The sequence below is a fragment of the Cololabis saira genome, chromosome 21 (genome assembly GCF_033807715.1).
Source record: "Cololabis saira isolate AMF1-May2022 chromosome 21, fColSai1.1, whole genome shotgun sequence".
In the NCBI taxonomy this organism is placed as follows: Eukaryota; Metazoa; Chordata; class Actinopteri; order Beloniformes; family Belonidae; genus Cololabis; species Cololabis saira.
This window is the reverse complement of record NC_084607.1, coordinates 24,212,392-24,323,440: the sequence shown is the minus strand read 5'-3', so window position 1 is coordinate 24,323,440 and position 111,049 is coordinate 24,212,392. Positions and strand designations below refer to the sequence as shown.

Here is a 111,049-nt window from a genome sequence, read left to right as displayed (position 1 = left end):
TTGGTGAATCCACCTCCCTCAGTTAGGTTGCAATATGGGAAGTGGGCTAGGAAAACTGGATTTTACATTAAAATTGACCTACTGTTTCCTGGGAGGTGTAATGGAAATACATGGACAGATACACAAAGGAAACATAATGTGTGAATTATTAGGCTGAGCTCTGGAGGTGATGATAATTGGATTGTGTTAAAGGACAGTCTGGTGATTTCATCCGCCTGAATTAATCAATGTTTATGTAACAATGAATCATCGGTGACGTCCTATAGCTTTAACGGCAGACAGATGTTAGCAGCTGCCTAGAGTGTTATTCAGTTTTACAGCATTATTTTCATGTTCAGACTCATCACAAAATTGAAACTTTTTTTTTTTTTCAAATGGACTGCTATTACACTTGAAAAAGGATGATGAAGTCGGAGATGCAAATTCTTATTTCCTAAATCCCACTACAGCAAATTGGTTTATATTTGATTAGAAAGATGGCTTCTAAAGTGTATTCCCGTGCTATTTTGTTTTTTTGTTATTTTATTTATTTTTTGCCAAATTAGGTCAAAAACGTTTAAATAAAACCTCATCCAGGGCTGAGAAATGGTGGATGAAGAAGGAGATAACGGCCAGTCGTGAGTGAAAACCTTTTCAAATAGTGCTCTGGATCTCCTGACAGTGCAAAAGTTTTATTCAACAAGGTAAAAACACAAAGCAGCCAGCAGTCTGGAGCTGAACTCCCTGGAACATCTCTGGGGAGGTGATTTACTGAGTCTGGTAGAGGTGCTAAAGTTATGCAAGGATGACTTCTAGATATTTAGTGAAGGGTTTTAATACTTAGGGGAACGGAAATGGGATCGTTCAACCTTTACGTGTAGAACAAATTAACAAAACCCTCAAAAGTCATGTTCGCTTTTTGAAAACCGGTTTTGTGAAACCTTCCCATATGCACTAGATCTGTATTTGTCTTTTTTTGAGGTGACGGTGTGTTTATAGATATTTCTACTAACCCAAACAGGAGTTAACAGCCATTACCAGACTTAAACATTCTTTTTAGTTCAGTGCTCCTTGTTCTCGCCCTTTAAGTCCATCTTTACCCTTGCAGGATGTCCTGGCCTGTCTGTTACGAGATAAAGGAAATATAAATGGAGAACCAGACTGGCACTGTCCTGTTCCCGGGTCTGTGACGTGAGGAACTAGAGAAACACAGGCGAGCTGCTCGGGCTTTGAGGTTTGGTTTCAGAGGAGTTTCACTGTCCAAGTCGGGTCTAGACAGACGTCATAATGTCTGACCTTATGACCTCTAACGAACAAGACTAATGTCAGGGAATAGAGTCAGAAATCGTTTTTTAAAGACATTTGTTATTAAAGCGAATTACAGCTGTGCATTACAGGCAGCAAATAAAAATAAACTGGAATTCTACAGTTCAGTTCAGAAGGATCTGAATTATCGAGCTTTTGATTACGTCAGTCACATCATCTGTGAGTCAAAAACATTTTCTTTCTTTCTGAAACTTGCTTTACTTACACAAAACTGTCAATGGACATCGGTGTGGGGAAAAGTAACTGTTCATGTGCACAACATTTACAAAAATACATTTAGATCCTTCAACAATCAAATCCTTGTGAGAGGAGTTTTGTTTGCACAGTGAAATACTGGAGTGTTTTTTTAATGGACAAACACCCAAATATTTTTTTCTTTTTTTTTTAGTATATGCACGAGTTTAAAAGGTTTAATTGCACATAATCATCTTCAGTGGACGTCAGTGAGTCATCACGCAGCCATTCAAAGCATCGCATTGAAAACGAGTCATTTAAAGGATTTTTTTTTTATGGTTGGAGTTTTCAATCCAAGCTGCGCATTCGAGTAGACATGTAGAAATCTGATAATATTCAACTAAAAGCTTATGTTGAATATTTGTTCATCTTTTGGATTTTTTTAAAAGAAGAATTAATAGACTTATATAGAGTTTGTGAAAGGAATGTTTACACAAAACATGAAAGTGAAAAAATTGATTTCATCAGGAGTATTTTTTTAAGAATGATGCAGTTTATTTAATAATTCAAGCATGAAATAACTTACGGTACTAGAAAGAGTTTGCATTTTAAACCTTTCAGCCTATATAGTTCAGCAGAGTAACGATTGTACCGACCTCAGTATAACCTTTCTTTTTGTTGTTTTAGTCTTGTAGCGAATAAAACTGCTAAACATTCTTTATTACATTCTTGTACACTTTCTTTCCAAGAGGAAAAGAAAATAAAGGGAATCTGGTCAATGCTTTGCACTTAACTGCACTTGAATGTGTCAGCTCATGTGATCCTGTGTGCAACAGCAGACAGAAAGGTATTGTCTTTCTGCACACAAAGAAACACCTCTGACATTTTTCCCTCCTCTTGCTCCACTTGACTTGCCTGTGTCTCTGATTGGCTGCTCTGAAGCTGAGATGGAGCTGCTCATTGGCTGGGAGTGCAGAGAGGGTGGGGAGGCAGGTGATGAGCGTAAATAAATACAGAGTTCAGCCTGACCGACACACACTCGCCAGCATCTGCTATTGTCATCCTCTTCAAAACAGCCACATTCCTTCAAGAAAAGAGGAAGAAGACTTTCAGGTTCGGAGGGTCAGAGCATGTCTTTTGAGTTGAAAGACAAGATGGAGGTACGCCTGGTGTTTCTGGGAGCAGGTGGAGTAGGAAAGACAGCCCTCATTCAACGGTTCCTCAAAGACACCTTTGAGCCGAAGCACCGGCGTACGGTGGAGGAGCTCCACAGGAAGGAGTATGAGGTGGGGGGCGTCAAAGTCACCATCAACATCATGGACACCAGTGGAAGCTACTCCTTCCCAGCCATGCGTAAGCTCTCCATCCAGAACAGTGACGCCTTCGCTCTGGTCTACGCCGTGGATGACCCCGATTCCCTGGAGGCGGTCAAAAGTCTCAGAGAAGAGATCCTGGAGGTCAAAGAAGACAAGCACACACCGATCGTGGTGATCGGCAATAAGAGTGACCGCCACAGCGAGCGCCGGGTGTCCAGCGAGGACGTGCTGTCCACAGTGGAGGTGGACTGGAACCACATCTTCCTGGAGTCCTCGGCCAAAGACGACGTCAACGTGATGGAGGCTTTTAAGGAGCTGCTGCAGCACGCCAACCTGCCCAGTCGGCTGAGTCCGGCGCTGTGCAGGAGACGGGAAACCCTCCCCAAGGAGGGCAACAAACGGCCTCCCATGAACAAGACCAACAGCTGCCTCCTCTCATAGGAATGAGGAGGAACAGAAGGGACAGACGAAAAACACTGACTTGCAGGTTCTCACTTACAGAGATGCAACAAGAGGGAAACGAAGCAAGGGGCATTAAACATGTACTGAAAGACAAAAAAAAACCAAGCCGTTAAATGTTCCCTCGTCCTTACAGCAGCTCATTCGTGCCACAAGATCGACATTCGCTGATAGAAACAAAACCCCCACTGACAGAGAGGAATGTGGTTAGTCTGTTATGGTTGAAAATGTAATGAATACATAAAGAATGTTGTCAGCGTACGGGTCAGATGTCACTCAAAGCTTCTGTTTTGACTTGATGCTGTGATACTTTACTTCAAAACAGAAAAGTCATGTGCTGAAAGTGTTTTTGTATCTTTGTGTGGTTGAACCGCTGTAGTTTTTGTAATGTATGTTGCATATGTTTGTTCACCATGTCTCACAGCTCTTTAAAGCTTCATTAGCAAAACCTCACAAAGTATTTGGCATTAATGTGTGTTTTTCCTTCTCTGCATCTTTAACCCTTTATTGGTCACTTGATGATGAACTTGGAATAAAAAATTCAAAACTGCAGAGTTTTTGAAGAATGTTAAAGGACTTGTTTACTTTTATTATTTTGTGTTTTGAAGATTTTCTCTGCATAATTATGCGTACTGGACCAAATGCGGTTACTTGCCCAGTGCAACTTTGAAACCACTTTATGTAGCAATACAACTTCTGACCACATGTGGGCATGCATCAACCACTGGCATAAAACCAAGCACCAACCATCTGACTTCCAGGTTGAGACTCATATGGGACTAAGATTTGTTGCAGTTCCTCGACTGACCACTAGAGGCTGACTGCAAAAACTTGTGTTAAAATGTCCAACTTTAGAGCAGTAATAAACATATTTACAGGCTGGTTCAAAAAACCATTTTTGTTTCAATCATTTGATCTCACATCCATAACAACTCTGACGGGGGTGAATTTTTTGTACCAGCCAGTGGCTTCCTGTTATCATTTCCTCACCCGTAATCTCATAATACCACACTTAGTGAAGCAACCTGCCGTTTGTATTAACGCAGCATCTGTGGATATTTCGGCGGCGTTGGACTGAAGGAGCTTGGAGCAAACTTTGATTGACCTGGGGTGGGCATGTTCCCATTGGCTTCTCGCAACATGGCTGCACCCTGTACGAAGAAAAACGGGCTTCATAACCACTACAGTTACGTGATCTAAGGATCTAAGGCTTCGTCCATTGTTTTATAAAGTCTATGCATCAAACACAACAAGGTGCACCTCTAGTGCGACAGAGTGGTATTACAGGACCTGTCGGCCCAATACAATAGCACTGATTGCCCCCTTGTGGTCAGAAGTTGTATTGCTACATAAAGTAGCTGTCAGTGTCTTCTTAGTTTAACAGCTCACAGACCAAACTAGTCTTAACATAATTAAGGAATTACTACCCTTTTTGCTGCTTTTGCTGTAAAAAATTTTAAAAAAAAGTCAAAAATGTGGACAAACATTTATAAAGACGAAGATTCTCACAGTGAAATGTGATCTCTGTCTGGAATTAAAACTTCCCACATGAAAGCTGCTCATGTGAAACATTTTCAGCATTTTTTTAAGGGTTGTGCTGAGAATAAAATAAAAAATAAAGATAAATGAAATCCCAATCTATTTCTACACACAATAATGTAAAACAAAATACTTTCAGCTGTAACACATCGACACATGTATCCCTGTCCCGCACTTGTCAAACCAGATGAGTGAGTTTGCTTGTTACTTGACTGATCTATGTGAAATTTATGCGGACGTGTTTGTTCTACATATCTGCATCTCTGAATAAATAAATAAATATAACAAACAGAAGTTTTTTTTTCTTTTGTTGCAGAAGCAAGTAATGCAACTACCAGAATGGCCTCACAATCTGAAAAGCTGTGGTTGGTTTTGTACCGTCCTCTGGTGGTGAATCAAATTATGTTCACGTTGGCAGCGCAAGGGGAAGTTAATGTGCATGCACAAATCTTTTAAGGATGAATTACTTTATCAACAAAAACAAAATCATAACATTAAGAAGACTTATGTGATTCATCATATTTTATTTCCATTAAATATAAAATTCAGTCAAAAAGTCAAAGGAGAGATCTCACGATACACTCCACACATTGTTTTTAACTGAAATATTGTATTACAAAGGAATAGTGTTGGTTTCATTTAAACGTTATGAAGTGTAAAACTCCTTAAAGATATGTAGATAACTTGTTCTGAGCTGGCTCTGATATTTATATTTACAGAATATTTCACCTCTTTTTACAGGTAACAGCATGTCTAGCTGACACTGTAGGAGTTCAAAAAGTCGTGCCATGTGACAGTTTCTTTTTTACTTTTGACATTATGTTCCTGTGTCTCCTGTGGGTATTAATTGGGCATCTCACGCTTCCTCTTTCCAACAACCCTTAGTAAAGGTGCATTGTTTCCACAGAAGGAGATGAGGAAGTGATCTGTAACTATCACGTTGCCTGTTCCTCCTTAAGCCTTTTTAAACTCACAGCTGCTTCACAGCAACGCCACAAGCCTTTTCAACACATGATGGGAGACAGAAGCAGGCCCTCTTTCTTTAGTTCAGGTGCGTTACAAACATTTTGTATTCAGATTGTGGCAACACAGGAGTCAGGCTTGTTGTAAATAGGCTTAAAAATGCAACCAGTAACAGTGTAGAAATGTTGTTAGACAAGACTGTAGTCAAACTGGTCAGGATTTCAGTTAAATTTCTACCATAAACGATGATTTGTGTGCTCGTCTCTGCTCCTAGACTTGGTCTAAGCTCCTCAGTGCTGTTAGGACACCTGAGAAGTTTTGAACAAGTATAGGATCTTTTGACTATTACTACATCAAGGTGTTGGGATGTTTGATGGCTTTTTTTTTTCTTTTAACACAAATTTTATCCTTATTTTTTGTTTTAGTTTTTAAGCGTTTACTCCTTATGTTTGTACTCAGTGTGTCCTCTACACAAGAATCCCTATGTACTTTAACAAATGGTAAATAAACTTTATCTTATCATATATGAGAGTCAGGCTAACAATAAATGTGATTTATTCAGTCAGCTTTTACTTTAAAACTGGTAATTCAACTTTTAGGAATTTGATGCTGTGCAACCAACCAAAAAAGACCAGACTAAACCAATCACGTATAAGTTTGACCAGTTGTCGGTCGTTACTTCAGACTTCTAAAGCCATGCCTGCAAGCGTGAAAAGGTGTTCGACAGTCGGAAACGGGTCAATCACACAATCATCAGACGCTGCTTTAAGAGATACATTGCTTTCTCATATTTTTGGCTTTGATGCAACAGTGTTTCACTTATTGTTTCATAACAGTGTGTAAAAATAGGTTTAGGTAATAAAAACAAAAGAGAAAAATGCTTAAACAAAGTTGAACACAAAAGGCAAAATAAGAGGCAGCTGCTTTATTTTCTTGCACACTGGTGACTACCAAAGTGTCAGAATGGTGAGAGGAGGGGCTGACAACCAGAAATACAGACGGGACAACAAGAAATGCATTAAGGACACGTCATGTGAGTTTTTTTTTGTTTTTCTTTTGCAGATAATTGTCAACTTTGTGCCAACATGAAAACAGCTTGTTAAGATTCGCCCTCAAAATACTCAGCCGGTGGTATGTTAATAAACACTCCGCATCTCTAACTGAATTAAATCTGTAGTTAGGAGGAAAGTCCCAGAGCTGCTGCATGGAAGACAAACTCAACAAGGTTTCTGTTAACATGCAGGTACAGCAGCAGGTTATCACGCTCAGAAACACGAGCAAATAAATAAGTGCCGACTTAGAAATGCATTTCCCTGAGCAAAAGGATAAATCACTTCAGAAAAGATGCTTATGTCCAGTCAAGAGTCAAGTATTGCTGAAATGTTATCAGAGGGTACTAGAAGCTGGCAAAAAAAGTGTAAATGAGCTCCACCAATTCTGCCCAGGAAACACTGCAACCATGTGGAGACCAACATCAAAATCAACACTTTATTTTTCAAACAGTTAGGCCAATTTTGGATTTACAAAATATCTATACAATAGCACTACCACTATGGAAGTGGATTTTGCCAATCATAGTGGTGATTTTATGAAAAAATATGCATGAAAATTTAATAAATCAATAATCCAAGATAGCTATAGCTATCCATTCAAGAAATGCCTTTGAAAATCAGTGGCCTATAAGGTTTCTGCAGATTCAGAGGAACTTCTTGACAGAAATCTCCCAGAATTTTATATATATATATATATATATATATATATATATATATATATATATATATATATAGAGTCTTTTTACTCTACCTCCTTTCTGTTTGAAAAAAAAAAAAAACAATTTAAATGGAGTGAATCAGTGCAGAAAACAGCTGAAGCACGAGCTCCCCTTACTGGAGACATTCATGTCTTCTCTGCAGATAAAGCTCAGTCCCATGTCAGGTACTGTAGCAAGTAACAAAATAAGTGCAAGTATTATTTCATTGAGAGGAAAAAGGAACTAACCGTGAAAAAAACAAGAGGTCTAAGCTGCTTTTTCTGAGGTTGCGTCTCCTCCACCAAGAAGTTTCGTGTGGAGACGCTCTAGAGTTTATTTTTGTGTTTTAACCACCTCAGAACGACAAGAACAACGTCACCTGAACTTGCAAACTGCATCCTTCATTCTCAATCTCTAATATTATGATGTTGCACTCTCATTTAAATTTGGCACCAATTAATTAAACAAGAGTATATTGCTCGCTAGTACTGAAATAAATTGGGTCAGTAAGAGAGATCCACACCCGACCAAGCTGGCAGGGTCTCTGCTGAACCGCATCCATTTGTCAGCAGAACCAAATGAAAGCGTTTCAATATCTGGTGGTAATAAGATACAATATTCACAGCGATTTTGAGACGTTTATCCCCTTCATTAGGATACATGCATGCGTGTAGTCCTGGCATAACAACACATGGAGCATGACACGAGCATTTTGGTGCAGCACTGAGCAGGGCAGAGCGACGGTGGGGACGTCTTCCCCAGGGACAGCCCGCCCGGCTGCCGCGCCGCCGCGCTCTAGTCGTCCACCGTGATGTTGCGGAACAGGTAGGCCATGGACTCTCCGTTGTGGATGCGGCGGATCGCCTCCGCCAGGATCATGCTCACATCCACAGTCTTGATTTTTGGACACTGAAGCTTCTGTACCTCATGGGGAACCGTGTTGGTGACGACCACCTGAAGATCCAACAAACACAGACATTCCTTTTAGACTCGAGGCACTTTCCGGAAATGAAAACAATTTTTACTAAAGATAAAGCAAAGGCGAATGGTCGTTCTGGTGCTAGGAACAGTTGTGCTTTTTGAAATAAGTGATCAGGTTCTATTAGTGCTTCTTTCACAGCACAGGTGTCAACGAAAATGCTAAATTCAGTGTAGCTAAAGGTTTGACGGCCAGCCGTCCCCACCACAGATATCTAAGCATAGATGCTGTCCAGCTGAAACTGGAATATAAGAGTATTTTTTCCAAGAAATATGCCTGGTATACAAAGATGTGTCATTTGCTAGGAAATTGATATTCTACTATAGAAAACACAATGTGGAAATAATAAATATTATTCAAAATAATTCATTTCATACTAAATTCTTTCATTTTAATCTACAAACATCCATGGGTGTTGATTTTTTTTGTCACCACTACAATAACGCTTTTCGTTTCAACCATTTTGTGAGCATGATTGTGAGTATGATTTGTTAAGAATCTATTGTGATGTTTGTGAACAGTTTTGGTTCGGGGGTGAAGGAGATGACAATTATTCAACAACACTTCCTCTCTGAAACACGATGATCAGAGTATTATGGCATTCAACCAAAGCAAACAAAAATATGTCAGTATTAATATCAAATTACTCAACAATTTTCCAAGCATGTTTTTGCTTTAGGGCACATACTAAATTGGAGTGGGAAAAAAAAGTGTTTGTGGTCAGAAGTTGACATTGAAGCCATCACTCAAGCAAGCATAAATTTGTGGTTCTCTTTAACTTTACCTGATGAAGTAAAGAAAACTTTTTTTTTCTTTTTTTTAAGCCAGGGACTAAAAATGTGGCATTTGAGGAAGTGCACATTCATTTTCACTTCCAGACAACAGGCCCCCCTCAGGAGTGGGAAGCAGCTTGGATCTAACTCGTTCTACCCGGGAGCCCCGGCCGGTACAGGGGGCAGATGTCATTAAGACCATAAGGCTGAGATTAGGACGGGCGTAACGGTTACTGAAACAGCTAATGTGCAACAAGAATAAAAACCAGGATGAAGAGGCATAGTGGGATGAAGGATCTGTGGGGAATGTTCAGCCGAAAACTGAAATGTATATTATGAGGAAGTTGAAAGAGGGCCTGATACAAGACTATTTAACTGAACTGTAACTAACTCTTTCTGAACAGGAGGAACTGAAAACTGAAACAGTCTCCCTACAGAAAATGAGCAGCTAAATACTGATGGCCGTTTTGCACAACAATGCAGCTCAGACTTTACACTAGCAGGAAGAATATTAGTTTACATCCGTGCCCCCAGCGAACGAGGAAGAAACACTGAACAATAATTTTCATGATTTTTACTCATGTCTACTTGAGCCTTTCAGACTACATTTTTATTAAATCTCAACAATTACCCCTCAACGTCAAAGATAGAAATAAATGAAAGAAGGTTGAAGCTTCCTCACCTCATCTATGGTAGATTCCTCGATGAGGCGTGGAGCATCTGCAGAGAGCAAACCATGCGTGGCCATGATATAAATCTTATAAGCGCCCCTCTCTTTCAGAATCTCCGCGGCTGCAACAAAGTCTCCGACGTCATCTATAATATCATCCTGCGAGCAGAGAACACAAAAGAAAACGTTTTCAACAGTCATCTTAAGTAAAATGTAGGTTAATATCCTCATTTCCTTGTTTTTATGGGCACCTGGATCAGGTAGGGTTAACTAATTTATTGCCAACTGAACAACAAAAAAATTACTGCAACGCTTTCCAACGGAAAGCTCTGTCCCTTTGACTTAATTAAATCCAGGTAATGATTTTTTGGGGTTGGCCAGACAAAATGTTTGCTTTAGAAATGAAAGAATATACCATCCAGTCCATCCCTGCTGCACTCAAATTATTGTTTTTTTCCTCAGAGTGGAAGTCAATGAAATGACTTATGTACAGTATCAAAAGTACGAGAAACAAAAGCAGAACAGCTGCAAAAATGTCTGAGAAGTGTCTTACCACAATGATGGCAATCCTTCCTCCCACGTCTCCCACTACGGTAATCGGAGGTTTCTCCTTGGCCATCATCACTGAAAAGTAATGGAGAAAAGTTACATGATCATTCTGCAAGGCTAAGCACACAATCTTTGATCTACTTAATGATAAATATCAGTAGATGGGTAAAATGGGTTGAGAAAATGTTTATTTATTTCAATTTAAGCATAATCAGGGCCCAAGATTTCTGGGTTTCTTTTGAAAGTAAAGAAAAAAAAAAGAAGGAAGAGGAAAAACCAAACTACACTACACTAAAATGACTATTTGTCAATCAAAGACCGTCGTGAGAGTACTTTCCCCTCCATTCTACCCCTCCTACGTCTTAGGGCTTAAATCTGAAATGCTAAACCTAATGCAAAGCATGCCATGCAGAGATCAGATGACAAAAAGGGGTTTTCAGCCTCAGGATCCCCAACTAAAGACTACATCACAGTGCCTGGACACACGCAAGTTCAGGCCCAGGCTGCAGCAGGCACGAGGCAGCGGTCTGCATATGAAGCAGATATGCATCTGTCGTTTCACACGCAGCAACAGTGGCAAACTGCAATGAGCTCCTCCTCATACACACTTGCCAATGTTTTACAATCACGCTTCCGTCTTTTAAAAGTGCTGCAAGAATCCAGCCTACTTTTACATGCACAACACAATCATTCACATTTGAATCCATAAAACCTACTGTATGAACAAATAGCACGGCATGTATTTATGCACATCATGTTGAGTAAATTTGAGTTAATGTTGCCATCCTTTACTAGAAAATAACTAATACACCTATTCTGTTACCGTGAAATAAAGGTAAGCATCCTTTACTATAATACAGACTTTCTTTCAAATTTCCTGCACATATACATGTGTAAAACAAAACCACCATGTAAAAAATGACACGATGACAAGAAAAATAACTATGTGAACCCTTTGTAATTATCTGGTTTTAAATTGCCATAAAATATGATCTCCTTTGGCTCGAAGGACTTCAAGTAAGTGCTTTTTATCAGCCCTGGACCAGACTTGCGTGGCATTCAGGAGGAATTCTTGACCTGTCCTCCTTAGAGAACTACTTCAGCTCAGACACTCTTGTAAGATGGGTGGTGTTGGAGATAGCACCGCTTCTCTCTGGGGTTAAGATCGGGGCTCTGACTGCTCCACTACAAAAGAAGGATTTACTTCATTTGAATGTCTGAAGCCATTTTTTTGTTAATGCTTGGGGTCACTGTCCTGCTACATCATCAAACTTCTACCAAAGCTAATTTAGTTCCAGGATTTACATACTCTTACTTGCTACTGTACATCTACACCTTTCTCTGAAATGAAGCATCAAATCATAATGGGATACAACTTACAGAGCATTAAAATAGCTATCCACATAATACATTACCATCATCATTTGTTGAAATAAATATACTAGTGTGCATGCAAATGTAGATCACAGAAGGGTTTAAGCACACTACTGGTAAACAATCAGCAAGCCAGGCTGATTGTGAGGGAATAGTTTCAAAAAGCAAAGAAAGGAGGAGCATGCCTTGCAGGACAGCAATCGTCATCAAATTCACTCTTTTAACACTATTAACCTAAAACAGCAAAACCCATGTTGTGAGCAGCACGTGATCTTGCTGCTCGTCACCTTACTGAAGTGAAACTTAAGCTACTTGAGAAAGACTAACTCTGATAATACAAAATTAATAAACCTTAAATTTTGTTTTTTTTAAAGAACATTTTGAATATATATTGCGACAAATCTCAGTCATGGACAGGCAAATCCAAATTTTCTTACAAAATAAGGAGCAACAACACAATACAAATTGTGATTAACCATTGAAGCAGCACATTAAAGAACATTTCAGATTTAATCGGCCCTTGGTCTATGATTCGATGATACACAGCCTAAATATTTGTACAAGATGAAAATGACCTGAATCAAAGTAGTTTGGAGTTAGAATAAATGTATGTTTGCAACAAAATGGCAACTGACGTCGGCACTTGGGGTGAACATACGTTGGAATAAATGCCCAATTTTACTTGGATATTAATGACTGAATAGGCAGGTGTTCGAATCAGTCATGAATTCTCTTCCTTTTGCATCTACTGACACTAGATTGAGTGTCATTGAAAATAAACTTGTACAAATCAAATGTAACAATCCTGCTACACTATCACTTAACCAGAATAGCATCTTGCCAGAGGCTTCATATAGCTATTTATTTTGACATGAGTCAATTGGCATCAATTGCCCAAGTGCTAAAATCATTTTGTTGTAAATATATACAGGACTGTCTCAGAAAATTTGAATATTGGGATAAAGTCCTTTATTGTCTGTAATGCAAAAATGTCATACATTCTGGATTCATTACAAATCAACTGAAATATTGCAAGCCTTTCATTATTTTAATATTGCTGATCATGGTTTACAGCTTAAGATTAAGATTCCCAGAATATTCAAATTTTTTGAGATAGGATATTTGAGTTTTCTTATTAAGCTGTAAGCCATAATCAGCAATATTAAAATAATAAAAGGCTTGCAATATTTCAGTTGATTTGTAATGAATCCAGAATGTATGACATTTTTGCATTACAGAAAATAAAGGACTTTATCCCAATATTCAAATTTTCTGAGACAGTCCTGTAAACTGACTCAAACTGCTCTGATTTGTGTCATTTTAGTACCGAGCCAAAGTTTACGCCACTTACCATCTAATAATAGACCCAGTGTTGGATTTAAAACACAATGTTCCTTTAATGCTTTATTCTATCAACCACACTATTACAAAAGTCTTTCTTACTCTTAGATTCCAAAGGCATGCTTCACTGTTTTATCATGCAACTCTATTTAAATATTTAGCTGGTTTTTAAGATTGAGTTTAATATGGGTGCAACATGTGTTGATTGGCAAGATGAGTCCAGCTATTCAACAAAAAGAATCAAAACTAAAAAGAAAAAGAAATGTTTGGCATGGTTCTGGTTTGATTTATGGATCTCAAACTAAAAATCAGAGCACAACAAAACAAGAGAGGGTTTTGACCATCTTGCAGAACTACCCGTCTGGAGTCATAGAAAGGTGCGGTAAGCAAGAAAGCAGTTTGTGTCAGATCAAACATGCCATGCAAACTGGAAACTGTAGCTAATTGGCCAGAAAAAATGTTGCCAGCATAAATCATCCGGGCTCCAAAGGTGCAAATTTCCCACAAACTCCACCTCCTGAATCCAGACTGTATTTTCACAAGATGCAAATACAAACCCTTTTTCCAGACATGCACGAATTGAGGAACCATTTAAAGAGGAATCATTTCATAGTCAGATAAATTAATATTAAGTCGTACTTGGGAGCTCTATGCCAGGGAACGGAGCTTGCTGTTTGCCTGCTATTGTCAACAAATAAAAACCACATTAACACAAATGCATAAATATAAAAACACACCGTAAAAACACAGAAGTCGGAAGATTTTCCTCTTAAATCAAGGTTAAGAATAAAAATTCAAACAAGAACAAAGTTTTACGTCTGGTTTTTTTGACACAAATAGGAGTCATTTGCCAACGACACTCATTTAATAATTCCTCAGAATCCATTATATTTTTCTTTTTTTACTATTTTTTCATACAATAAATATGATAAAATATCTATGCTGCAGTCACATTAGTTTTCACAATAAAAAAAAAAACAACGTGTATGCCAAAAAGCAAGCAAGGTCTATGTTCTTGAGATTATTTTGTTGTATTTGTTTGCCTTTGGTAACTTGGGAATTACAGCTTCTTGTTGATGCCTCACGAGTAGAATGAAATCATGAAATAAGACAAAAACCAATTTCTTGAAAAATTATAGATGTTATGAGTGAAAAACAACAAAACTAGCTGCTCAGTACAGGTTAGCATAGATATGAACTGTATTCAACTGTATTAAACTGACTGAACATCACCCAGCAAATATTTTAACATGTCGCACTGAGTTGTACTGAAACAGAAGGCCTGTGTAATAGTTTAAATGGGTGAAAAACATTCTATTTAGAAATACCACCTCTGACCACATGCTGGCATACAGCCCAGTAGTGTTGACAAAAGAGCCACTGACAATCCTGAGCTTATGAGAGACGCTCCAATATGTTTTGTACCAGTCAGTCCTACTAGAGGTGCACTTTTGGACAAATCTGTATGAAGAAAGGATGTCCCGACCACATTTCTTTTGCTCCCGGGTCTGAGTCATTTGACTTTGACAATTGAGTCCCAACCCGATACTTCAATCCACAAAGAAAAGACAAAAAAACAATTACATAAAACATGGGGGGGGGGGGGATACTTGATTTTCCCCCATGATCCCGATCATTCGGAGATCACGTGATCCGCCCGGATTTTCGACCACATGATCGGATAAGGCCATCACTTATATGAAGCCTAACCTTTCAAGGTTCTGGTCCAACGGAAAAAGCCCGGGGGGCCGATCTGCTACAGTTGTAGGAGACACGGAGGGTATTTCAGGGTGCTTAGCTAATCCATACCCATACATTTAAAATGGGAGTAGTTCACAACTCTGATATCAAATTTACCACAAATGCTAAGGCTCCAAGTAGCTAAAGTTAGGTGTTAAGACCTGATGAAGTACATAAACATTACGACCCTGTTGTGCTCTATAGACCAACACTGCTTTTTGTGATGTGCTGTTAATTTATCCTGGCCACAAAATTGCACATTTAACGTGTGTGTGTGTGTGTGTGTGTGTGTGTGTGTGTGTGTGTGTCAGCCTGTACTGATCCTCCAAACAGCTTACATTTAAGAACTTTCTGAGTTGAGTTAGTTTGGTTTGCCAGGTGTAGCTCCTTGGGGCTGACACCAGACGCCAACCATTTTACTTCCGGGTTGAAGTCCATGCACGAACTAAGATTAATTACAGTTCCTCAACTGGGCACTAAAGGCTGGCTGCAAAAGCCAGTCCATCTCCATTGACTAAATGTTCAAATTTAGAGCAGAAATAAGTATATTTACAACCTGGTTCAAATAACATTTTAGTCTCAATTGTTTGATTTCACACCCATGACAGCTAAACGGGTGATTTATTTTTTTTCCAAACCAGGAGAATTTATATAAAGCACTACATTTGTTTTTTAATGACTGATTTACAATCAGCTCAGCTATCACTTGGTCATCAGTAACAGTCATGCTACCACACTTAGCGAACCATTCACCTGTTTGTGTCAACCCAGTAAACAAAACGGTCATTTCTGAATTCATCATCAGGTTAAATGGAATATCCCGCTTTAATAAATCTCTGACGGCAGCTCTGCAGATATTTCAACAGGGTTCAGTTAAAGGACCTGGGAGCGAAGCTAACTTTGACATGCGGTGGGTGTGTTCCTGCCAGCTTCTGGAGCAATAGGTTTAAAAAACAATGAGTCATGTGACCAAATACTTCATCCATTGTTTTATAGTCGTGTGCTGTGCTGCCCTCCTGTGGTGAGACATGGTATTGCTACATAGAGTCACTGGTTGCTCTGAAACAAGGTTAAAAGGATCTATACAAGTGTGAACTATTGCCATAAAACGTGTCATTTTACTATTTCAATAAAGAATAAAAAAGATTTATCTTAGGAATTGGAACCAGCAAGTAAACATGCTTTTCCTTAACTTTGTTCTTCTCAAATCTATCATTTTTTGTTGAAATCCATTCTGAAAGGCAATAACTCCATGTGTGTAACCTGCCATCATCTTAGAGATAGTTTCGCTATTTTTTTAATCTTTTTATTGGCTGCATCTTTTATATTACCTTCTGTTGTGCATGCCATAATTAAGACTGAGAAATGCACGAGGCATGTGAGCGGTGCAGTTCCTAACAATAACTTTGAAGAAGACCAGTTTCTCACTGCAATCTCCTACTTGGATGCTGAGGAGGTAACATTTGTTTCACCTGTTCCTTTACTGCTCTGACATGTCAACATATCTACTGTAAGGAAAAAAAATAAACTTAACGAGGTGAACGCTGATATTTTAAAATTAAAACCAACTACTAAAAAATAAATAAATAAATGTTTGCCAACTTTGACCATTGTGAGGAAAATAAAAAGAATCTGACTGCAAAAAACAATGAACAGTGACACATACATGTTCAAATAAAATGTGCCAAGCATTAGACTTCACATGCCGATAAAACCACAAACGGATGACAAGTACTAAACAAAAATGTCCGTTCTTACATGGTAGTTCCAGGCCTGTGTGTCCTGTGGTGTTGCGGACGCACGGCGGGGAGTGTCTTCCATCGGCCATGTCAGACTCTGAACACTGAGCCTCTCCATGAATGACAGCCAGGCCCAAACGGAGCCGCTCTGCGTAGGACTGAGCCCTGGAAGCAGGCAAAAAAAAAAGAAGAGAAACCTCAGAATGCAGTGATGAAATGCGGCAATTAATATTAAATATTATTATTTTCAACGATAATATTATGATAATTATTACACATGAAGGTACATATCTTGAATATATCACACATGGAACAGTATGATGCCGAGAATATGAATGAAATGCATGCCGTTTCATCTCATCAGTTACCTTTTAGCTGCAGCAGGGGACTTTGCCACAATGATGGCGTTTCTGTAGTCAGGTATCTAAAACGTTGACGGAAAACAGACATCATTGTTTCCCACCAGACACGTTGACTGATTTAGCAGGACAAATAAGAATAGAATTGAATTAAGTCATCACCTCTTCCTGGATGTACTGAATCAAGAAAGGAGAGGCACGCAAGTTGTCCACCGGAAAGCTGAAAAAGCCCTGGATTTCCTTCTGATGCAAATCCATGGTGATGATGTTTGTTAATCCTTTAGGTAAGAAAACAAATTAAAATCAAAGACAAAGACATATTTAGAGAATAAAAACTTGAGATTCACTTTATTGTTCTTACCTGCTTTTGCCAACATTGAAGCTAAAAGTTTACACACTATTGAGCCCCTTTTTCTCATCTTGCACTGTTTGCTATAGGGAAAGTAAGGAATAACTCCAATGATGTTCTTCGCACAGGAAGTCTTGAGGGCATAAGCCATAATAAGGAGCTCCATAATTGCCGTGTTGACATCTCTGATTGTAGCAAAAATGGAAAGGAGAGAATAAAAGCATGAATTTTGGTGAATGATTATAGGAATTTTTCAGTCTCGCTCCCATACTCACCTGGGTATGGTCTGGATAATGAAGATCGTCTGCCCACGAACAGATTCTTTTACATCCACTCTGGTCTCTAAGAAGAGGAAAAACTTTTAGTTCAACACAAAGCCACCGCAAGTACTTTTCACCGAGTTAACACCAGGAACGTGATCTGATAGGATATTTCACAGGAACCAAACACCATTTAGCCAGTCATTATCTCCCATTTGCTCATTTTCTACTTTTCTGTTTTTCATTCTAGTCAGATATTGTTCTAGTCAGCAGGAGTGGTCCCAACAGTAGAACTAGTTTAAAAGTATCCCAGAAGCGAGAATCCACTCTGCTTTGCTAAAAATATGCATCAAGTCGATTTTGGTCCTGGACTGCGGCTCAGCTGCATCAGTTTATACACTGTAGATGGAGCTGGCAGGAAGTAAGACACAAGAATGGTACACAGAATCAGATGGACTTTCACAATAAAATATCGCAAGCCAGTTTCCACACCCACAGTAACAGAAGTACAAAGCGAAGAGGAAAATGCTACTAAACAAGGCATAAGTCAGGCTTTAGTTGTCTCTGCCATATCCACTGCAGCAATACATAGTTGACAAGACATGACCAGACCAGAGTCAAAAAATACTTGAGTGGTTTTGCCGTTTAAAGTAGGGATTAGAGACTGGGCCAGACGACACTTCCTAAAAGTTATGAAGTATTCCTTCAAATGAAATTGAACCAAACTATTTCAACATGTTGATACATTTTTTCCCCTCTTTTAGCAGTCTGCGTTATTTTCACACACTCAACAGCCAAAGTTTGAACAAACAACTTCTCAACACATTTATATTCATTTCAAATATGAAGATGGATCAACTTAATAAGTAAAGACTCTAATAATTTTCCTCTTCCGATATAAACAATCAGTCTGGTTCCTTCTGATCCAACTTTGATTTCCAAGACACCCAAAATGTCATGCATTTTAGTAGGAACAACAGTCAATGACTTGACAGTTTTGCTTTACAAACTTGTTGATGCAGGGTGTTACTGGCAAGTTCACACCCATCTTCATAATTTGAATAGAATAATATTTTGAAAAAATTGTGTGTGTGTGTGTGTGTGTGTGTGTGTGTGTGTATATATATATATATATATATATATATATATATATATATATATATATATATATATGGGTCAATGACGTGACGCATATATTTTCTGAAAAATATATATTTTTTTTAATTCAAAAAAGTTTTAAATGGATAAAAAATACCAGATATATGAACTACCTGTCCCACATATGGACTCACTTGAATTTTACAAAAATACTAGTTATTTGGGATTTTATTGTTGTTTTAAGCGTCAAAATGTCATGTGGTGCGACCGTCCGACCAGGACTCTTTTTTTGAAAACTTTGTAATCACTCTAAATGTATTTAAATCAATCTTCTGCCCTATCTGGCATGATTTCCAAGTGTCTGGTAGTGTGTAAGATTGCAACACATTTGTATTTATATTTCCATCATAATATACAAACAAAGTTTTACTGATGACGTCCATTTTATGAAATATCATGTGGCGCGACCATTTAAAAAAAAACAACATTTTGTATAATACTGAAAACTTCTCAAACTTGTCATGTCAAGATGTTAAGGAAATTAATTTATTTTAATATGAATCATGGTTGCACCACATGACCTTTTTTAAGGCTAGTGCCAATTCATCTTGACAAAAAAACTCTGAAATCACTTAATTTAAAATTTTTATATGAATTTACGTGTACACAACATTCTTAATGTTTGAACTACTGCAAAATATATTCTTTTTTTTATTATTTTAAAATTGACCTGTTGAAAATCCTTATTCGTCATTGACCCATATATATATATATATATATATATATATATATATATATATATATATATATATATATATATAAAATGTGTGTGTGTGTATTTATATATTTAAGAAAAATTATATATGTTAAATATTAAGCTTGGGAACAAAAGAGCTGAAGAACGCTTTTTGTGGACGAAGGTGGCCACTACAATATATGTTTTAGGTTTTTACCAACTTGGTATTAACCATTAATATGTATGCAGACAAAAAACAAAGATGGTTTGTAAACTTCTCTTCACCTCTGTTGGACTCTTGAAAGACCACAGACTTCCCCAGTTCAACTCCCAAACGCCTGTGAAGAAAGAAAACAAAAGGATATCCACATGTGATGGACCAAATGTGTAATCTTCATCTGCGCACTCAGTCATTGATGATTTCATTGACTTAATCATAATCACTTGGATATGTTATGCATGAATAACAGAGTTAAATGACCAGGTCATCATGTTGTCCCGGTTTGGGTCGCCAATTGTGAACATTAAAGGATGATTTATGGTCCGCGTTACACCGACGCAGAGCCTACGGCGTAGGGTACGCGGAGACGCGCACCGTAGCGTGCGCGTAGCCGCGAACCCTACGCCGTAGGTTCTGCGTCGATTTAACGCAGAACCATAAACCAGGCTTAACAAGCAGGTACCACTCCTGGTGTTGAAGGACTCACTCCGTGATTTTCTTGGCTAGTTCCGTGCATGCTGCAGAGGAGTTGGCGGAGAAGACTCGGTACCCGCTCTTAGCGACATTCATCCTCGTATTTCAGCAGTTTAGTGCCGGTGACGAACCCGACCAGGTTGTGTTCTGTGTGGCGGCGTCGTGGGCGAGCTAGCCGCGGTCTCTTTACTCGGTCAGATATAGTTGCACGGAGTGATAGTGCGGTAAACGAGCCCGATTAAAGCATGACTACAGAACTAACAGCATGTATTTTTAATGACTTGGACCAGTGTTGCCAAACAGGGCGATAATACCTGGTTTCCAGGTGCAAGCAGGGCAACGCAACAGCTACCAGCGATGGTGACTACGGGGGCTCGGCTGGGACAAGAAGGTCGGCTGCGCTTTGCGGACCGGACCGGCGGGACTCTTATTGTGAAAAGGCTTTGCAATAATTCAAGAGGAAATCGGATATGACAACCCCAAATGTGGGAAAAAGTTGGAAAAAACACTGATTTTTCACTGATTTCTTTTCTTCATTGTAGGCTTTGTGAATCAAATGAATCCCATATCCATTCTTGGCAATAAAAATCTGTTGTTTTGTGTTTTGTCGTTTTTTTTTTGGTTCAGTTACAATGACTGTAACAGTTTTTAATTACAATTTTATCCGATTCTTCCTGAAGAAACATACTGATTTTCTATATTTTCTCTGATGGGGCAGACTGCAGGCAGGCCATTCAAGTATCTGCACCTTCTTCTTCCACAGTCTTGCCTTTGCAATGTATTGTCATGTTAGGAAATATATTGACATCCTTCAGAAATAAGTGCATGGAGTGCTGCTGGGTGTGAGAAAAAAGTATACTTCAGGTGCTCTTCGGCATGGGGATCCAAAAGATTGAAAAACAATTTAGAAAAACCAAGGCACTCAAGAAGATAGAAAAATATAAAAAGCCTTTATTTAATCATGGCAACTCTGTTGGTCTCTGTTATCTGCCTTGAAGAAGGCCTACATGGCCGAAACATGTTGGCATTTTTTAACTTTTACAAAGCCATGATTAAATAAAGGCTTTTTATATTTTTCTATCTTCTTGAGTGCCTCGGTTTTTCTAAATTGTTTTTCATCCTTCAGAAATAATTTGACCTTCCAATCTTTCCGATTAAGGCAATGGAAAATGTGAACCAGATGTTTGTGAGTTTTTTTTTCTTCATCTTAGGCCTTGATTATATTTTATCACAGTACTATAAATCGGCCATGAGCAGGTGTTACATATTGTAGAGAGCTCTTGTAAACTCATCTCTTTCTCTTTTATTTGCTCTTGCACAATGTTCCGACCCATTTTTCGGTGAAAATAACCTACCAAATTTGATGGTGGTAAAGGCAACTTCCATGGTGTTTGATAACATACGAGTACATTGTTTTATTTTTGTAATAGCTATTTTTTGCCCCCCAAAAAGCAACAAAAAAAAAATTCATATATCATGATGGGGTAATGTCCATTTAGTCTGCCTCCATCAAAGTAGATGAATAGTGTCATCAAGTGGACAGAAGTACTTTAGTCAATCTCCACGTAATGCATTTCTGAAGCATCATATTTAACAACTAACTTTTTTATAAAAGGAACTGATTACTTTTTTGACTTATCTGTGAGGACGTGACGATCTAAGGGTTCAGTAATGTTGGCCAAAGTTCTTTGAAAAAATGTCATGAGAATTCAAACTTTGCTGCTTCAGTGGTGCTAAATGTTTGTCTATATGAATATTTATTTCTTGAATAAGTATTTTATTTTTCATTTTCATTTTTATCTTGACACAACTATAATTTAAACCTTTTTAATCTTCAGCAAGCGCAACTTAAAAGCAACTCTATGCAGCAATAACATCGCTCTGACCACATGAGGCACCATATCATCCATCCATCCATTATCGCAACCCAGTCTTATCTATACCCGCTTTATCCTTTGCAGGGTCACGAGGGTCTGCTGGAGCCTATCCCAGCTCATTACAGGCGCGAGGCAGGAGTACACCCTGGACAGGTCGCCAGTCTAGCAGCATATCATGAGAAGGTTCATCTGATAGCCCATGACAGATAAGGGAAAGTGCACTTTTAGTGGGTATTGCAATAAGTGTCAGCCCATCCCCGCTCACTGGCAAAGTATTGCCAGTGGCTCATTTGTCCACACAGCAGAAGTATTTTCCCCATAGTGAGTCTGCATATGTTGTTTAGTGACACATTTTGATTATTTTATTAACAGTTTTGATTTGGGGGAAGAAAAGATGGCTATGAAACTCTTGTTTTGCTCTTATTCTTCTTTTGAAGTATTTTGAAATTATCCCACATATTTTGCATCTATATACTCTAAAAACAATCATATACTCACTCATTTTTGTTATCATTATTCCATTGGTGAAACATTTTTACACACAAAAAATTAGTGCATCGTAAAGACAACAAGTCTTGAAAGCATAATTATGATTCGAGTGAAATGAAATGAAAAACTAAAGATCTTAAACATATTCAGCATCAGCACATATAAAGTGGTTTGAATCACATTCAACAAACAATAGCATTATAGATATTAATATTCAAAGTCAGTAAAGTTGAATGAGAGATCAGACTGATCAAGCGCTAATCCTTTGTGATACAGTTTTGGTACTGTTTTATAATCAAGTTTACGTAAATCATTATCATTATTATCCATATATCTATAGATATTGTTTATATATATATATATATAGTTTCTGCAGGTTGACTGAGACGATATAGTTCAACTTCTATTACTGTAACACTCCAGAAGGTGACAGCAGAGGACTATGGGTGTGGTATTTATGCCCCTCTACAAAATATTCCCTATTCAACAAGATGAATTTTGTGTGTGCAGCCACAAGTTTCACAATTATGCATTGCTTTCCTGGTAAGATAAGACCCCGTGTTGATTTTTGATAGTGTCTTGTGAAAGAAGATGCTATCTTGAATGCATATTTGCATGTAGAGTCAGTAAGTGCCAAGAATGCCCCTTAACTGTGTTTTTAGCATTTTAATCTGTGTGGAAATGGGAGAAGGATTCTTCAAATATTGCGAATGGCTCTTTGAAAAAAGATTTTTTTCTGTTTGTTTTTTTTTTTTCTTTTTTAAATGCCCAATTGAAACTAAGTTTTGAACTCCTGGCTAATGTTAATGTAGGCCAAATTGTTTTTAAAATACGTAATGAGAGATTTACACTTTGCTGCTGGAGTGGAGCTAAATGTTTGTCTATATGGATATCTATTTTGGGGGGAAAGTATTTTATTTGATCATTTTCTGTTTTTCTTAGCTTTGCATGTTCTCAAAATAAAATAGAATAGGGAATGAATGAATGAATGAATGAATGAATGAATGAATGAATGAATGAATGAATGAATGAATGAATGAATGAATGAATGAATGAATGAATGAATGAAAGGAAAACTGCTCTCCTTCATCCCTCTTCAAACTTCCATCACGTGCAGCATACCAGCCTTTTAAGACAACTAATCTTTTTAAAACTTGATCAGGTTTTCCCTGTAATTACTTTAAAGCCCAGTTGTCCTTACTAAAACTGTATTTACATAGTCCATGGCAATGTGATTGGGGAGACAGTTGTCCTGAGCCCTTTTCAGATATTTAATTTTCATGTATATAATTTGTATCCAGATAGGAGCTCTTTTATGAAATAACAAAATCAGCTAAAAAAAAAAATTAAAAAAGCTCTTACAGAGAGAATCATTCTGGATCTACACTTTGAAAGCTACCCATTACCCAGGTCTGAATGGTGAACTGGACTTCTCACCTTTTTTGTAAGTGTTGGGGCTCCGTGTTTCACATCACATATAGTTTATCCTTTGTTTTGATTGATTAGTCCTCCTATATATTTTTGGTCTGTTATTTTGTAATATTTTGTTTACTTTTAGATGATTAATAACTTTAGAAGATTTCCTTGAAACATTTCCCTAATGTGGTCCATTTTCTTGCTTTGAAACATTTGGGAGGTTTTCTTTAGCCTTCAAAGCATTTGAAAAGTGTTACTTTATAATTTCTTTTTTGATTGTCTTTTGTATTATTACTGTTTGTATTGCTGTTTGTTACTTCCTTTGCTATACTTATGCTGATTGGTGGTTTGGTCTCCTCTGCATCTGATTGATGTGCCTGTTTGTTCCTACCAGGTTAATAGATACCACCTGAATTGACCATGTGACTGCTTACCTGAGCTAATCATGTGACTTCTCACCTGAGTTTAAAGAGCTGCCTGAAGGAGACCCCTCTGTCTTTGCTATCTGCCTTGAGGAAGGCCTACATGGCCGAAACATGTTGGCATTTTAACTTTTTCTAGGCATTTTAACTTTCTGCAAGCCATGATTTAATAAAGGCCTTTTATATTTTTCCAACTTCTTGAGTGCCTCGGCTTTTTCTTGTTTTTGAACAAAATCAGCTATTCTTGATTTAAATTTAATCTAAATAACAGCACAGCTGTTTCTCTCGCCATATTTCATTTTCTTTGGTACATCCGTAATTTCCTTCACAGGCAATACTCAATGAATTACAGCATCTTTTCTTGAATGCCAAGTTGACTTAAAAATAATGTGACAAAGTTTTCAAGTGTGTCCTTAAGAGCTATTGATCTTACTGTTATAAAAGAGGAAAGACTGGGATATATTTACTGGAGGAGGTTGGGATTAATGACTAGGTCAATATATAAAAAATAAAAAAAGGGGATGATTGCATAGCGAGCATAGCCACGTCAGGCATCTTTAGAAATGCATAATGTGAAATAAATATTATATTTAAAAACTCTGGCAAATAAGTTTGGGCCTTGTGTAGAGTGGCTTAGTTTCCCAAAAAGTTGCTACCAGAGACATGTATATCACATTTAAAATAAAATAACAGTATTAGCTATAGAGATTCATTACATTGAACATTGTCCACAGACAACTCTCGGAGGGGCACTGTGTTAAAGGAGGAAGGAAAGGTGAGGTTAGATGAGCTTCCAGACTGAGAGGATTGTGGGGGCCCAGAGGAGCCCAGTGATGGTCAGAAAGGGTCTGATGTTGACGGGCCCTGTGGGGGCAGGGCTGACCTGGAGGGCTGTGACAAGGTGCTTGATGTTGAAGTTAAAGGATTTTTGGTGTCACTTGATCTAGACTAGAGAATGTGAGCCGGGGGTGGGAAGGCACAGATCTGTGGGGGGTTTGCTGCAGCCCACAGACATATATGACCCCACTCCTTCTGGAGAGTCTGGCTCTACATAAGTCCTTTGTGTGCATGTATTAAAACATCTGTGTTTTGGAATGAACTCAATAATCTTCATTGAAAACATATGAACACACAACCTAGACCACAAATACATCTTTACAGAACTATCATGAATCACTGCAAGCTTTTGTGTGCAGTTCGAACACATGACCAGGATAACTGGTCAGCAGCCATCTAACACAGTGACCGCCGACCATGCTGACGTGTTGATGGGCTGGACAGGTACTGAGGACTATTCACAGGCAGATTACTTCAATTATTGTTATTATAAATGTACTTAGTTTTTTAATACACTACCGGCTGTCATTCTGTATTTAATTTGACGTGATTTCATATAATTACAATATAAATAATGTTAAATGTTAACTCATTATCCATAACAACCGTCATATTTATACATAAAATTTGAACGTGGGGGTTGGAACCAACATACCGTAGTTCACACTCACATAATGTGACAGTTTTGAAGAAACACTCATATTTCAGACGTCCATAAGTTTAACAATGAATTATGCTTGATTTAGTCCTCACGTCAATTGTTGTATAGGGAACACACCCCAGGTCTGTGGAGTCTTTTAATAAGACAGACGGCATAAAAAGCTAGTTCATGCTAGTTTTTACCAACTAAAAGTAAAAGCAATGTAGGAGCAATAGTTGCCACTGGATTCAGTGGATATAAGTGCTTTTTTATTGCTTCTCCACAAATAAGAATTATTTTGCTTGTTTTAACATATTTTGACTTTCTTATTAGCATATTTCAAGAGGCTTGATAGAAAACATGTTTAGGGCCCTTTGAGATGCTGCGCAATCCATTTACGTAATTCATGAAAAACAACCAGATGCTTTATTTTTTGATTTTTTTCCTTTTTTCTTTTTTGATTAGCTTCTGAAATGGAGGATGTGTGTTTATGTCTTTTTTGAGCAGTTGTTTCTATAGTCCAGATGTAATGTAGGCTGAATAGTCACAGTCAACTGCCAAGTTTACTGACCCCAGATCTTACACTTCAAAGCTGGCGTTGGGTCAAAAGCTTCATACCGTCACAAACTGTTGAGCTAACACTACACTGTGGTGTGTCACAAAGCTGGGGTGCAATCCTGTTACACCATCCTCATTGAAGTACAAACAAAATTCCATTTCTACATTGCTTAGTTGGTGAAATCTAAAGGCAGCTGTAACCTTTAAGGCCTACAAGTGAACAACAGCTTGGAGCCCGACAGATGCAGGACGAAAGAGACACAGCTGCAAGTTAGCTGAAAATGTACTACCTAACACTAGTAGTAGAGGTATGGTTGTTGGTGTTTCGATCTAGGGTTTCTTGAGTTTTTCTTAGTTATCCTGTCTGAGTCTTGTTTTCTTGTTTATTTAGCTGCTGTTCTTCCGTTTTAAGTTAACTGGTTCCTATTTTAGTTTGATAGCGTAATGTTTTGTGTGATAAGTTCTGCTTTGACTTCTTTTGTTCTCATCTTCCCTGGTTGTTCCCACCTGTGTCTTGTTTCAGTGTCTATCAAAGTGTGTGCATGTCTATAGGCTACTTTGTTCTACCTGCCCTTACTCAGTGGTGGGCCGTCAGAGCTAGCAAAGCTGTCTCTCCTGGCCTAACATAACCAGAAATGATGATTGTAATTATGATAAAGTTTAAATAATTTTTTTTATTTACTTTCCTTAAATATCTAAAAGTATTCATATTCTCTTCATAGCATATTATGCTCCTTCCAGTCCTGTTGTTTTTAGGTTAGAGTTTTTATCCAATCAGAATTCAGCTATCATTTGTTGCCAGGCTGTATGAAATCTGCCTTCAGAATCAACATTGCGGGCATCTGTGCGCTGTATAGAGGGTATGCATTGACGTCACTTTCCCACTGGACCAAGCCCCCTTACTCGCACTGAGTGGCAAAAACAGCTGCAACTAGTAGGGGAAACTGTGGAAAAGATGGGATAACAGCCGATTATCGGCTTAAAGGAGCATGAGGCAGGATTGAGGCAGGATTTATGAAAAATTCGTATACGTTTTAGGTTTTCTAGTAATAATGTCAAATGAAGCGTTCCAAACCAAAAAGAATGAGCCCTCTAGCGTATCTGTCCGTTGCCTTGAACAGGCTGTGTACTGCAAAATGTGCTGCAATTCTGGGCCGGAATTTCCCGCGCTGTCCTGCGGATGTGACGTCATGCACGTTCTCCCGTGCCGGCTTTGCTGTTGGCTGCAGTACCCCTGACGGCCGTCGTGGCGAAGGTGGCGCTAATGAGTCTCATTTCTTAAAAGGAGCCTCATGCTCCTTTAAATTAAAGACGGTTGGACTTGACAGTGACTCGTAAAGTTACCCGAACAACCAGTGGTCCATGGACATTAATATTTGGCCACGAATCGAGTTTCCTGATAATTATATACTTAATTAATATATACACAAAGCAAAGCTTGAAGGCATACAAAAGTCTTGACGCTTGGTCCTACTTCAAGGCAGGATTTGTTGGGGAAATTAAAGTGGTGAGGACACCGAACTTTATAATTTGACCGTTTAACGTTAGCTACCCAAAAATCCAACATCACCTGGTACAAAATGGGAACCGCAAATTCACGTTTCGGTGCCTGGAATCCAGTTGTTTGTCCAATTGCAACGATCCATTTGTCTCTCTTAAGCTTATTTCTCGGCAGTCTGTAAAACGATAACTCCGATTTCTTGCTAAATCTATGAGTACAGTCGATCGCACAACAGCTCTTTCCCGTTTTAGATGTTTTCGAGTTGCTCAAACTGAAAGTTCACGTTGCCACTAAGTCTTTCTGCCACTCAGTCTTTCTGCCACTCAGTGGGCGTAACCTGCTGTGAATTCGCATGAGTGACGTCATGCGCATTCCCTCTATAAGTGATTGGGAAAATACATTTGATAGACAGTTGCGACAGCCAATCAGATCACGAGTTGTGTCAGTAAGGCCCTCTACCTGGCCTCACGTTGAACGTGACATTCACGCGTCCTGTGATTGGATATCGATACTTGCTAGTTTGAGCCACGGCATTGGGTGGGGGGGACACCTCCGTATTGATGAGTGCAAAAAAAGTTTTTTCCACGTTTAATATGTTTTTATAATTTATTTATCAAATCAAAATTATATCAAATCCCTTATAACGAACTAATATGACAAATATACTGAAAATGGAACAAAAAAATCTTGCCCTTCTGCAGTCGATGTAAATAATTGGCACATTGGCGCAGCTGTGTGGTTGTACTTAAAGCAACAGGTCTCAGAAAGCCGTGATACGTCCCGTTTTGATATGAAAACGTTTTTTCACCAAGAGACATGTTTATTGTGTTGCTGTTGCCAAAGTACGGCCGTCTTGTTAGTGTCTTTCTGATACTAAACTGGGATTTTGCAACTTATTGTACAATATTGTTAAAGCTTGCACATTCTTTGTGGACTCATCTAATAAAACTTTTTGGAAAGGTATTTTTTTTAATTATTATTTTTTTTATAACTCAGATGTAGCAGCAACAACAGGCCAGAACCTTATGAGCCAATTTTCTCATCATTGTTTGAAGCTTTTTTTTAAAAAAAAATGTAAAATATCATTTTAAAGAGCCTTTTATTTTTAAGTTTTGATAGTAGCATACCAGACATGTCTTAATTGCTGATGCAGGTTTGTTGATTTTTAAAATGCGCCGGATAACAGCCCATTTTGTAAACAACTGAAGTGAAGCAATGTCTAGTAGTGCTTAAGTGTGTTTCTAAATACTCTCCAATCCTGGTTTTATAAAGGCTGGCATAATGAAAGGTTTTTATTGACTAAGTTTGACATCACGGAAGGCCTAAGTGTGAAATGCACATTGCCTGCCACTGCAATCAATCAATCCTTATTTGCATAGCACATTAAAACAACCAAGTTTTACCAAAATGCTTCTCAGAAGTTTAAGAACAAATAGATACTAAAACAAACACAGTAATAATTAAACACAAAAATTAAAAATTACTAGTAAAAACCCCAATAAAATCCAAAATTGGTAAAAATTACCCTTAAGACTAGGTGTCAAATGCCATCCTGAATAGATACGTCTTCAGTTTTGACTTGAACTGAGGCAGGCTGCTGAGAGTAGTAACTCCGATGGTAGTGTGTTCAGGAGTCTTGGCCAGCGACTGCAAAGGAACTGTCAGTTCTTTTCACCTGAAACTTGTCTTTCTACATGTTAGTTAATCTGATCACTTCTTGAGTTGCCTGCTTTCCTGTTTGTTTCTGACTTTTTTCTTTTACACGGCTCTTTGTTTAAAATAAAGGACCTTCTTTATTACTCCTGCTACCTGATCTCCTCCATTCTATTTTAAGCTTTTATACTTCTCAAATTGAACACTATTCACAGAAGAAAAGAAAGAATCTGCCTCCCCAAATAAATAATACCAGCCACAGTTTCTGAAGTGACTGAGTCTACACAGTGATTTTTCATTAAAGGTATTTAAAGTTAGTCTTAGCTTCTCTTGTTTCCAGTTCTATGGAAATTAATCATGCATATTAGTCACACTACCTCCCAAAATAAAAAAAATGCTTTCAACGGCCACAATGTAAAATAGAATAGAATAGAGATTTATTGTCATTGCACAGTAACACAACAAAATTCAGTGTACTCATGTACTGAACACATTTAGAAGGTAGCATAGTCAATAAAATAGTACTATAATATTATTGCATGAGGTATTGATGTCATTGATTAATGCTGACCGAGTGGGTTTGTTTTCACATCAGGGTTGAGTATGTAGCTTTGGGATAGAAACGGTTCATGAAACTTGTGGTGCATGTTCTGAGGGAACTGTAATTTTTCCTGGGGCAGCAGATGTCTTCAGGCCCGGACATTTAGCGGATGACACCACCCACGACTCTCTATGTCAAACCATTCAAAAGTTATGGCGAAAGTAGTAGTATCAAATATGGACCAATCAGATGAAGGGGGGGGGGCGCTTTTTGGCGTCTAGCGTCGCCACGGTAACGCTTTTGACTGAGAAAAGTAATGCGCGTCGTTGCAGGATCGAGACGGACATTTTGATGTATAACACACCTGGGTACACGTTTCGGGCCATATAAACGGCCGAGGAAGTTGAATAAATTGCACCAAAATTACACAATTAATTCAAAATGGCCGACTTCCTGTTCGGTTTCGGCCATGGCGCCAAGAGACTTTTCTTTTAGTTGCGACATGATACAGGTGTGTACCGATTTTCGTGCATGTACGTCAAACCGTATTGTGGGGCTTGAGCCACGACGTTTTCCCCGTTTTCTAGGGGGCGCTGTTGAGCCATTAGGCCACGCCCATTAATACAAACCATGAAATATCAAATGTTTGGCCAGGCCTGGCTTGTGTGCAAAATTTGGTAACTTTTGGGGCACGTTTAGGCTGGCAAAAAGGCCCTCATTTCATCGGAAAAATAAAAACGATGAAAAAAAAAATTCCTACAGATACAATAGAGCCTTCGCACTGTAAGTGCTCGGGCCCTAATTAACAGAATTGAATGAGTCTTTCAGAATGATGTGTGTCTTCTGCAAACATCGAAAGTTGAAGATGGTAGCTGTTGGTTGATGATGTTTTGGGCAGTTTTTATAGTCCTCTGTAGTGATTTCCTGTCTGCAGCAGAACTGCTACTATAGGTGAGCACACTCTCAATGGAGCAGTGATAGAAGGACCTCAGGTGCTGTTGTGAGGGATTGGCTTTCCTGAGTGTGCGGAAAAAGGATAGCCACTGTCCCTTCTTTAATACTGGTATATAGCGCTTTATTAGGTACCCAAAGACACTTCACAATGGTTGCATTATTCATTCATTCCATTCACTCCATTCATACTTGGTGATGGTAGATCACATGAGTAGCCACATCCTCCCTGGGGCAGACTGACGGAAACATGGCAGCCAATATCTCACACCCAGTGATACAATCACAAACCAGTGATACAATCAGTGACTGAGGATGACTGGGTTTTAACTATCAATTCTTTGATCATTGGACGATCATTGGACTCTACCACCTGAGCTACTGCTACTCTCCAATGTATGACAGGATTTAGTTTATTTGTAATTCCTGCACCACAGGAGACTATTTGTTCATAGTAATATTTTGCTGTTGGACCAGCAGGAGCATATGCCTACTAGGAAGTTAGCTATAACTCCAAATGCACTCTTACTCATGCTACAATACAACCTCCACCTAAACCCAACCTGTTAGCAACGGTACAACCTGTATCAGTAATGACAGAAATAACAAAAACAGATTGCAGATTTAACAAGCAAATAGTATAGGATACACGCTGCAATGCCTCGACTTCCACCATGGTTAAAGATATTTCTCATGACCCAGAATCATAATTTCCTGGTGTGCAATGCAATTTTCAAAAGGTTGTACCGTAAAAACATAAAAGTTAACAAACCACAGATGAGCTGGTTTCATGGTTATTAGCGTGCTATAACAGCCTTCATCCATGAATGTCAACGTCACTTTTATCGTCAGTAGTCTGACATTCAGGATACAGGATTTTAATTACAACGTGCTGGTATAATTGCGTAAAAAGAAGGTGACACAGCAGTTTGGAAATGTCACTTTGTTAAAAACATGTCAACCAAAGCACATTATCATTGATTGTGTCAATGTTTAACACAAGTCTGTGTGTACATCGTTTCCACCCCGTAAGAAGAGTCATGTCACCTCAGAAAGTGTATGCTGTGGTATCTTTACACATACTTCTGTTCCCTTGGCAGTGAACCATCAGATCTCAGGTTTAAGAGTTTTTTTCCACCCAATCTTCCTTAAACATGGATCACAAACATATTTGCAGCATTCTGTGATGTGCATGTCCATGGAATGAAAAATGTTCATCTTTTTAAAACAGAGATGAAAAAAGAGAGCTATGATAATCTGGTTCTTTTCAAAAGCAAATATTAAACCAACATGAATGATGTTTGGCTTGTTTCTGAAGGATGTCAAGCTGTTAAATCACAGTCAGTCCACAGTTTCATACTTCAACTAAACGAGTGGGGCTATGTGAGGAATTCAATATCCCCAGATTTTTGGACAGTCAAACTCACTTACACATGAGAAAAAGTTAAGGGTGAGCTCTTTTGCCTCACAATAATAAGGCACCATGATGCTACAGTGTTTCCATGCTCTCACACACATCCATGACATATCTGGTTCACTTATCAACAATTTATTTCTATTTCAAATTCAAAGCTCTCTCTTCACCTTACATTCAAGTGTGAAGGAGGAAGGGCAGAGTGGTAAGGGAGAGTGTAAAAGAGAGCGTACAGAGGCTCCTCCTCATTTTCTGTTTGTGAGTGTGTGCGTGTGTGTTTCTTGTGTTTTCTCAGTCAGTCCCTCACTCACACTTGCGCTCAGCGGAGACTCAGAGGTGGAAAGCAGAGATTCTCACTGGGAACGGGTGAAAAAGGAAAGCTGACTTTCATCCTCTCTTACTAAGTGAAACACGCAAACAAGAAAAAGGTAGAAAATTGTGTATATTCTGGGGGAGGGGAAGTGTCACCAGCCCTGCCTGGTGCATGTGCTCAGCTCGCTACACACTGTGTTTCCAGATGGAGAGGGAGCAGGGAGAGGTGGACCACCTGGAGCGGCAAAGTCCCCTGACTGACAAGGAGAAGGTGATGATCCAGGACTCATGGGCACAAGTCTACCAGAACTGTGATGATGCTGGGGTGGCCATTCTTGTCAGGTATTTCTTTCTGTTCTCTACCCCCTTTGATTTATTTTTGGAAAGTCTGAATGCTGGTTCATGGCAGAGAGGAGACAACCATGACAAGTGCTGTCTGTTGCTGGCAAGGAATCCTTTGTTGACACTTTTCAACAATTATTTTTCATATCAGTCCTTCAACTTGATCAGATTGACCAAATTCTATCTCCGTGATATTGTTGCGCCTCCTGGAGTCAGAGAGACAACTGATCCTGGAAAAGACATTTGTCTAAACCAGGTCAAGGTCCAGAATGTGGGAATGCAGCAAAACATAAACTTTAATGGGAGTATGTATAAAATCCTCACCTCTCCTGATTTTCTTAATCCCATCTATCAAATGGAAGAGGTAAATGATAAGCATTGCACTCCATCACTCAGACATGTTTGGCTCCAAAAGGGTTGCTCCCTACAGAGCAGGTTAGGTCTTGAATGCCTATACAGATGACCGGGCAACCTAAAGAAGACAGCATGACTCCATGACTGTCAGCGAGACCTTTTAAATAGCCTTTTCACTGAAAACATGAGCTTTCATCTTTTTTTTTTAAACCCTGTATTCTTCAACAGTCCCTTTAAAATTCACTTCATCTACTTCCAATGATCTTGCAGGGCTCAAGGAAGATTCTTCCACATATTCCTGTCACTTTCTCACTAAAATAATATTCACACTAGTATTTTGAAATTAATTAACTGTTTTCAAAAGTCCTAATTGACCAGATTCCAGTTTACACAGCATGCATGCCTAACATGCTTAGGCATACACCGTCACCGATAGCGATAGGCTGCTTCACAGGTTGCTGGATAAAAACATTAAGCTGTAGTACATTAATACAAAAATAGCATAATTTCATAGATACATTTCTGGAAGGAAGGAAATCTACGGCACTCCCATTACCCACCTTATTTTTCTACTTTACACCACATTCCATCACAAAGACCCAGCGGCCTTCAAAAAATTTGAGGAATGAAAATTCTCCAGGATATATTCTGTCACTCAGTTGAACTTTAATGCGGATGCTAATCCTTCAAATGTCTTTTGGGGAAACAGATAAGATCCACCGAAGCAAATCATGGGGCTCTGTCTCCGAAATTAAAGTGGTCTCTATATTGAGCTCTTGAATTATTCTAGAAATAAGATAAGGAAGAATTAAAAGTCCACTGACCACGAAAAAAAAAATCTAATTAGGCTATTTATATGCAACCACAGGTCATGCAATTATAAAACAGAAAGATTAAACACTATGGTTCCTCATTAGCTTGCAGGGAAACTACATAGCTCCAGCGCTTTCAAAAGCCCTGCGCCGAGCTGAGCAACTCAGGCAAAACACGTTTACTTCCTCCCTTTTCACATGTCAAACTCTGATATATAGACACATGCATCATATATAACAGGAAAAAAAAGACATTTGCTTCCTTTCTGTTGTTAGCTGTTTCAGAACCAAGGGGGAGATGGGAAGCTTAGATTTGTTTGCCAAAAACCAGATGCTTTGGACCTCTTCCCAGGGTGTAGGAGGGGGCGAGCTCTCAGGTTCCTCTCTAGTAATTCATGATGATAATCCCTGAGGGTCAAGCAGTGATATAATCAAAGAAACTGACTATTTGTTTTCAGATAGAACAGTTTGGATGTGCAAAAACATGCACATCCTGCTTCGAACTGCTGGTGCAGCTTCTGCTAAAATGAAGTTAAAGGCCCAAGGAAATATGAACTTGAAGTAGCCGATAGAAGGCATGCAGTACAAGGAACTGCACATTGCCATAAGAAGCAATTTTCACATTAATTTTGCATTAATTCATTGCATCACTAATTAGAACTGTTTGTGTTAGAGTATGAAGTCTTGGACATGATATGACAGGAACGACTGTGCAGAACAGTGAGAGCTGTGGAGGGACATACTGTAGGATGGAAGAATGTGCAGAGGTCAAATTTGTGGCTCGTTGAATGGCTTATTTTTTTAAGATTCATCAAATATATTTTATTTTATTTGATAACATATGGAATCCGTTTCAAGCATGCACTTTTAAGTGGAAGCATGCAGCATGCTGATCTAAGTGCTACTGTTTACTTATAGTATCTTGGCAGCTTGAAAAAGGCACGTGGGTTTGCAGGATCAAGCTGGTACGGACTTCAGGCTGATAAGAATAGTTCAACTATGTACAATACTTTATATCTGTCATTTATCTGCATAACTCTTCTCCCTCACAGACTGTTTGTAAACTTCCCCTCGTCCAAGCAGTACTTCAGCCAGTTCAAGCACATAGAGGACGCAGAGGAGCTGGAGAAGAGTTCCCAGCTCAGGAAGCATGCTCGCAAAGTAATGAATGCCCTCAACACATTGGTGGAGAACCTCGGCAGCTCAGAAAAGGTGACCACCCTGCTGAAGCTGCTGGGCAAGGCCCACGCAGTCCGACACAAGGTGGATCCTGTGTACTTCAAGGTGAGTGGCATGCATTTTGGTAGGTTGAGGGCACGGAAGCATGGGTGCATTGATTCTTTTTCTAATATTTTGATCAGGCACATATAGTATCAGCAAAACAACAACAGACAAAATATATTTGGGAAACCTACAACTCTCCAAACTGCTTGCGAACTGCTGAACTATTTGCAATGACCAAAGCTTTCTCCCTTCTAAAATGTTCCTTGAGTCGAAAAACAATCTTAGACCAGCAGTTTCAAATTACAGCCAAAAGGACACTGGGTGATTGAAAACAGCATCCAAGTTTCTGTTATGAAAATGTATGTAAATTATCTATGTGTTAAAATGTTTGTAACTATGATTATACTCACAGCATTACAAATGGAACAATACTGTGACTAGATGAGTGTTGGAAGCAACTTTTGACCAATGGAATTAAACTAGAAGAGTGTTGGAAGAGGCACTACAAAACTGCAATTGATTGTCACAGTAGTAGTCATGATTGAATCAGATAAACCTTGGAGACAACTGAATGCTTTCAATGTAATTGATTTTTAACTATGAAGATTATATACCGGTATATAATCTCTACGGTATATATATATATATATATATATATATATATATATATATATATATATATATAGGGCGTACGTATTAACTTAGCTGTATTAACTTCAGTCGCCAGGAGGAAGCTGACACTTATGTTAAGCTGCCTGACTACTCCTTGTACAAGTAATAAGATTGTTGAATTTAACCTCTCTGTCTTGTGTCTCATTCTTGCCGCTGCATAGTTGGAGTGCAGAAACAAATTTCTCTAACAGTTTCTTATTTTGAGCCAGAGAGATGAGACTAAGAAGTTAACTTGCCTCCTGATTTGTAGAATCACAGGGTGGGTGGGCCATGGTCAGATTTTCTACCGTTTCTGAGTTTCAATTGAAGGTGATTATCTGTCAGCCATTTCTAGATGTCTGTCAAGTAGTCAGCCGACTCAAAACAGTTGATGAAAGAAGCAGTACAACTGAATGTCATCGGCATAGAAGTAATACAAGTGGTTTCTGAAACAAGTACTAATCTGTGCTAATTTAGCCTGCAACGCCATGTAATTTAGCGTATGAGAGTGTACAAAGACATTCAAATGTTTTTTTATGTTGGTCCATTTGGATACAACATAATACAACATAAAAAAAGGTCCAATATTTTAAGTGGAACCGAAAAGGTATAGGCTGAAGCCAAGGTTTATTATGCCTACCCTTTTATGAACCTCGACTCAGGAGGTTTTATGCAAAACAACATTCATGAAACATGGGCAGAACATATTTGTGCATTTCTATACTTTTTCAAGGCACCATCAAAATCTACTCTTGCCTTCAAACAGGTGTAGAGCTTGTAAATAAGGAGTGGTCATAAATATTGCCAATTTATTCCAATAATGTATGTATGGTTATTATTATTATTAATGTATAGTATGGTTATTCACAATACGCAGAAACATTTAAATTAATTAATGAGCATGTGGCCAGTTTGTGCATCAACCGCTATTCATAAACGTGCACGTTTTTACAGTCAAGTCTGAGTTTTTACACAGCGTGCTTGAATCCAGGTTTTATTTACAAAAATTTAAGGAATAAGGCCCTAAGTGTTTAATCTAATTTTATGCTGCTTTGTCTACCCTACCCTAACCCTATCTATCTGTCCCACTATGGCCAACCACATAACCCAATTGGGCAAGTAACATGGAGCCAATGTGGGACCAGTGGACATCTGTATCTTAAATGGTGTCCACATACGGATGCTGGCTAGTTTTGGAGCAAAAAAGTCAAGGAAAAGATGTTCATCCAGAAGGAAGGACATTTAAAGTGAGATAGGAGGTAATAAAAAACAAGAACAAAAGAAAAACAACTCATGTGTTACTGCTTAACAGCAACGTGTCAGTATGTTTTTTGTTACTTGTGAAAAACAGTGGTGACCAGTGACCACATGACACAAGCAGATCTGTCTGTCACACCACTGTGAAAGTCATGAATTTATGTCTTCTATCAATCATGAAAGGATGAGGTAGTTATGATTTGAAAAAGATGGTTTAAAATAAGTTACATTTAAATACACTTGCAGTGGCTATATAACCAGCCCTTTGATGACCACAATGTTGATGTTCTTTGGGATGAAAGAGAGTCTAATGCCCCTGAGCTACAACTGCCAAGACTACAAAGGGAATAAATAAGGCATTGGTTAGTCCATAGAGGTCAGAGGTCAGAGGTCAGTCACCTCATAGTTCAAAAAGATCGTGGACTCTTTTAGAAGAAAGCAATCTTTGAGGAAATTCAGGCGAATGTGATTAGACTAGCTGATCACACACACACAGAACACACTTGTTCACAAGTCATAGGTCAGATTTCCATAAGCACGAGTTTGGGTCAGTTTGACAAAGCCTCGGGCCTTGGCTCCTGATAAAACGTTTTTCAGAAACTGCTAGGGAGCTGAGGCCAGTCCCTGCCTTGGGTGTTGGCCCGGTGCTGATCAGGTGTGCTCTAGGCAGGGGAGGATTTTCTGCTCTTTTGATGCCACACTCGTGTTTGAGTCTTCTCCTCTCAGTCATTGCTGTCACAGCAAACAAAAAGCCTCTCCTTTCATGGCGAGATCCACTGATCTCATTGTTTCAGTTTGTTGTTCGCACAAAGTTCACAAATTCCTTACATCAGTACCAAAGGGCCCATGGATTTGTAAAGGAAGCACAACAGATGAATGGACAGAGAAGGAAGTTACAGTTAAATCAATCTTTTACCTCGGACCTCCTCTAATGAAACCCACCAGAGCGTGTCTTCACAGTAACAGAGATGGTCGGGTGTCTTCATTATTCTTTCAGCTACAAATATCTAATCATAAGGGCTCATTAAGGTACTTTAGAGGCAAGAGGGATGTTAATTAGATTATACGACATTATAAGCAATAATTGGTCTGCATGTTTTTTTGAACTCTTGTTTTTCTGTTCTACTGTTACCCTGTCCGTCACCAGATATGGTAATGGGATATTAAGTTTGTTTTTGTTTTTTTTTACTGTGACAACACACTTTTATGGTTAAACTGTTCTTGTTGTTAAGCTGTGGTTAACTGACTCTGATGATAATGGTTCCCATCATTTGTTGAAAAGTGCTGCAGGCATGAAATTAAGAATAAACACATATCTTTCATTATTTAAAAAATTAATAATTTCAGTGACTGCATGTGTTTGCTCGTGTCTTGGTCAGATTCTGAGCGGTGTGATTCTGGAAGTTCTCGGAGAAGCGTATCCGGAGCTGATGACACCAGAAGTGGTCTCAGCTTGGACCAAACTCTTGGCTACGCTCTGTTGCAGCATCCGCACCGTCTATGAAGAAGTGGGCTGGACGCAGCTCTCCACCTCCACTAGCTGAAGTTTTTGGAACTTGCACGCAGGGATCCTTTCTGATTTTCCACAGCTTCATCCGTCAGAAGTCAACTGACTTTGATCTGGGAATACGGTTTGACATCATGTGTGATAATCGTGGACCGAATATATTCACAACCTAAACGAAAATAAGAACAAGTACTGTGTTGTTTTAACGGCTAGCAGTTGGGAATGTAAAATGGAGCTCCCCTCCTTTCACTTATACTCTTGTACAAACTAACCCATTTAAAATATAGATCAAAGGGTAAGAAACTGCACATCGACTCAACTGGGAATGAGAAGTCACATTTGACTTGAGCGTTCCTCTTACCGAATACGTACAAATAGCAGATAAAATGTTCTTCGGGCTGTTTCCTCTTATCGGTATGTATCCCCTCGCGTCCTTTTTGTTGGATATTGTGGATACTTAAATATTTCTACATTTTTAATAGTTATTGTTGATGATTGTAATTTGTTTTTCATTACAACTTACATTTGTATCTACAATTGAGTATAATTTGAAATAAAACTGACAAAAAAGACTATGCTTCTTTGCCACAGCATTGAATTCTTTCCAATATGCATCTTTTCTGACCTATTACCCTTACCCTTTTATTATTCTGAACATTTCCACAAATGTACTCTTTTCCTTTTGTTTCCTATGTGACCTACTGCTCCACTACTCTTCACCTTAATCAGGATTGATCATTATAAGAGTGTTAACTCCTGACATTCCCTCTTAATACTCCATTCAGCACTACACTTTTAACTTTTTTTTTTTTTTAACAGATCATTAAGTCGTTGCACTTTGCGGCCTGTAATCAGAGCGTTGTAAACCGCACGAGACCCAGCAATGATCCAATCGCGAGTTAAAGTTCTAAAATTCAGACAAAAGATGTCATCCGTGAACCCAAGCTGTGATGTTCTCATATAATGGCTTCCAACATAGCGCCAACAAAGACCACATAAAGGTTGATTTAATTTGCTGCACTAACAGCGTGGTGGTGGAGGTGGTTGTTTATAGCAAAGCAACACAGCATGCTGTGTTTACCTTCTGGCCCCGCCAGTAAGATCCAATCCACTCCTTGATCCTGGTTAATCCTCGGAGCTAATCTCTCAAATCATGAGTGAGGGCTGAGGCAGGAATAGTCTGATTGTTACACCACAACGTTTGCCTCATACCATTCGAGCACTCCAATGGGGTAAGACGTTCTGATGCTTTAAACCTTCAGCAGTCTTAAAGGGGTGGAAGCATGTGCACGACTATGATGGTCCTCACCACCATCGCTCTCGTCCTGCGGCAGATGTTCTCAAACAAAACCAAACCGTGAGTAGCCCTCATTTGACTTTCTAGCACAATATTTTGTTTGTCTTTATGTTGAGTTTTTTAGTTGAGCTTTTGTTTGTTCAAAAGAAATAATCTAAATACCTTGAATCACGAGAAGTAAAAAAAAAAAAGCCACAACTACTGCATAAAATAAGTTGTGAAATCTTTATGAAAACTAAAATAAAAAAGGGGAGAAACATGATTTATCTGCGTCAGTGATTTGAAATCACTCGTGATCATTATTGGAGTTTGCCCTTGAGCAACAGTGTGTAAATTAAGTGGCCTGTTACATAACGGGGACGTACTCCAGCATTTCTGAGATGAGATGAGATGAATTTAGAGAACACATCAGCGCTCTCGAGTTCATGGCTGCTAATTGACTCAAAGTGCAATCTTTCTCCTCCCAGGTCCTGCTTACACTCTCTCACAGGAGTAGCAAACAATGACACATGGTTACAGCAGCAGAGAGCATGGCAACATCTGGCTTGCACAATTAAGAGCTCGTAAAGGCCAGAACCTTCTTAGCCTTTTAATGAGTCCTATTCATTCTGCAACCATCTTCTCTGCTCTCGTGGAGCATTTGAGAGAATGTAATGATAAACACACAGAATATAATGTTGCATTCTCATTGTGTTGTGTGGTCTGTATTTCCCATCATAGAGAGAAGACACAGAGAGAGGACACGGAAAGGGAAACGCCATATATAAAGAGTAATGGAGCAACGGAGGGTCCAAAATGACGACAGGGTTAGGTAAGCACTCACAAGCAACCCAAGTTAATCCAAACAGAGGAAGGCTATGCACTGCAAAAACTCATTAAAAGAAAGTAAGAGTCTTGTTTCAAGTTGTGTTAGAAGAATAATTTACACCATGTTGCCACTTTTAATCATTCTTGTCGAGGTTTGCCTCTTATTTAAGTTTTTCATCAGCTGTAGCTTATCATGCCCTTGTGGTCGAAGAGAGATGCTCCTCCAACATCCTTCTGTTATGAAAGCCTGTAAGCATTCCAATATATTTATATTTGACCCAAGCTTTAGCTGGCAGACACATGGCTGCACATCTGCAGGACTTTGTGCTTTGTATACTCAAGGCGTGCAGGTCATGTCACTTTAAAAACAAGTCCAAATCATCACACCTCTACTGCCATGCTCGACAGTGGGTATGAGGTTTTTGGCTGTTTAGTTTTCACTAAATCTGACATGTATTTGCTCAGCGAGGCCTACTGGATCTGAGATGTAGCTATTGATTTATTATTATTATTTTAATTCCTATTTATTTCAGAGCATTTCAGAGTCTGATCTTGGGTGAAATTTGGTGAGATGTCCAGTCCTGGAGAAGAATGGCAGATCAAATTCTTCCCAGTTATCAATAATCTTTATCGCTGATGTATGTTGAACGACACATTGTTTTTGAACTATTTTATAACCATTTCCAGCAGCAATTGCTTGTTTAACAGCTTTGCTAATAACCTTCCCTCTTGACATATATGTTCCCGACCTAGAAATCACCCGAACATCTGCTTTAATAGCTATATACACCTGCTGATAATCATTTTTATCGAGGGCTGATGCTTAGCAGCACCTGGCTGCAATTTACATGAAGACCCACTATGATCAGATTATCTTTATGTTTTCACGCATATGATTAAAAGAAAGGGCTACCTTGTGACTGCATATGTCAAGCAAATCTGAATGTTGTGGTAAATTCAAAATAAAACACTGTTCGTAGACATCACAAAAGACTTAACTCCTATTAACCAACACTGTGACTTGTCTGCATGTACAAAAGTGGAGCAGTGGAGCATGTTGCAGAGGCACAGATGCATAAAGAGCCAAGATGCCTGCCCCACATTTGGCTTTTAAGTTCTACTAATACTAAATCATTTAGAGGCAGAACAACAATCCATCTCTTTGGAGGGTTATTATAAATACATGACTTCCCTGCAACCACAATGGTAAACACAAAAGTAAAAGATGTCAATATGAAGTTATAAACAAACCAATCATCGTACCCAACGCCACCATGGATGTTTCAGGTTTCTTCTGATGGATATCTCTCTCTGAGTCATTGTACTTAATTCTTACTGGGCCATTTGTTTTAAAACTTCATTCAGGACTTAGCCGTTACAACACCAATGCCTGCTGTCTGCGTCACAACCAAACTTTAACTTTATATTGTGGGTTTCAAAGTGATGCAGCTGCGGTTTTTAATTGTGTTATCGTAATAATAAACACTTGCAACGCAGATTACAAAAGTTTGAAATGTTGGCTTTTTTGCTTCAACCTTCCAACTAGCATCTAATAAGGTCAGCTAACATTAAAAATTGAAAGTGCAAACCAGAACTCAAAAATATCTGCCAGAGTCTAATCGCATTAGTGCGGTACCTTTGCAGATAATATCTGGGTTTGATTAATGTTATGTAGCTGTAAATGCACCTTCAATCATATTCAGTTAATAGTTCTAAATATGTGAGTTAGATTATTTGATCATTTTCTTGGCAAATTACTGAAACGCCTGCGTAAATGTAAAATCTCTCATATTTTCAGGCTTTGCAAGAAGACTCAAAGATGATGCTTTTATGAGCTGTATGTGGTAACGAAGATGAAGGAGTGCAGGGACACTGAAGCTTCAGAGTTTCATAAACCTTACAAAAGGGCATAAAGAGCAAAGTCGCTTGCCCCACATTTGGCTTTTAAGTATTCACAGCTACGGTGCAAATACTAAATGATTCAGATGCAGAACAACAATCCATCATCTCTTTCCAGGGTTATTTTAAATATATTACGTCCCTGTAATCATACTGGTCATTTATTATGCACATGATCTTTAGAACTTGTTAGGAACATGCAGCACAGTGGTCCGTTCAGGCCTGTGATGTGTTGTGTGTTATCTTTGGCTCGTTATCTGAATCATTTTATGGCGGTAATGATTTATAGAGGTCTGTTCAGCTGAGTCATGGTGTGTTGTTCCTTTATTAGCTTAATTTTTTTTCTTTATATATATATATATATATATATATATATATATATATATATATATATATATATACACACACACACACACACACACACCATTCATGGCATTACAGGTGGCCTCTTTTTCCATATTTCCACTCTCAAAAGAACCAATATTCAGACCATATATTCATTTTGAAGAACACTATTTTTTATTAGTTTTGTGCCCCTTTTTCATTGGCTTCTGATGTTCATGAAACCTTTTGACTTCATGAACCCTTTTGTTGCGCTGTCTCATTCATCTTTTCTTTACAGCTCACAGCAAGACTCTCACCAGGAGGATAAAGACATGAGAGAGATGTACAAAAACAAAGAGCCCTACTTTGATCGCGGCTTGCCCATATGTGACTCATCACACTCTGTCGTTACTCGTTACAGGAAAAGGCAACTGTGTCAACATGGGGTAAAAGTTCAGCTTGGAGGAGGAGACCTGACAAATGCTGACGTGAAAACACTGTTGTTTGAGTTGGAAATGAATTATGACTTAAAGTCACCGATGTATTTTGATTTTTGTGCTCTGTACTTTGTGCAAATGAAAAGTCTGTTAAGTTAAAACTTAAAGTGCACGTGAAAGGAAATTATTACCCCCACAGACGACCCCGCTCCTGTATTGCCTGAGACACCTTGTTTGTAGTCCAGAGATCTTCTGTCACTTAGAGGAAAAGTAAGCACTTCTGAATCCATTATAATTTGTTGCAAACACAGCATTCAAACTTGGTTAGTACTGCAAGTGATAGTGGATCTGAAAGGAGAGGAATAAATGCCACCAGGTGCAGAAAAAAATATGTGAATCAGAAAAACAAAATGTAAGATGTTGATAGTTACACAGTAATCATTTTCCAAGGCACAAATACCTCCAGATAGCCGTGTAGGAAGATGTCACATCATTGTTTTTTATGTGAATGTCCCTGTACTGCTGATAGAGCATGAATGGGAGCCTCACATTGTCATTTGCCAAAAACTGCAACCCCAAAGCATCCCAAGTAATGAATTAGGTAAATACAGAGAGGGAGTGTGGGGGAGGTTATACTAAGATACACCACCACACTCTCTTATAGGGTGTGTGTGTGTGTGTGCTATTCTGCTTAATCAGAAAAAGTCTAAATCTTTCTTATATTCCACACTTTTTACCCCGTCAGACTTTTAGTAGGCAGCCCTTACAGAGACAGTTGAAACATAATTTCAGACAGGGGAAACAAGAAGTGCTAGAGCAATGTACATGTTGACAAAATAAATACTTTTGAGATATGAAATAACCCCACAAAATAAAATAAAGAACGTTTGATAAGAATAAAATCTGCTTTTAAAATGACAATTGTGTGCCTCAACATAAAAGAACACCACAATAATACCTTTAAAACTGCCTGTATGAATGCATGAAGCGAAGGAAAGGTTTTGACTGAATGTATCTTAGTAAATTACGATGTATTGTTAACCGAGCGTCCTGCTTTCTAAAGGTTTGTGTCATGTATCGTGCGAAATCTCATATGATGAGCCCAGTTCTTGAATAAAGCAATGGAATGAATTTGTGCGTTTACGTGTGCTAAGGAATCACAATAAAGTATGTCTCCAACATGCACCAAGAATAACTGTAAAATACACACTTATTAATATGAATTAGAGTGAAACTTACCCGGGATGTACAGTATCAATCTGTTCTCCAACTTGCAGTCATTTTTTCATTTAAAGCAGTGCTTATGAATAATTGGTACTCAAGTGTAGGAGCAGTGGAACAAGGGAGTAACAAGTGTGGTTTCACTGTAGGAAATCCAGGTATTTGTACAATACCTACTATGTACAGAAATGGTGGAAATATGACAAGAAAAAAAACGAATGATTGAAGTTGACAAGAGTGTATTTAAGAGCAAAGAGCATGCCTGTACCTGTGCAGTCTTACCGCAAAGCTCAATGTAACCTTGATGGACATTTTTACAGAGATGCTTTTTCACATCAATCAGATGAGGGGCCTCAGCTATCTGATTCAGATGCTTTCTGGATGCCTGCGTGAAGAGGTTTATCCAGGCACGTCCTACTGGGAGGAAACCCAGAGGAGCGTTTCTCGGCTGGCCTGGGAACACCTTGGGATCCCGGATCCAGATGAGCTGGGGGAAGTGGCCAGGGAAAGGGAAGTTTAGGCATCCCTTGTCACGGTTGACATTCCCCCCAGCTTTCAGTTTCTGTCTTGCCCCGCCTGTGTCCCATCTGCCCTGATTGTGTCTGCACCTGTGTCTCGTCATGTCTCGTTATCCCCTCAGTATATCTGGTGTTGTCATTCCCTTGTTCCCTATCGGACCGTACTGTTTGTTCCCCATGTTTCCTGCTATGTTTTGCTCCTCAAGTTTTTTTATCCCTTTTTTGTTTGTTTTGATCCTGCTTTGCAGTGCTTTAGTTTGTTTTTTTTGTGGAATAAATCCTTTTGTTTTTTTGAGAACTCCTGCCTCCAGCCTCCCTCTCTCTCCTGCGTTTGGGTCCACACCTTACCCCCAGACGTGACATCCCTGTTTAAGCTGCCCTTGCGACCTGACCCCCTGAGAAGCGGCCGAAGATTAGTGGATGGAAATGTTATATTTTTTTATGCAATGAGTTGCAGTGACTTCTTTGAATATCCCTTTTTCAGACTGTTTAAGTTAATTTAGACTATCAGTTCAGCTTGCAACCATGCTACAACCAAGCTAGTGAAGAATGACTTGCACTTCACTGGCTTTGGTGCTAACCTCCAACTAGCAACCATGTTGTCAGGCTTAATGATGGCCACCAGGAGACTGAAACCCTGTTCACAGAGCCAGTGGCTCATTGTGGGGTTATGTCTTTGATATCTCTCAGAGCTGTCATGGATATTAAATCAAATGACGGACCAAAACGATTTTTGAACCAGGCTGTAAATATGTTTATTTTTGCTCTAAAATTGGACATTTTAACATGGGAATTAATGAAGATTGGCTGCAAAAGCGAGCCAGGCCCCAATGGTTCTGCAACAAAACTTTGTTCTGCATGGGCCTCAATTACTCCTTTTCCACCAAACCCGGTTCCAGAGCTGGTTCGGAGCCAGTGCTGGTCCTGGTTCACAACTCGTGAAACTAGCGAACCAGCTGATAACCAGTTTGCGTTTCCATAGCTCGGGGTGCTAAGGGGGAGCCACGTCAATGTCACCGTGTTTGCATTGGGGCGAAGATTGAAGAAACACTAACGTATTTGCGGCATCCATATTAATTTGGCACTTATTTGAAAATGTCGCCGTCCTGCTATTGCCGTTGGTCTTAACAGCTCTGCATACGTAAGCATCTTTCCTCTAGCCTAGCAAAGAGTTGGTGCTACCTTGGAACCATTTTTTCTGACCCGGAGCCAGTTTTATCAGTGGAAACAGAAAGCCCGGCTCCAAACTCAGCACTGGCCCAGTACCGCTTTGGTGGAAAAGGGGTAAATAAGTAAGTCAGATAGTTGGTGTTTGGTCAATCTGTCATGGTACGGTTTTTCTAGGACCCAAGTGCAGGAGACAGAGGGAGGCTGGAGGCAGGAGTTCTCAAAACAAAAGGATTTATTCCACAAAAAGGGGAAAACAAGGCGCTGCAGAGCAGGATGAAAAAACACAAAACTAACAGGGATAAAAAAACTACGAGGAGACATGGAGGTGGAAACAGTACGGACCGACAGGGAACCAAGGAATGACAAGACAAGATATACTGAAGGGATAACGAGACACAGGTGCAGACACAATCAGGGCAGATGGGACACAGGCGGGGAAAGACAGAACTGAAAGTTACAAACACTGGGGGGAAGTGTCAAACCCTGACAGTACCCCCCCCTCAAGGGACAGATCCCAGATGTCCCCAGAGTCCTAACCCAGGGTGGGCAGAGGGGGCCTGGAGGAGGGCCCAGGCCACACACGGCCAAAGCTCCGGGGGCCGCCCTCGGGACCGAGCAGACCAGCGAGAGAGCTCGGGGGGGCGTCCCCGAGGCCTAGGCCTGGGTCTTGGCGGGGGGCGTGACGGGGATTCCTGGCGGGGCTCTGAGACAGGACGGGACTCGGGAACCTGACGGGCCTCGGGAACCTGACGGGCCTCGGGAACCTGACGGGCCTCGGGAACCTGACGGGCCTCGGGAACCTGACGGGCCTCGGGAACCTGACGGGGCTGCGGGACCGCCTCAGGAACAGAGGGCTGCGGGACCGCCTCAGGAACAGAGGGCTGCGGGACCGCCTCAGGAACAGAGGGCTGCGGGACCGCCTCAGGAACAGAGGGCTGCGGGACCGCCTCAGGAACAGAGGGCTGCGGGACCGCCTCAGGAACAGAGGGCTGCGGGACCGCCTCAGGAACAGAGGACTGCGGGACCGCCTCAGGAACAGAGGACTGCGGGACCGCCTCAGGAACAGAGGACTGCGGGACCGCCTCAGGATCCGGAGTCGGGGCTGACAGGAGGCGGGGAGCCGGAACAGGAGCAGACAGGATGCGGGGAGCCGGCGTCGGGGGGCAGAGGATCCCCGGAGCTGCCCAAGTGGGGACCCGGGTCCGTGGCGCTGGCTGCGGGGGTACCCGGGTCCGAGGTGCAGGCTGCGGGGGTACCCGGGTCCGAGGTGCCGGCTGCGGGGGTACCCGGGTCCGGGGCGCTGGCCCCCCCTCAAGGGACAGATCCCAGATGTCCCCACAGTCCACATCCAGGGCGGGCTGGGGGGGAACACGGGTCCTCGGAGCTGGCTGAGGGGGGGCACGGGTCCTCGGAGCTGGCTGAGGGGGGGCACGGGTCCTCGGAGCTGGCTGAGGGGGGGCACGGGTCCTCGGAGCTGGCTGAGGGGGGGCCGGAACCATCACCGGAGAAGGAACTCCAGCAGGAGCTGAGGCGTCCAGGACCACCGCTGGAGCCAGAACAGGGGGCGATGCGTCGAGGACCACCGCTGGAGCAGGAACAGGCTGGGGCTGGCGCTGGCGCCGTCGCTTCCCCTGGGGCTGAGAACCCCCGGGCCCGCCTCGAGCCAGGCGTGTTCCCCAGAAGGGGGAAACAGGCTGGGATGCGTCCAGGACCACCTCGGGAACAGGAATAGGTGCGTCCAGGGCCCCCACCGGAACAGGCTGGGGCTGGGGCTGACGCCGTCGCTTCCCCTGGGCCTGCAGGCTCCTGGGCCCACCCAGAGCCAGGCGTGTTCCCCAAAAGGGGTCCCAATACTCCTCCTGGCGCAGAAACTCCATAAGGGAGAGGTAGTCTCCCGCTGGGTCCACCTGGTCGGTCCGTTCTGTCATGGTACGGTTTTTCTAGGACCCAAGTGCAGGAGACAGAGGGAGGCTGGAGGCAGGAGTTCTCAAAACAAAAGGATTTATTCCACAAAAAGGGGAAAACAAGGCACTGCAGAGCAGGATGAAAAAACACAAAACTAACAGGGATAAAAGAACTACGAGGAGACATGGAGGTGGAAACAGTACGGACCGACAGGGAACCAAGGAATGACAAGACAAGATATACTGAAGGGATAACGAGACATGACGAGACACAGGTGCAGACACAATCAGGGCAGATGGGACACAGGCGGGGCAAGACAGAACTGAAAGTTACAAACACTGGGGGGAAGTGTCAAACCCTGACACAATCTCCATTTTCATGTTAGAATGTCCAACCTTTGAAGCAATCAACTGCAACATGTTGGTGTTGATAGTGCCTCTTTGGCCAAATGAGCCTTTAACCATAAAGTACTATGTTGTGATACAACACGTACAGTTATTCATCTTGGGCCACCCCTGGAATGGGACAAGGAGGGGCTTGTCGCCGCCATCTCCATTTCTGCCTAGACCAGGCTTTAACGCTCCTGGGCCTGCCGAAACCCAGGCACGTTGCCCAGAACGGGGACTCCTCTTCCTTTTCTCTTCCCCCTCCCAACCAGCAAAACACAAGAGCTTAAACACTACCAAAAAAATCCAAAAGCCTGACAGGACACGCGGAGGGGTGGAAACAGGACAGACCAGCCAGGAGCAAGGGAAAGACAAGACAAGATATACAGTACAGTACACAGAAGGCTTGACGAGACACAGGTGCACACGATCAGGGCCGACGGGAGCAAGGGAAGTCAAGACATAAATTAAACACAAGGACATGAGGTTTAAAAATAAAACAGGAACTTAAATACCAAAACCAAAACCATATCGTATAAGTTAAAATTTCCACGTGTTAAGTATTTCATGAAGGTTTTTATTGGGAAATTTACACCGTAAAACATGGGCTGTATTGTCTATTGTTACCTTATTGTTATCTCCCTCACAAACATGCCAGTTTTCAAACAGTATTTTCTTCCCTCAGTCCAACATTTAAAAAGTCCCCTAACATGACAGTCAAATTATAACTCTTTAAAAGCATAGTTACAGGCCATTATTCATTTGATGAGTCATGCACAGCAAGGTTTTTGACAAAGGGAAATTATCAAAATACCACACTTAAAGAAATATTGCATTTGTGACATTTAAGCGTAACGCTGAAATACTCATGGAAATCCCCTTCAACAACTCCCAACTGATATCCACCTGTGGATTCTGCAAAGAGGAAACAACATACCTGCAAGTGCAGGCCTGAGGTTTAAAACAGATTGTTTCACAGTTGAACAAATCATTATTTTGACACTAAGATGTATAAGTGGAAATGTAGTGAAATCATAGTATGCTGGCATGTATTGCACTGGATCCCAATACCCAAAATGCATATTTTTTTTTTTCAAAAATGTTGGATGACATACATAGTTGAGGAACACATAAAAGATCTCTTTCAAGAACAAGCTTGTGGGGGGATGATTTTTTTAGTGATCATTAACTTGATAGTGCAAAATATTACCTTGACTATACTCCCTAAATATAGTCTACAGAGAAAAGGTAATTTATTGTTCAAATTAATTGTACCTGGCTTTGTAAGATTATTTTTCTAAACTCTGATGCCACCTGGTGGTTAAACAGTCGGTTCCTGGTTAACAAAGGAGCTCTCAGCAGGATTCCCAGCAAGAAGCCACCTGCCATCTCTGAGTTAGCTCAGGGTTGTTATAGGTAAAAACAAAATCCTACACAATTGATTTTTTTTTAATTCCCTTTATTTAAAGGATTTATCATTTTTTTGTCCATTTCTTATCATGTGTTGTGGAATGGTGCCATTCAAGTGGCAGTCTGTCACAGTTGCTCTGTCAAATTGTGTTCTTTTCCTGTTTAATCTATACTCTTGGATACATTGTTCCATGTTGTTCTTCCTGAGAGTTTCTACTAGTGATTGTGGCACTTTTTTTAACATTTGTCATGATGAGTATGTCTGTTGGTTACAAGTGTAACCAACTTTCCCCTAGATCATCACGTGGAGTGTGAGATCCCCTGAGAGGTGGGGTGAATGAGCCTGTTGCACTGATAGGAGAAGAGTAAGACTATAGGATCACAGTCTGATTTCCAGCATCTCGTAATATGGGCTTCGGACACATGGGCAAAAGACTTCAGACAGACCAACAGAAGTGGGCAACAAGAGGTTGCGGTGCATGTGAACTACAGATGGTATAATCCTGGACATGTGACTGTGAAGGAGCACGTCTACATGCCAACAATGGAACAGTTGGATGTAAGTTTCCATCCACGTCGTCGACTGATAGAGTACACCTGTGTTACCTGCTATTGCTGCATGCAATCTCATCACTACAGTTGTTATCATGCACAAAGCAATATCCATTCATGATGATCTCTGGGGATTACAACCATGCATATCTAACCATCATTTTTAACCTCATGTTTATTTCATTTTACCATCCCACTTCCAATAACATCGGGAGCCTCTGTAAAATGTAAATGAAAACAGAATGCAATGTTTTGCAAATATCATAAAGCCATATTTTATTCTTTATGGATTATAAACTACATAGATGTTCAAACTGATAAATTATGCCATCCTCACATGGAAAATTTTAGCTCAATTTATTTTGATGGCAGCAAAACATCTAAAAAAAAAAAAGATGGACCAGGGCAAACAACAAGGCTAGAAAAGTAATTTGCACAAATCAAAAACTACTGGAAGACCATTTGATATTTAAATGGGACAACTGGCAACTGGTCAGTAACATGATGCGTAGTAGAGGAACATTTCAGAGAGGTAAAGTCCCACGCAGTCTCAATCTAACGGCTCTGAAAGACGTTTATCCATTAAAGTTCACTAAAACTACATTACCCAGAATCCAGCGCGAGCAGAAAACAGGAAGTCTGTTGTGCCGGCTGATTCGTTCTACTGTGTGGTTACTCGATGTTAATTTAACTATTTAGAATGCTAGTTTGCTAGTTATACAGCTCATAGGAGTTTCTGTGGTTACGTTTGGACAGATTTATCAATGTTACCAAATTAGTTATTCATTTGTCCAGCACATATTCACCATGGTGAGTACTACTGTACTGTGTATCTTATCAAGGAGAGTTCATTCATAAAATATGTTTATGAGGGTTTCAGTTCCGTATTATAACTGTAAACGGAGTCAGGAGTTACATGGATGATTATATAAGAGTATAATGTTGTAAAATAACTCCCTATTTTCACTGCCATTTGCAGGCTTCAAAGACTAAGGCTAAAGCCTCTGAAAGTAAGTCCCAGCCATCTATTTTAAACGTTTCTTAAGTATTGCACATAAGTCAGTAATAAGTATCAATTGAAATTAAATAAAAGGTATTGTTGTTACAAATATTGCACATAATTGTACAAAAATGCATGCACTCACAGAAACAAATCTATGCTGAAACGCACTGGTCAAAATAAACGTGTTTTTCAAACAAAAGTGTATCGTAAAAAGGGTAAATCTACCATTTTTCAAGGAAAAAAGAAATGAAACTTCCAGGATCCACATTTTACCATTTAACAATGGCAAAACTGTCAACCTCAGAAGAGAAGCCTGATTGGAGTACACAGATTTTGAATACATAAAATAACCTACATCTAACTCCACAGCAGTGCTGTATCATCCTTTGGTTAAGATTTTGATCCCATGTATGAAAGATGTAATCAAGTAATGACAGTATATACACATTCAGACAATGAAACATGTAATGAGGCTTTTTTAGCTCTTTGCTAGATGTTTCTTCTTGTGCTTTATTCTGTAAGGCTTATTTGGAGATGATGATGATCTGCTTGACAGCCTATTTGATAATAGAAGTAAGTGCAGTTTTATTTGTAGTCTAATTTTTGTGATACTGTCTAATCACTCTCATTATGCTTATAACCTTGTTATTTTGTTTTAATATTATCTGTTCTTGTCAGAACAACCAGTTCGCTCAAAAGGAATACGTGCTGGACCGCAAAATCAGTGAGTTGGATTACCTCATACTACATCTTATAAATGATCACCCCAACTGCTTTTAGGTGACATTTTGTGGCTTTTCCAGCTCATTTGCCAGTGATAACTTGTTCAGCAGGATGGCAGAGGAGGTAAAGCAAGATGGTTTGGACTTTGAGGTATGAAGGGGACCAACACTCATTTACTCCGTTTTTCTTTTACCACTATTTTATTGCCTCATTGTTGTCATTATAATTTCTATGTAAGGACTCAGATGTCTCAGGAGCTGATCCCAGTGACATCCTGAAGGACATGAAGGTACATCATTTTCAGATGTGCAGTAACTGAGACAAAATTCACTGTCGTTGTGTCTGCACGTTACTTCAAGTTCACTGATTGTGCCACTTTCCCTCAGAACATGGACGACATGGAGGCAGACCTTTTTACATCAGAGAAAAAGCCCAGCTCAGCTCCTGCACAAACAAAGCCACTTGGTAATCAAGGTCCAAAGAAGGATCCCACTGTGTTTGAAAAGAATGCAAATCCTGAAGGAGCAGGTAATTTGGTGCACAGCGTTCTTGCATAAATAATTCTCTCATTATTAGCTTCACATTACTACCAGCTTTGAAGTTCACACTAATTACTATAGTCAAAGAAAGCTTTGTCTGCCTCTTTTTCTCTCAGATAAACCCTCAGAAGGAGGGAAGAAGCCAAACTCGCCACCTCCATCCACAACTCGTAGCTACAAGAAGTTTACATTTTCCGGTGAGAGAGCCACGAGGTCGCGCACACACTAAGACCCAGCTGTATTTAACCTAAAAGAAAAGAAAATTTGTTGTTGATAGTTACTTTTATTAGTCTTAAACCACTGCAAAAATGTGTGGCTGTGATGAAGGCCTCGTCAGACATTAAAGATAGTAGTTTGAGCCAAAGATACGTATGCTGTCGTTGGAAGTTGGATCCTCCATACATTTACTTTACTTTCCATAATTAATGGATTACTACCTAATGCAACATATAGTTATGTGGAAAAAAGTACATCTTCCTTCAGTTTTATGATTTTATCTATTGGGATGTAATAGTTCAAAAAAGGTGTCCTACAATCTCAACTGAACAACAACACATTACATGTTAGGCTGTCATCATTTAACAAAAACTATACCAAATTCAAGAAACAGTATGTAAATGATGATAATAATGACATTGATCATGCTAATGAGATTAGGTAGCTTCAATAATGACCTTTAAGTAGCAGTTACATGATAAAATGGTTTTTCTGTGTGACATCATCAGTCTTGTTCTGGAGGAATTTTAGCACCAAGTCAAACCCCAACACAGCCACAGTTTTAAACATACAGAGATGACTTTTTAAGACCGAAAGAGCTCATTTGAAACTTAACCAGAGTTCAACTCAAATGTGGTTATTTCCTCTTCTTCATTGTTAAAAGTTTATTTTTATATAATCATCTTCCTTGATATTTCATCTTAAACTTTCATCCTTCATTGGTTCAACTTCTGCTTGTTGAAGTATCAACAGCATCAAACCTTTGTCTCCGCTGTGTATCGTGCTTCTCTCTGCCTACGTAGACGATCCTCTGGATGATCTGCTTCCTGATGAAACCAAACCTCAACCAAAATCGAGGCAGACCACACACGAAAAACCTGTGTCATCTGCTTCAGCATCTCCAATCCTGAAGCAGGAATCAAGTAAGCAGCGTCCTTTCCAATTCTTCCAATTTTTATTTTTTTTTTAATCAATATTTTACTAGTAATCTCAAAACACTGAATTAGCTTTTTTGTTCCCCTGTGTTCAATAGAAAAGGCAACAAAAAAAGGCGTGCTCAGTTTTAATGAAGATCCGGATGACCTGATGGATGCGCTCGGATTTGACAGTGATAACAACAATCCAAAGAAAAAAGAAAGTCCACTTTGGTCTAACAAGGAGAGGTAATTACTCAGCTTTCACTTTGTTCTCCTCGCTCTCAATGGTGTCCCTATTTATACTACCGTAATAATAAATGATTACTACGCGCCCTTGGGCTTTGGGCTTTTTACTTTATCTGCATTATTTTTTCATTAAGTTATTTTACCATCTCGTTTTTGTGCAGAAGGCGAACTTCCTCCTATTACTGCTTCTCATTTCTGTGTTACTTCCAGGAGCGACGTCCCTCAGAGACCACGTACTAAAATCAACGATATCCTCGAGAGTTTCACTTCACCGCGACTCCTGGAGCGACCGCCCACAGGCGAGATGAAGGAGCAGCTTCAGTCTCAAGAGAAGCAGCAGGAGAGGATTTCCACAGCTAAAGGTTGGAGAATATCCTGGGTTTTGTCCTCATTGGGGTTCTGACTAACAGTAATTTTCATATATTAAAATGATTTAATTATGTTACTGTTAATTATTTCCTCTTTTAGAAGATGAGCTCACGTTTGGGTCTTATCAGCCCACTCTGGGGTCCACTCCGGAGGGACGCCAGTCCCGCAGACAGTCCGTAAGGTACGCCTTCCCCCCGCAGTATTCCCAAGTTCACAATAAATATGTTATTTTTTTCTGTTTTTTTTTCCTAACATGTCTTCTGTTGCTCAGGTTTTCTACGGACGATGTCAGCGCTTCTACCTCAGACACAAAACCAAAACCCTCCGTCTCCCTTCGACATCGCAACTCGGCCGACTGGCTTGGCCTCAAGGTGAATGACGAGCCCAGCTATATAGAAGATGGTCCCAAAAAGATGAGAAGTGCAGAAGATTCCCCGAAGATCCCCTCCTCTCCCCTGTTAGAGAAAAAATCCTCTTTCAATGGAAGTCAGTCCACGTCCGTTGCAAAAATGCCAGCAGACGACCAGGCTGACACCAAACCAACCCAGTCTGAGGGTCAGAGAGTCCAGCCGGAGGAGGAAGAGGATGACTGGTTAGCTGGAGCACTGAGCAGGAAGAAAGCTCTGGCCCTGTCAAACACGGAGGCAAGAACTTCCAAGCAGGACAAACCATCAGTTGTAAGGTATCGTGTAATACGCATAAAAAACAGCAGAAAATGTATGATGATAGTAAAACAAGCAGCAAATAACTACATAACCGTTTTATTTTTAGTATTCAAGACATTTCACAAACTCCTAGTGGCAAAGAAGAAACTTTCCCATCAATCAAGGAGCTACGGTAAGATTTCTTGTTTTAGTAAATGTATTAAATCCCTGTAAGTGACAACGTTTTGTGGACTAACTCTTTTCTTGGACAACCCAGCCCTGCAGCTCACTCCACCCCTGTCAGAGAGGAGCAGCCAAACAAAGGTAATTAACTCAGCTACTCCTCCATCATCTGAATGAAACAATGAAATTATACTGCACTACATCCCAGTTTTTTAAAGCCATAATACTCCTTTACAAACATTTTAAAAAAAAATGTTACCACTTCATATGATCATCTGATGTCTTGTCGTGCTCAAAGTCTCTCATCCTGGTGGTTCCTCTCGTATAGATCCCATTCCTTCTTTAACCTCAGCTCCACCTCAGTCTCTTTATACTGCTATCGAATCCACTCCCACGGTTCAGCATGACCTTCTTCCTTCTTTAACATCATCCCGACCAAACCCTCCCCGTCCCCAAGTAGACTCTGAACAAACTCTTAGTTTGTTTCATCCCTCAGATTCCCCCGGTCAGGTCACTCGTCCCCCACCAGCCTCTGTTTCTGCCATTAGTCCGTCCCAACCCCACCCTTTTCCATCCAGTAACGGATCCGTGGGGCTAAAGGAGGCCAGTCAAGCTGCAAATGAAACCCTGCAACAACCGTCGTTTCCGGGCGCTTGGCCTCCTATGCCGCCTGGCACATTCTGGCGTAGGTAACTGTAGGCGTAGTTCAGCAGTTTTCCACTCCCTGGCATCTCTCGCTGCTTTAAAATCCACTTTTGGCAGCTTCTCGTGATTGTTATCCAGATTTTTCTTTTTCTTTGTAGTTCCGCAACAAAGCCTGATGCAGAACACATCAGTTCCTCTTCAACAACAGGTACTGTTTTCATTTCAAGTTGAAGATCTGATAATCCCAAAATGTAATAAGTGGTTTAAAACTGACTCCTTCTTCTGAACAGGTGGCTTTTACAACAGACAATCTGCAGCAGCTGTTACAACAACAGCAGGTTCTAACCTTCTTACCATGATTAACTTTCAAGATTTTTCTTTTCATTATGAGATTGAACACATGATTTGACGTTGATTGCAGACTCTGTTGCCGGGTCCCCGAGGTGTTTGTGACGCAGCGACCCTGCAGAAACTTAAAGAACAATCTGAGGATTATCAAAGTTTGCAGGCTCGCATCATGGAGTTGGAAGGACAAGTACGTGCTGATGGTGGCCTTGCATGTTACTAACACGGGAGGAAAAAAGCCTCCAAACCTTCTCACTTTCACTTACCTCACCTAAAGTATACTTGTATTCACATCCAGGTGAAGACACTGAAGCTGGAGCGAGACCAAAGCCAAATGATGCTGGAGAACATCCAGCACAGGCATAAACAGGACATGGAGTTCATGGAGAGCACGCACAAGTGAGACCAATGTGCAGCGTTTACGTTCATATGCTCGCACGTTTTCCTGCTCAATACGTAAGTATATTTTTTTGCTTTTTTCCAGGGCTCGAGTGAAGCTGTTGGAAGAGGCAGCAGCCCAGAGGGAGAACCGATTGCGCCTCGAGTGTGAAGACCTAATGGAACGGCTGGCCACATTAACACGATCAGCTGAGGAGGAGCGCTCGGCGCTGCAGGCTCAGTACCATCGGAAAGTGGCACAAGCCCAGCAGGACAGAGACCAGGAGGTGGAGAGACTTCGAGATCTCCAGAGGTAAACTTGGGAAAGCTTCATCTGAGCCATGGATTGGGTTGATAACAGTAGTAATATAATTTCTGTAAAAGGTAACATATGCCTACTTTGTTCAGACTGCAAAAACAACATTGTTAATCTAATTTATTAACTCATCTTCATTCTATGAAACCTTTTTCAGAACATTAATGGTACGATTCATGTATGTATTTTTCACATTCATCCACCTTTACCTTCCAGAAAATCCATCCTGGAGATGAAGAAAGACCATGAAGATCAGATCCAGAGGCTGAAGAGACTAAAGGAAGAGGAGATCGATGCCGTCACGAGTGCAACAACTCAGACAAGGTGAGAAATCGAAGGTTAAAAGGAAAAACATGTACAGCTGATAAGTGACATTTTCCTTTTTGACAGCTGTCTGTATGTGATTTGTAAATGTTTGGTGTTGGTGCTCAGTGTGCAGGTATCCTGTTATAATGTAATGTTAAGTCCAGATAGCGCTCTGTTTTATGTTTGTGAGTGTTGAGCTTGTTTTTGTACAGCATATGCTGTTATAGGCTGTTTCTGCTCTGCCATATGATCTGTATTTGAAGAGCATTTAGCCATCCATTTAACTCCTGTGCTGCATGATGTCATAGTGAGCCTCTGCCCATGCAGCCTAAGTACATTTAAAACAGCTGAACTGGTATGAAAATTATGAGGTTGTTATTATTTTAGATGAAAAATAACTCATCTGTGGCTTTCTTTTGCCTTGTTTGTGGGTGTTTGCCTCCGTCAGAATTCCTCCCAGATTGTTGAAACTGAAGTTCTCATAACCTTGTTTAAAAAACTAAAAAAACATCTTTTATATAGACTTTTGCCTCAAACGAGGCTCATTTTAGGAATTCTTGTCAAGAACATTTTTCTGTTCCCATGGACTACAATATTTTTGCTTGGGACAATTTTGATTAGATTTGCAGAATATTATGCATATTTCTAAACAGGCTGTTTTTGGAAAGTATTGCTGCTTTTCTATGTGCATATTTTAAAAACTGGCCAGTTCATCCTGGCAGAGATTTTCACACAGTTTTCGAGTATATGCTTGTGATTCCACTGCTTTCTTTGTTTGTTTTTTTTGTCCAGGTCTCTCGCAGGAGTGATTGAGCAGATGGAGCACTTCTCCTCTCGGCTCGGAGAGCTCTCTTCTCGGGTGGAGAGCACACACCAGCACACCACTCACGGCCTGGAGCAAGGAGCACGGCACAGAGATGAGCAGCTTCAAAGTACCTCACACGCACACACTCGCTTTGCACAAATAGGTCAAGTCATAAACTGGGCACATGGTGGACTCAGAGTGCAGCTGGGTTTAAGGTCACTCTCCGAATGCCTGTCTCAGCAATGCAGGACCGTCTGGCCCGACAACAGAAGGCCATGGACGAGGAGAAAGCATACCTCAAGGAAATTATTTCCAGGATGGACAGTCAGCTCAATGAACAACAGAGGCAGCTGGAGAAGGTGGGAGTGTACAAACACAACACCAAGGGCAAATCCTGTTTTAGGACATTGCTTTGAAATGACAGCATTTCAGAGGTGCCAAGAGTGCTGTCCCTGGAGTTTTAGGTGTTTAAAATGCTCCGGAGAAGCACGCCTCACACAGCTGTGTTGGTATATTCAGCTGAAGCATTTCACATTGTGATTTAGATGCTATTCTGCTAATGTGATGTAATACAGCAATGTTAAAAAACTAATGTAATGGGAAATGTTGATTTCATGTGGGAGAAGCTGTTTAACCTTTCCAAAGCCCAAGAAATAAGATCCCACACAAAGTTCAAAAGGAGATGTTGCTGCAATAGGATAAAAAATGCATTTTAACCATTTCTTGTCAGATCACTGAGTAATTAGATAAACAAGTACGGAATAGGATCTGCTATTTTGTCCTTACGGAACTGAGGGACTGCAGACAGAGCGACAAGAGTAATGCAGGAGGGATTTTACTCCATTTTTACAACCAATAATGTAATCTCAGAGATGTTAGTGTGAAGGAGCATCTACAGGACTGTCTCAGAAAATTATAATATTGTGATAAAGTTCTTTATTTTCTGTAATGCAATTTAAAAAAACAAAAATGTCATACATTCTGGATTCATTACAAATCAGCTGAAATATTGCAAGCCTTTTATTATTTTAATATTGCTGATTATGGCTTACAGTTTAAGATTAAGATTCCCAGAATATTCTAATTTTTTGAGATAGGATATTTGAGTTTTCTTAAACTGTAAGCCATGATCAGCAATATTAAAATAATAAAAGGCTTGCAATATTTCAGTTGATTTGTAATGAATCCAGAATGTATGACATTTCTGTTTTTGTAATTGCATTACAGAAAACTACAATATTCTAATTTTCTGAGACAGTCCTGTATGCAGCCAGCAGATTGAACCAGTGGCTGAATTATGGCTCTTCCCAGGTTGCGTCTGCAGCATGAGAATAACCCCAAATCATACAACTAGAGTCCACGTTCTTCTTTATTCTGCACTTATCCTCTCAAACAGTAAAAAATTAAGCAAAACAAAATGATTTTAAAACGTTCCAGGAACGCTGGAAGGTGACAGCGGAGACGGCCAAAGCAGAGTCGCTTCAGCGAGGCCTGGAGGAGGAGCGGCGGGTCCTCAACATGCAGAGCAGCATGGAGAGAGAGGAGCTGGAGCGGGCCAAGGTGAGGCTGCCAAACATCCACATCAGGTCAGGTTAACGTCCATGCCATGCACTCACCCTCTCCTCCACGTCCTTCTCTCCATCAGAGCACGTTGCTGGACGAGCAGAAGTTAGTGATGCAGCATTGTGCCGAGGAGAGGAGGAAGCTGGCAGCCGAGTGGAACCACTTCCACGCCCAGGAGAAGCACCGGCACGAGAGGGCCGAGCGAGAGGTTAACAGTCTCTTGGAGAGGAGAGAAGGCTCCATCATCTCTCTGGCACAGGTGAGCCTCACCATTTATAAATTGTTAAAAATACATAAAGATTTGCCTCATTCTATTTTCATAGTTCTGAGACTAAATCATTTCACTGTATTTCAGTCTTTCTGCACACATTGGACCCACAAGTACACATAAATGTCATATATATTTGCAGTGGTGTAAAGTAACGAAGTACAAGTACTTAGTTACTGTACTTAAGTAAGATTTTTGAGAATTTGTATTTTTATTGATACTTTTATTTTTCTGTACTTTTACTTTTACTTCATTACATTTTCAAGGAAAAAATCGTACTTTTAATCCGCTATATTTAAAATTGGACACGTCGTTACTCGCTACAAATTAAAGTCTTACATTAAATGAAAATGGGGTAATGGAGACAAACGCTAAAGGGGTCAGAATAATATCACCATTATTTAGAGTTGTAAGCAAATTCTTGGAATAAAGCCACTTTCGACAGCATGACAATGTTGGGACTTCATTTCTTTGCAATAGTTTTGAAAATAATTTTGTACTTTGAATTTTGTACTTTTTACTTTTTTTACTTAAGTACATTTTACACCATGTACTTTTGGTACTTTATTATATTTAATTTGAGGTACTTTTATACTTTTACCTAAGCAATGTTCTTAATGGGTACTTTTTACTTTTACTTAAGTAATTTTCAAGCAGAAAATCTGTACTTTTACTTAAGTACAATATTTTTGTACTTTTTCCACCTCTGTATATTTGCTGTTCCTTTCATAGGAACAGGCTGACCTGAAGCTTCACACGGCAGAGCTGAAACAGAAGGAGATGGCGGTGGCACAGGAGCGAGAGACTCTGGACAGACGAAAAGAGGAGCTGGAGAGAGAGAAGGAGAAAATAAGCAGCACAGCTCTGAGACTCAAGACCCGGGCCCAGGAGGTGGAGGCCTTCAGCAAGGTGACTTCACACAACACTGAACCCCTGCATGTTCTCAAGCGTACAAGGAGTAACATTTCACTTTCACAGCTCGCTGCAGAGAAGTATGAGGAAGGAGAACAGGCGCTGCAGGAGTCAAAAGGTGTGGAAGCCACGCATGAGGCACGGCTGAGAAATATTCAGTCTCAAACGGAGCACCTGAGACAGCAGGAGCAACGTATCCTGAAGGTGTGTACGTGTTATAACCCTCAGACTGCACAACACACTGATGACTGCTGAGCGTGTTTCAAACATCTGCTATTCTTAGGAGCGAATGCAGTTGAGTCATCACCAGCAGGACACAGAAATGCTGAGACAAAACTCTTCCAGCTCACCTTTACCTGTTTTCCCCAGTGAGTTTGAACACCTAACATTTCTAATGGGTTCAGAAACCTAACTTCATGTGACTTTTTAGTTAGCTTCATTACTTTTTGAAATATTGTTTTGATTTTTCTTGAAGCAGCTCCAGTGTTACCTGACCCAGAGCTGACATCAACCCCAAATATCCTCCCTAATTATTTGGGCAACTCCCAGTCCATGGCGCTTGAGGCCAGTCTGGCTCTGTGGAGGTACACGGCCCAAAAGGTAACCAGTTAAAGAAATTATTTACCAGTTGGTCTTGCTGTATTTCATTGATATTTATGTTTCTAAACATCTTTAGTGTATTTCTACACAGTCTGAATCTCAATTTTAAGTGCTTAAGCTGTGTCTTAAGCTGAGTTGTTTCTTCTCTTAGGACCATGAATTTCTTGAAGAAGAGAAAATCTTTCTCGAAAATCTGAAGAAGAAATCTTACCGATTGACCAAAGACTGACCACCAGCTGCTGCACTCTGGATTTATATTACTTCTCACACGCTGTACACTTTAAAGTTGAACTTTATTCATTGTATTAAAGAGGTTCAGTTCTAATGTGGCTTCGGTATTACATATGGGCTGTTCTCATTTCTCTTGAAATCAGGGACTGAAAGGTACCCAACAGGAAAAATATAATTTATTGCTGCCATTAAAGTATCCACTTTTGAATACGTATAACATTCAATCTTCTGAGACGTTCCCTGATTGTTGCAGCCTTCTTAAACGTTAGTACCATTAACAGCCATTGAAACAAATGGATCAATATACCAGTGCAGAACTTGGGGACAAGCTGATGATCGATTCATTGAAGTCAGATGTCACTGGGACGAATGTTAAACAAGCAGAACCAGACCTGAAGACCCGCTTCATTAGAATATAGTCCACACTTTTAACACCTGCTGATTTGAAAGCTTTTACTGCTTGATTAAATAGTGAGTGCATCAGATTCTTTTTTGGAGAGCACAAGCTAACCAAGCAACTCCAGCTGCCAGATTGCAAGGGCACATTGACACACCAATGTGATCCACTTTCATGTTCTCGGGATCTTCATCTCCAACTTCTTTGCTCAGACATTTTATTGAAAAAAAAAATAATTCACAAAGCTCTTAATTTTGTACTGCTGGTCTTTTTTCTGACAGATGAGAAGACCATACCATTTTTTGAGATACCGCAATGTAGAACAAAGTAGTCCCTTAAACTGCCAGACATTACACTTTGTAGAGTATGCCCAGTCTGTTTTTCTGACACCTGGTAAACCTTCACTGATAAAGTAGCATTTTGCAAGAAGTCCAACTGTATAAGTTGTAACAGAATGAAAAAAATTAATGTAATTCAAAACATCTTGCAATTTGTTTAAGACAATTGCCAATAGGCATTAGCTACATTTTGGGTACTCCCAATTTCCACTCAAAAATCATACATTTATTTTCAAAACTAGGGCTGGGAATCAATTCAAATTAAGATTCACAATCATTATCATGACTATTCAATTCAGATAGATTTGGGTAAGTGTTATTAAAACTGTTTGAGCTGTTGAATGCAACATGAGCATGAATTATGACTAGTTATGCAACATAATACTAGTATTATATTGAGATTCAATGGCAAGTATTGGCAGCTAATGCTGTAGTCCAATCACCTCCCAGAATGCTGATATAACTGCTTTCAGAAACATTGTGTTGCAGAATTATAAAACAGGTCCAGGGCAGCAAACGGAGGCTGTATGAAATCGGTTTTATTTTTTCCACACATTCTGTTTAAACAGTATATAAAGTAATGAAATGAAATATTTATGCAATTATAACTGAAAACATTTAATGTTTTTATACTTGTAAACTTATTTAAAGGAAAAAACATGGCACTAGTTATGCTCGTGTCCAACAAAACATTCCTTTTTTGGACATAAACAAAAATGTAATGATGGGGAGAAAAGAAAAATTCTTCTAATTCTTCAGATCTGACTTCTGGATCAATCCAGACTGGTACCATGTCCTCTTCTCCACCAAGTCCGTCTGCAAAGACAGAAAATCACGTTACTGAACGACATCAGGAAACCAAAGCCATTGTTGTAACATCATCCGGTCAAGCCTCAGGTTACCATAAGTCCACATTTGTGTTCAGACAGGGATAACTTGTATCATCACCGGCTTGACTTATTAAATACAAAACTTGCAGGATTTACCCATTAAAGCCATCTTCAGGACTGATCCACCACCTTCTAGTCTTGGTCTGCGACTGCTACATCTGTAGCACATTAAAAAGAAAATGTAAACATTAAGCATGAAGACAATTTAGACCAAAGTCTAGACATTTTACACATTTCTCAGAACAGCTTAAAAGCGTCAGTTATCGCATCAGACGGATCTTCCTATGCAGCAGTTTTCATCACAGAAAAGTGACAAAATGAATAAGAAACTGAACTGGTACACACCTTTTCAGTGCACTGGACCGGTGGGGTCATGTCCATGTCCATCATGTCCACGAACCTGAAACAACACACTCCATTAGGGGCGTCTAATCTTGACTTTGTAAATCAACACATCGATCTGCAGTCAGATACCATTGATTTCCACAGTTTATTTCAGACAGGGATAACAAACTCATCACGTGCACAGCAGACTGGAATAGTGGGTAATAACTGCAGGCTTACCTTTAGAGTCATGTTCTCTCGGCTCAGGATAGTCAACACCATTTCACCCAATCCGATTAAACTACCTGGAAATCAAAAACAAGGAACTGGTTATCAAAACCATCAGAACAGTAAAAGAACTGTTGTAAAGACCACGTGTCTCATCCCTGCCCTTCACACCGCTCAACAAAACTCATTAAAACTTGTGATTATGCGGGAAGATATACCAGATAACTATAAACACGTTGTTTTACTTTATTAAACACCCAAACCCAAAGGTTTTAAGTATCAGCTCCTCGTGGTGTTAACCACGTGGGTTGCTGCTAAAGGAGAGCTAGGAGCTAACACGCGAGTATAGCTAATCTACAAATGTAACTTTAAATGTAAATACGTATTAAAATACATTGATTATTTAGAAAAAGTACCTGTTCGAAGCAGAAGTCATACTAACACATAAGTGCAGTTCGATGGCCAAAATCTTCCTCCTTAAGCTGGCCATGTCCTCCTCTCTCAGCGGCTGCTGCAGGGCGAAGGACCGCAAGTCTCGCGTGACCACAGCTTTATATGCTCAAAACGTCACCAGTCACGTGATCCGGGTCTAGGCGTGCTCCTTGAACATCTATCCATCCATCCATCCATCCATACATACATACATACATACATATTTTTTTATTGGGTTCTTTTATTTTGCTCAGTGGCGCTGTTTTTACCAGGTTAAATTCCTGTGTACATTGTACATTTGGCAAAATAAAGCAATTTCTGATTCTGATCTTCATTCATACATACATATGTGTGTATATATATATATATATATATATATATATATATATATATATATATATATATATATATATATATATATATATATATATATATATATATATATATATATATATATATAGAGAGAGAGAGAGAGAGAGAAAGAGAGAGAGAGAGAGCGCGAGAGAGACCCCTACATATAGATATATATGTAAATATTTATATAATGATAATATATAACTTTTAAGGAGGGCAATTTCATGATTTGCTAAAATGGTAAATAACCACAATCAGTATTTTGTTGAATTATTATATTGAATTATTATATTATTAATTATTATAGTTAAATTAGTATACCAATATATATATATATATAATATAATATATACCAATATGAATTCAAGTTTAAACTTCTGATATGGGTGTAAAGCTGACACCCTGGACAGAAGCGTGACAATGATCAAGTCTAATGTTCTGTAGAAGTCAGACGGCTCCACGACCAAGCAGAAAGTGTTCCCTGACGTCTCCAGGAGAAGTGGCTGGAGGAGTACAAGGAAGCTTTTCCTGAGTTGCATAAATTGTATGTAACAGCCCTGGTGCGTCTTCAGCATCGTGTGAGCGTTCCTTCTCCACATTGTCACAGGTCCTAACCCCTTATCGTCGCACCATGTTACACAAGCGAAAGATAAATGTGGTCATCTTAGCCCATGAGAAGTCCATAACGAGTAACTTGGATATGTATGAATTTGTAAGAGTTTTTGCACAAGGAAACAGGAGACTGGTGTTGTAGAGTGGAGCGGGGAGAAAAAATGTTGGGAAAGGAGGAGATTTAGCTATTAAGTTGCTAATAAAAAAAAAGTTATGTTTTATGTTCTGCTCTGTAACTGTTGTGTTGTACAAATTAGTTCTCTAACTATTTTGAGTTATTAGCTAATAAAGAAAAAAAAGTACATTTTTCTGTTTTTATAAATTAGTTTGAGAACTTGATGTTTGGTGATTTTTTTTCACAAGACTTCCTTTCAGTTTTGGAAATATTGATGATAGCTTATATATCTTTCCTTTAGCTTGAAAAGTATTTGAGAATGAGGCCATCCAGTTAAGATTAATGTTATGTTGTTGAAATTGGTTGTTGCTTGGTTGTTAAAAACTGGATGAAGGATATTTTATTTTACTTTTCATTTATTTATTTCATTTATTTTTCAGTTCCCCCCTTGAGGGATTGCCACCTTATTGTGGTCAGGGGGTTTGCGTGCCTCAGTGACCCTAAGAGCTGTACCAGCAGAAGCTTTAGGCCCAATCCCAATTCTCCTTCACTCGCCCTTCTTTTCTCCACTCGCACTTCTTTTCTTCCCTAAGCCCTAAAAAAGAAGGGGGAGATTTTAGGGCACTTGAGATCTAGGGCACTTGGCCCAGGTGCCTGTCCCAATTCTCCCCCTACCCCTCGTTTTCATCCCTTCCCTGATCAGGAAGCTGAGAGCCAAAAGCTGTTTTAATTTCAGCTGTAGCGCTGTTAATATGGCACTTTATTAAGTTTTAATATTTTTTCAGGTATAATGGTAACCTTAAGATCCCCAACCGGGGCTCAGTTTATCCAAATAACGCCTGTTAAGAAATTTGACCCGATGTTTTCGGAGATGAGAAGAGCCGCCGGCCCCGGGGAGCAGCCTCAGCTCACAGCCCGAGAAGAGACGTCTCCGCCGGGTCAGGCTGCTCCGTCAGCCCCGGGAGAGACACTCTCTCCCGGGACGCAGCTCTGTTGAGAATCACGCCGGCTGAAATAAATCATTTAGGAATATGTTGGTTTAATAGATGAAATCTAACAGTTGTAGCTACGCCTTTTAAGAAATTTGCTCCGAAATTTAGAGATTTCTGTCTGCCGGGTCCGGAGCTTGGGTCCGCGTTAAATCGACGCAGAGCCTACGGCGTAGGTTGCGTAACCTCCGCCGTAGGATCTGCGTTGGTGTAACGCGGAACCATAAATCCCTTTATTCTGGCGTGATCTTCCGCAACTTTATCTGAAAGTGTGTAAATTACCCAGATAACAGCTGGATTACTTTGTGGTTTCTGAAGACTATTATATCAGAAACATCCAAAACAAATCTGACGAGTCACAGGATTATTTCTCTCTATTTCTCTGAGACCAGTCTGCCTGTTTGCCTTTGGTCGGCGAGTCAAATCGACGCAGAGCCTCTTTTTTTCATACCCCCTCGCTCGCCAAGTCAGCATCTGAAATCCCTCGATTTGAAGGGGCTATTCTCAGCCCCTAGCCCTCGTTATGCCCCCTCCCCCTAGGTGAAAAGAGGAATTGGGACACCACTACCTTCACGGGAACGCGCAAAAGTTAGGGTTAGGGAAGAAAAGGAGGGCGAGGGGGAGTATTGGGACGCACCCTTAGTCTTCAGGGAAACCCAAGCTGGACAGGTCTTATTAGGGTAGAGGCAGTACTCAAGTTGAGGGGGGAAGAGGGGGGATGAGGGGGGATGAGGGGGGATGGCATCCCCCCCTGAAATAAAAACGGTCAAAATCATCCCCCCTGTAAAACTGCCATCCCCCCTTTCCATCCCTTATGTCATTTCATCAATGAATGTGGTTTTACTGCTATATCAATATTTAGAGTCATCACCAGAAAAACAACACCAGAAAAATAACTTATTTGACAATTTCCACCTGTTTCAGGTAAATTTTCATTTGAAATAAGTAGGAAAATTTGCCAGTGGGACAAGATTTATCTTCTTATTACAAGCAAAAAAATCTTGTTCCACTGGCAGATTTTTCTACTTATTTCAAGTGAAAATCTACTTGAAACAGGTGAAAATTGTTGTTTTTTCCAGTGATGAGTCTTGTTTTAAGTGTAATGAGATTTCTTTTACTAAAATGAAACATTTTAACTAGAAATAAGACAAATATTCTTGTTAAGATTTTGAGTTTTTGCAGTGATCCATTTTACTTATCCTGTGAAGGACAGAGTCATATTGATAAGTTCAGAAAACTGTTTTTTATTTGTGTGTTTTGATGTATTTGATGTAAGCCCAGTGGATATTTAAAGCTTACAGAAGGCTGCATTTACTGCTATGTCATTCCTGCAGTATTTCTGCAGGTGTTTTGGTCAGTGCTATTATTTGTAATATATTATATTATTTGTAATCAGCACAAATTATCTGTCCCCATATGATAAAAATCCACCATCCCCCTGATTTTCTTTTACAACTCGAGTATGGGCAGAGGCCTGACAGAGTGCAATCCACTTCTCCAGGTTGAGATCTGGACACACAGCTAACAACTGGTTTAAGAAAACACTAATAGTGTTAAAAATGTGTATAAAAAAAAAAAAAAAAAGAAAATCCTAGAACCGGCCCTGGGCTGGACTCGGGACGGCCCGCTCCTCCATCTCCATCTCCATCACTGCCGTTCCTCTTCCAGTCACTAGGGAGAGACTCCGGACCAGACACGCCGCTGCTGGAGCGCTCAGTGTAAAGGCGCATTTATGGTTCCGCGTTACACCAACGCAGAGCCTACGGCGTAGGGTACGCGGCGACGCGCACCGTACGGCGCGCGTCGCCGCGTACCTTACGCCGTAGACTACGCCGTAGCCTTACGGCGTAGAGCTCTGCGTCGATTGAAAAGGTCCCGGGCAGGCTGGCGGCTCCAGAAGCCTGCACGGCACCGCAGCGCACCGCCACCCGCACCGGCGCTCTCCGCCCGTCGCCGGGATGGAGAGAGGCGTCTCGGATCCGGAGCGGAACGGGTTCCCGGGCGTGCTGCTGTACGGGGAGTTCGCGGACCCGCTGAACGAGCGGCTCCGGTACTCGGTGAGCCTGACGGAGAGCGCCCTGAGCGTGCGGAGGATCTCCGCGTCGCCCGACAGGACCAATAAGGCGGTGTTCCACCTGAGCGACTGCGTCGGCTGCCGGGCGCACCGGGCGCAGGACGGCGCGGACGTCGGCGCGTACTTCACGGCGTATTTCTACCCGCTGAAGAGGCGCTGGATGAGCGCCGGGGTGACCCGGCAGAGGGTGGAGCAGTGCTTTCGGGTCGCGCCGGGCCAGGACCCGCTGGTGAACCTCCGGGAGGCCGAGAGATGGGCGCACGCCGTCAGGGATGCTGCAGAGCTGCAGGCTCCTCGCAGAGAGGGTGAGCATGGAGACATTACCATTCACTATTAACTTTACCATGGAGTTGATTCATAATTAAATCATAATCATGGAGTCATTTTGATGTGAAGATTATTGATGATTGAAGCTTATAATAAAATCAGCCGCTCAGATACCCTTTTTGCATAATGATTAAAAAAAAGTTTTGTAATAAAACTTAAGCCAGTGCAAATTAGGCTACAAATATTGTGCTTGATCTACTTAAAATAATGAAGGTAACTTTTTGCATGAGATTATTATATAGATCAAGAAAGACTAGTCTTTGTATAAACTACTTAATTTTTTGTATGTAAATAATACATTTTGTAAGTACAGTCCACTTAATTGTGTTAAGTTTACTTTATTTATCAAAATGAAGTTGACTTTACTTGCGAATTTTGTACATACTAAAAATTAAGTAGTTTATACAAAGACTAGTCTTTCTTGGTCTACATAAAAATCTCGTGCAAAAAAGTTAAAGCTAAATACAACAAGATCATTGCTTGTTGTTTGTGTGTAAATGAAAAGATTGCCTGGGATTACAGAAATACTGCTTGTTAAGGAAAAAAATGCACAATGTCTTGTTTTTTGAACAAATGCAGATTAAGTTCAAAACTAGATGTATTCATGTAAAGCAACAAACTTCATTTTTAATTGTCAGTGTATAAACCCACCTGTGCTGGCCTGATCTCAAAAGACACATATTAATCTTCCTCTGTCACTTCATCTAATCATTAAAAACAAGTTTTTCAGGAGGGAAACGCATTCCATCCTTCCCACGGTAACCAGCTCTACCTGTTCTGAGGGTGAAAGGTGCGCTTCACTGCCAGCAGCCGTTAAAAGTAACATTCATAGGAATTACACTTTATTATATTACGGTATAAATAAAATTAAAAAAAATAAACAAATTTGAGGCCATGTATGGGACTGACCATTCAGCTTTACAATACCAATTTTTTCCCCAAAAGAGGCAAAAGAGGTGTACCTTTGTTCATTCAAATGAAAGCAAATTAAAAGGTAAACTGGCTGAGTCTTTAGTTTGCTCACATGTCGATCATGCTGAGGTATTGCCACAGAGAGAAATATTTAAGTGAGAATCATACTTTGGGGATCCTACAAAGGTCATTGGGTGAGTGGGTGCATCCTCCAGTTTTTGTGCTTTTATTTTGTCAAAGTACAATTTCAGCATTCACTAACTGCCAGCACCATGTTATACTACTGTGGAGTGCACAAGTTAACTATAACAGCAACAACACCACGCCTACCACATCTGTAAATGCACAAGTGAGATTAATTCCTCAGGCTTTCCTCACACTGCACCATTTTGAGCCTGATTTGACAGTTGTGGAGCTCACACACACCGGCCAGGGGTAAATCTGTGAGGGGTTGGCGGTTCCCCCGTTGGCAATCCTTATGTGTGAACAGCTCAAAGACACATCAAAGACGCCATATTTGACTGCTGGTGAACATCTGGCGGCTGAACATCGGTAGACAAATATCTGGGAGACTCTCCATTCGAGCCACAGCCTTTGAGAGAGCAAAGTTTGGGCAGACTCCACCATAGGGAAAAGATGTAAACTTCATTTATATCAACAATTATGGCCCTGAACCTTATGTTAAAGCAAACCTAACACGAAATCAAAGGTCTTTAATGGCTCAGCTGAGAACAGGAATCCTTCCCTTGAATCTTGAAGTCGGTAGATTTAAAAACATTCCCGAAGATGAAAGGTTGTGTGAATTATGCGAACTTAATGAAGTGGAAAGTGAATCAAATTTTTTGTTATATTGCCCTCTGTATGATGAACTGAGAACTCCATTATTTACCGAAATGTTTGTTAAAAAACCGGAAATGTTCTGGTGCTCTGACGATGATAGAATGGACGGGTTGTTTAGCTTCAATGTTTTTAAGTTGGCTCATTTTGTTTCTGAAGCCTGGAGAAAGCGTCAGGATTGTTTATATGTTTAATTGGTACAGGGTCTGTTGTCTGGCTTTCATTTGCTTTATGTTCCTTTTTCTTTTTTTTGGTGTCTTGTAAGCCCACTCGGGCTGGGCACGTCATGTGCATGACACGGAAATAAAAAGTTCAATCAATCGATCAATCAATCAATCAATATATTCAATATATTCAACATTATAATGCTAGTTGTTTCACTGTCACACGTGACGTGTCAGGGACTGACACATGAACCTGATTGTGATATGCTGCCCCCATTTGGTCTGGAGTCATCACGCTTGCACGGAGTCCCTTGAACTGCTGCTTCACTCATGCTCGTGTCCGTGATCCTGCATCTGGAGCTTCCTGTGAAAGCACATGCACAAACACACACCAACACTCGTGAGAATGATCACTTAAGTGGTTTGATATTCAGGTGACCCTCTGTTGCGCAGGCTTTATTATTTCTGCTCAGTGAATTTCCCACAGAGAATTCACTGCTGATAGGTATGGAAAAAAAATCCCATCACAACAACGTCTGTTTTCATCCTGCTTTGCAGCAGCCTCGTGTAGTCAGGCCTCATCAAGTCCTGCTCTGTCCTCGTCTTGTTAGCTGTCTCAGACTGGTTTGCAGTGACAGGGTAATTAATATGAATACAACATGAGAGGTGTTTATGCCTCATGCTCGTTTTGCTGATGTCTACTGGTTCAGGCCAGGTCAGGAAACTTATTTTCTTTTTCTTTTTGTAAATCACAAAACAAGCATCCTTTCTTGGTCAGACAGCTCCGTTTAAAGAAGAGCCAGACATTTAACTTGGCAGTGACTCAGTGGGAACGTTGGCTGGGAAAGATGGAGGCAAGTGAGAGTAGTGGGCTGAGGTGGAGCTCCTGGTCAGCGCCTCCAGGTGTGCACCGCAAACATGGGGAGAGGATGCGTGCACATGTGTGTGTGATGAACAACATCTAGCCTCCCTCTGATCTGCAGCCAGTGGGAGTTTAAGATTCAGACCTGTGTGCCAGGAAGGCAGGCAGATGGAAATCTGAGAGGTAACTGGCTGCCCCCGTGTCCCTGTCCTCTCTCTGGACTCAACAAAGAGCTCTTTCTTTGGATGGTTTCAGTCCACGTTTCTGTCCTAGGAGTTTACAGTCTCTCATTTCAGATGCTTTTGCTTCTTTGCTGTTCTTTGCGAGTCTCAGTGATGATGTGATCCTATCATTAATTTATGACTTGTTTTAGCATTCCGGATCCAGACTAGCCAATAATACAGCATTTAACAGAATATATTATGCCTTTTAAATGAGTAATGCAGTGCTAATAGATGCAGCAGAATTGCCCCCGTTACTTGTCATAGAGGGTGTGTGAAAGTCAGTGTGATTCACTAATCCCTCATAGAGCATTTCTCCCTAAGTTAATTGCATGTCATCTCGTCTGGGACTGCAGATGGAAAGGTTGGATTAAAAGTGGAATTGCCGCACAAGATTGGTATTTAGCCGCAAAGCTATCGCGGTGGGACAGTTTCGCTTGAGTTTGAAGTGATTAAACACAGCATTTATTGCACGATGATATTGCTTACTGTGAGGTTGTAATGTTACCGGTTCAGTCTGTGTGTTGAAATTTATTCCGTAGTCACTTGGAGTATTATTCGTGCTGCAATTGGAGTGAAGGAGATGTAAATAATGGAGTGCATATACTATGATGCAGCCCTGCTGCTACAAGATCCTCCATGCAGTTGCACGCAATTCATGGATAGTTGATTTGACTTTTCTTGTAAGCCTTTTTTTAATTTTTGGAGTCTTTTTTATGTCTTGCAGCAATTGAGAGGTCTATCTTTTTGTCCAACAGTTTTTTAACTTAATAGATTTTACACTTGGTGGATCCAGTTCGTGCTGTGATGGTATTCTCCAGAATCAGGGTCTTAAAACAAGCAAAAAAAAATATAAACATGCAAGCGTGGCTACGATTGTTGTAAGATAATAACTTGAGCGTGCAAGAAGGGAAAGAAAGGACATTTCACCCTCCCCCCTAGAGGGACTGTTTTTTTTAGGCAGCTGAGGGTCAGGTGTGCCTGTCAGTGACTGTTGTCCCTGTGGGATCCCTGCTGAAGCTCTCAGTGAAGGAATCCAGAGCGAGAATGAGCCACAACAAGACCTCTCACCCCGGCCATCATCCCAGTCCCCGTGGAGCTCTGTGACACATGCATTTGATGGCCTGTCAGACCCTCCCCCCTTTCTTCCTGATGCTGCCTCTGTGGGCACTGGTGTTTATCCTCTCTGGACCTCTCGCCTCCTCCCCAGCAAACACTCACCCAACCTTGGAATGCAGCTTGTTTGCAGTCTCAATATAGTGCTGCTCCTGAACAAAAACATGAATTGGTTTCTAGGTTAAAGAAATCTCAGCTGTGCTGTGTGATATTCCACAGTGGAAACTTATACAGGATTTCTTTGCATGGTGATAGACTCGCTTCATTGAGGTGGCAACACTTCCTCCGTCAGCGCAGCACTTGTTCACAATGACAGACTGTCAAAGCTAGTCTGTTTATTGCCTTATTGGCTATGTGTGTGTATGTGTGTTTGTGTGTGTACCTGCTTGTAACTGTGAAATACACACACGACAGCTGAATGTTTGCTTGCCACAGTGATGCGCAGGATGTGCCTGTAGGTGTCTGATTTCTCGTCTCAGACAGATTTCACATCCGTCTCACATATTGTATAGACAGGCTGGGGAGGAATGTCCAAAAATAAGTTGTTTTCCAGTGACTGGGTTTAGTATTTTTATGTTTATAGAATGGGGGTGAAAAATGTTTGTTTACCACTTAAGAAACGGTAAAATATTCCTCTAGTTATTCACAGCTTTGGAAATAAAAATATGGCAGGACAATGTCAGCATCAAGTAATAAAATTCCTATTAGTAGCGATATATAATAAGAATTTAGTCATGGAGAGTCAAGAACAAACATATACTCTCCATGCCATCCATGCATTTTATAATCATCCAGACCTTAACAAAAACAGTTTTTATATTTGTTTTACTTCAACCTATCTTCATAGTAAAGTTGTATATATGCAGCCTTGTGTTTGAACGCTTCCAGCACAGAGTAGCAGCATCATGCTTGAGGAATGGTAATTATGTATATTTTTCTGTCAAGGCTGAAATATCTCAGTAGATTTGGGATGGATTGTCTGGTGTGGATTCAGCATTCTGAGAATTTTAAATACATATTGCAGTTTGGTGATCCTCTAACTGTAGTACCGTCAAGGAGCTGATATTTATTCTGTTATCTTTTATATCTCAACAGCTTTTGAAGGATATACTTCCGCATATAGTGAGTTCCACAAGTATTTGGGCAATAGCAAAGATTTACACTGCTGTGTACTGATTTTGATCATGAACAGTTCCTTTCCTTCTCCCCAGAAATCTGACTTAACACTTTTATTTAGATGTTTTCTGGGTAGAGCATATTGGTAAAGATTTGTGGTGTTATGGAAGGTGGCCATGACAGCGTTAGCTTCTTCCTGGCCTTGGCAGCTTTCCGAAGCCTGACCCAGGCAGTCAAGTCGTTCAGCCAGTTTGCTCCTCCTGGATGTGTTAGGAACCTCTGTTGTTCCTCTCAAATCACTAGTTTCTCTTGGATAAGTAACATGTGAGCACTAAAAAGTGTGCAATTCTCCTTGTTATTGATCATACCCAGGGCTGCACATAAGTGGGCCGCCAGAGCGCATGCGCCGTCAAAATCCACAGTGCGCTGTCAATCTTGTGCTGCGAAGCGCTTTTGCGTACCAACAGCTGGGGCTCATTTTATTGGTTGTGGCCAGACCAGAATACTAATATTAAAAAATCTATTGGGAGAGCTTTTCCCCAGAACTGCCACTCAAAGTTGGTACTGGCCAATCACAGCGCTCGTTACTCCCCCTCCATGCTCGTTGGGCAGGAAGAGAGGTAAGAATCAGCTTTATTGAACAAACCCTGACACGTCTCGTCAAAATGTCCAAGAAGCAAGCGCCATTAAGTAATTATTTTGGCGTTCCACCACCACCAACTACAAAGAGACGCCAAACTGAACCACTACCCGAATCGAACAGAAAACGTGTGTTCGCCGAGAAGTGGCTGCATGATGTTACGCGGCGACGCGCACCATGCGTTCGCGCTCCCGCGTATCCTACCCCGTAAGCTCTGCGTTGGTGCAACGCGGAACCATAAATCAGCCAGTGTCCGTCAGTGCGTGCAGCAGTTACCTGCAAGACGCTGCTCTGATTATGGCTCAAAGTTTATGAAAACCCCAAATAAAAAATAAATTAGAGAATATTTTATGAAATCAATAAACAATTCCATCATCCAAATTATAACAAATAAAGGTTCAACATATCTATTGAAATAGATTAACTTTTACACCATATTCTAGTTGAATTATTGAAATAAATTAACTTTTACACCATATTCTAGTTGAATTATTGAAATAAATTAACTTTTACACCATATTCTAGTTGAATTATTGAAATAAATTAACTTTTACACCATATTCTAGTTGAATTATTGAAATAAATTAACTTTTACACCATATTCTAGTTGAATTATTGAAATAAATTAACTTTTACACCATATTCTAGTTGAATTATTGAAATAAATTAACTTTGTAAAGGACCATATTGAGCCATTCATCTTTATAAGTGAATAAATATCGTTTTCCTGCATCCCTCTTTTATCGGTCCGGCGAGACGGGTCACCGTGTTTTTGGAGGCCCAAGTCACATATCCAGGGGCTCCTTTGAGCACCAGACCAAAATAATTATGTGCAGCCCTGATCATACCCGTCTGTTAGTATGAAAGATTTGGGACATGCAAAAATTATGCAAGTATATGCACAGTTTTGTCTACTCTCGGCTTGACTGCTGAATGCACTGTCTACTCATGAGTCAGTCACTGTCCTCAGTTTGTTCAAAATTCCACAGTAGACCAATTACTGGGACTACACACCTCTGTGCTTGGCTCCCTGTCTTATATTGTAATGATTTTAAATTCTTACTACATACACTCACCGGCCATTTTATTAGGTACACCTGTCCAACTGCTCGCTAACAAACATTTCTAATCAGGCAATCACATGGCAGCAACTCAATGCATTTATGCAGGTAGACGTGGTCAAGACGATCTGCTGCAGTTCAAACCAGCATCAGAACGGGGAAGAAAGGTGATTTAAGTAAAAACCGCTGATTTACTGGGAGTTTCACACACAACCATCTTTAGGGTTTACAGAGAATAGTCCGAAAAAGAGAAAATATCCAGTGAATGGCAGTTCTGTTGATGCCAGAGGTCAGAGGAGAATGGCCGGACTGGTTTGAGCTGATAAACACGTTAAACCTTGAGGCAGATGGGCTACAGCAGCAGAAAACCACCTCAGGCGCTGCTCCTGTCAGCTAACAACAGGGAACTGAGGCTACAGTTCACACAGGCTCACCAAAATTGGATCAGTCTCGATTTTTGCTGCAACATTTGAGTGGTAGGGTCAGAATTTGGCATCAAAAACATGAAAGCATGGATCCATCCTGCCTTGTATCAACGGTCCAGGCTGCTTGTGATGGTAGTGTCATGTTGTGGGGAATATTTTTCTGGCACACTTTGGGTCCATTAGTACCAACTGAGCATCGTGTCAACACCACAGCCTACCTGAGTATTGTTGCTGACCATGTCCATCCCTTTATGACCACAGTGTACCATCTTCTGATGGTACTTCCAGTAGATAACACACCATGTCATAAAGAATCATCTCAGACTGGTTTCTTGAACACGATGATGAGTTCACTACTCAAACGGCCTCCACAGTCACCAGATCTCAATCCAATAGACAGAGCACCTTTGGGATGTGCTTGAACGAAAGATTTGCATCATGGGCAGCCAACAAATCTGCAGCAACTGCGTGATGCTAGCATGTCAATATAGACCGAACTCTCTGAGGAATGTTTCCAGAACCTTGTTGAATGTATGCCACGAATGATTAAGGCAGTTCTCAAGGCAAAAGGGGGTCGAACCCGGTACTAGAGAAGTGTATCTAATAAATTGGCTGGTGAGTGTATGTGCTAGAGAGGAAAAACACTCAGTGATCTGAAGAAAGAGGCTGAGACATCTTATTTTCTTGCATGCAAGGGTTGGCGCACGAGCAGCGAACTACAACCATCCTGCCCCCAGCAAGGTTTATTTAAAGACATGAAAAAATGGGTGTGTATTTACAGAAGAAAAGGGTGTCGATTTCAGAGTACAATCAGGAAGTAGGTGTGCTGTGGGTGTGGTGTGGATCACATCATCGCACAGTGGATTCAGATGAGGCGACCTTGACACGGCTCACATGACGCAGCAAAGAATGGTGAGAAAAGCAGATAGATAAAAGAAACAAATCAAACAGGCCACATCATGGGAAAATATTTTCCCTCTAACAGTATGCAAATATATTTTATTCAGGTTTACTTTGTGCTCTGCTAATTGATTTTAGCTTTCTGTGCGTCTGGTACTACAGGGCCTTTGATTTTGCTTATATTAATAAAAGTTTTTATGCACCTTCCTCATCTTCCTCCTTCCATCCATGAAGTCCTATGTTTGGATCCTCCTTTACTCCAAAGCGTGACAGAGTTTGCTCTAGCTGCTTTAAAGTTTGACTAAACTGCAGTTTATATTCCATTTCATTACATATAAGCATATCTAATCTGATGATTGAAGAACTTTCCTCCACTTCATATATTACTTTTCTCCTTTAAGTCCTCAGGGTTTTCAGCTGTAGACCTTTTCAAGGGAATCCGTGGATTTATTAAGAGGATGATTTGCAGCTCAGCACACTTGAGTGCAGAACCTGTATCTAAAGCTCTTCCACTGTCAAAAGCTAGTTTCCACTCTATTCTGGAAGTGTATAGAGCTTTTGTGCCTGAAAGCTGCATTGTGCTGGTATACAAGTAGCAAACAAAGCCAACCCTGTGTTGAGTGAATGGAGGTAGAGTCTGGCACATGCCCGTGTGTTTTTGCACTCTTGCCTCAGACTTCCTGGTGGGTTCACACATCTTTCTCTGAGATATTTTTGCAGCTCCAATGTCCCGTCATCATAGAACAAATGAAGAAGAGGCAGGGGGTGATAACTGCAGCCCACCACAGGGCACAAAGAGGGATGCTGACACGATGAAATGTCTGGAGGAAAATTACCTGGATATCTGAAACAGATTTAACAGAGACCTAGTCACAACGAATATGCCCAAAGCACTTGCTTATGATGCAAAATGCCTTCAGATCTTAAAATTCTCAATAAGTATGATTGCATTTTATATTTTTACGAATGTTTCTGAGTGATACCAAGGTCACCTGCAGACATGGTTCTACATTGGAAGATGATGCTGTTGTTTCCCCCTTCAGTGTCTTAGTTTTCCTTTTCCCCCTTTTTTTATAACTCATTCGATATAGTCTCTGGTGACTTTGGTGAAGGGCGTCTGCTGCAAAGTCCAATTCCATAAACCAAAGTTTCTCCCCAAAGGCACATTAAAAGTTGTAACTCCTGTTAATGGCAACCAAGTACACTAGAATTTATAAATTTAGCCTTCATAGTGCCCTCCATGGCATTGGCAAACCCCAGGGACACACAATGCTTAATAGTGGCAACTGGGAGACTATTTCTTCAGGGCAAAATGAAACTTAAATGCTTTGGTAAATTAAAAAAAAGCTATATGAAGGAACTTGCCTGTTTGGAATTATGCCTGTTGTCTTTAGAAGATGATAAATCATTTCAGTTGACAAGGTCATAAGTGAACAAAGCTAAATAATTGTTGTAGTCAGAGATCGTTTTCACTCAAAAGACTGAGTGACAAGTACTAGCAAGTTAGACTCGCAAGACATCCAAGACGCTACATTTTACCCAAACATACATCCATCCATCCATTCATTCATTTTCATCTGCTTATCCAAAACCGGGTTGCAGGGGCAGCAGTCTAAGCAGAGATGCCCAGACTTCCCTCATCCCAGCTCCTCCAGCTCTTCTGGGGGGATTCCAAGTGTTCCCAGGCCAGCCGAGAGACATAGTCTCTCCAGCGTGTCCTGGGTCTTCCCCGGGGTCTCCCCCCGGTGGGACATGCCTGGAACACCTCCCTAGGGAGACATCCAGGGGGGCTCCGATACAGATGCCCAACCATCCAAACAACTTAACTAAAAGGCACTCTAATATATAATTCTGCATTAAAGCCTGTAATAGTTAAACAAAAACAATATCATCCATTGTTCTTGTAGCTTGTTGTGCTGGTCTGTCCCCTCTTTTTCTCTTCTGTAGATGTTTACAGGCCTTTACAGGAGCTTCCAGAGCTGCATGTTGCCCTGCAGTCCCACCCTCTCACTATTCCAGTGTTTACCTCCATCTGTCTATATCTACACCCTGACACAAATGACTGTGTCATTACCACACTGGTGCAGACTTGATTGACAAGCTGATGAGATCATTAATTAGATCCAGGTGTGTTGATGCAGGGAAACATCTAACACATGCAGGACTGTAGATCTTGAGCACCAGGGTTGAAGACCACTGGTCTATATAGATGCCTGTTGGATATCTACTGACATCCTGACCTGCAGTCCCCCCTAGAGACAACTTGTGTTATAATAGACACAATATAAATAGAATTGATTGATCCTTATCTTTATTTTTTCCAAAGATAAAATGGAAATAAAAAAATTTGAAACATACACATTTGTGAAATCTTCCTTCATAATTGTGTTTTTTTGTTCGTACAATATATGCTGAGGCTTGTTGGTGAGGGAGCTGATCTTCTGGGTGAATGTGGTTCCTGGGCAGAGCAAGGACTCTACAGAGCTCACTGGAGTGTCAGAGGACGACAGGGGGAGGGGGGCTGCGTCCTTTCTGAAGTCCACTTATCTCCACTGTCTTGAGAGCGTTGAGCTCCACATTGTTCATGCTGCACTGTGACAGCAGTCTATCGCTCCTGTCGGCCCACTCTTCCCCATCACAGATGAGGCCAATGTGGCTGCTGTCATACAGGGAGAATAGGAGAGGGTAAAAATAGAAAACAAGTCATATTTGCATTTATCAGTTGTAGACTTGTTATGATCTAATTGTAAAGTTCTGAATACGATGATATGCTGTGTGATGTAGAATGAAAAGACCTTTTCAGCCATGTCAATGAGAAATGAATAGTTCTATGTAAAGTTACAAGGAAAATGGAATATATAAACCTTTCAACTCCAATTCCCAGTCAGAAAGCTCCCCAAACACCCTGTTAACTCGGTACATGAGCGATGAAGTTTTGTCATTCTATCAGTCAGTGCTCACTTGAAGGAGACAAGCAGTGGGAGGATTTCCTGGCGGGCATGATAAGATGTCGAAAATGGCCATTAATGATTGGTAAGATTAAAATGAAAACATCAAGAAGTCCTCTGCCTTGATAGAATGTCACATTAAAATTAAGTACCGTCAGTCTGAAAGCTCTCAGCTGGTGACTCTACAGTTTACTTCTTATTTGTGTGTCGCCTCATATTTCTGCGCCACAAAGACCCAGAGGGAAGAGGCTGTTCTTTTATGTTCTTTTAAATATTACTCTCATTTCTACACAACTGTGTTCTTCACCTTCAGAATAGAATAGAATAGAATACTTTATTGTCAATGTACTTGGGTACAGTGAGATTGAAAGCCGCATCACCTCTCCAGTGCAAACAAATAAGAACAATAGTGCAAGCAATAAGAAATATAAGAATATAAGAAATATAAATAATATAAAAAATATAAAAAAAGGTTAAGGTGGATTTGAATAGTGAAGACCTGAGATTCTATTTACAGATGATAGTATATAGTTACACATGTAGTGGAATATTGCACAGATAGTCCGGGAGAAGTATTGCACGGTAAAAAACTCATTCACTCACTTGTCTTTTCTTCATCTGTCTCAGGTGTGACGTACACAGAGCTGCGCAGGCCCTGCAGAACCATGATCCTGGTGAACCCCCACAGTGGACGTGGACAGGCTCTGCAGCTCTTTACTGGACACATACAGGGCATGCTCAAAGAGGCCTCCGTTCCCTACAAACTGTTCATTACAGGTCAGTCAGAAACATGTTTTCCACATGCATTCAGCAGGCACTCTTACCATGATCAGCTTCACATGAAACCAGGGATTACACTTCTGACCACATCATGGGATGATCAGTTTGAAAACTAGGTCATCCCACCAGTTATACACACACAAGCTGGAGAGCCTGCACCAGCGTGTAATCTCTGACAGACCTTCAATCAGATGTTGTTTGCATGTCATTTTTCATACAGCCCAATGTGGCACAAAGTGCTTTAGAGTTATAGGTTTCTACTGTGAAATAGCAGAAACAATAAAGAAAAATATTAAAAGCAATATCCCCAAACTCCCTTCCCGATCTTACCCCACCATAATCCAACAATGATGTAAAGTCTTAAAACTCTCAATACATAATAACTGTAGAAACACAGTAGGATTGATAAGGATTGATAAAAACAATAGAAACTCAACTTTTTATTTCTAAAATCCTAAAAGATGCCATCAGAAAATGATTAAATGTCATAAAACAGAAATGTAGAAATGTATCTTATTTACAGACTGTATTGCAAATACAATGGACCGATTTGCCAATTCTTAAGACATCCAAGCTGAATATAGTTCTTAAATGTGTTAAGAAATGTAAAAATGTAATTGCAGTATTTAAAAAGCTTGAAAAGTTACTTGTCATATAACTATGCATAAAGTAGCACCAAATAATTCCTCTCATGCTCTAATATGAAGTTCAGTTTCATTTGATATATCACCAGTCACGACTTCAGCTCACACTGCTACAGTGGACATCATGCCGGAGGCGTCAACGAGACTCGAGAAAGTTATGATGGCAGAGTGACCGATGAAAAGATCAAACCAGAGTAAATCCTTGACTCTGGTCCGTACCGTCTCTTCCCGTGTCCCTGCCGGACTGTTTTCTACCTGAATGTGTCTTGCCGTGGTTTCTGTTTGGTTCTCTGCCTGGTTAGGTTTTTAGTTCTCTTTGTTTTTTCAAGTCAAGGACTTCTTTTGTTTTTGATTTGGATCCTGCTCAGCAGCGCTTTTTGTTAATAAACTACTTTTGTTTGGAGCTCCTGCCACCTCAGTCTCCTGCCTTTGGTCCTACATTTCTGGACATCGTGACAGAACGGACCAGCCGGGAGGAAGGAAGACATGACAAGACTTGATGAGGTGCGAACAATCAGGGCAGATAGGAATGAGGGAATTCAAAACAGAACTAAAACACAAGGACACTTTCAAAATAAAACAGAAACAGCTATAAACCCCAAACCATGACACATTTCTCTGTGCCTGTCTGACCCTTGGCTGTTTTGCATACAAACTTCAGCGGCCCAAAGATAGTGAGATGGCGACACTGCACAGGATCACAGCCCATCAATACCTGGGAAATGTCTAATTTTGGTCGGATTAAGGCAACAATTTGGGTTTCTGTTAGTGCATGTAAACGTACTGAGCGATATTATGGAATCCCCATCCATCTCCTCTTAGCTAGGCCAATGGCAGCAAGACCTGCCACGTCTGTTGACTTGGGGTGCTGTTCATTCTCCTTGATCAGGAAGAGGGTGAATATCCATCCCTGCAGGTCTGCTAAGGCTCTGGTTAGGAGGAGAGGGCTCTCATATCCAGATGAAAAGGTAGTTGGTGGCGTATTGGGGTGGTCAGAACGATGGATGTTTGTAATCAGAGATGTAACGATACCAATTTTTTCCTTCCGATTACTTTTTTTTTCTGCTATCGGTTGATATTGAGTAATGTTCCAATGGCAGTATTATCTTTTGCTTTTCTTTTTCGTATTTCTTTTTAATACCATAGGCCTACTGAGCATTTTTGGTTTAACTAACATCGTATCAAGAATGATTATTAAGTTCAGAGCTGTTTGAAAAGTTGTATTTCTGACCTCGGAAATTTCCAACCGGTCATCTTGGATAATGAATTCTACAGTTTTGCCCATCAATCTTCATGTTTTAGTCTGGAAACCACACCCTTGCCCCATGAGCATGTCAGTTCTCCTTATAGGATTTTACAGCCCGAAATAATAATAATAATAATAGTACATGGTGTCGGATGGTGCATAGATGTAAATACTGATATCTTTATTTTCGGGAGAATCTGTGACTACCTCAGATACTGGTATCGGTATCGGAACAACTCTATTTGTGGTGAAGGCACTATCTGGTATAATACCAAGCTGATATTCCTGGTTATCCCACTCAAATATTAAACATATCCATCTTCCCTGACACACACTAAACTCCACACATGCATACATATCAGAGCGCAGCAATTACTGCGATCACAGATTCACGGACCACATTTTCACAGCAAACGTGAGCGTGTGCTCATTCCGCACACACATCTGCAGGCGCCCAGGCTCGTGCAAACTGCTCATTAAATGCTTATTTCTGTCAGGCCAGCTGCTCTACATCTCCTATGATTTGCTAAAGCCTTTGCATGACCTTTACCAGTATTGTATTGGCTACTGTCATCAGAGCCTCTATTCTCCATGAGTCCTCTCTCTGACTACAAATGAGCTGCTACACTGGACGGCTTTAAAGGAGACCTGTTATGTCCTTTTTTCCTTTTCAAAAACGGACACAGTTTATGGATATCTGAATGGTATGTCTGTAATATGTGTTCACCCTTGGTTAGCTTTAGAGTGGAACTGGCATTTCAAATCCACTACATTTCCTTTTCCAATTGGTGTGCCTCTTGAAAACGGCGTTAAGCTTTCTGTGTGATGTTAATTAGGGGACTACAGTGAGCGTACAAAAAGAACTGAACAAACTGATTATGACATCACCCATATGTTTTCTGAAGAGTGCTTTTGAAGCCTCCCTGAAGCCACTCTGCATGGCGTCGTATTGGCAGGAAACTGATGCCCCCCATCTGTGGTTAATCCAGAAATGGGCAAATGGGCAGAACGATGAGGCCCAGCTGAAACACACCCACCTCAGTTTATCCGGCTCGCTCATCCTATGATACTAAATGTTACATTACATTATGACATTCTGGTCAAATTTGTCCATCTACCGTAATTTCAAATGTTGCTATTGACACAACATTTAAAAGGAGGACTTGGGGAGCTCTGATCCAGGACCACCGGACCCCTCAATGGACTGGTGCATGTCTAACTGATGTGGCCATGGAGTCCACATAGTCCACATCTATGTCCACATAGATGCATCTGTGCTCTGGAATGCCAACTACCGTTACCTTACGTTCTTTCCAGTCCTATTTGTCTATCAACACACACTTTAATTTTCTCTGCTGAAACAACATTTGATGCAAGGACTGGAGAAACTCTGATGGAGTGCCACCGAGCCCACCAACAAGCCTCCGGGCTTTTATTTAGAGCTGGGTCCGGACAGAGGTCAAGGCAGAGTTAGGCAGTCTGAAGGGGGGGATGCCAATCTGGAAGGTGGTTCTACTCCCTACTGGTTAGCTAAGCTTCGTCCTTGGACCATTCCAGGCCAGCTCACGGCCTGTCACATCCGTGAAGTAAAATGAATAGAACAACAAACCACATTATCTCAATAAAAATAATGATGCACTGTTTTCTATTTACGAAAAGCTGAGAAGTCATGTCAAGATAGTGTTTACATAGCTGAAGTGATGACATCTAGCCATCAACCATATCAGTCGTCAATCAGAAGAGCTCACCCCTACTCATGCATAAAGTTTGTTGCTTTATATAATTGTAACTGCAGTGCTCCTTAACAAGACCTATGAATGAGATGGAGTGATTAGAACAAACCATGGAGGGGGTGAGAGCACGCTTCAAATGCTGCTTTGAGAGAGATTGATTGCTAACCCTGAAGGCAGAGCCAAAGGCCAGACACCGCTTGTGTATTTTTGTTTGTGTTTTAGTCTGGTTCGCTTCAGTGCCCTCCGTGCAGACTCCTGGGACTTGAAGGAAGGTCAGGAGCTGGATGGGGATGGAGCTGGACACAATTAAAAGGGAAGAATGTGGGTCAATAAGGGCAGTGAGTGGTCAGAGCCAGTGAGATGTAACTATAAGCCGGTGAACTCACCACACACCTCCTTGATGAATGTATCATGCTGCCTTTGCCTGAGGAAGGACAAGCAGCCACGGAGGTGACTCTCGTGTAAGCGTGTACCTTTTACATACTGCATGACGCATACGGTGTACCAATGTTATTCTTTACCTGGTTTAACCTTAAAGGAAGTCAGCTGTGGATAGTGGAGAAAAGGGATCCACCACTTTTAAAGTGAAGCAACTGTAATTTGCTCTGGATTTCAAGTGTGTGCTTATCATTAAAAGCCTGTCAGAAATCCTTATCATCTGTGCAGCAGATAAGAGTCATCTTTCAATCTGGCAACTGTATTACTACAACCTTAATCTGCAGCTGTCTTCAGCTGTTCTCTGATGTTCGTACGTGTTTTCCAGCCGTCTCTTAAGTAAGGAAGCGCCTGGGAAGGAAAGCGTGAGTGCAGGGCCCGGTAGGTTCAAAAGGCTGAGTCAGCTGTGCAGCGTCCCCCCCCCCCCCTCAGCCTTTCTGTCAACACGCCACTGCATCTCCGCCTCCAGCAGCCCCACGCTGCAAACAAACAGCAGCGACACTGGTCCCTGGAGAGCACGGCCAGAGACGGGAGATGCTAACCAACGCGAAGGCAAAGGGTCGATCAATAATTGAGGAAGACTGTTCATGGCAGGAGGATTCAGGGCAATATCCAGCTACTAAAGAAAGGAGGAAGAAAATATAACGAGCTTGGAAAACAATAGTAATCTAAGCATGTTATTGCCCAGCCTTGACATGGTAGTTGTTAGCTTCGCCATGCTGGTACCCAGATGATGCAACATGATCCAACAAGGAGCGTTTTCTTTTTGACAGATGCCTTCTCATGTACCAATGCTGGCTTTTCACTAGCCCGATCAGCAGCTCGCTGCAGCAGGGACGTAGCCTCCCACTGATACTGTGTCGCCCCAGCTAAAAGCTGAGCAGTTGTAGATGTGTCCCTTTTTCCTCTTCATTGTGCTATATTTAGCTCTTTCTCTCCCTTTCAAGTAATTTCCACACACAAAACGACGCTGGGGAGTCTCAGCTGGCAGGACTGTGGACTTTAATGCTGGCGGGATGAGCCCACAGACCCCCAGCAGAGGGACCCACTCAAGGATGCTGCCAATAAAACTAGGCTGAACAAATAGCTCCCTGCAGCACCAGCGAATTAACCAACACACACACACACACACACACACACAAGCAGATATTTCTGACACAGATGTTTGGAGGCTTGCTAAGCTGCCTCGGAGATGTTAAGTAGCCACTGGACGAGCAAATGCGATACGTCTGGCCTGATGAAGGGAAATTGAATCTCTTTTCTGCCTAATCTCCCTGATAAAGGGAACATGTCTCTTTCACACCCCTTGCCCTTGTTTTCTTACTTTACCAATTTGTCTGCCACATTGCTTTATCTTTCGGTTTTCTCTCACATTTGTGTTCTCCAGAGCATCAGAACCACGCACGGGAGCTGGTGAGAAAGGCCGACCTGTCCCAGTGGGATGCACTGGTCATCATGTCTGGAGACGGGCTGCTGTTTGAGGTACAATGCCCATTTCTGCTTAATAACGACGTGCTTTTTAATCAATCACCAATGATACCAGCCTGCATGTCCGTCTTTCTATTCTCAGCACTTCTTGGAATAGGCTTATGCAATTTTAATTTCAGTTTCAAACATGACAGAGGAGCTCAGGTGCTTTGACTCTTGCTCCAAAATTCGATGGATTTGCGAGAAATATGTTTTATGTTCTGTCCTCAGTCGTGGTAGCATCAGGTCGCAGGACAGAACAGATTCAAGCTTTTTTAATCAAAACGTTTTGTCATGCTTCTGATGTGGAACCATGCTTCTGTTTCTGCTTTTGTTCATTCAGGTGATAAATGGTCTGATGGAGCGAGAAGATTGGCAAGAAGCCATCCAGATCCCCCTGGGTATCCTACCAGGTGGCTCTGGCAACGCCCTGGCCGCATCTGTCCACCACTACTCAAAGTGAGTCGGGATATTTATTAATGAAGCATTTAAATGCATGGGCTAACGGTGCAAACGCATGAACCTTTTCCGGCCTAAGTAAAGATAATTCATCTTCTTCCTGTGTAATTACGCTGGAGGCTGACTCAGCAGATAGCAGGGACTGAGACAGATTTGCTGTAGAGCAAGAGGTCAGTTCAGGTAGCTTAAACTCTTAAAGGAGTGATGTAACAGGTTCAGAAACTCAGTATTATGACTGATTTCAGTCCTGAGAGCAGCTGAGGAACTTGTTAATCCGGCATATGTCCATGGTGTCACTTCCATCTGCTGGTTGGTCGTTGGCGCGGCATCAAAAAAAGTGGTACTGCTCTGCCAAAATACCACGACAACCTCTGGCTTTCAAGCTGTTGGGCTTCTGGATGACACAGTATGAACTCGGTGAGCCATATGATCTGAAGGCGTCCATATTAGCCTTCCTCAGGTTGGTGAGGACGGGGCCATGTGTGGAGAATCACACAGGATTGTCAGACGTAGCCTCCTTTCGTCCCTTTAAAGCCATTTACAAGCTTTCAGGTTAGCTTTACAGCTGCTTGTCACCTCATGAAGATTGCCCATTCGCTCTAATTCACGCTTATTGTGTATAATATGTGCCTCTAAAATATCTTAGTTGTTATATGAGACACATTTCTCTCCACTGGGAGTCCAACCCCTAGATTTAGAGTCAGTCAAACATGCAGAAAAGTCAGAGGTCTTCGTGAAATGGCTGCACATTTCACATTGTTTTGGTCAAAATACTGCAGCGATACAGTACAAAAGTATCCTTCTCAACCATGTCTTTACAGTTCTGTTCAGAACGGCCAGTTTTAGTGGCTATTCACCATAAATATTTCCTTATATTTGCAATTTCAGGCATTAGTTTTGTACTTGTACTAGTTTTGTAGCAAATATCTATACAGCAAAGGTAATGGGGTTTGTTTAACATGTGAGCATTTCTTTTTGCCCTTCTCTCTCTCTCTCCATTCTCTCCCTACAAGCATTTTTAATGGTTTAACTTTAAACATCCTCCCATTAACTTGTCCATAGGTTTGCTATAACTACAACACATACTGGTTCCTCAGATGTTACAGATGTGCAGCACTCTACGACAAACAATTGTGCATTCATCAGCAACACAAATCTGACCCCGCCTTCCCACCGGCCGTGTTGGGATGTTTTTGACTCAACTTTGACATTTACAAGCAGGATCATGATAAGTCACGCGATCTTCACTAATGTATGACTTCAGTATTCCAGTGCAGTGTCGTCAGTGCAGGTTAAGCACCTGGGAATAAAATGTGCATGTAGATTTAAGAACGTTTGGTGTTAAATCCACCTTAAAATTCTTGTTTGCATCCGTGGAGACAAACGACCAAATCATGGACCAAGTTGATTTATCTGCTCTTCTTTTTCTCAGCTGTTAAAAAAAAGCTAGATGGAACAAATCAAATAGTATTTTTTTGTTTTATTGCTCACTAACACTGACATGGCGTTGTGTTGTGCTATACTTAGGTCTCCTCCAGCATGGAACGAGGAGCTGCTGCTGAGCTGTGGCTTCATGCTGTGCAAAGGTCTGGTTGGTTCTCTGGACCTGGTGTCCATCCGCTTGGCCTCCAAACAGCGCCTCTTCTCCTTCCTCTCCCTGGCCTGGGGCTTTGTGGCAGATGTCGATATCGAGAGTGAGAAGTACCGCCATGTGGGAGCTATCCGCTTCCTGATGGGCACCCTGGTGCGCCTGGCCTCTCTCAGAGTGTACCAGGGCAGGTTGGCTTATCTCCCTGTGAAGGAAGCACCCAAACCTCCGAGAGGAAGCACAAACGCCAACCACCCGCCCTCCACGCCTCAGCACCCCTCGCTCTGCTCTTCCCTCCCCTGCCAGCTCATCCCTAAAAATTCGCCCAAGCAGAGCTCTCGCCACGGTGGCATCGGTACGAACTCCAACCGCAACACTATCGCCAACTCCTCCAGCAGTGCCATAACCAACAAGAGACCTGAGACGCAGAACGACAACGAGACGGCGGCCGCGGCGGACTCTCTGCTCCCCGACCTGGACCAGCCGGTTCCGGAGGGCTGGACGGTGGTGAAAGAGGAGGACTTTGTCCTGGTGTTGGCTATTTACCAGTCCCACCTGGCGGAGGACCTGTGGACGGTGCCGGGTGCCATGGCCGACGACGGCTTGATCCATCTGTTCTACGTGACGGCGGGAATCTCCCGGCCCGCCCTCCTGCGCCTCTTCCTGGCCATGGAGCGGGGCGCCCACTTGGCGTGCGGCTGCCCCCACCTGGTGTACGAGAAGGTGAAGGCCCTGCGGCTGGAGCCCACGTCCCCACAGGGCATGATCACGGTGGACGGAGAGATGGTGGAGTACGGGCCCGTTCAGGCTCAGATCCACCCCAGCATGGCGCGGCTCATATGTGGTTGAACACGGAGAGCAAAGATTCTCCTCTTTCCTTTCAGTTTGGCCTTTTATACGCTATAGTGTCGGTTTCTTTCTATCTGCTGTGTTTTCAGAAGTGCCAAAGACAATTATTCAGCCTCTGGAAATTCCTTTATTTTTCTACAGAGATGACTCGTCCCATTTTTATGGACCCCTCCGACTCCCCGTGCCCTCGGTCTCTCAATGTTAGATTCAGGGTCACAGCCATGGAGGATTGTTCTCGCTTCTGGCTGGTCCAGGTTCAGAAAAAAGGGGAGGAATAGTGTGTGTGTGTGTGTGTGTGTGTGTGTGTGTGTGTGCGTGGCCTTGAGAGAGCAAGTGATCCTCATATATGTTTGTGTGCAGTCAAGTGTGTGTACATATGCGATTGTACACGAGGAGCTTTGGCAGTACGGTGACAGAGGAGTGCGTGGTGCTCTCTGCTGTCGGACCTCATAAGCCTGGCACATGTGAAGAGAAGCACATTTTCCTGTCCTGGGAGGTTCCTGGAAAAACCACGCCCCCCTGCCCCCACCCCCATCACTCCAGGCCGACAATCTCCCCACCGGGCGAACACTCTGACAGCATCGCCTGCCCTCCAGCTTAGTAAAAAAAAAAAAAAAAAAAAAAGTTGTTTTTTTTAACCAAGGAGATCTAAATCCCCAGTGGATTTAACATCATCAGATCTGTAATCTTTACATAGTTTATATAAAACATTCCCACAAACCAGATCTGGCCATGTTTAGTATTATCACTCCATGAACCACTGTCCTCCTCTTCTTCTCTCGTGTGTGGAAACTGTTGGAGGGCCAGCTGAGGATACACCTTTACCACCGTCTGGTCCATTTCCTGTCCTCCTGCCCCTCTTCATCTGCAGCCATCATTTACTGCAAGAACTGCCTCCACTCACACACGTACACAGTTCCCCCTCACATCATCTGAAGCCCAGATCCTCGCGTACACATGCATACCCTCGCATCTTTGCAGCACTTAGTGGGGGGGAGGGGAGTGATCTGCTAGTGCGCATATGATCCTTCGTCTTGCCATCTTTAGAGTGTGCTCTCGCTTCTATCCTGGGCTAACAAGCCATCAGCACCTTACGGGTCCCTGATAGGAGACTTCACATCTGTACAAGTGTATTTTTAAACCATTTGAAAAACTCTTAATTGGACATATTAGACCGGTTTAAGCACACTCGGGGGGCGTACAGTGCAGGCGTTGCAGCGCTGCATATTGAGATGCATGCCATCAACGTGAGCTTGAGGAAGTCAAGTGTTTTCTGCTGATCCCTCCGTGCGTCCTCCCTGCTAGCTGCCGGTGCCGTGGTGATGAGCATCAGTGCGCTGGAGCGGAGGAAAGTGCAAGTGTTAGCATTATCATCAGGCCCACTTGCACACTCTTGCACACGAGTGCAATTCCTCTCACACGCACCGGTGTAGTTCAGGCTGCACCAGGACTGCAGCGCAGGTGTATCATCTCATCTCTCTCACAATGTCAACGCGCTGGAGAAGATCAGACCGTAGCTGAATCCTGCTGCATTTGCTGGAAACAGAATCACTTCCCGCTGCAGAAACAGAAACAGAAAGTCGGGAACGTTGACAGCCTAATGAGGCTCCGAGAAAGTGCTGATTTTCAGCTTTCAGTGGTTTGACAGACGCTTAACTGTTACCCCTCGTGCGATACAGCCACATGCAATAAGATGACCCGCTGCTTTTTCCTAGCGCTTGTTGAGGAATCTTCCACTGGACAGAGCAAAGATATCTTTTCCTAATGCACATAGTTGTAAAAATGATTAGGGACTGTTCGAAGGAAATTGGTGATACAGTGGCGAACAAAGTAGAGAGATCAGTGAGGTCCTGTAAACTGCAGGATGTATTACTGAAAATTTAAGGAAAGATTATTAGATGGCACCTAAGTTGCCAAATGAAAAGCTGCTCACGAGGCCTTACACCAAAAAACATGAGAGACCGTTGTGTTAATTTTCTTTTCTCTTCTGCAGTTTTAGGTTCTGCTATGCATTTGCATATATGAATGTGATCAAAAAAGAAAAAAAAAGGATTTTCAGCTTTTCAACACCTTGTAGGTATCGCCGAGGTCCATTCTCATAATGAAAACAATCATTTCTCAGGACTTGCACTTACTACTGTTCAACTGTTTTAAAGAGGCTTTTTTAACAAATATTGTGTTTGAGGAAAAAGTTGCTTGGGCCGTTAGTTTCACATTCAGATTCAAATTTTATTGTCATCGCACAAGACGTACAACAAAACCGGGTCTTCTTCTCCGGCATCTGTAAGAAACAGAGTATGTTGATCCTCCTTTTAAGCAGAGCAGTGGATTTGAGGGTCCAAGTACCCAAGGACACTGCTCCTCGTCACTTATGGCGCTTTTGCATTAGTACCGCCTTAACTCGGTTCTACCCGCCACGGCCCCGTTTTGCGCTTTTGCACTAGGGGCTGAGACGGGTAGAGCCTCTCCAAGCCGATACTCTTTCTGTAACCATTCTGCCGAGGTTCTAATCAGGGCTGAGCAGGGACTATTTCTGACGTCACCACCCTCCACGCCACTGATTGGTCGGGGGGCGGGGCCGTCAAACGTTTGAATCAGGAAGCGGGAGTCAGCGCGAGAGCGACCCGCGGCTCGCAGCGATTTTTATTATACAGCGCAAACGTCTGTTTGGTGATCCAACTCTGAGGTGCAGATGTTCATAAACCTGGGGGCTGACGAGAGAATTAAAAAAGGGATGTAGACGGGCTGTTTTACTCTCAGCCGCTCGCGGCTCCAGCTGATTTCTGAACAGCGCCGACACGAACAAAGGTGTTGCGCAATCGAGTACGTCACAGCAGCTTCACCCAAACCCCCCCACTTCTCCCCTGGCTGTGGAAAAACAAACGGGGACAAACGGGTAGAGCCGCGACGAGCCGCGACGAGCCGCGACGAGCCGAGCCGGGCTAAGGCGGTACTAATGCAAAAGCGCCATTAGGTGCTAGTAATGCCAGCATCTGGACCATTAATGGCAGCAAAGGTTGTGTTAGTTTTCTGAAAGAAGGTAAAAGGTGATGCCCTGGAATATTTGAAAGGATGAGATTAATTTTGACAGCATACAACCAAAATGTTATCTTCTTCCCTTTGATCTCCATAAGAAATAAGTTTCTAGAACATGTGAACGCGCTACTCATGACCAACTGTAAGCTACAGATGTGATGTAGTCTGGCTTACATTAGATAGGCTTCTGCAAGCCATGATTCAGGCATCAAAGACTCGACTCATATACAATATGTGTAAAGCTTAAAGACAGATGTATGGCTTCCATGGCATTGTTGTTTAGTCACATCAGTTTCCGTTGCCATCAAGGACACAACACACCAATATATCTTTTCGTTTTACTTCCTGCAGGATCCAGCAAATCATTTCACTCACGTAAAACAATTGGGCCCACGATCACCCACTCTACCTTTAAAGGTGATTTATAGATCCCCGTCTCCTGGCAAAGAGTCAACTGATGTTACACTTTTGATTTGCATACTGGTTGAACACGCAGTTAAATGCTTTGTGGGATTTTACATTTTAACAGATTGGTAGGTGGGATCAGATAAACAAACACCCCCTTCAGTTCTAGGAAACCTATTTGTAATCACAGATAGTTGTATCTGCTTGGTATTTCTGCCCGCCGCGTCTCCGGCGACGCCTTTGGGCTAGCCGCGAGATGTGCAGCCAGGAAGCCCCCGTCATGGATGCTTCTCTCCATTGATCCTGGAGCGTCTCAGGGCGGTGCTGCTGCAACATTTACATGTTTCTATGACTCAACAGAAAACTTCTAAATATTCTGAAACAAACTGCACTTTAAATTAAATGTAAAAGCTTGATTGAACACATTTAAATATACACAGTGCATGACATTTTGAAGCTGGACAAAGATGGGAGGCAGGGCAAGTTTATTTGTGTAGCACATTTCATGTATAAGACAATTCAAAGTGCTTTACATAATAAGAGTTTTTTTTAAGTGTTTAAAAAAGAGTTGAAGAGCAGAAATTAAAGACAGACAGACAGTTAAGAATGAGATCCAAGAACTAAAGGTGCATTGTGGGAAATTACTGAAATGCAGCAGTAAATAAAAAGGTTTTCAACTTTGATTTAAAGCAACTGAGCGTTTCAGGAGAATAGTGTTTGCTGTCACCAATCAAATCCCCACAGTTGAGCTTCTTAAATAAATCTGCAGCATTTGCTGTGACTGGTTGTTGTAAGAAAAATGACCCCCAAGGTGAAACAATAACATGAGCAACAGAACAGAGTAGTCCACTAATAATTGTGTGCGCAGAACCAGTTGGACTGTTTTATCAAGCAGAATTGTGCAGATGAGCTTCTCCTTGCGTATCAGCTGCACTGACACAGAACTGTCTACTCTGACTGGATTTCACTCTTGCATTGGATGCATTCATTTGCTTCAAGTCGGATCAAGTTCAGCTTTTTTGATGCGTTTCCCAAACATACTGCCTTCCTGAGATGTTTTGCAGAGGCATTGACCAAAGCTCCTTGCCTTTCACAGAAACTGAATGAAGAAGAATGGAAAGCGATGACACAAAAACATGTAACTGCTCCCATTCTCAGATTCCCAGATTACCATCTCTCCCTCCACAGTCCCTTGAAGAGTTTCATTGTACTTGAAGTGGATCTTGCCGATCTGATAATCTTGGGTTTCCATTCACACTGCAGTGCCGATTTCCACCTATGACTTGATTTTACATTTTGAGACTTCTACATATACTGTATAATAAAATACAACTCATATCCCTCATACTGTACCTTCTACCATTACTCATTGAAGTTATCCAGCTGCTTGCAATGTATGACTGTGTCGTGCAGGTTGCATGCCTCCAGCTGCAGCTTTCCACGTGCATTGTTCATTATTAAATGTATTGAGTATATGGGTAGAGACGAGCTATGCAAATGCCTTGTCATGGCTGCAGATATTTGGAGCGAGAGCGCTCCCTGCTGGGCCACCGTTGAACTGGGAGCGCTGGCTTCATCAAGAAAATATATCCTTTGGTTATACAACACAATCTCTTCATACTACCACCTGTTCCCTTCTTTTTAAATTTAGATAGAGATTAATTTGACCACATAAGCTCAGCTGCAGAGGAGTCTGAATTGTGTGTCATTAATGAAAGCCAACATCCAGCTCATTGTAATTCATCATCTGAGGAACGGGCTCTTGAAAATAATAATCAACATCATGCCGTAGGCTGTTACAGTGCTGTTAACTTATGGTACGATACTGTTAGATGTTCCACTGGATTCTTTAATGTATCAGCAGCTCTTAAAAACACAAATGTTGATATATGTCTCTTCAGTACTGCTACTGGAGAAAGTTGTGTCACAGACTTTGAATTGAAATGAATTGAACCTGGTAGTTAGAATCCCAGTAATGTTTTTTAATGAAATAATAATAATAACCTAATCATTTATGTACCATGTACATGCTGAAAATAATCAAAAATCTTCTTAAAGTCACTTTAAGTAGCAATGCCACATCTGACCACACGGGGGCAACATATCACAAAGATGTTCAATGCAGCGTTCAAAATCCCGTGCTTGCACACCTGTGCTATTGTTTGAGTGCATAAATGCAATGTCTTCGCTAAGTGGATTGCAAGTACCCAACCGGTGCATTCAAAAAATGGTCCAAATATTCAGCGTAGAAGGCACCCGGTGGTCACATTCTTGTTAACTTAGCAGAAGTGGTGGGCCACACGTTTACTATGATTTCAGATTTTTTTCTTTAAAGATGAAAGTCATCCATCTTCAGCATCGACAATGATTGCAACTTACTTATGGTATGTGACAAGGCAGTTACTTGGGTAAAGTAGCCAAGACTCATTCAGCATTTATTCAAATGCTGGAAAAGACACACTGAATTGGGGCTCTAGTGGGACAAAGTAGTATTACCAGATGGACTGGGCCGTCCTCACTCATCAATACAGTATTATCATTGACTTTTGTCAACACAGCAGATCGTTACGCCTCCACGTGGTTCGATGTGGTTATACTACATTGATTGGCTTGAAAACTTGTGTCTTGCTATTGTATCCACTGTAATCAAAAGATAGAGATATTACCTTGATTTATGGATAAATTATGAATGTTATGAGTCATTTATCAGTCTTATGTGTTGATATACGCTGGCTTCTCGAAGAGTAGATCAGTTTATCAAAAAGAAGAGAAAACTTTGGTACTGTTATGTGATTTGTGTGCCACGTATTTGCAGCTTTTTTTTCTTTAAAGTGAGTTAAAATAAGGAACGATATTTCAGTGCCTTAGTCTTTACACAAGAAGGTAGTTAGGTGGTGCACAAATTAAAAAAAAAACGAAAAACAAACTTTTAGAAATACATTCTTGACCATATAATTTTGCATTTGAGTATGCTAAAGATGAGTGTTTTTGTTTTAGTCTTTTTGTTTTTCTCTGATGTTGCTTTGGGGCTCCATTAGGTTCTGATCTGCACAGCCAGAAAGGACTGTGTGTGTATGTGTGTGCAGAAGAGACAATCAGGCGTTCATCTCCTTTTGTTTTGATTTTTCTCCTGTTTATAGAATTTCTCTCCGTTTTTTAAAGATTAATAAACATATTCATTAATAAAAAATGTCTTCTCTGTCATTTTTCTCTGAACATGTTATGCCCTGTCAAAGGACATTTAATAATGTGTCAAACATATCTGGAGGTTTTTGAAAGCTTAAGCATGAAACCCAAGCGTTTATGGAAGTTATGGAAAAAGATGATGCACCAAAGTAAAGAAAAACAAAACACCACATCACATTGGCAGGCAGTCGGGAGTTGGCCCTTGATCTTTATATGTGAACAACTCAAAGATATGTCAGATATGCGCACTGATGCTATGCAGAGCAATCTATGTTAAAGAGTGATTTGTGATTTTATGTAGGAACTACTCACATGTCCTATGTACCAGATTTACATCACAATTTGCATTTTCACTTGCCAGTTGTCAATTATACGACTAGGTAATCAATGTGCTACGCAGGATCTGTATTTGTATTCTATATATTTAAAGCTGACAACATTACACTAAACACCAACTGTGTGGTAATAATTGAGTAATGACATTACTCAACATACTAAACTATGTTGTTTATACCACGCCATCTTCCAGACAATGAGGCAGATGTCAAGTCTATATATTTATTTCAGCCCTGCGGTGCTTTTAAAAAGGTTCTTGAAATTAGAGGAAGTTTATTAACGACCAGATCGGCTGCTGTGGAGGTTTTTTCAAACAAGGTCAGCTAGGAGCTAGGAGTATTACGTTTGCAGTAGGCAAATTTTATTACGTTTGTGGTAAATGTAATACATTTGCGGGATTATTACATTCAAAGCTGCAGATTTTTATTACGTTTGTGGTTTATTACGTTTGTGGGCAGTTATTACGTTTGCGGGTGTAACAGAGCGTTGCAGTAGTTGAGGCGTGACTTAACCACGGCCTATACCGAGAGCTGAGTAAAGCTTGATTTATTAAAACGCAAAGTGGAACGACCAGGAGAGAGAAAAAATAACATGACTCCCAGATTTTTCACAAGCTGTTGCTTGTAGAGGTTGACAGAACAGTTGTACAGTTGTAGAGGTGTATCTATGTTGATATTGTGATTGGATGAGTCGTAAGTTATGACTGACCATTGTCAGCCATGTTTACATTGACTTTTGAAAATTTTAAAAGGTCTAAAATAAGTTGTAATTTTATATCATAATCTTACAGTGTTTGATGGCGTTTTTGTTGTTTTGCGTTACTTATATGCATGCATCTTGTGCATATAAATATGCACAACATGCATGTATTTATATATGCATCTTGTGCATATATAAATATTATCATATGCGTGTTAAAAAGACACATGATAATATATTATATACTGGTACACACATTTCTGGCTATCTTGGACAATGCCAGCCACCCTCTGTACACTGTCATCAGCAGCCAGAGAAGCCGGTTCAGTGAGACGCTGCTCCTCCACGAGTGCAGGACCAAACGACTGTTCAACTCCTCACTGGGGAGATTTGAAGAACAGAGGGATTTGTGCAATATTACACAAAATTTTTTCTATCCATATAATTCTTTTTATGGCACTGCACTTTTTTTTATGTTTGTTTTTACCTTTTATTTCTATTTTTATCTTTATTTTAATTGTTTTATCTTTTTATCTTTATATGGGTGTTTTGGGGTGTTTGATTTGTAAATGACAGTGCTGCGTGTGTGAGACGGAGATGTCAATTTCCCAGAGGGAACCTCCCAAAGGCATTAATAAAGTCATCTGAATCTGAATCTGAATCTGAATATTTATTATCATATATATTTTTTAAATACTTGTTTTCTTAACTGCTGACTGTTTTTAAACTTCAAGAGCTTTGTGGTTGGCACTGTTGTTTTTCACTTTTTTGGCTCCATGTCATTGACAGCTACAAATCAAGCCAGAAATCTTGGTGTAAATTATTGACTCAGACCTGAACTTCAACAGCCATCTAAAGTTTATCACTAAATCTGCCTATTACCATCTGAAAAACATTGCTAGAATTAAGGGGTTTCTGTCTAAACAAGACATGGAAAACCTTATTCATGCATTCATTTTAAGTAGGTTGGATTATTGCAATGGCATCTTTACAGGCCTTAACAAGAAACACCAGGAAACCTGTTTGAAATGACTTGGCCAAATAAACCTGATTCTGATTCTAAACTTGCTTTGCCTTTTTATTCCTCAAAAGATCCAGTGTTCTGCCATTTTTTGCTGCTTTGCCAAAAAATGCTACCTAATGGTTTTCTACCTTTTGTAGAGCTACAATTTTACTGTGTTTTACTCCCTAGCCAACTTCTTTGCCCCCAAGTGGTCCTTGTCTCTTGCCAGGCCGTCATTGTAAATAAGAATGTGTTATTAATGACCTGCCTGGCTAAATAAAGGCCAATGACTGAATAAATATCAAATAAAGCGATAGAATTTGTTTTTTTTTTCTCTTTATCGTATAATGTTCACAAAGTGTAATGGGATTCATGTCATGGGTAGTGTATTTTGAAGGATCAAATACTCAACATCCCATATTATCAATTTAGCGTGGCAATCAAATTTTGAAAATCGTCTGTGCGCATGCGCAGAACCACAAAGTAGCATTTTCTGGCAGGTAGCAGAAATTGGCAAAACACCGGCTGATTGAGGAGCACATGGAGGATTGGGGCCGTCCAGCAGGGGGCTGTCCAGGATGCAGGCTGCCGCCAGACTCCGAGGAACCAGAAGAAGAAGAAGAAGAAAAGCAGCGGAGGAGGGAAGAAGAAGAACACGTCACTCACGGAGGCCACAGCTGCAGCCAATGGGAGCCCCCCCTGCGGGGTGACGTCACGGGTCGGAAGGGAAACCCGCGAAGCGGAGGGGACGGACGTAAACACGAGACAACAAAGAGCAGCAACATGGCAACCAGGAGAGCCTGGACGCAGGGGATGGAGCAGAGGCTCATTGAGCTGTGGCAGACGCACGAGTGCCTCTACGACGTGTCTCACGATCTGTACCACAACAAAGCAGAGAAGGAGCATCGGTGGGCGGAGGTGGCCGATGCTCTGCAGCAGTCGGGTAAAGACGTTAGCACACGTTAGCGCTATTAGTGGAGTTCCCTCCCGGCACCGCTCCCGAGCAGGAACAAGTCGATCAAACACGTCCCTCGGGGTCCCACCCGGCCGTGCCCAGGCTCGATAATGTACTGTGAAACAGACACTTCACATGCTGTCATGCATAAGAGTTGACAAGAATGCATTTGTCTCGTGTTTGTGCTGTAGTGGAGGAGGTTAAAACCAGAGCCGTGTCCTTGCGGACGCAGTTCTCCAGACTGGTGAAACCGAGACCAGGAGACAGTTGCGGCAAAGCCCTGACTGCTAGGCAGAGGTGGCTGCTCAGAGTGCTGGACTTCCTCACCAACCACATCGTTCACCGGCCATGCAAAAGCCCTGTGAGTAACAGCAGTCCACACGTGTCTGTAGCAGAGGTGGAAAAAGTACTGAAAAATTGTAATTGAGTAAAAGTATCTTTACTTTGCTTAAATCCTACTCAAAGTAAAAGTAAAAGTACTCATTTAAAAATTTACTCGAGTAAAAGTACAAAAGTACTTCATTTAAAATGTAATTTGAGTAAAAGTTACTTTCAGTTATTTAATGCAAAAAAAAGGATGAGTCACAAATCAAATCCAGCACAAGTTGTTTTAATTAACTTCGAGGCATATTAAAGTATTAATTTAATTAATTTAACATCAACACTTGTTAAAGCTCTTACTTCCGCAGAACAGGACAAAAAGGACAGTCACAATCTGTAATGTAAAGTGCAAACTATTTTCAGTCATATTGTCCAACCAACAACACTAAAACCAGAATCAAAGTATTCAAACACAAAATAAACTGCCCAATGCCCGCAGGATCCTTCTATTCACAATAAACCAAAATAAAATGCCCACAAGATTTTCACCATAAATTTTGTACTCGGTAACGTGAGGGGGTTCAAATGTAGCAAAGTAAAATACTTGGGTCAAAATGTACTTGAGTAAAAGTAGAAATTACATATTTCAAAAACTACTTAGAAAATTACAAATTACTCATTAAAAAGTACTCAATTACAGTAAATGTAATTTGTTACTTTCCACCCCTGGTCTGTAGTCCGTGCAGTGGCGTCAATTCAGTCGAAGTATGGCAAGGTTACGAGTCACAGAACTGAACTAGAGTATCAATCAACACGTCCAACAAATATTAATCACAGAAGTTTGCTATGGAGCTTATCTGTGTGGTCAAGAAAATTGGAACTTTTTCAAATGCAGTCTCACTCACTGCAAAAACTCAAAATCTTACCAGGAATATTTGTCTTATTTCTAGTTAAAATGTCTCATTTTTAGTCAAAAAATCTCATTACACTTAAAACAAGAGTCATCACCAGAAATATAACTTATTTGACCATTTTCACCTGTTTCAAGTAAATTTTCACTTGAAATAAGTAGAAAAATCTGCCAGTGGGACAAGATTTATCTTCTTATTACAAGCAAAACAATCTTGTTCCACTGGCAGATTTTTCTACTTATTTCAAGTGAAAATCTACTTGAAACGGGTGAAAATGGTTGTTTTTGAGTCTTGTCTTAAATGTAATGAGATTTTTTTTTACTAAAAACTAGACATTTTAACTAGAAATAAGACAAATATTCTTGTTAAGATTTTGAGTTTTTGCAGTGTAAAATAACTAGTGAAATCGATCATGTTGTTCTGATTTGCATTTGTAGTTATTCTATATGTATTAAGTAATAGAATAATCAATACAAATAGACACAGAGTAATTCCATAAATGTATTTAAAAAACAAACATTTACATTTTCCCTTGAAGCCAAGCCAAGGTGTGGCGGCTGCCATACCTTGCCATACCCAATTGACGCCCCTGAGTCCACGGGCCAGAGCCCAAAATTTCACTTGTCAGTACCACTTTACTAGTATATATATATATATATATAGTGGTATATATAGTAGTATATAGTAATATATAGTAATATATATTAATAGGTAGAAGGCACACGACGAGGGCACGGCCAGAAACAGATACATACACATACACACTCACAAATGATGATGATTGTTGTTACTGTTTTATTTTGTTTTACTCCTTAAGTTGATGTATGAGATAATTATTTTTGTCTCATTTTATTTATTTATTACTATTATTGGGTAGTATTTTTTTTCTGGTTGTTTCTGTTTTTTGTTTTTTGTTGTTTTGTAATTTTACTTAATTGTTATCATTGTTTTAATTATTGCTGCAATGGTTGCAGTCATCATTAGTGTAAGTTTTTCCTTATCATTATAATTTGTATTTTAGTTGAACTTTCTCATTACCGGTACTCAATGTGAACTTACGGGTGGACCCCAGGAAGATTAGTAGCTGCTGTGCAGCTGCTAATGGGGATCCAATCAAATAAACAAATAAACTCAAGTTGACCAAACTTACTTATGATTTGAAAATATCCATGTCTATAGATGATATTTTGGTATGATAACCCTTCCTGAGTGGCAGCTGTATCATAGTTATCAGTTCATGAAGTTACCCACCCCCTTCAGAAAATTACATTTTAGATGCTGCTGCATATCCTGGTTTAGACTCATGTACAGGATATCTGTCAATGTTTCACTATATTGTCTTTGGTATCATTTTAAAGGGGACCTTTTAAGCTTTCATTAAAGCTAAGATTTGAATCTTTCTGACCAACATAGAGTTCACTGCAGCTCTTTAAACTATAAACAACACACATTTTTACACAATTTTCACCTAAATGGTATACTATCTTTTAGCCCTGTGTCATCTAGGAACAACAGGGACACAAAATACAAAAACTGGAATACTCACGGGACCATAAGGATTCAGGAAATGTATAATATACCCCTACTATATCATTGTTACAGGTCATTGTGAGCCTTAAACTAGAAGAGCATCATTAGGCTCCTATGAAACTATAACAGCCACTAATGTCACAAACTGGTCTTTATCATGCAAATACAGGACATAAAGGAACCACAATGAGATAAGGAACCAGTTTAGTTTCATAAACAACATTAGAGACACAAAAAAAAAAATACAAAAACTGGAATACTCACAGGCCCATAAGGATTCAGGAAATGTACAATATACCCAATTTAGAATCATCAATTAACCTGAAGGGGCTGGTAACTTCATGAGCTGGTAACTATGATACAGCTGCCACTCAGGAAGGGTTATCATACCTAAATATCATCTATAGACATGGATCTTTTCAAAAATCATAAGTAAGTTTTGTCACCTTGAGTGGTACTGATATCTGGTCTGGCCCATGGACTATAAAGCCTGTATTATGGTATGTACTGTATCTGAGGCTGTAACAGAGTCACACTAGTGCAGAAGTCATCACCACATCTGTGTCGTTCCTCTTCCAGCTCGGTGGATCAAACGTCAAACACGATGACATGGATGACCCCGATCTGTCCGATTCCACGTCAGACAGCACATCCAGCACCCCACTTCCCCCCGAGTTCCCAGATGAAGGAACATCTGCGGTGACTGTCGAGGAAATACCTTCCCCCGTCTCCAACGGCAGCAGGAAGACGCAGGCGGAGACCAGCAGCAGCAGCAGGGGGGTGAAGCGCAGGGGAAGTTCAGAAAATGACATTGAGTTGCAGAAACTTGACTTCTTAAAGCGGATGGCCGCCAGAGTGGAAGCAGAGCCGGTGCCGGACGCGTTCACGACGTTTGGGAACCAGGTTGCATCGGAACTGAGACTACTTCAAGACCCAGCACTTGTCACTTCTTTGAAAAGGAACATAATGAACCTGATCTACGACTCTCAGGACACCGAAAGACAGAGGACGTCCCCTATACCTCCTACACCGCACACATTTCAGCCTCTTATTTCGTCCTCACCTCCAGCACAACCGCCTCCTCAAGTCCGACAGGAATGGCGCAAAAAGAAAAAGATAAAGAAAGAAATTGAGAGTTTTGTTGTGGACTAATTACATTTCAGGTTAGGATGCAGTTTTTCCTGGTAGGTAAAAAAACTTTCTCGATCTTCTTACAGTTGGGGAAATTTTCTATGAAACTGTGGCTGAAGACTTTCAAAGCTCTTGTCAGAGACTTGTGGCCAAAGTTTAAGACACCCAGTGCAAGTTGTGTCTGTTGAAGAGGAAGATGCTGGTTTCTGAGGCAAAAGGATGTTCTTTTTCAGCAACAAGGAAATTCAAAGTGAAGAATACACTTAATCTCTTGGCATTTTCTGTATTAACTTAACAAAAAAACAACAGATTTTTTTTTTGTTACTTAGTAAATCACATTTATATCTATACATTCATAATTTATTTTCCACTAATCCATGTCTGGGTCTTGGAAGCAGCATCCTGAGCAGAGAGGTCCAGACCGCCGTCTTCCTGGCCTTTTGCTCCTCCAGCTCCTCCAGGGGAGTACTAAGGTGTTCACTTGCTAGTCAGGAGATATAATCACTCTGCCGTGTCCTGGGTCTTCCCTGACGCCTCCCTCTGGTTGGTTCTACTAAATATTTTCCCCGTAAAGAAGATGACACTTTGTAGTTGTAGTGGCCTTTTATTGATGGCATTTAAATCATGAAAGGAGGCATAAAGAAAAGGTAGAAAGATAATCGGTACCACCAAGACTGTAGCATCTGGGTGAGGCAACCAGTGCAGGTACTACATATTGTTACACAGTTGTAGTATCTTAATGAATAAACAATAATGTCATATTATATGTTTTGTTTCATATAAAGCTGCACTGCATAGCGAGATAGAAAGCGTTGTGCTTCGTTTTAACATATAATGACTGGTGGTAAGTCAGGAAGCTGGACTCTGTTAGGGTTGAACTTTGTCCCTAGTTCTGTTCATAGTATTAATGGAAATAATTTATTGGGGCGGAGAGAGGTTGGATTTGGTCGTCTTGGAATTACATTTCTCCTTTTTGTGGTTTAATTGGTCCTGTTGACTTGCCCCAGTGTGAATCAACTCCTGCAAATCGGAGGCCGTGGTTCTCGGTGGGAAAAGGGGGGAATGTCCTCTCCAGGTTTGGGATGAGGTGCTTCCTCGTGTGAAGGAGCTGAAACATATTCAGTTATGTTCACGAGTGAGAGAAGAACGGAGCAGTTACAAACCTAACTGAGGTCACTAACTATGTAGTGACAGAAAGAATGAGATCCTAACAGGTTGACGCTGACGCTGGCTGAATGTTTTCTGTTTTATACATGCATTGTATGCAGAGCCTTAAATATTTTTATTGTATTTATTTATTTATTTCATGGGAGACACACCACACGCCTCTCCCAGCCCACCTTTCACAAGTTCCTCATTTGCAAACTTGTACAACAGCATTGCGTTAACTCTTACGGCTGTTGTGGAAAACATGTTCTGCAACGATATTTTGTTGGAAGACTTTTTTCAGTTTCTGCATCCATGTCATGCTTGTACTTTACTGAGTTTGTTTAGTTGAAAAAAAGTCTTGATGTGCTCCTTGAACACAAAAACAGAGTCTTGACTTATCAAACATGCTTCCACTGAACTGATACTTGTTACAGAAGCTGGATTAAAACAATACCATTCTCAATCAACGCTTGTCATGAGTGCAGTTCATATTTATATCCACTAGAGGGAGACTGCCTGAAATGTGTCGTGGTTTGTACACGTTTATAAAGTGTGACATTATCCTGTTGTGTACATTGTTTCTTGTCGTTTTAGCGCATCTTTAAAAACTGATCACTGGAGTTCCTGCAGATGGCAGTACAGTCAAACATTTTCCAATAATTAGTTGCAGAAGAGAGTTATGAGTGTGTACAGGAGTGATGGGTATAATCTGAGAGCTGTCAGCAGATGTTGGGCACAGATCATTGGTGTGTGTGTGTGTTCTGTCTTTGTCTTGGCTGTGTTGATTTGTGTGTGTGTCTATGTATGTGCAATTGCTGACTTCTGAGAGCCACAAAACACCTCAGCGAGTCTCGGTGAGGGTCACCTTTAAACTCCCCCAGTCTCAAATCTAAAACTGCAGTGGAGCAGGAGCTTTATCATGCGCTTCTCCACCTTCAATTGTTCTGTCTCGCTTATTTTCAAATGCATGAATGAGAGGATCAAAATTTAGATGGCCGTTAAATTCCAGTGGTTGAGGAGACTGTTGAAAATTACTTTTAAATAGAACAGTCAAACCCTTGCGAAATAATCGAAGACCTGATCAGTCCTGCAGCCACTTTCACACAGAGCTGTGAAAAGCTCTTATTACTGTGTGAGCCTCTCTGAAGAAGCACAATCTTAAATTAATCTCTCAGATAACCTCCCCGCATCCAAGCCGCGTTGAGAATATATACTGTTGCTTTTCTTCTAGGACCAGCTTGTGAAATATAATCACACCTGTGCAGCAAACCGCTTCTTATTAAAAGGTTGAGCACATCTACGGAGAGGGGAAGAAAAATTGATTTATAATAACTGGGCATTTTTCAGAGATTCAGAATGAAAATGATGCAAATCATCGTGTAGCAGTGAGTTGATTTTTGATGACATGCTGCAGAACACCTGAAGAATTTAATCATCACCCTAAATGCGCCACTCAAAGCATAGCAAAGATACTTTTGCAGAGTGAGATCAGTCCCCTAAATGAACAAAAACATCTAGGGAAATAAAATTAGGTTTCAAGCCTAAATTGGATATCTGTGATGTCCGAATCCTCGGATGGCATCAACAATCCCCGTGTATCAATTGTTAAAACCAGGGAGAGAAAGAATCCCTTAAGGAAACATTTTCCAAGCGTTACGCTGCAGAAGTACATCCCAAATGCTATTTAAATCTTTCAACCTGAGGGGTATTCCAGGAAGCAGGTTCAACAAATTCCGAGTTTAAACCTGAACTCCAAGTTGACTTATCCTGAGATAGGAAAGTAGGAGTTTTTGGTTCCAGAACAGCTGATATGAGTTAGTTCAATCAACTCTGAGTTTGTTAAGCTCGAGCTAAGCGCGTGCGTGAGGGAAATAAAAAGCCATCATACAACGATTCACCATGGCAACCGGCGATAACAAAAGATCCACATACTTTTTCTTTAAAAAAAAAAAAAAAAAACTTTATTTAACATTTCAATTTACAAAATCCCTTTGAGGAAACAAGATCCACATACTTCACGCCACTGGAGTTAGAAGTGTTAATACGTGCGTATGGCGAGTATGAGAGCATATTTCAGAAAAAAAACACGAGAAGAGAATTGGCGTGGGAGAAAGTTGCTGCAGTCAATGTGTAAGTTTGAATGCAGTATTCATTTAACATTTAAGCACACTGTCTTATAATATTACAGACGAAACCAGTGGTGGAACGGTATTGAATGACATTTTATTTGTCATTTAGATCAGGGGCAGCTGCCACACCTCGGCTTCAGGGGAAAATGTAAAAAATGTTTTTAATTTTTTTTTATACATTTATGGAATTACTCTGTGTCTATTTGTATTGATTTATTCTATTACTTAATACATATAAAATAACTAAAAATGCATATCAGAACAACATGATGGATTTCACTAGGTATTATCTTTCCCAACACTTGTACTGTATACCCCCCTCATATGTTGAAATGTGATGTCCCAGCGTCCCTGACGACAGTGGTCGCTATCAATCTCGTTTTTAGCGCGCTCTGCAGTGTTACTAACTTACAAAAATGAAAAGGAAGCAGACAACCACGTAATGTAAAAAAAAAAAAAAGAAAGAAGGCAAGTGATGGGTCCAATGTTGCCCCAGCAGCAGAAGATATTAAGAGGCTGTTAGCCACTGATGGATTAATTATGCAAGTTCATTTAAAGGTAAGATATCAAATCACCCTACCCTCTTATAAATCTGTTTAAGGTAAATATTTGACTTTTTGTTTTACTCTCTCTCTTTCTGTCTTCTGCGCCCTCCCTCTCCTTTTTGCATTTGGACTTTAACTGTTTGAAGTTAAAATCTGATGTCCCAGTGATATTGTTGCACTGACATAGTGAATAAAATACGTTGCGTTTGTCAGATACGCTTTTTCTGCTCTCTAACTCTGCCGTTTGCTGTCCGTGGTGCAGAAAACAGATGCGTATTGCGTAAAGGCCCATTGGCTGAATTGACGCCACCGAGGGAGGAGACAGAGAGAAACTCAGGCTTTATTGAAGAAAACCTGCTAGCGAACAGGTTAGGTTCAGAGGTTCAGTTGCCGTAGTAACTGACTCAGAGTTTGAGTTAAATCGCTTTCTGGAACTGAAAACTCCGGATTTCCCTGATCTCAGGCTTAACAAACTCAGACTCTTCACTAAACCCGCTTCCTGGAATACCCCTCTGGTCTAGAAGGGGCTTTGACATCTCTGGGTTTGGAAGCATCTGAGATGAACAATTACAAAGTGAAAATGTTCAAGAAAAAGTACTACCAAGGTTGCTATCAGCAAAATGTTCAGAATGACATTGTGGTATGAAGTTTTGTCAGTGCTTTAAATAAAGGTCATTTCCACTTCAACGAAGGCAGCATTCATGCAGAAACGTGCACTGAGATTCCCGAGCGACATGTGCTGCCTTCAAGACCATATCTTTCCCACGGATGTCCATGTACTTACCGGTATCAGCAAAACAATGCAAAACTTAATTCTGCACCGACAACAACCCCGTACTGTTGCACACTTAAAAGCGTCTTTGCGGTAAGGACAATATCATAACTGAAACACTTTATTGCTTGTTATCTACCATGTCAGGACATGTTTCAAGTGTAAGGAGAATGAAGGCCAACATCGCAAAGCAGCGAAACCTTAATTGCTTTAACCTTTCCTGGGAATGCCTTGCAGGATTAAAAAAGCAGAAATGGGTGTGTAGGAACAAATGAAGTTATTGAGACAAACAAAACATTCTGGGTTTATACAGTCTGCAGAGAAAATGTTAGGTCCACTGCAGTTTTTTGTTGTTTTTTTTCTTTTCCAGTTTCCATATCCCAAGTTTCCCAGATTCAGGATTGTAATTGTTTTTCTGCTTGTCGAACAGACCAATTTACAGTCTCTCTGTACTTTCAGATCCAAACTCATGGACTAAATCAGTATTCAATCACATTTTTCTTTTTAAAGGTATTGTGACATCATTTTTAACATGCTTTTAACACTATTAAAAGTCTTGGCCAACATCCCTCAAATGTGTCTAAAAGAGTGTAACAAGAAAAACTTCACTCTAGTACTCTTTTCCTGGCTTTTTATTACAGTGTTTTTTTGCCCCGTGAAAAATGCTTCCTTTCCCCCCTTTCCTGTCAATCATTGCTCCGCTCCTCCTCCAAACCTCCTCCTCCTCCAGCCATACGCTCACAGCGGCGTCGGAGAGTTATGCCGCGTTCCATTTGTCCTCGGAAGTGGGGATTTACTAGTTCCCAGTCGGAATTTTCAACTGAAACGCCCCTCGAAGTGGGATTTCCCACTGGGAAAGTGGGAGAAGCTTCACCACCCCCGAGTTACCATTCAAAGATGGCTGCTATTCCCAGTTCCCAGTTCCGATTTCCGAGGTAAATGGAACGCGGCATTAAGCCGAGAGCGACAGGCGAAGCATGCACGGAAAAGCAGGAGGGCGAACCACAGCAAACAATCATAAAAATAAAGGCATGCAAGCAGCACTGTCCCCTTATCTTAAGTCCAGTCAGTGGCCGCGGGTCTTCTTAGCAGTTTTCCTCCGGTGATTAGAACAAAAGAGGCTCTAAACACCTCCTTGTTAAGCCTCATTTATGGTTCCGCGTTAAATCGACGCAGAGCCTACGCCGTAGGGTTCAGCGTATGGTGCGCGTCGCCGCGTGACCTTACGCCGTAGGCTCTGCGTCGGTGTAACGCGGAACCATAAATCAGCCTTTATGGTGCGCTGGAGAGGAGCGGAGGCAGGGAGCTGGGTGGAGGGGGCGGTGATTTAGCGGGTCGTTACGTAACGGCCCGCCACCAAACCACATGCGCCGTTTTTGCACAGTTATGCGGAAAATCCCAGAAAGCACACAATACACTGAATGTTAAAAGTTTGTTGTTTTTTGGGTGTAATTGATGTCAAGACACCCAACAAAACACAAAAAATCAAGAAAAATGTGTTTTTCATGTCACAATCCCTTTAAAGGAATTTCAAAAAGGTTTGGCCAAACGCTAAGCTTTCTAACATTTAACTTCAAATTGCACCTCCAAAGGTTCATTTCAAATCATCGACTTAGATTTGGCAAGTTCTGGGTTGTAAATTATAAATGTAAACCACTGATGCGTAACGAGCTGGATGCTACCCCTCAGCCTTGCAGCCGTTTTTTCTCTGCAGTAACTTAGTGAATTGAAAAGACAAAACAGTCATTTTCACATACTTAAAGCAAGTAGCAAAAACATTCACATAAAAACACAAGAAAAACATGCAGCTGTAAAAGCTTGCCTCCTTGATCTGACCTCCAGCACTCACGGGAAAGCTGCTGCTGCAGCGGCACACTAGGTCATATAAGTCATTTTCTTAATATTAACAATAACAAATATTAAGGAAGTTTCATACCACTGAACTTCTGTTGTCAAAAGTGAAGACAATATAAGAGCTGAGTGGACAGTTACTGGCACGGCGGAGGGAAAACACTGACTTGAGAAGCTCATTTTCATACATAATAGGATGTGTTCTGCAGTTTCTGCTAAAGTGTGTTCATCAGGTCAAACACAATCGGCTTTCTGGTACTTTTTTAATGCCAAATCAATCACAAAGAAGGAGCGCCCATATAACGCCCATATAGTATATTTATACTTTTTAAAATCTCTTATAATAAAGTTACCATACATAGTAATTACAGCTCAAAATCATTGTGAGCAGTAATAACTCACCAGCAGCTGGGGAATGTCAACTGTTACTGAAAGAAAAGAAAAGGGGACATGCAATTAAACTTCAATAAAACAATTAATCACTGATGCCCTCATGTGCTAACCTTTTTTACATTTTTTTTCCCATGTTACTTGTGGTTTCTTCTGCTGGGGAGGTTACTGAATACCTTGCTGCATCTTTCACCAGACAGGGACCTTCTCGTGATATACTGCCCCTGTTAAGTCTTGACTGTACATGAAGAATGTACATGAGCCATATGAACTTTCAGCTTTATAACCGTCATGTCTCAACCTGCTGAATTTGCAGAAGGACTCAAAAAAGAAAAGACAAGCCAAGAGATCTGAGTGAAAATACCATAGGTCACCTTGAAGGCGGGAACTTTAAGGCAAGTGTTATCTCCCAGAAGATCTAAAACCATTGCGTATGCCACATCCTCAGCACCAAGCACCACGTAGGAAACATTAGGGAAGAAAAACAGAGAAGCAGGTGAACTGCAATAAAACTGATAAATGGGACTCAACCTTGCCAGCAGGACTGAAAACACAGGACAATGCTGCATCCTATTATCATGCATCCTAATACTCTCCTGCTCGGGCATAAAAGGCCATCTCATCTCGCTTATTTGTTGCAAAAAAAACAAATTAACCTGGATGTCACCGTTTTAACTTGGCTCCATTCAAAATAATCCGTTGTGTTTGCTTTCTTGGTCGTGGACAAAAATCAGTTGTTTGATAGAATTTGGCACCCAGCTCTGATTTTTGTAATACATAAACAAGTCAATGCACCTGATCACTGTGTGAACTATGCAACACGCCCTCCCTGCCAGCAGATCCCCACACATAGCTCACCTGGGAGTGGTGGGGCTCTGTGCCGCCGCATAAAAATGTCACCTGCCTGCCACACGAGGGGCAACGCGCATATTTGCCATCAGGGATCATCTTTTTCTGCATTTGCCAGAAAGAGACTCAGGTGCTGAGCCACATGAGTTCCCGTCCATCAGAATTTCTCTCTGCTGAGTTTAAAAACAGAGGTGCCTCCCTAGTATTTGAAAGTGAGAATGTGCCGCAAGTAGCAAGTGCGGTCAGTGTCTCTGTACACACTGCTGTGCACACTAACTGCGAATTGCATGACAGGTCGAGCCCTGCAG

At 40.9% G+C, this 111,049-nt stretch overlaps 6 protein-coding genes, 1 long non-coding RNA gene and 2 other non-coding genes across 16 annotated transcripts; 5 read left to right on the top strand and 4 right to left on the bottom strand.

Moving 5' to 3' along the window:
- Positions 1 to 2,529: 2,529 nt before the first annotated feature.
- On the top strand, positions 2,530 to 4,217 carry LOC133421864 (ras-related protein Rap-1b-like). Its single transcript, XM_061711653.1, has one exon. It carries the CDS (start codon positions 2,610 to 2,612, stop codon positions 3,234 to 3,236), a length of 627 nt encoding a protein of 208 aa, XP_061567637.1. The 5' UTR covers positions 2,530 to 2,609; the 3' UTR covers positions 3,237 to 4,217.
- A 3,013-nt stretch (positions 4,218 to 7,230) lies between these two features.
- Positions 7,231 to 20,538, bottom strand: LOC133421474 (phosphoribosyl pyrophosphate synthase-associated protein 1). Of its 2 annotated transcripts, XM_061711094.1 has the most exons (11): positions 20,181 to 20,538; positions 19,759 to 19,811; positions 17,655 to 17,721; positions 17,392 to 17,564; positions 17,193 to 17,308; positions 17,040 to 17,095; positions 16,691 to 16,836; positions 13,832 to 13,873; positions 10,482 to 10,552; positions 9,941 to 10,087; positions 7,231 to 8,460 (listed from the first exon to the last, which is right to left on the bottom strand). In XM_061711094.1, exons 1-11 carry the CDS (start codon positions 20,261 to 20,263, stop codon positions 8,302 to 8,304), a joined length of 1,113 nt encoding a protein of 370 aa, XP_061567078.1. In that variant the 5' UTR covers positions 20,264 to 20,538; the 3' UTR covers positions 7,231 to 8,301. The 2 variants fall into 2 exon arrangements, with proteins under 2 accessions (XP_061567078.1, XP_061567079.1); XM_061711095.1 differs by lacking the exon at positions 13,832 to 13,873.
- A 12,222-nt stretch (positions 20,539 to 32,760) lies between these two features.
- On the top strand, positions 32,761 to 39,484 carry LOC133421925 (cytoglobin-1). Its single transcript, XM_061711727.1, has 4 exons — positions 32,761 to 32,894; positions 32,984 to 33,120; positions 35,339 to 35,570; positions 38,798 to 39,484. Exons 2-4 carry the CDS (start codon positions 32,984 to 32,986, stop codon positions 38,960 to 38,962), a joined length of 534 nt encoding a protein of 177 aa, XP_061567711.1. The 5' UTR covers positions 32,761 to 32,894; the 3' UTR covers positions 38,963 to 39,484.
- A 12,027-nt stretch (positions 39,485 to 51,511) lies between these two features.
- On the top strand, positions 51,512 to 62,115 carry LOC133421514 (fas-binding factor 1 homolog). 6 transcript variants are annotated; one of them, XM_061711160.1, is made up of 31 exons: positions 51,512 to 51,661; positions 51,831 to 51,861; positions 52,377 to 52,427; positions 52,533 to 52,578; positions 52,658 to 52,727; positions 52,816 to 52,866; positions 52,964 to 53,105; positions 53,233 to 53,313; positions 54,136 to 54,255; positions 54,366 to 54,495; positions 54,706 to 54,857; positions 54,964 to 55,045; positions 55,136 to 55,546; positions 55,636 to 55,701; positions 55,786 to 55,832; positions 56,188 to 56,376; positions 56,495 to 56,544; positions 56,627 to 56,674; positions 56,758 to 56,871; positions 56,980 to 57,080; positions 57,166 to 57,372; positions 57,592 to 57,699; positions 58,474 to 58,613; positions 58,727 to 58,845; positions 59,924 to 60,046; positions 60,132 to 60,308; positions 61,050 to 61,226; positions 61,296 to 61,433; positions 61,513 to 61,597; positions 61,705 to 61,829; positions 61,981 to 62,115. In XM_061711160.1, exons 1-31 carry the CDS (start codon positions 51,659 to 51,661, stop codon positions 62,056 to 62,058), a joined length of 3,462 nt encoding a protein of 1,153 aa, XP_061567144.1. In that variant the 5' UTR covers positions 51,512 to 51,658; the 3' UTR covers positions 62,059 to 62,115. The 6 variants fall into 6 exon arrangements, with proteins under 6 accessions (XP_061567144.1, XP_061567141.1, XP_061567140.1 ...); XM_061711157.1 differs by having other exon boundaries at positions 56,020 to 56,376; positions 61,708 to 61,829; XM_061711156.1 differs by having other exon boundaries at positions 56,020 to 56,376.
- A 1,199-nt stretch (positions 62,116 to 63,314) lies between these two features.
- LOC133422054 (uncharacterized) lies at positions 63,315 to 64,755 on the bottom strand. The gene is made up of 5 exons (XR_009770718.1): positions 64,654 to 64,755; positions 64,250 to 64,314; positions 64,031 to 64,085; positions 63,782 to 63,843; positions 63,315 to 63,611 (listed from the first exon to the last, which is right to left on the bottom strand). It is a non-coding gene; the product is annotated as an uncharacterized LOC133422054 (long non-coding RNA).
- On the bottom strand, positions 63,682 to 63,751 carry LOC133422836 (small nucleolar RNA R38). Its single transcript, XR_009770773.1, has one exon. It is a non-coding gene; the product is annotated as a small nucleolar RNA R38 (small nucleolar RNA).
- On the bottom strand, positions 63,921 to 63,992 carry LOC133422838 (small nucleolar RNA SNORD49). The gene has a single exon (XR_009770774.1). It is a non-coding gene; the product is annotated as a small nucleolar RNA SNORD49 (small nucleolar RNA).
- Positions 64,756 to 68,647: 3,892 nt separating the features above from the next.
- LOC133421817 (sphingosine kinase 1-like) lies at positions 68,648 to 96,151 on the top strand. Its single transcript, XM_061711593.1, has 5 exons — positions 68,648 to 69,118; positions 80,970 to 81,119; positions 86,568 to 86,662; positions 86,991 to 87,106; positions 88,634 to 96,151. The coding sequence occupies exons 1-5, from the start codon at positions 68,698 to 68,700 to the stop codon at positions 89,541 to 89,543; spliced, it is 1,692 nt and encodes a 563-aa protein (XP_061567577.1). The 5' UTR covers positions 68,648 to 68,697; the 3' UTR covers positions 89,544 to 96,151.
- A 2,818-nt stretch (positions 96,152 to 98,969) lies between these two features.
- Positions 98,970 to 104,743, top strand: wu:fb74b10 (uncharacterized). 2 transcript variants are annotated; one of them, XR_009770705.1, is made up of 4 exons: positions 98,970 to 99,151; positions 99,355 to 99,524; positions 102,505 to 103,922; positions 103,959 to 104,743. XR_009770705.1 is itself a non-coding variant. In XM_061711680.1 (3 exons), exons 1-3 carry the CDS (start codon positions 98,992 to 98,994, stop codon positions 103,075 to 103,077), a joined length of 903 nt encoding a protein of 300 aa, XP_061567664.1. In that variant the 5' UTR covers positions 98,970 to 98,991; the 3' UTR covers positions 103,078 to 104,743. The 2 variants fall into 2 exon arrangements, 1 of the variants encoding a protein (XP_061567664.1); XM_061711680.1 differs by having other exon boundaries at positions 102,505 to 104,743.
- The last annotated feature ends 6,306 nt before the right edge of the window (positions 104,744 to 111,049 follow it).

Bases quoted from the DNA above. Each gene is read 5' to 3' on its own strand.
- LOC133421864 (XM_061711653.1), top strand. From the start codon at position 2,610: ATGTCTTTTGAGTTGAAAGACAAGATGGAGGTACGCCTGGTGTTTCTG.
- LOC133421474 (XM_061711094.1), bottom strand. From the start codon at position 20,263: ATGAATGTCGCTAAGAGCGGGTACCGAGTCTTCTCCGCCAACTCCTCT. The intron at 17,565-17,654 runs GTGAGTATGGGA...TGCTACAATCAG, and splicing joins ATTATCCAGACCATACCCAG to AGATGTCAACACGGCAATTA. The intron at 16,837-17,039 runs GTAACTGATGAG...GCCTGCTTCCAG, and splicing joins TCCCCTGCTGCAGCTAAAAG to GGCTCAGTCCTACGCAGAGC.
- LOC133421925 (XM_061711727.1), top strand. From the start codon at position 32,984: ATGGAGAGGGAGCAGGGAGAGGTGGACCACCTGGAGCGGCAAAGTCCC. The intron at 33,121-35,338 runs GTATTTCTTTCT...TCTCCCTCACAG, and splicing joins GGGGTGGCCATTCTTGTCAG to ACTGTTTGTAAACTTCCCCT. The intron at 35,571-38,797 runs GTGAGTGGCATG...TGTCTTGGTCAG, and splicing joins TGGATCCTGTGTACTTCAAG to ATTCTGAGCGGTGTGATTCT.
- LOC133421514 (XM_061711156.1), top strand. The intron at 55,833-56,019 runs GTAATTAACTCA...CCTCTCGTATAG, and splicing joins AGAGGAGCAGCCAAACAAAG to ATCCCATTCCTTCTTTAACC. The intron at 56,675-56,757 runs GTTCTAACCTTC...CGTTGATTGCAG, and splicing joins AGCTGTTACAACAACAGCAG to ACTCTGTTGCCGGGTCCCCG.
- LOC133421817 (XM_061711593.1), top strand. From the start codon at position 68,698: ATGGAGAGAGGCGTCTCGGATCCGGAGCGGAACGGGTTCCCGGGCGTG. The intron at 69,119-80,969 runs GTGAGCATGGAG...CATCTGTCTCAG, and splicing joins GCAGGCTCCTCGCAGAGAGG to GTGTGACGTACACAGAGCTG. The intron at 87,107-88,633 runs GTGAGTCGGGAT...TGCTATACTTAG, and splicing joins TCTGTCCACCACTACTCAAA to GTCTCCTCCAGCATGGAACG.
- wu:fb74b10 (XM_061711680.1), top strand. From the start codon at position 98,992: ATGGCAACCAGGAGAGCCTGGACGCAGGGGATGGAGCAGAGGCTCATT. The intron at 99,152-99,354 runs GTAAAGACGTTA...TTTGTGCTGTAG, and splicing joins CGATGCTCTGCAGCAGTCGG to TGGAGGAGGTTAAAACCAGA. The intron at 99,525-102,504 runs GTGAGTAACAGC...TTCCTCTTCCAG, and splicing joins ACCGGCCATGCAAAAGCCCT to CTCGGTGGATCAAACGTCAA.